The sequence below is a fragment of the Leiobunum rupestre genome, chromosome 1 (genome assembly GCF_980474605.1).
Source record: "Leiobunum rupestre chromosome 1, qqLeiRupe1.1.hap1, whole genome shotgun sequence".
Taxonomy (NCBI): Eukaryota; Metazoa; Arthropoda; class Arachnida; order Opiliones; family Sclerosomatidae; genus Leiobunum; species Leiobunum rupestre.
Window position 1 is genome coordinate 80708240 of NC_143384.1, and position 137761 is coordinate 80846000.

The 137761-nt window shown below is 36.7% G+C and overlaps 3 protein-coding genes and 85 non-coding genes across 88 annotated transcripts; 3 read left to right on the forward strand and 85 right to left on the reverse strand.

The window, feature by feature from the left end:
* Window positions 1-66434: 66434 nt before the first annotated feature.
* TRNAI-AAU (transfer RNA isoleucine (anticodon AAU)) lies at window positions 66435-66508 on the reverse strand. Its single transcript has one exon. It is a non-coding gene; the product is annotated as a tRNA-Ile (tRNA).
* Window positions 66509-66583: 75 nt separating this feature from the next.
* Window positions 66584-66657, reverse strand: TRNAN-AUU (transfer RNA asparagine (anticodon AUU)). The gene has a single exon. It is a non-coding gene; the product is annotated as a tRNA-Asn (tRNA).
* Window positions 66658-66732: 75 nt separating this feature from the next.
* On the reverse strand, window positions 66733-66806 carry TRNAI-AAU (transfer RNA isoleucine (anticodon AAU)). The gene has a single exon. It is a non-coding gene; the product is annotated as a tRNA-Ile (tRNA).
* A 372-nt stretch (window positions 66807-67178) lies between these two features.
* TRNAN-AUU (transfer RNA asparagine (anticodon AUU)) lies at window positions 67179-67253 on the reverse strand. Its single transcript has one exon. It is a non-coding gene; the product is annotated as a tRNA-Asn (tRNA).
* A 75-nt stretch (window positions 67254-67328) lies between these two features.
* Window positions 67329-67402, reverse strand: TRNAN-AUU (transfer RNA asparagine (anticodon AUU)). Its single transcript has one exon. It is a non-coding gene; the product is annotated as a tRNA-Asn (tRNA).
* A 75-nt stretch (window positions 67403-67477) lies between these two features.
* TRNAI-AAU (transfer RNA isoleucine (anticodon AAU)) lies at window positions 67478-67551 on the reverse strand. The gene has a single exon. It is a non-coding gene; the product is annotated as a tRNA-Ile (tRNA).
* Window positions 67552-67626: 75 nt separating this feature from the next.
* Window positions 67627-67700, reverse strand: TRNAN-AUU (transfer RNA asparagine (anticodon AUU)). Its single transcript has one exon. It is a non-coding gene; the product is annotated as a tRNA-Asn (tRNA).
* A 75-nt stretch (window positions 67701-67775) lies between these two features.
* Window positions 67776-67849, reverse strand: TRNAN-AUU (transfer RNA asparagine (anticodon AUU)). Its single transcript has one exon. It is a non-coding gene; the product is annotated as a tRNA-Asn (tRNA).
* A 75-nt stretch (window positions 67850-67924) lies between these two features.
* Window positions 67925-67998, reverse strand: TRNAN-AUU (transfer RNA asparagine (anticodon AUU)). The gene has a single exon. It is a non-coding gene; the product is annotated as a tRNA-Asn (tRNA).
* A 76-nt stretch (window positions 67999-68074) lies between these two features.
* On the reverse strand, window positions 68075-68148 carry TRNAI-AAU (transfer RNA isoleucine (anticodon AAU)). The gene has a single exon. It is a non-coding gene; the product is annotated as a tRNA-Ile (tRNA).
* Window positions 68149-68223: 75 nt separating this feature from the next.
* TRNAI-AAU (transfer RNA isoleucine (anticodon AAU)) lies at window positions 68224-68297 on the reverse strand. The gene has a single exon. It is a non-coding gene; the product is annotated as a tRNA-Ile (tRNA).
* A 224-nt stretch (window positions 68298-68521) lies between these two features.
* Window positions 68522-68595, reverse strand: TRNAS-AGA (transfer RNA serine (anticodon AGA)). Its single transcript has one exon. It is a non-coding gene; the product is annotated as a tRNA-Ser (tRNA).
* Window positions 68596-68819: 224 nt separating this feature from the next.
* Window positions 68820-68893, reverse strand: TRNAN-AUU (transfer RNA asparagine (anticodon AUU)). Its single transcript has one exon. It is a non-coding gene; the product is annotated as a tRNA-Asn (tRNA).
* A 76-nt stretch (window positions 68894-68969) lies between these two features.
* TRNAN-AUU (transfer RNA asparagine (anticodon AUU)) lies at window positions 68970-69043 on the reverse strand. The gene has a single exon. It is a non-coding gene; the product is annotated as a tRNA-Asn (tRNA).
* Window positions 69044-69118: 75 nt separating this feature from the next.
* On the reverse strand, window positions 69119-69192 carry TRNAI-AAU (transfer RNA isoleucine (anticodon AAU)). The gene has a single exon. It is a non-coding gene; the product is annotated as a tRNA-Ile (tRNA).
* A 75-nt stretch (window positions 69193-69267) lies between these two features.
* TRNAN-AUU (transfer RNA asparagine (anticodon AUU)) lies at window positions 69268-69341 on the reverse strand. The gene has a single exon. It is a non-coding gene; the product is annotated as a tRNA-Asn (tRNA).
* Window positions 69342-69416: 75 nt separating this feature from the next.
* On the reverse strand, window positions 69417-69490 carry TRNAI-AAU (transfer RNA isoleucine (anticodon AAU)). Its single transcript has one exon. It is a non-coding gene; the product is annotated as a tRNA-Ile (tRNA).
* Window positions 69491-69565: 75 nt separating this feature from the next.
* TRNAI-AAU (transfer RNA isoleucine (anticodon AAU)) lies at window positions 69566-69639 on the reverse strand. Its single transcript has one exon. It is a non-coding gene; the product is annotated as a tRNA-Ile (tRNA).
* Window positions 69640-69714: 75 nt separating this feature from the next.
* On the reverse strand, window positions 69715-69788 carry TRNAI-AAU (transfer RNA isoleucine (anticodon AAU)). Its single transcript has one exon. It is a non-coding gene; the product is annotated as a tRNA-Ile (tRNA).
* Window positions 69789-69864: 76 nt separating this feature from the next.
* On the reverse strand, window positions 69865-69938 carry TRNAI-AAU (transfer RNA isoleucine (anticodon AAU)). The gene has a single exon. It is a non-coding gene; the product is annotated as a tRNA-Ile (tRNA).
* A 224-nt stretch (window positions 69939-70162) lies between these two features.
* TRNAI-AAU (transfer RNA isoleucine (anticodon AAU)) lies at window positions 70163-70236 on the reverse strand. The gene has a single exon. It is a non-coding gene; the product is annotated as a tRNA-Ile (tRNA).
* Window positions 70237-70312: 76 nt separating this feature from the next.
* On the reverse strand, window positions 70313-70386 carry TRNAI-AAU (transfer RNA isoleucine (anticodon AAU)). Its single transcript has one exon. It is a non-coding gene; the product is annotated as a tRNA-Ile (tRNA).
* Window positions 70387-70461: 75 nt separating this feature from the next.
* On the reverse strand, window positions 70462-70535 carry TRNAI-AAU (transfer RNA isoleucine (anticodon AAU)). The gene has a single exon. It is a non-coding gene; the product is annotated as a tRNA-Ile (tRNA).
* Window positions 70536-70909: 374 nt separating this feature from the next.
* Window positions 70910-70984, reverse strand: TRNAN-AUU (transfer RNA asparagine (anticodon AUU)). The gene has a single exon. It is a non-coding gene; the product is annotated as a tRNA-Asn (tRNA).
* A 75-nt stretch (window positions 70985-71059) lies between these two features.
* TRNAN-AUU (transfer RNA asparagine (anticodon AUU)) lies at window positions 71060-71133 on the reverse strand. Its single transcript has one exon. It is a non-coding gene; the product is annotated as a tRNA-Asn (tRNA).
* A 75-nt stretch (window positions 71134-71208) lies between these two features.
* Window positions 71209-71282, reverse strand: TRNAI-AAU (transfer RNA isoleucine (anticodon AAU)). Its single transcript has one exon. It is a non-coding gene; the product is annotated as a tRNA-Ile (tRNA).
* A 75-nt stretch (window positions 71283-71357) lies between these two features.
* Window positions 71358-71431, reverse strand: TRNAN-AUU (transfer RNA asparagine (anticodon AUU)). Its single transcript has one exon. It is a non-coding gene; the product is annotated as a tRNA-Asn (tRNA).
* Window positions 71432-71506: 75 nt separating this feature from the next.
* Window positions 71507-71580, reverse strand: TRNAN-AUU (transfer RNA asparagine (anticodon AUU)). The gene has a single exon. It is a non-coding gene; the product is annotated as a tRNA-Asn (tRNA).
* A 75-nt stretch (window positions 71581-71655) lies between these two features.
* Window positions 71656-71729, reverse strand: TRNAN-AUU (transfer RNA asparagine (anticodon AUU)). The gene has a single exon. It is a non-coding gene; the product is annotated as a tRNA-Asn (tRNA).
* Window positions 71730-71805: 76 nt separating this feature from the next.
* TRNAI-AAU (transfer RNA isoleucine (anticodon AAU)) lies at window positions 71806-71879 on the reverse strand. The gene has a single exon. It is a non-coding gene; the product is annotated as a tRNA-Ile (tRNA).
* A 75-nt stretch (window positions 71880-71954) lies between these two features.
* Window positions 71955-72028, reverse strand: TRNAI-AAU (transfer RNA isoleucine (anticodon AAU)). Its single transcript has one exon. It is a non-coding gene; the product is annotated as a tRNA-Ile (tRNA).
* A 224-nt stretch (window positions 72029-72252) lies between these two features.
* On the reverse strand, window positions 72253-72326 carry TRNAS-AGA (transfer RNA serine (anticodon AGA)). Its single transcript has one exon. It is a non-coding gene; the product is annotated as a tRNA-Ser (tRNA).
* A 224-nt stretch (window positions 72327-72550) lies between these two features.
* On the reverse strand, window positions 72551-72624 carry TRNAN-AUU (transfer RNA asparagine (anticodon AUU)). The gene has a single exon. It is a non-coding gene; the product is annotated as a tRNA-Asn (tRNA).
* Window positions 72625-72700: 76 nt separating this feature from the next.
* Window positions 72701-72774, reverse strand: TRNAN-AUU (transfer RNA asparagine (anticodon AUU)). Its single transcript has one exon. It is a non-coding gene; the product is annotated as a tRNA-Asn (tRNA).
* A 75-nt stretch (window positions 72775-72849) lies between these two features.
* TRNAI-AAU (transfer RNA isoleucine (anticodon AAU)) lies at window positions 72850-72923 on the reverse strand. The gene has a single exon. It is a non-coding gene; the product is annotated as a tRNA-Ile (tRNA).
* Window positions 72924-72998: 75 nt separating this feature from the next.
* Window positions 72999-73072, reverse strand: TRNAN-AUU (transfer RNA asparagine (anticodon AUU)). Its single transcript has one exon. It is a non-coding gene; the product is annotated as a tRNA-Asn (tRNA).
* A 75-nt stretch (window positions 73073-73147) lies between these two features.
* Window positions 73148-73221, reverse strand: TRNAI-AAU (transfer RNA isoleucine (anticodon AAU)). The gene has a single exon. It is a non-coding gene; the product is annotated as a tRNA-Ile (tRNA).
* Window positions 73222-73296: 75 nt separating this feature from the next.
* TRNAI-AAU (transfer RNA isoleucine (anticodon AAU)) lies at window positions 73297-73370 on the reverse strand. Its single transcript has one exon. It is a non-coding gene; the product is annotated as a tRNA-Ile (tRNA).
* Window positions 73371-73445: 75 nt separating this feature from the next.
* Window positions 73446-73519, reverse strand: TRNAI-AAU (transfer RNA isoleucine (anticodon AAU)). Its single transcript has one exon. It is a non-coding gene; the product is annotated as a tRNA-Ile (tRNA).
* A 374-nt stretch (window positions 73520-73893) lies between these two features.
* TRNAN-AUU (transfer RNA asparagine (anticodon AUU)) lies at window positions 73894-73967 on the reverse strand. Its single transcript has one exon. It is a non-coding gene; the product is annotated as a tRNA-Asn (tRNA).
* A 75-nt stretch (window positions 73968-74042) lies between these two features.
* On the reverse strand, window positions 74043-74116 carry TRNAS-AGA (transfer RNA serine (anticodon AGA)). The gene has a single exon. It is a non-coding gene; the product is annotated as a tRNA-Ser (tRNA).
* Window positions 74117-74340: 224 nt separating this feature from the next.
* Window positions 74341-74414, reverse strand: TRNAN-AUU (transfer RNA asparagine (anticodon AUU)). Its single transcript has one exon. It is a non-coding gene; the product is annotated as a tRNA-Asn (tRNA).
* Window positions 74415-74490: 76 nt separating this feature from the next.
* Window positions 74491-74564, reverse strand: TRNAN-AUU (transfer RNA asparagine (anticodon AUU)). The gene has a single exon. It is a non-coding gene; the product is annotated as a tRNA-Asn (tRNA).
* A 75-nt stretch (window positions 74565-74639) lies between these two features.
* On the reverse strand, window positions 74640-74713 carry TRNAI-AAU (transfer RNA isoleucine (anticodon AAU)). Its single transcript has one exon. It is a non-coding gene; the product is annotated as a tRNA-Ile (tRNA).
* Window positions 74714-74788: 75 nt separating this feature from the next.
* Window positions 74789-74862, reverse strand: TRNAN-AUU (transfer RNA asparagine (anticodon AUU)). Its single transcript has one exon. It is a non-coding gene; the product is annotated as a tRNA-Asn (tRNA).
* A 75-nt stretch (window positions 74863-74937) lies between these two features.
* On the reverse strand, window positions 74938-75011 carry TRNAI-AAU (transfer RNA isoleucine (anticodon AAU)). The gene has a single exon. It is a non-coding gene; the product is annotated as a tRNA-Ile (tRNA).
* A 75-nt stretch (window positions 75012-75086) lies between these two features.
* On the reverse strand, window positions 75087-75160 carry TRNAI-AAU (transfer RNA isoleucine (anticodon AAU)). Its single transcript has one exon. It is a non-coding gene; the product is annotated as a tRNA-Ile (tRNA).
* Window positions 75161-75235: 75 nt separating this feature from the next.
* Window positions 75236-75309, reverse strand: TRNAI-AAU (transfer RNA isoleucine (anticodon AAU)). Its single transcript has one exon. It is a non-coding gene; the product is annotated as a tRNA-Ile (tRNA).
* Window positions 75310-75682: 373 nt separating this feature from the next.
* On the reverse strand, window positions 75683-75756 carry TRNAI-AAU (transfer RNA isoleucine (anticodon AAU)). The gene has a single exon. It is a non-coding gene; the product is annotated as a tRNA-Ile (tRNA).
* A 75-nt stretch (window positions 75757-75831) lies between these two features.
* TRNAI-AAU (transfer RNA isoleucine (anticodon AAU)) lies at window positions 75832-75905 on the reverse strand. Its single transcript has one exon. It is a non-coding gene; the product is annotated as a tRNA-Ile (tRNA).
* A 224-nt stretch (window positions 75906-76129) lies between these two features.
* Window positions 76130-76203, reverse strand: TRNAI-AAU (transfer RNA isoleucine (anticodon AAU)). Its single transcript has one exon. It is a non-coding gene; the product is annotated as a tRNA-Ile (tRNA).
* Window positions 76204-76427: 224 nt separating this feature from the next.
* Window positions 76428-76501, reverse strand: TRNAI-AAU (transfer RNA isoleucine (anticodon AAU)). Its single transcript has one exon. It is a non-coding gene; the product is annotated as a tRNA-Ile (tRNA).
* Window positions 76502-76576: 75 nt separating this feature from the next.
* Window positions 76577-76650, reverse strand: TRNAI-AAU (transfer RNA isoleucine (anticodon AAU)). The gene has a single exon. It is a non-coding gene; the product is annotated as a tRNA-Ile (tRNA).
* Window positions 76651-76725: 75 nt separating this feature from the next.
* On the reverse strand, window positions 76726-76799 carry TRNAN-AUU (transfer RNA asparagine (anticodon AUU)). The gene has a single exon. It is a non-coding gene; the product is annotated as a tRNA-Asn (tRNA).
* Window positions 76800-76874: 75 nt separating this feature from the next.
* Window positions 76875-76948, reverse strand: TRNAI-AAU (transfer RNA isoleucine (anticodon AAU)). Its single transcript has one exon. It is a non-coding gene; the product is annotated as a tRNA-Ile (tRNA).
* Window positions 76949-77320: 372 nt separating this feature from the next.
* On the reverse strand, window positions 77321-77395 carry TRNAN-AUU (transfer RNA asparagine (anticodon AUU)). The gene has a single exon. It is a non-coding gene; the product is annotated as a tRNA-Asn (tRNA).
* Window positions 77396-77470: 75 nt separating this feature from the next.
* On the reverse strand, window positions 77471-77544 carry TRNAN-AUU (transfer RNA asparagine (anticodon AUU)). Its single transcript has one exon. It is a non-coding gene; the product is annotated as a tRNA-Asn (tRNA).
* Window positions 77545-77619: 75 nt separating this feature from the next.
* On the reverse strand, window positions 77620-77693 carry TRNAI-AAU (transfer RNA isoleucine (anticodon AAU)). The gene has a single exon. It is a non-coding gene; the product is annotated as a tRNA-Ile (tRNA).
* Window positions 77694-77767: 74 nt separating this feature from the next.
* Window positions 77768-77841, reverse strand: TRNAN-AUU (transfer RNA asparagine (anticodon AUU)). Its single transcript has one exon. It is a non-coding gene; the product is annotated as a tRNA-Asn (tRNA).
* A 75-nt stretch (window positions 77842-77916) lies between these two features.
* Window positions 77917-77990, reverse strand: TRNAI-AAU (transfer RNA isoleucine (anticodon AAU)). The gene has a single exon. It is a non-coding gene; the product is annotated as a tRNA-Ile (tRNA).
* A 75-nt stretch (window positions 77991-78065) lies between these two features.
* Window positions 78066-78139, reverse strand: TRNAI-AAU (transfer RNA isoleucine (anticodon AAU)). The gene has a single exon. It is a non-coding gene; the product is annotated as a tRNA-Ile (tRNA).
* A 75-nt stretch (window positions 78140-78214) lies between these two features.
* Window positions 78215-78288, reverse strand: TRNAI-AAU (transfer RNA isoleucine (anticodon AAU)). Its single transcript has one exon. It is a non-coding gene; the product is annotated as a tRNA-Ile (tRNA).
* Window positions 78289-78364: 76 nt separating this feature from the next.
* On the reverse strand, window positions 78365-78438 carry TRNAI-AAU (transfer RNA isoleucine (anticodon AAU)). Its single transcript has one exon. It is a non-coding gene; the product is annotated as a tRNA-Ile (tRNA).
* A 74-nt stretch (window positions 78439-78512) lies between these two features.
* Window positions 78513-78586, reverse strand: TRNAI-AAU (transfer RNA isoleucine (anticodon AAU)). Its single transcript has one exon. It is a non-coding gene; the product is annotated as a tRNA-Ile (tRNA).
* Window positions 78587-78661: 75 nt separating this feature from the next.
* On the reverse strand, window positions 78662-78735 carry TRNAI-AAU (transfer RNA isoleucine (anticodon AAU)). Its single transcript has one exon. It is a non-coding gene; the product is annotated as a tRNA-Ile (tRNA).
* A 224-nt stretch (window positions 78736-78959) lies between these two features.
* On the reverse strand, window positions 78960-79033 carry TRNAI-AAU (transfer RNA isoleucine (anticodon AAU)). The gene has a single exon. It is a non-coding gene; the product is annotated as a tRNA-Ile (tRNA).
* Window positions 79034-79255: 222 nt separating this feature from the next.
* Window positions 79256-79329, reverse strand: TRNAI-AAU (transfer RNA isoleucine (anticodon AAU)). The gene has a single exon. It is a non-coding gene; the product is annotated as a tRNA-Ile (tRNA).
* Window positions 79330-79404: 75 nt separating this feature from the next.
* TRNAI-AAU (transfer RNA isoleucine (anticodon AAU)) lies at window positions 79405-79478 on the reverse strand. The gene has a single exon. It is a non-coding gene; the product is annotated as a tRNA-Ile (tRNA).
* A 75-nt stretch (window positions 79479-79553) lies between these two features.
* Window positions 79554-79627, reverse strand: TRNAI-AAU (transfer RNA isoleucine (anticodon AAU)). The gene has a single exon. It is a non-coding gene; the product is annotated as a tRNA-Ile (tRNA).
* A 222-nt stretch (window positions 79628-79849) lies between these two features.
* Window positions 79850-79923, reverse strand: TRNAI-AAU (transfer RNA isoleucine (anticodon AAU)). The gene has a single exon. It is a non-coding gene; the product is annotated as a tRNA-Ile (tRNA).
* Window positions 79924-80147: 224 nt separating this feature from the next.
* On the reverse strand, window positions 80148-80221 carry TRNAI-AAU (transfer RNA isoleucine (anticodon AAU)). The gene has a single exon. It is a non-coding gene; the product is annotated as a tRNA-Ile (tRNA).
* Window positions 80222-80445: 224 nt separating this feature from the next.
* On the reverse strand, window positions 80446-80519 carry TRNAI-AAU (transfer RNA isoleucine (anticodon AAU)). Its single transcript has one exon. It is a non-coding gene; the product is annotated as a tRNA-Ile (tRNA).
* Window positions 80520-80593: 74 nt separating this feature from the next.
* On the reverse strand, window positions 80594-80667 carry TRNAI-AAU (transfer RNA isoleucine (anticodon AAU)). Its single transcript has one exon. It is a non-coding gene; the product is annotated as a tRNA-Ile (tRNA).
* Window positions 80668-80742: 75 nt separating this feature from the next.
* On the reverse strand, window positions 80743-80816 carry TRNAI-AAU (transfer RNA isoleucine (anticodon AAU)). The gene has a single exon. It is a non-coding gene; the product is annotated as a tRNA-Ile (tRNA).
* Window positions 80817-81039: 223 nt separating this feature from the next.
* TRNAI-AAU (transfer RNA isoleucine (anticodon AAU)) lies at window positions 81040-81113 on the reverse strand. The gene has a single exon. It is a non-coding gene; the product is annotated as a tRNA-Ile (tRNA).
* A 75-nt stretch (window positions 81114-81188) lies between these two features.
* Window positions 81189-81262, reverse strand: TRNAI-AAU (transfer RNA isoleucine (anticodon AAU)). The gene has a single exon. It is a non-coding gene; the product is annotated as a tRNA-Ile (tRNA).
* Window positions 81263-81486: 224 nt separating this feature from the next.
* TRNAI-AAU (transfer RNA isoleucine (anticodon AAU)) lies at window positions 81487-81560 on the reverse strand. The gene has a single exon. It is a non-coding gene; the product is annotated as a tRNA-Ile (tRNA).
* Window positions 81561-81635: 75 nt separating this feature from the next.
* Window positions 81636-81709, reverse strand: TRNAI-AAU (transfer RNA isoleucine (anticodon AAU)). The gene has a single exon. It is a non-coding gene; the product is annotated as a tRNA-Ile (tRNA).
* A 522-nt stretch (window positions 81710-82231) lies between these two features.
* TRNAI-AAU (transfer RNA isoleucine (anticodon AAU)) lies at window positions 82232-82305 on the reverse strand. The gene has a single exon. It is a non-coding gene; the product is annotated as a tRNA-Ile (tRNA).
* Window positions 82306-82677: 372 nt separating this feature from the next.
* Window positions 82678-82751, reverse strand: TRNAI-AAU (transfer RNA isoleucine (anticodon AAU)). Its single transcript has one exon. It is a non-coding gene; the product is annotated as a tRNA-Ile (tRNA).
* A 521-nt stretch (window positions 82752-83272) lies between these two features.
* TRNAI-AAU (transfer RNA isoleucine (anticodon AAU)) lies at window positions 83273-83346 on the reverse strand. The gene has a single exon. It is a non-coding gene; the product is annotated as a tRNA-Ile (tRNA).
* A 75-nt stretch (window positions 83347-83421) lies between these two features.
* Window positions 83422-83495, reverse strand: TRNAI-AAU (transfer RNA isoleucine (anticodon AAU)). Its single transcript has one exon. It is a non-coding gene; the product is annotated as a tRNA-Ile (tRNA).
* Window positions 83496-83570: 75 nt separating this feature from the next.
* TRNAN-AUU (transfer RNA asparagine (anticodon AUU)) lies at window positions 83571-83644 on the reverse strand. The gene has a single exon. It is a non-coding gene; the product is annotated as a tRNA-Asn (tRNA).
* Window positions 83645-83720: 76 nt separating this feature from the next.
* TRNAI-AAU (transfer RNA isoleucine (anticodon AAU)) lies at window positions 83721-83794 on the reverse strand. The gene has a single exon. It is a non-coding gene; the product is annotated as a tRNA-Ile (tRNA).
* Window positions 83795-83869: 75 nt separating this feature from the next.
* Window positions 83870-83943, reverse strand: TRNAI-AAU (transfer RNA isoleucine (anticodon AAU)). The gene has a single exon. It is a non-coding gene; the product is annotated as a tRNA-Ile (tRNA).
* Window positions 83944-113308: 29365 nt separating this feature from the next.
* On the forward strand, window positions 113309-114189 carry LOC149967138 (uncharacterized). Its single transcript, XM_090167613.1, has 3 exons — window positions 113309-113379; window positions 113716-113952; window positions 114042-114189. The coding sequence occupies exons 1-3, from the start codon at window positions 113309-113311 to the stop codon at window positions 114187-114189; spliced, it is 456 nt and encodes a 151-aa protein (XP_090023739.1).
* Window positions 114190-116625: 2436 nt separating this feature from the next.
* On the forward strand, window positions 116626-117245 carry LOC149967139 (uncharacterized). The gene is made up of 2 exons (XM_090167614.1): window positions 116626-116828; window positions 116889-117245. Exons 1-2 carry the CDS (start codon window positions 116655-116657, stop codon window positions 117243-117245), a joined length of 531 nt encoding a protein of 176 aa, XP_090023740.1. The 5' UTR covers window positions 116626-116654.
* A 3214-nt stretch (window positions 117246-120459) lies between these two features.
* LOC149967140 (uncharacterized) lies at window positions 120460-121138 on the forward strand. Its single transcript, XM_090167615.1, has 2 exons — window positions 120460-120661; window positions 120898-121138. The coding sequence occupies exons 1-2, from the start codon at window positions 120591-120593 to the stop codon at window positions 121136-121138; spliced, it is 312 nt and encodes a 103-aa protein (XP_090023741.1). The 5' UTR covers window positions 120460-120590.
* Window positions 121139-137761: the final 16623 nt, after the last annotated feature.

Consider the following 137761-nt stretch of genomic DNA (forward strand, 5'->3'; position numbering starts at 1 on the left):
TTTTAAAGGGGAAATTACCTCAAAATTACAGTACTAATATGTTTTCTCCAAACAGAATTTTGTAGTTTTTATGATAAAGTCGAAGGCTGCCGTAGGTATCAACCGCTCCCAAAAATTCAACGCGAAATCTCAGTTCCAAAGATCCAAGAAAGGAATGTGTGCCGAATTACCGAGTACCGACAACTTTGGCAGGTTTGCCGAATGTGGTTATTTTATCTCACTTGGCCCCTCTTGCTACTACGAAAGAGACAAAATTTTAAGAGCACCCTAATATTAATGTTACTGGCAAGTTACTCTGACGCAGATTATTGAAACTGGCTTATTATTGTAATTGAATGCTTGTCAGCCTCTCGATCTTTAAGAGCCTACTTATCAAAGTGAGATACAGCAGGCAGGACGAGCGGGGTACCTATTACGCGAAAAAACTTATCAAACTACTCATCACAACGACGTGATGTATTCTCTGTTCTATAGTCAAAGCGTTAGAAGTTGCGGATACTGGCGTATCTGCCACTTGGGTGGAGCTCGTAGCGCCATCTTCAGCCCGGTAACGGTAACGGAATCTCTAACCGTCACATTGACGGTTTCGCGTCAAATCTCAAAAGGCAAAAATTCAGAGGGGGAACCCAGGCGTTTGAGAGCACGCTTTGGTTAGGGTGTTCTTTCACGTTATTGTTATTGGGGAAACCTATAATCTGCAGAGTTTTGCCCAAGAAATATTGGGTGTGCCGGCCAATTTTGTACCCGTATATTGAAAAAATATGTATACATTTTTTATATTAGATCCCCAAATTCGAAGGGACTACATAGTTCTTTAAATATTATTTTAATGCGATAGCTTTTGCTGTTTGGTGTAGAGTTCCTTCAAGGACGGATATATAAAAAGTACTGGCGGCAAAATTGAAGAACCTCCGTTTGTTTCGCAATAATAGTTAAGAATAACTGTTTTTCTAAAATGTTAAAATAAATACTATAGTATAAAATGTTGCTCTGAAAATGAAAGAAGGGAGAATGCTTTAAACCACACTAAGGGGATTTTCTGCTTCTATTAATTAACAGCGCGTGACGCACGCTCAGTGGCACCTTCTAATCGACGGGCTTATAACTATCCGTAATCGGTGTGCAACCCTGTAGCTTTGACCAGGGGCGGATTAACCCTTTCGGCGCCTTTAGGCACAGACTAATTTTTCGCCTTTTTGCATTGTCTAACGGGTTGGTCAGCTAAGTAGGGGCAACCCACGTACTTCGACCGTGGGGCTTTATCACAGTTTTGGCGCCCCTAGAAAAATGGCACCCTAGGCATGTGCCTACCATAGAGTTGGGAATATTAATCTAGAGGTCCAATCAAAACGTCGGATTTCAGTATTTCGCGAAACAAGTTTTTAAAAATAAGAATACTGTCGTCTGCTCTCATCGGCGTCCCAAATGACGAGAAAACGTTATCTTTCTACCCGTGGCGCCGTCTATCTCTCAATAGTTCGTTCAAATAAGACGCGTTTTCAGCAAAAAGATTTTTTTCTTCAAAATAATGGATGGCGCCACGAATCATATGATAACGTTTGCTCGTCATTTTAGAGCAGACGGCACATTCGTATTTTTCAAAATCTTGTTTCGCGAGGAGCAGATTTGATTGGATCTCTAGATTAATATTCCCAACTCAATGGTGCCTACTAGGCCTAATGGTTAATATGCCCCTGGCTTTGACTGTACTAAAGTGATTACGTAATCGGTTACAGAATTAGCACTACCAAAGGCTGTACTCACGGTAATCAGTATACAGAATTTGAGGAGGTGGTTAGCCCCTCGGTTCTAATTAACACTCGCCGTTCTTAAACCAATTAAAGCGGGAAAGCCCCCTAAATTACATTTTTGGACTTTTTCCTTAATTTGTTTCTTTTTATTTGAAGATATTTAGTTAGATTGAGTTTAAATTCAAGACCATTTTGGAATAAATCACCAGCTTCAAATAATTATTGCACATTTTTCTCTGGATTAGAATTTATATCTGTATTTTGTTTCATCTTCTCGGAATGTTGATTTTTTACATTCTTAACGACGTCCTAGCCATCAGACCAATTAACAGTGTTGAAGTGGGGTGGAGGAGTGGTTAGCACTTTCACCTCGCAGCACGAGGAGCCGGGTTCGATCCCAGCTTGTGGCACTGGGTGAAAACTCGGAACAACTCCTTCCGCGTTAAGTTTGCAAGTTCTCTCCCCACTGGTTTAAGGGGTTTCCCCGAGCTCTTCCGTTTCCCCTTCCATGAAAACTTGTTGAGGTTAACGGTAATAGTAAGTGTAGGGAGTTGTTGGCTCGCGTGGCTTGTAGGGCTTGACATCACCCTCCTCCGCATTGTAACCCGGCCACCTGAATTAAGGCTTCAAAAGTCGGTTGTTGACTTAGGCCTAGGGTATTAGCCTAGCCTAGCTAGCGGTAATAGTAAGTGTAGGGAGCTGTTGGCTCGCGTGGCATGAAGGGCTTGCCACCACCCTCCTACGCATTGTAACCCGGCCACCTGAATTAATGGCTTCCCCAATTACGGGGAAATTTACCTAAATCCCAATTTTACAAAGACCCACTTTCAGGTATTAATATTGGGACATATTTCCCATTTATTGTTCATTTTCCCTTTTAACGTAAATAAATTAGTGGTGAGCATTGTTACTAAAAAGGCTAGCCTTTACAAAATTTACATATGGGAAATAAAATGTTTCATCTTTCATAAAAATAGAATAGATGGTACTTTTTCTGTGCGTTCGCTTAAAATTCTGCTAAAAAGTGGTCGAGGTATTTTATCTTGTTTCCTAAATAAATTCCACACTCTTACAAACTTTTAGAACCCTGGCAATCACAAATTGTTTGGTATATTTAATTCTTAAATAATAAGAGCATATAAAAATGAAACACATTGTAAATTTAGGTGGCTTGGGTATTAGACTAGTTGATTATTATGATGTTTCTGGTGAGCCTGTCACTTCCAAAAAACAACTGAAGGGGACGGCGAAGAACTCGAGGAGAGAACTTTTAAAAATTAAAAAGAAATCATATCATCCGTGTAAAGAGACCGAAAAGAATTCTCGTGATGAGATCCGTCTTCAATAAACTCGACTTTTTCCCGATAACATCTCTCCAAACTAGATTCACGCTAAACAATATAAAAAATGAATATATCTTTGGAAGGCAGAATTGAAACTCTTTAATAACACCTAATGTGGTCGTGCGGTCACTTCAAAAGGCATCTCCGTACGAGTCTAATCGGGTTTGTCAATCGCATCACGATTCGTGGCGCGGCCTCGCCAAAATTTCCCTCGGCTTATTTTCCCGAAAGGCCAACTTGCCCTCGGAAGAAGTACACGCCAGAAACACCCAAGCAGTTTAAAAGCACCAAGTGATAATTTTAGGTTATTCCCGTTGCCCCTTACAAACCAACTACATTGCATACTCTGCAGACCGTGATCCAGGATCCTGATCATCCTGATACTGGAAATTATGATTGAATTCTTCAAAAGGTCGAGTACATTTTGACGAACTTCTCGGGTAGGTAACTAGTAAAATTAAAGTAATTTAGTAAATTAGTAAAGTAAGCGGATGTTAGTTATTTTTAAAGAATGAAGTTGCCTATTTTGATAGCTTCAGTTGAAGCACAATTAATAATAATAATAAGCTCAGCTATTTAAAAGATTGTATTATTTCAACTAACAAGGTAGCGGGTTGATTTGATGTTTGAAAGGGGGTGGAGCTCACGGTTAGAGCGTCAATGGGATTGGCAGCAACAACAAAGTCATTCAATTCATTCTGACCCAAGGCACCACCATAGTCAACTATTGTTCCATCATTGCATCACTTTTCTGTTCAAGGTATCCAATTCCCGAAGTTAAAGAGTCTCACCAACGATTAAAGGTTTTAGTCATGTGATTTCCTGCAGCTACTTCGAATGCTTAAATCAGATGGTTCAAGGGTCAGCGCACCTTTCACCACGTCGAGACTAATGTATTTCTGTTTCGGTGATGTTGTAAACCGAAAATTACTGTTCCACTACCAACAATTTCCAATCCATTTCCATTCATGTTTTATGTTCCATCCATTTCCATTCATGTTTTATGTTCCATCCATTTCCATTCGGGTTTTATGTTCCATTTGTACTTATCATTCTACAATAAGATTTGTGGTCTAAAAGTCGTATCACGACTTGGCCAGACCTTTACATCTTCTCTGTACAATCTAAAAAATAAAGAATTATAATTATTATTATATATTCCCGAATACTACCGCTCCACTACCATCCATTGCCATTCGTGTTTTATGTTCCATCTATTCCCGAATACTACCGTTCCGCTACCATCCATTTACATTCGTGTTTGAAGTTCCGTCCATTCCCGAACACTAAACACATTATATTTTTTAGGTTTAATCCATTTCCAATTCAAAATTAAGGTACTCATCTGCAAACCCAGAATTATCAAGGTAATTAAATTCCACTGTCAGCGTAGACTTTTCCATGATATTTAACTTTTCCATGATATTTATTTCCTATTTACAAGTTATCTAAGACTTTTTACCTATTTTTAAATTACTTTACTTTTCCATAATCGCTTATTCCAATTTTCAAACACTTTCATTTTTCTATAACCTTTTACACCTATTTACAAATTATCTGACTTTTCCCTGATTTCCCTGTAGTGTGGCAACCATGTTTCAGATGACGAGGTAGACTCAAACTAAACTTATACATTGGCTAACCATTGGTTGGTTAAAGCTTTAGACCTATCAGAAGATGAAATTCTTGCAATTACAATTAAATCAAAGGGCTTCGTATCAAACGTTATTTCAAATGTGGATTTTTAGTGAAATTTCGGCCTTAAATTACTTGCGAAAATGTTTTATGAAATTGATTCATTATTGTCACTCAAATCTCGACTTTACAAACGAAAAACGGCGTGCATTTGAATGATTATTTTAATCAGCAACAGTCAAATGATTAAGCACCGAAATTATCAGAAGCCAATCAAAACGGCAATGGGAAAAGTAGGTTTTCGCGCAACACGTTCATATACACCAATTACATAAAGCGCTTTCCGGTCTAACTGAAATTTATGTAAAAAGAATTTGAAGGTCCTCTAAAGAGTCGTAACCCGTCAATTACGTTCCTTATCTCCATTTTTTAAAGTTGAAAATTTCGTAAAACGTATTGTGTTGAACGTCCATCTCCATATCGCTCTCAGGAAATGGACAACGGCCACGCTTCGCCGCTCATGTAAACACACGTTACGACCACATTGAAACGTACCGTAAAAAAGTCAGTTAATTTTATTACATTTCGAAAATAAAGCGCCAACTTTGGGATTAAAATCCTGGGATAAAAAAAAATGTCATTATATCATTTACTTATCCATACAATGTTTAACGTTTAAGTTTTGTTTTTTATTCCTTTTTTTACAAACTATATGAATGGACGGTTTAATTAACCGCGTATAATTTGGCCGGGTTGGACCTGGGATAAAACAGTAACTCAATGGAGCCACTAGCATACCATACAGATAAAGAGAGGTATAGAAAAGCTCATAGCGACAATCATTATAAAATAAATTAGCCGTTTTAATGTAGGGTTATACGAATTGAATCTTTTTTATACATCATTATCGTATTATACCTTAACTATATTCAAAAGATGGAATACTCGGGTGCCGCTATCGCGTCGTATTTCTGTTATTTACGCGTTCATTTCCTCCATTGAAAGTGGCGTTCCGCAAGGTATCGTTCGCTAAAAAGACGCGTAACAATCATTCGAATGTTTTAGCCAAGATTACCGGGCTATTAAATTAAACAAAGGTATACACTAGTCATTACTTCTCCACAGAACCGTGCACACACCATATTTACTTATTACGTCGTTTCTTTCTTTTCATATAAAACATTTTTTTTGAATCCATCCTAGTGTACCGTACGATTCGAAATCGGACTCATTAACTATCCGAGAGTTAAGCCTAATCTTAACCGACACTCTAACGTAGCCACGAATGGTTCGTTTTAACTTTGGAATAAAGTGTCAGATGACCTTCGAGTTTCCCTAGTCTACGTTTCCTTTCCGATTGCTTTGTGTTTCGAGGAGGGGGATTTTGTCGTGATCACGCACCCGAATCGCAATTTTGTAATAAGGGTAATAGATACCCGCCAGGAATAAAAAATATGATACACGTATTATATTTCGAGAAATTGCTTAATTGGAGTTCCACCGTTGCACCAGCTCGGAAAAATAATCTTGGATTAAATAGTTTCGAATTTTGTTTATTTACCATTGACTTGTTAGTTATTACGTCGTTAAATTCAGTAAATTACTTGCTTAACCCTACATGTGTTGAAATTAAACACGTTTATACTTCTTTCTGAACCAGTTTTTAAAACCGATGTTAAACACATATTTAATTTATCTTGGTCAAAATACAATGGTACAGAATCAATTAAAATGAAATTATTAGTATCTTTGTGCTATAGCAACTGAAAAATTAGTTTTCAACCGATTCTCAGATAGCAGAACTTCGCGTTATCTAAATCGAGAAAACAATTGTGGTTATTCACATACCTGTGGACTATAACGCAGTTAAATTACGCGAAAAAGTAGACACGTCCATAGCAAAAATGGGGCCAAAAAAGTATTTTAAATGCATTATAGGTCGTTTTTATTGTAAATTTTGTTTTAAGTGGTAAAAAACATTTTTGATTGCCATGGCAACACGCATGGGTAGTGCAACGTCTCCTTTTGGGGAATTTCATATCCCACATAGGTCTACATTACGCCGGACTTTGAACCAAATCATCATTAACCACCTCGGATACTCTCCTTGTTAATCATTTATTATCCTTATTCCAGATGGACTCTCTACACCCACTATTACCGTTAACCTCTACAAGTTTTTATGGTTTGTGTGCGGATTTCCTAATAGGTTTTACTCATTCCTAACTAAACTCATCACACAGTAAATGACTTTGCAAAGGGCTCCACTGATTGAGTTCCTTCGGGCAGTGGATGATTAATTAACACCTGGACCCTTACGCTTAATCTTAAATAGGGCCCTTCCTGACCCTGCTATAGCCACTCGGGGCCCTACCTTAGAAGATTGTTGTTCATTGAAACCTTGTTCACGGCCAATGACGTAAATTATTCACTAACCATCCGTTTTAGAGCCACGTAACCTTTAAAATTGAACACAAGTTTTCCCATTTAATTTTGAAGGAAATTTTTTTCAGCGTGCATTAAAAATATCATTACTAAGAAAATTTTCTCATCACGATTAATTTTATTTCCTTCAAATTTGATTAGACCAAGTTCTCCGCTGTCGAAAACGCACGAAACTAGAAAATTCTGTTTCCCAAGGAAAATATTAAAGGTAAATCAGTGAATATTTAGCCAATTTCGCGGGAAAGGAATTACGCTATCCCAAATATTTACCTAATTTTCGATGAAGATTATTCCAAATAAACAGAGATTTGCTTTGTGATTTCGATAAAAATTATTTATAATAAAAATAATTTTGATGAAGCTTTCAAACACCTCCGTTGAATAAGATGGCCCTGAAGGATTCTTGTTCAATTTAACGAATAATTCGATAGGAGAGAACATTATTAGATATTATTATTATTAACTCGATTACGCGCCGATTTTCACGGGTTTTCAATGATGCTTTCTCGTTTATTTATAAATGCGTGTGAAGAGGAAAAAATAAATTATGAAATTTGGAATCGATTTTTGTAGCTAATATTTTTAGCTTGTACGTATGTTTTTTTAATATTTATTTTGCCGAGTTTAATTTAAAATAAGTCGATCGGTATGTGGGTACTCTCAATCATAATTTAAATTTGGGAGAGTCATCAATAACATCGCAAAGGGTTTTAAATTAACCAATTTCGATCGATTTTTCCGCCACTGAACTGCTCTTGCGCAAATAGCTGCCAAAAGAAAATTGGGCCCGTGAGAAAAAATCGGAGCCTTTCGATTTTAATAGATATGTCTGATTTTACACGGTAATCAACTTAAAATGCCCCCATTTAAGGCGGGGAAAAAAATGGCATCTCAAATCCATCTAACATAAAGAATTATTCAATCATGCATGTACTTGCTGTCATTATTTCATTTTCCCACCGAAAAAAATGGAAGTTCTCAGCTATGAGCAATTCGACTTTCTGTACTTTTTATCGACATTGAAATTACTTTATGAACTGATTGGTTCGTGACTTTTTTAATTTTAACCTAACTAACGATGCAAATTCGTATTAACAGAAGTATTTACTTATCTTGCTAATGTCATTTGCTTGAAAAACGCACCTTCGTAGTCTTCCGTTGATTTTTCAAGAAACGTTTGGTAAGAAAAGATAGTGCTATAGAGTGCTTTCGTCTGATACGATTTTGAAAACTTGTAACGTCACAGCTGTAGTGTTAATAGTGGCCGTCATGACAGTTACCGTTTTTTATCAATAGGTAAATTTCAATGGTGACGTCGCACGGTTTCAGACGACAACACTCTATAATACTATTTCATCTGGAAAATATATAATATATCAATTGATAAAAATTTCCCTACGCTGTGTAATATTTACATTTTATATTCGGTAGATAGAGAGGTTAAGCAGAACGTTCTAGAAGTTTGAACAACAACGTCGTGAGTATCTAGACGTTGGTGAAATTAAATTATTAAAAATCAGTTGACTGCTACAGAAAACATTTACAGTTAAAATCAGGCTGAGAAATTAGGATTTTTTTTTAAACTGGACCTGTGGCCAGTAGAGCCTAGGTAGTTTAATTAAAAAACCTGGCCACTGGCCACTTACCATTTTTAAACTTCAAAATCTGGCTTTCATCATTTATGGTCAAGTTATCTATTCTTGACAATATGTGCTAGGGCATAGGATTAGTAGGTTAGTTATTATGGGTATTTCAAAATTTTGGAGTGTTAAATAGAGAACTATAAATCTGCTTAAGCAATATGTAGAAACCACTTTATTGAGCAATGTTAAATTTAAAAAATCACTACTATCACAAATGGATCACATTTTATAAGGTCAAACACACAGCATAGAAGCAAAGACCAAACAATTTTAGGGATTAATATAGTATTTTTTTATTGAACTAAAATCCAGAAGGGAAAAAACTTTGAATTAATTAAGTGGTCACCAGGGCCACTAACACCCCAAGCATTTAATTTTTAAAACGGCTAAGCTAATTTTTAAACTGGCTATTGGCCGGTGATAGTGCCTTATTTCTCACACTGGTTAAAATAGAATTTGAACACCTTTTATAAATATTTGTTAAAACCCGGGTACATGACGAAACTAATAAAGTGTTTAACCAATACTAAAACGCGCCTTATGTATGGCTGTGAGCATTGTCTAAAGAAAAACATTTGTTTTCGTGTAACCTACTTTACTTTAAATATATCTTCGTAGTCCAATTGCGCCTAAAATATACGAGGCTTAGTTTTTAGTAACATTTCCATTGAAACCAGTATTTACGATTGCTAAAACCTAAGACCATTTACAGCTAAAACGCACGTTGCTACCGTAATTATACCTCGATTTGTTGAGCAGGGAAACTGTAAAATTCAGTATTTTTATTTAAACGCAATAGATATTATTCTGCGACTCACATTAGCTCGATAGATACATGGCGTCCTCTTCAAGTTATAAAAGGTTCCGACTCCGAAGTATAAACACGAAAAGAAAACCCTGGAGGATGATCACGTGACTCTCAACATTGTCGTTCAAATTGCTAGGGAGCTCTGCTTAACCTGTATTGGAATTCATTTGATATCAAAAATAATTATATATATTCACTATTTCTATTATTTATTATTTATAATAATAATAATTATTATTATTATTTATAAATAAATTAATAAATTAATAAATTAATAAAAAAATTAAATAAATAAAAATAAATAAATGTATATAAATAAATAAATGTATATAAATAAATAAATGTATATAAATAAATGTATATAAATAAATACATGTTTATCAATAAATAAATGTATATAAATAAATAAATAAAAATAAATAATTTAAAATAAATAAATATAAAAAATAAATACATATATAAATATAACAAGAAATAAAGAAATAGATATAAATAAATAATATTAAATTAATCAAAATTATTAAATAAAATAAAAATAAATATAAATAAATAAATAAATAGATAAAAATAAATAAATAAATATATATATATAAATAAATAAATATATATATATAAATAAATAAATATATATAAATAAATAAGAAAATTAATAAAAATAATTAAATATAAAAAATAAATAAATAAAAATAAAGAAATATATAAGTATAACAAGAAATAAATAAATAGATACAAATAAATAAATTAAAATTAATAAATATAAACAAATAAATAATTTCATTTCATTTCATTTCATTTATTTAATTAATTATAGACAACTATCGCAATGTTCACCGTATTAAGTAACATAAAAATATATTTTTTAATTTTGGGAAATCGGAGTTATTATTATATAATACAATTTAATATACAGTAAATTTCGATTTTTAATTAAAAGACATTTCGAATATAAGAGCTAAACCCGGTTAGACCAGGATGTTACTAATATTCGTCATAACAACAAAGATATCAACAAATATTAAAGATTATATCGTGTTATAAAAGAAAGTAGTCGACCTTAAAATTAAAGTCTAAACAAGCGAGTGTGAAACTCTCGAAACGAATTTTTTTGATTTTCGATAACAATTATAGATGGAAGACCAAGTATGTAATCACAAGAATACATTATTCGTACTTGTTTAGAATGACTCTGTCGAGACGAATTTCGGCGATGCTCCCAATCCACCTCACGCTCCAACAGTAAGCCACTTCCCCCTAAATAAAATCAAATCAGTTCGTTGTCTCATTGGTTGGTTAAAACTGACGTCATTGAAGCGTAAGCCTGTGACGCTTTCCCTTCCCCTTCTCGGGGCAGCGGAAAAGCAGACCATGACGGCCACGGATCGTCAAATAAATCCATTCTTGGTAAGAATAAAAGCAATGTTGTTGGATTAAAGAATAATATTATACAAGTAGAAGTAAGCAGTTTTGGATTCTTAGGATGTTTTTTGTGTAACGTTTTGTGTCTTTGCTTATTTTCTCTCGCGGTGCCAATTATTATCCGTTCTGCACGAGAAAGCGTTGGCGCCTACAACCAATCAAGTTGCGGCCATTTGCAATCCATCATTTGTCCGCGGAGTGAACGTCCACGATGAATCGTTTTTCTCCTCGACGGAGTTATTAAGTTCGCGGCTCGAGAAAACTCTCGCTCATCTCGAGAGTCCATCTTTTCTTCCCGAAAAAAACCCCGTGAAAATAGAGGGAGAGAATAATATATACTTAAACTCGAAGCTCATTTAAACTGCGGATAAAAATAGATGGCACTTTTTTTACATTTCCACCACCGGCAGATGGCAATTTCTTCGTTACTACCGAAACGTTTAAAGAAAACGGAAATTTTCTCGAAAGTTCCGATTCAAACTGCGTTTAAAGTTCATTTGACTTTGGCAAATAATCACTATGTTTCTGGTTGTTTTTCGTTTTGACGATAGTAGAATGGGATAGAGGCTTATTAAATCCAGTACTGGTATCTCAGAAGAAGGGTTCTGTTGATATATTTTCTTCCTTTCCGCGGAATTGAAACCTTTGATTATTATAATAATAAAAGTAGTGACCCCCCAACTCCCAATTCTAATAAATGTTCAGGGTTAAACGCGGGGTGTTCCAGCCTCGCGATAATCTGGCGGCTTGTGTTGTAGTTAGTGGAGACACCAGGGCGCCTTCATTCGCCCCGAAGCGCTGTGCAAAATAGAAACCTTGAAACTAATTTCGCCGAGTGCCGTTCGCACGCTCCGAAAATATTTCGTATCAATTGATAAAATTCAGAGTTATAACTTCTTTTTCACGCGTGCATTATTCTATCCGTTTATTTAAAACTAATCATTTTTGCAAAAAGTTTTTCGACCTTAAATTTAAATTGCGTAACTAATTATATTGGTTTCTATGTTACTGAAAAATACGTTATATTATATTAATTTGTATTTTAATCAATATCAGTAAAACTTTTTGAATTTAACGGTAATAGTTAGTGTAGGGAGCAGTTGGCTCGGGTGGGATGAATGGCTTGCCACCACCAGTCCACCCTCCTACGCATTGTAACCTGGCCACCTGAATTAATGGCTTTAAAAATCGCATGATGACTTAGGCCTAAGGTGGTGCCTTGGTAGAGGTCGGCGGAACAAATAAATTAACCGGCAAAATTTCGATTAATCATAAAAAGTTTGGTTAACTGTTTAATTATGAACATTTTATACGAATAAACAACGATTTAACATGCAAAAATAATGGTTTTTTTCTGATATTTTTTGGATAATTGTCGATTACGAATAAAAATAAATAATTGGATAATTTCTTATTCAAACGCCGATCTCTATGCCCTATTTAATAAATATTTATTTGCAAACTAAATAAATATTGTTTTTATGTGTTCTCACAGAACATGAGTTTCATTTTCACAAAAAAGAAAAAATTGTTTTTTTTTTAATTTAAAAAACCAATGTTATTACGGAAATGCAGATGTTTATGGTAACAAAGACCACACACAATTCGGTTTTTATTCAAAGTAACTTGCCTAGACACAAGCATTTATTTCGAAAGGTGTTAGTTCCAAAGTGGCTTTGTCAGGAACAATACGACGACCAAATGTTTTATGAAAACACTTTGAAAGAATGGAATTTATCATCAGCTCGTTACACTCACTATTACGTGTTCAGTTTTTATGGAAATGCTGGGACCGAATTGGACATTTATCGCTGTCAGGCGAAAGCGCTAACCACTACGCCTCCCAAATAATTACCACTTTTACAAAATAAGTATATACTAGAATGTATACGATTTTATTCATATCGCTAATGCCTTAACGAAAAATTAAATAGTTTCAAATAATTTCAATGGGCTTAACGATAATTTTCAATTTGTTTATTGTCTTTTGTAAAAGTAATAAACTGAGCAATAGCCTGCAATTTTCGGGATTGATTCCTGCGCGAAACGAACAGGGGCGTACCTAAGGGGGAAGAGAAGCTGCAATATTTAGCCAATATTATCAGCTAGATTATTGTTTAATAATTTTCCTGGGGGAAAATGGTTCCTAAGAACCGGCAAGTCAAAATCTTTATTTTGTCCACCTAGACTTCATTTTGTCAATTAGACTTCATTTTGTCAACTAGAGTTAATTTTGTCAACTAGAGTTCATTTTGTCAACTAGACTTATTTGGTCAATTAGACTTCATTTTATCCACCTAGACTTCATTTTGTCCACCTAGGCTTCATTTTGTCAATTAGACTTCATTTTGTCAACTAGAGTTCATTTTGTCAACTAGACTTCATTTGGTCAATTAGACTTCATTTTATCCACCTAGATTTCATTTTGTCCACCTAGGCTTCATTTTGTCAACTAGACTTAATTTGGTCAATAAGACTTCATTTTGTCCACTTAGACTTCATTTTGTCAACTAGACTTTATTTCATCCACCTAGACTTCATTTGGCCAACTAAATTTCATTTGGTCAAGTAGCCTTCATTTTGTCCACTAGACTTCATTTTTCAACTAGACCTCACATTGTCGACTTGACCTCATTTGGTAAAGCTGATCAAACTTATTGATTTTTCTCAGTTCCAAAAGATTTGCAAGGTGTGAACAGGACTATCCAAGAACCCGATTTTCAATTTTGTGTGCTCCTCTCTCTCTCATCGCATTTAGCCCCGAGCAAACTCAGTGTGTATCTCAGTGAGATCCGATTGACCTTTCGCGTTCTCCGGAGTACTGCAATAGCTCTTCGGAAATTGGCCACGCATATAAAGAGGGAAAAAACGCAAAGGTGCTTACAAAAAGGAATGACACGCTAATAAGCGGCCCATGTCATTTGTCTTCATTTAGTTTTTCCCTCTCTACAATCTCTTCGCAGAATTTATATATTCTCCTACTTGTATGTATATCTCGAATCTGCCTACGTTATTTATAAAGGCCCGTGCACGAGAGATTTCTTCAATTCATTTCTGGCATTTCAGTTCGCCAATTCCGGCCCCTAGGTTCTCTCGTATCTGGACTTTCGTTGCCCAGACAACGGTGAGGTTTCAACTTTCAAAAGTAAAGAGCCACAAACAAATATGGCGTACATCGAATAGCGCAAATAGCTGTTGTGTTATAACAATTTTTGGGTTTAATTTACATTATATCTTTCTTTAAAGAAATTAAAATTTAAGAAAACGAAAGCTGAGCACGAATATTTAATTAATTTAAATGGTTTTATTATAAATTGCTGTTTTGTCTTAATGGGAAAGGTTTAGCCTAACTTTTTGAAAACCCCTTATTAGGTCCAGATCAGAGAGCCATCTGTCGTCAATCAGAAGAAACAAGAAGTTGCGTCAATAAAATGTACCCACCCTAGTGGGGAGGCGTGCGTGGGCCTTGTTATAACGTAGGCAACGGGCGAAAAATAAACAAAAGCATAAAGTCGGCTACGCTTGTCCACCTTGTTAAAATGGGATGGGGAAATAGTTCAGCTAAAGCCTATGGATGAATTCATAGGTTCTTTTGTGGGAAAGCTAATGCAAACAAGACAGCCACGTTACTTGATAACGTCGCTCATAGATTTAACCTTTAGGTTTTGTTCGAAAGATAACGTTATTCCAAGAATGCAAGCCCTTCATGCCACGCGAGTCAACAGCTCCCTACACTTACTTTTACCGTTAACCTCTACAAGTTAATTAACGGTTATATATATTATATTTCTATATATTTTTAGCTGCTAATATTTTTGACCATTTTGAACCTTAAATTTGTATTTTTCACGGTACCTACACTGATTTTTGCTATTTAAACAATTATTTAATTTAATTCACAAATTTTTACATAAATGGCGAGGAAATGAGACCCCATTTCAAATTTAATTTACACCGTCACTAATGACATCGTCAACTCTTTACTAGAATTTGCCTAAATCAAAGTTTTGAAATTTGTCTCGTTTTCATAAAGAGTAGCACTATTTAGACACGTTTCGGTCGCGAATAAAGATAAGAACCTCAAATTTTATCTATTTAAATTAGTTTAAATTTTGCATTAATATATAATTTGAAATGTTTGATAAATATATGATTTTAAACTTCCACATCAAAATTCTGAATTATATTCGGTCCATTTTCACAAATAACCGACATTTTTACAGCAGTAAATAAAATCCTAAGCAGCCCCGTTTTTACACACGAACCCTGAGGGATATCTGTGACGATGCCGATGGTGCCGTATTCCACATTATACTCTCCTAAGTCTAGAAAGGCCAGGGAAAGGAAATATCATACCCTCGGTATCCCGTTATTAATTTTAACTAAAAATTTTTTATTAACAGAGAGACACGCATGGATTTTTTTTAAATAATATTTTTACTCTGACGAAGACCAGCGGGTCGAAAGCTCAGTTGTTTATGAAAATTGTGGGCTCTTTACCCCCCAATTATTGATTAAATATTATTTTAAAAAAATTCATGCGTGTCTCTCTGTTAATAAAAAATTTTTAGTTAAACAATTTCCATGGAAATGATAAAATCTTTTAATATTTATTGTTATTAATTTTGGAGATCGGGCCCCACAAGCTGGTCAGTTGCCCATTTAAGTGATTTTTTGAGATTTTCGACTTTAAATGTACATAATTATTTTTTTAAATTAAGAACGACTTGGTTGAAAATTATATATTTAGTTAGTACTGACCATTTCTGAGCTACGTTTTCGGTTGCATTAAAAAATTTAATTTGAAGCGAATTCGCTTGACCCCACCACCCACGTACGCATTATTGTGATATTTGAATTTCGTACCAATTGATCTAACTCGTTCGCTTTTCGCAACCTTTTTTCAAAAACCCGGTAACTCGAAAAATGTAAAAATAATTTGTTCAAATTTAAATTTGATATATAAAATATATTTAATACGTAGGGGGGATTGTGTGTTCTTATATATCCGTGACATCTTTGTTAAATGAAGGGGGAAGAATACAGTAAAAGCATCTTTTTCGTTCAAGCTGAACGTTTCTGTTTTAACAATTACATCATTGAATTAGATTTTTCTTATTAAGCTGAACCTTCCTCTAGTGCTTAAAATAATTTTGGTAATTCTAATATTAATAGTTAACGAGATATAAGGTCCTAACTAAAGGGTAGTTTGGGCGCTGGCCAAACTTGTTTAGCACCGTTGGTCCGCATTTAAACGTAATAATTTAATTACTTATAAATTTAAAATTGCCAAAAGTATTTTAATCACTAAACAAGAGGCTGTTCTACACATAAATATTAATTTTATAAGTTAAAATACAAAATTAAAAGAGTTCAGCTTGAAATAGCGCGAAAGTAGACAATGGCCACTGTAGTCCCTCAAATTTTAATATTTGGTAAAATTATAGTTTTATTTCAACCGTTATTTTATGGCATTTTGTGGGTACGAGTTCTGTAGACATTTGCACCGAAATAGGAGCAAAATCTAACCTCGCAATTTTATTGTAATTGAATCTTTAAACACATGCCAAAGTTTCCGTAAACAACCTTCCGGGGAAAAAACGAAATCTAGACTCCAAATATGCCCATCTAGCAAACCCCGCGTTCGCGTTACTTTGAAATTCCGGTCACAAACTCATAATATTTGAAGATGGAATTGACGCCCATCATTTCTTAGGAATAGTTGTAGTTCGGAATGCGAGATTGATTTTTATAATGCGTCAGTCCCTCTCGGAATTACAAGTTCTTTTCCGAATCGGCACCACGAATGGATTTATTTGAACTAAGAGAGAATGTCAAGAAGATTCGTAGCTAACATGTTTCAATTTTTCGCCGGGATAAACTTCACCGTCCTGTGCTTAATTAGCGCCTTGAGCCGTCTGTTTTAAGGAACCAATCAGATACCAGGCTGATTTGATATCATTTGGGGGAAGGTAGCTTACTGTTAGAGCGTGAGGTGTATTGGCAGCAACGCTCAAAATGCTCTCAACAGAGTCATTCTACCCAAGTACAAATAATTCTTAATTTAATTCATTCATCTCCAATTCGTATTTTACAAAAATAGTGCCGTGGTGGTGAAAAGTTCGTGATTGAACTTTTAATGAAAAAATGAACCAATTACAATCATTTAATAAAAGGCCAGGGAAGCAGCGACTGAGAAAAAGATACTTGAGAGAACATGTATATCTATTTCCCTCCACGTCTGTTAGCAAGGTCATGGGCGTTGACGGGAAAACCTAAATTTGTAACGTAAAAATCGAGTACCGTGACTAGGGGGCGTTAAATAACTGACTGCTCTTTTCGTAAGCCTACTCTCGTATTAAACGATTTACGGAGATTTTGATTTATGTTAAGTAGCGGTAGTATTATTGTGTTAGTATAAAGCGCTTTAATTTTTAAAACGTAATTTACAAAATTTCGAATCAAATTAACAAAAAACTGGTTATAAATCTGACTTTTTCAACCGATTTTTATCTGATCTACGTTCTGAGCTACTTTGTACAGATCAATTAACTATTACTGTTTTTTTATGAATTGGTTATTAAAATATCCATATCCGTATGGTGGATATGGAAAAACTGATCTATTGCTACAGAATTTGAGAAATTACTTTTCATTATATTTTTAGTTACTCTTAACTATTATTATTTTCATGTGAATTGGTAATTAAAATATTCATGTACAACGAGGAAGTGACTAACTAAATGGCGGTCTTTGATTGTCTTTAAAAATCTGAAGATTTTAACCCATATCTCTTACTACCGAATCCTTTACTTCGCTTCAAGATGTAAATTGTATTATTCACACAGCGCAGGGATATTCACCTATTGTTAAAGCATATTCTACCGATTAAATTAGAAAATCCGAGGGGCTAACCACTTCCCGTAATCGGTGTACACCCTAACTGTAATGATTACGTAATCTTCTGTAATCTTTGTACTTATTCGTAATCCCGTACTCATTTGTAATATTCGTACTCATCTGTAATCACGTGTAATCATTTGTAATAGCGCGTAATCATCTGTAATCAAGTGTATTCATTGGAATTATCACGTACTCAATTACTCATCTGTGATCATTTTAAAGTTTTGGGTTGCCTGTGTACTCATCGTAATCATTCTATACTCATCGTTATCATTCTGTACTCATCGTAATCATTCTGTACTCACCGTAATCATTCTGTACTCATCGTTATCATTCTGTACTCATCGTTATCATTCTGTACTCATCGTAATTATTCTGTACTCATCGTTACCATTCTATACTCATCGTAATCATTCTGTGTTCATCGTAATCATTCTGTACTCATCGTAATCATTCTGTACTCATCGTTATCATTCTGTACTCATCGTAATCATTCTATACTCATCGTAATCATTCTATACTCATCGTAATTATTCTGTACTCATCGTTATCATTCTATACTCATCGTAATCATTCGGTACTCATCTTTATCATTCTGTACTCACCGTAATCATTCTGTACTCACCGAAATCATTCTGGACTCATCGTAATCATTCTGTACTCATCGTAATCATTCTGTACTCATCGTAATCATTCTGTACTCATCGTAATCATTCTGTACTCATCGTAATCATTCTGTACTCATCGTTATCATTCTGGACTCTTCGTAATCATTCTGTACTCATCTTAATCATTCTGTACTCACCGTAATCATTCGGTACTCATCGTAATCATGTGTACTCATCTGTACTCATTAATGATTACGTAATCGGTGTACAGGCAATTTATTACTGGTTAGCCCCTCGAGAAAATCCATATATGTTGGTCTTTGCTTCACACTGTTTTTCAACGTTCAATTTGAAAAACAAACCGGAGCCTGCGTCGGTACATGTTTCAAGCGAATAACATGAACAAGATACGTAGACTTTACTTATATCATAGCCTTTATGCTCTAATTCTAGTTCGTACAATATTTCATGTATTCATGAATTCAACATGTCCGTTATGAAAAGTTTATTGCTCAAGTATGTGAAAATGTCACAGCTTCTGAAATTGTATAATTTGACAAAAAGACTTCACCAGTGAAGGCAGGACTGCTAATACCCTTCTCAGGCGATGTCTTTGAACAGGCAAAAGTTGATTGTCGTTTACTATAACTTTTATAGCCAGGAATCTCGATAAGAATCTTGGATGTGATTTGATTAGATTTGGAAACAGTGTTGGTGAAAATTTATACCAATATTGCTGTAAACCGAAACAAATTACATTAGAATTTCTGGAAAGTGCAATTTTTGGCCATAATTCCCAAGATCAAACTGCACTTTATGGCACCACAAATGAAATTATTTATATATAATAATAATAATCAGCTAGGCTAATACCCAAGGCACCACCGTAGGCCTAAGTCAAAGACTCTCACCAAAAGACGCACACCCAAATGTCGTGCTCCCCTAAAATAACAAATTAAATTTACATGAGCCTCCTGGAAACCGGTGTAGCCCGGAGATTTCTGTAAATTTAACAGCTGTTTCTCTGAATTGATAATACAAATACAGGAGTGTATACATAACTAGAAATTGATTAGTCAACTTATCATGAAAGTACTACAATTTAAAAATAATTACCATGTTAATATAATAATTTTATTGGTAGAAACCATATGTGTTTCTTGTAAAATGCAAGAAACCGAATTTGTAAAACCGACAATACTTTCCGTAGTTTCGAGCGTGTTAAAATTACAGGAACCTCTTGGAACCAGGTGAAACCAGGATGGTTCATGTAAGTTTTACAGCCGTTGCTGTGGATTCATAATACAATTAAAAGTGTTTTTATTCCTAGAAATATTTTGTAAATTTATCATGAAAATTCTTGAATTTTAAAATAATTCCTCACGTTAATATTTCAACTAAATTGCTAATGATAGTCCAGTTAAAATAGCATATAAAGAAAATGTTTTTGATATAAAGACCTTTTGTTAGAGTAACTTATGAAAATATTATTTGCTACGTATCTTGTTTATAGTTGGGTAGTCATTCCAGGACTTAATACTAAAAAACCCAAGTTATAAAGGGAATTTATAATAACCTTGGAGTAAATTTTATCTAAGGTTATTATGTCAAATTAGCAATTTGAACTGATTTTTTATTTAACTGCCCTTCTGTAAAAATCACTAATACAAAAGGTATTCACAGTTCTTAAATGTCACTCTTAAAAAGGTTTTATTACTAATTGCAAGGTTCAATCAGCTTATTATATTTCATAAATACTCCCGTAATACTTCAAAGGTCGCCGCAAAAATTAACGGGTCCAAATATTTAATTTTATCGTTTTACATTAAATACCACATTGTAATTTTTAATGATTTTAAAATAAGTAATAAAAACCATTTATTGCTTGGTTAATTAATTTAAAAAATAATTTATTTTCCTTAAAGCATAAAGAATGTTTTTCTTAAATGGAATTGCCCAGTCCTAGATTTTGAAACTTATTAGGGCAAACTTTGTCCGTACGTTTAGCGTTCATCTTTGCAGCGCATCTGTGAACAAATAAAAATTCTTAATTGACGGAAAATATGACATAATTAGTGGTAATTGTCGAACTGAAAATGATTTGTCGTAGTTTATTTTTCTGTTATTGTTGAACAAGCCTAAATAGTTTCGTTTTTAGATATACTCTTTACATCTTATAATAGTAAATGTATTGCATATTTTCTGGAAGTTTGATTTTTTTAATTTAAAAGTTGGTTAGTTACTTTTTTACTAAACAGGTCTAATTTAGGAAAACAAGAAAACGAAGGGATGAAATCGGGTTTTGACTTTCGCATTTATTAAAGGCAGCCTTAACCTTGAAAAAATTCAAGCCTATCATAAGGTCCCCATAAGCAAAAGTCTAGGCCAAATATTTTACGATCACATACCCGTCATTTACAGGTAGGTTTTCAAAATCTGCACCTCCTAGTGGCTACGTTCTCAACTATGCATTTCTGAAATCAATTTCGGGAAATGCATGATGAATGCGCACACGCCGTGCGTCAACGTTTTTAAACTTAGAGCCACGTTTGAAAAATCTCTACCGCGAGCCCATAGCACCGTAGCCGTAGCCAAGGCTTATTCAGAATTTTATCGCTTTAAAACTCAAAATTAAGACTTACCTTTGCAATATGATTCATCAGAACCTAACACTGCCTATTAGAAATAATAGCGTTTTCCACGGAGCTGCTCGGAGATCGCCCCGAAATCGCTTTTTACGTCACTGCTCCGGATAAGATTTCCACGGAGCGCTGCCGAGCAGATTTCCCAGTGAAACACGCAAATTAATTTTTCGCCCCTGGTTTTTGGCGCGAAACATGAAGACGCGTTTTTCAGGTAAAATGGCGAGCAATGTCATTTTTGATAAAGTTTTTGTTAATGAAGACGGTTTATTTAATTATTCGAAACAATGGGATGTTTCTCGCTCACTTTGTAGTTGAGGGGAGGGCTAAGACGTGGAAGAATAAGTCACTCTAGTCCTCAGCTGTGCGAGGGTGGGTCCCGGGCAGCCCATGGTGTCGCCTTTTGTTGGGCCACGATGAGGGCGTTTGTTTGCTATATGTGGGGCAGTCACGATGGTTGTCTCACTGGCCGAACGTTGTTTCGCAAAGCGCACTTCCGTCCCGGCCTGTTTATTCTCGTAGGCCGCTGTATAGTGCTTAGGCGGAGCAGCGGGGTACAAATACATAGTGATATGTAGTTGATGGTAAGTATATAACACAACACATGCCTAGGCTGAACTCTTCCTTCCTCAATTGAATCATAGACTAATGATTGAAACCACATTGCAACTTGCCAAATTGAAATAATCGATATATCATTATTATAAAGGAAAAATATGTATTTCTTATCAATATATTTTTATAGGAGATAAATCCTTGGTAGAACTCGATGAAAAACTCCTACTTGAAAGCGGCTTCATTTCAGACGGTTCAAATATGTCTAGTTTATCTAACTCAAATGAAAATTCCATTTATTTAAATGATGGAGAATCTGCAAACAAAAGTATTGAATTAACCCAATATGAGTGGGGTACAGGAGATACAAAACTATTACTAGATAAGTATGCCGAGTATTTACCCAAAATAGGACCAATGAAGATGTTCAAAAATAAGAAAGTCATATGGTGGAAAATAATCGTAAATCAGGTTCAACTCGTAAAGATGTTGAGTTTGTAGATGAAGTAGCGAAGATTGCGGCAAATGACGATAGTGTCGTACCTGAGATCATGAGAGGTGTTGGAAAAGTTTCATTTGCACCTAAACGTCCTATCTTAAAAGTTCATGAATTGAAAGAAGCTGCGAGAGAAAGGCGCCACCAAGAAAAGATGGATCTATTGAAACAGTTATTTTCCAAGTAAAATTTCAAATATTGAAAATAAGTTTCATTACAGTATTAAATTTTGTGATAAAAATAAATGTTTAATATGCTTTTAAATTTTGACAAATGGTATTTTGTTAATTATCCTCGTAAATTCTGACAGATGGTATTCCGTTTAATATCTCCCAATCTTTTTAACGCAGCTACTCTTGCCCCAGCTTCGTTATTCACTTCTATTTCATCTTCTTCCTCTGGGCCAACTGGAGTATAATCCCACTCATCACCATTATCTATGCATATAAATTATGCAAAACACAACATGCAAAAATAGACCTGGTAGTTTTGTCTACAGTATGAAAGTCTGTTCTAGTTAACTGTCGAAATCTTTGTTTCAAAATCCCGAAAGTATTTTCAATCAATACACGTGTTCCGCCAAATTTTAAGTTAAATGCTTTTTGGGCATTAGTCATATTGCCATAATCTCTGTACGGTGTTATAAGCCATTCACGAATGGGATAAGCAGCATCTCCCAATAAATGATATTCGTTTCCACATATTCCCGAAATTTCTTGGCTAATGAAAAGACGTAAAATATCACTTTTAGCGTTCCCAATGATTCGGAGCCTTTCAACAACAATTAATATTGCGAAACATTGAAAAGGTTTGCACACATCTTGGAAAATGGCCGTCTGGAAAATATTCACCTTGTCGATAGCATTCTTATAACCATTTCGAATCACTTTAGGGTTAGATTGTTAGCTTTTAAAATCTGGAAAATGAAAACCGGTGATACACATATAACGCATTTATTTGTAGGAAACATTTTATTGGGAAATACCCAAAACTGTTTAATTAACTATATAATAAGCGCATGATGTTTTCTTTGGCGATGTATCGTTTGTCATCATTTATATTCGAACTGTCGATGGGCTTTCCTTTCCCTCTACAGGCCACGTGTTTTAATTTAATAGAGAACGGTCTATATCCCCGGGTCCTGGCAGTATATGGCCCATGAGGTACTGATTGGGGCCCCTAGGTCAAGGAGGGGGAGAAAGTCAATAACATTTTGAAAACGTTAGTGGAGCCCGTGGTCTAAAACATTTGCCCCGGGCCCAAAAAAAATAGCACGGCTCTGGCGGTAGTTTAAAGAGGTTCATGGGGCTCCTTATAGGAGTACACTGATATTTATAGAGGTACACCGTACACGACGTTAAAGGGGTCAGCTAGGTTACTGATATGAGTACGAGTTCTAAAGCATTCTAAAAGGTTTCTTAGAGGAGTCTATAGGAGTACTTCGAAATTTTAGAGTAAAGGCGTTATACAATCTAATAAACCGGTTCTAAACGATCAAATGTGTTTCTTATAGTGGTACACGGTTATTTTTGGAGGTACAAAATCTTTAATATATCAGTGATTAAATTTAAACCAGAAAAAAATCATATTTATTCAATCCTGCCATTTTGATCTTTCAAATCGTTGCAGTGGCGCACGCGGGTGGGGGCAGAAGGGCCGGGCCCCCTCCAAGAACAAAAAGAAAACTCGGTTTTTTTCTAATTATTACAACTAAAGCAGTCGAAAGAGTTTTGATCTTCACGGGCCCCCTCCAGAAAACAAACCTGGGTGCGCCACTGGATCGTTGTTAGGAAACTGCGCGATATTGTGTAGCAATTTTGGTGCAATCCTTTACCTCGGTGTACGATAAGTATCGTCGTTTTATACATGAGAAAATATATGGAGATACAAAATCTTAAATATATCAGTGATTAAATTTATGGCTTTATGAATTATACGATCAATGCAACTATGTGGGACCCGGTCGAAGGTCGGGCTCCCCAGCTAGTTCCTAATATTTACAAATCGCAAATTATAATATCGTCGTCTTCTTCAATCAAATATTTCCAAGGGTTACTTCAGATCATACCAAACATTGCATAGCAAACGAGACCAGATCTTTTGCAATCGCAGTTTTTAGGGCAAGTCGTTCTACAGTTACACGAAATGAGTGTGAATATGTGTGTACGTGTTTTACAGGCAAACGCTCATTGGTAAAGGGGTAATTTAAAAGTAATTTAAACTCACAAAAATTGATATTAATCGTTAGAGATAAATTTGAAACCATATCATTTGTTTCCATTCTGTAACCGTAAAGAAGTAACTCGCAACTCTTTCCTTACTCTCTATGAACTACTGAAATCAGAAAACGGTTACTTGCTCCAGAATGGTTAGTTAGCAAAGTATTATTCATGTAACGACTAATAGATTTTAAATTTTAATATCTACATATATAAACCGGTGTGTTTTAATTTCGAAATGTCTTGCTAGAGAGATGGTCAACGACATTTATTATTATTTGGACAAAGAAAGATGGATGTTTCTTGGTACGAGCTGCAGCAACTGATAAATATTTCATTGAATATTTTAAGAATATAAAAATAGTTTTGGGCATTTCCTAATTAAATGCGTTATATTATTATTATTAAATGTGTTATATTATTTATATATACATATACATTTGTATCACCGGTTTTCATTTTCCAGATTTTAAAAGCTAATAATCTAACCCTAAAGTGATTCGAAATAGTTATAAGAATGCTATCGACAAGGTGAATATTTTCCAGACGGCCATTTTCCAAGATGGCGAACGAAGTAACCGTCAGATACCTTTAAGATTTTGTAATAGTGTTCTCAGCGTCACAATAAAAAAATTAACCAAATTTGAAAACAATCGGACTATATCATTTAATTTTGAATGCGAAATTCGGCATTGCAGTTCGCCATTTTCTAAGATGGCGGACGAAATAACGGTCGCAGATACATAAGATTGTAACCATGTTCCAAAGGCCGTAATAAAACTATATATCAATTTTCAAACATATTGAAACATATAGTGGAAAGTTACGTGGAAAACCCTTTTGGCTGCCATTTTCCAAGATGGCGGCCAAAATAACGGTTGTACACCAAAAAACAATTACAATACTATTCAGAAAGCCTTAAATGTATAATGTACCAATTTTTAACATTTTTTGACACTTTCATTTAATTTATGACGTCAGGCGTGCTTGGCGGCCATTTTCCAAGATGGCGTCGGAAGCTCACGTTCTAGAGGTGGGGACTTTTAGTATATTTTTTTTGGGGTCCAAAACTACCTATGTACCAATTTTCATCTTTATGGGAAAATGTTCTGGGTCAAGCCCTTTTTTGGCCTATCTGTCCTGGGCTAATGTGTTTCGAAGAAAATGTTGTGTTTGAGCTAAAGGACCGCGTTGTTGTTCGAGGCAGAGACCGCGGAAAGTGTCACAAATGCTATTCAAAAATCTTTAAAAACTTTATTCCCTCTGAGAAGTCTTATCTGTCACCACTAGTCCTTCAAATATTTGCGTAAGGCGTCGAGCGCGTCGTAGCAACCTTGCTTCAAGTGAATGGATGTTTTGCATAATTTTGATTAACAATGAAACAATGGAAAGTGTCATACTTATAGATATTATGTGGTAAAAACGCGCTTGCCGGAAATTGGGGGGGGGGGGGGGGTTAAATGGTGGCAACCTTTATATACTTTCATTGTTGCCATTCTCGTCGAGTCTCTATTCCTAAAACGTTCCTTTAAAATATTAATTGTTGTTGAAAGGCTCGGAATCATTGGAGGAAACGCCAAAAGTTATATTTTACCTCTTTTAGTTTTTCCTAAATCAAAACAATAACTGCAACCGGCTATAGCTCAACAACCGTTGGTCGTAGAGCAATAACAGTGACACTTTCAAAATACGAATCGACCACCCTGAGTTCAACAAGTTGGCAAGCTTGCCTAAATATGCCTCTCCTCGGAAGAATTTGCCATTGGGTGTATTAACTACTAGACACGGTACTCAATGATATTTCTCCATCAAAAGCGTCCTCAAAAAAAATGTTTTCCCGGTGCTATCCCAACCAGTAGATTATTTTTATTTTTATTATAAATATTACAAATGTTATTGCATTAAACAAATTTCCAATATCAATAGAACAAAAACCCAACTTTGGACCCAAAACGTTATTAAATTACCAAAGCAATAAAATGGGAAATAGAAAATACAAAATTTAAAATTATTTGAACGCTCACGAAACGTAAAATATACGTGCAAGAAACTATTTTATAGAGAAAAACCAACTCATTGTATTTTAGGTCTTAAACAATCAAATTTATATGGAAAAACAAAACTATAAGTTAAAGCACTAATAAAAAAACTGCGTGGGCTCATGACGACAACCCAACGAAGCCGATAAAAATCCATGCAAATAAAAATTGTGGACATGAATTATCCCGCACATTATCAACAAACAAGAAAACTAACCAATAGAAAAATATATAATAATAACCCAACTAAGTAACAAGTTAATTAAAATACTTAGGAATCGTTTACCGGAACCCTCAGCACTCGGTCCGTCCCAAATGTCGAAGATTCTTCACGTACAATCACAATTCGCAAAAGAGAGTTATAATACACCAATGACAAAAAGAGGGCGCTTTGGAAAACCTTTTCCCAGATTCTAAGAAACTGCGTACGCAGCGATTACACTTTGCTCCGAAAATGCGCTCGCAGCCCAGACAGACCCACAGACACACACACACACACACCGACAAACACGGTGATTGTAATGTCCCCTCGGAGAAGTAAAAACGAGGTATTGTTTGTATAAGACACAAAAATGTACTATGAACTAGCAACTACAAAAAGTTCAAGTAAATTCCACATTAATGGTTACTGTTCATACGGCTATTTCAGTGGTGCACTCAATTGCCGTTTAAAATGCATCAACTCAATTGTCGTATCTAGCAATTTTCCCAACCCACGGTAAATATTTTCTACCAACTGCTGTTGACTAGACCATTTTGCCATGTTAACTCTAAAATGTGTAATAACAAAGTTGACATATTGAAGTTGAATGCAAATTGTACTCTTTTAGCGCGTCTAGTTATCTTACATCCATTTCAAAAGCACAATGATTTAAATGACGAATTTAGAACGTATGACGTAACTTAAATATTGAGAGATTTATTAAGTACTGATGGATCATCGAAACAACACTTCTTCATATTTTGGTTGCTCTATCAAAACCTTCGCAAAATGGAATCAGTGACTTAGATATGGCTATAGTTGATAGGATGTCCTAGGTGTAGTCTATGAGTGTAAGGAACACATGCTCCGATTAGCGAAATGCAGATCATTTTCTAAATATGAGCAGTTCACAGAAGTTCATGTTTTATTCGATAATTAACTCCCTGAAACACGTTATGAGTCTAAGATTCAGCAATAAGCCACAAGATAGAAGGTAGGATCTAGAAAAGTGCCAAGAAGGGTTCGAAAAGCAAGGGTAAGTAAAAAATATCGTGGTCGTGCACAGAGAAGAAGCTTTGTTGACTCAAGGTGATTCTTCGGATTTAGCCATTTCCATAAAAACGTTTCAAGAAGAGTTCCATAAAACCCGCAACCATGGGAGCAGCAATGAAGTGGTAAATTGGTAGCTTTCCACATATTCCTGGTAATTTTCAATTACCTCTTCGCACCTGAGACACTACTTCTGGATCATCAAATGTATATAAAATTCATTTTACAAATTTTATGATATATCAGTGTTCTATACACATTCGTTTGATAATTCATATCATATGTAACATAATAACTCATAGGTATGCCTTTGTATAACATTTTCATAGTAAAAATTTCAACAAGTCTTTGTTTCAGACGGCACTTGCAATAAGGTGATCCAAAAATGCCAAAAAAATTATAATCCTTGAGCTATTGAAAAAGGTCACCATGGAAACAAAATCCCGTCTTGTTTACGTATTTTGAACCTCTCTAAGTTTGCAAGTTCTCTCCTCACAGACAAAAGGGGTTTAAATTGAGTTCTTCGGTTTCCCCTTTCCATAAAAACTTGTTGAGGTTAACGGTAATAGTGAGTGTAGGAAGTCGCTCGATGACTTGGGCCTACGGTGGTGCCTAGCTGATTATTATTATTTTCTATTATTAGTAAGTAACCCGATATGAAGGTGACTTTCGGGTGGGAAGTGATCTAAAGATCTCAGCGCTTTTACTTACCGTTCACCCAAGATAATCTGCATTTATAAATTATTATCCTTTTGACATTTATAATTGTTTCCAATAGCAAGTGCTTATAACGTTCCTGAAAAATGAAGAACATTTTTCAGCCGTTCCTGTTATCAGCCGGCGATTGTGGTCCTCAAGACTGGTAGCCCGAAAGAAGCGATTTGTAAGAGCGATAATGGCACTTTGTGACATAATATCTCCGCCTTTTATTAATGCCATCAGCTGCTACAAAATTAAATATTCAGCCCTTGTAAAAATGTCGTTACGGTATCTACTTGAGGTTTCTGTATTATGTGTATCCCATGCTGAAACCGGTTACTAACTCTCTCTCGCTGTGGAAAAAGGCCAAAACCTACTAAACACGCGCTTCTTGTATTTTACATTTTCAATTAATCACTTCGTTATTTTTAACGAAATTCTCCGTCTACTGTTTTATATCTATTTTATTAATTAGTCGAACGTTTTTTCGGCCTTAATTACAATTATTAAGAACTCATTTTTCCCCGGTTCCAGGGTAAATTTTAAAAATCGGCATTTTTCATCACATTGAAGCCGTATAATTAGAAGTCATTAACACGTGCATCGGCGGAAATTCGCTAAACGTCGTCTGTTGCGACGCCAAAATTATATTTAATTATTACCTCATTTCAGGCCACCCGTGATAATACACCTAATACACGATTTATTTCACCTTAAAATTCAAATATTACACCCGTTTCCTAAAATAAAATTACAAAAAAAACCTAAATCTATCAAAGTAGGGTGGACGATTTCCCTCTCGCAGACTTTATACGGCATTCAGAAAAGCCAATTCCAAAATCTACGATTTTTACCCGTAGACATTATATAGAATTCAGAAAAGCCAATGCCAAAATCTACGATTTCTACCCGTAGACGTTATATGGAATTCAGAAAAGCCAATTCCAAAATCTACGATTTTTACCCGTAGACATTTTATGGAATTCAGAAAAGCCAATTCCAAAATCTACGATTTTTACCCGTAGACATTTTATGGAATTCAGAAAATCAAATTCCAAAATCTAAGATTTTTACCCGTAGACATTATATGGAATTCAGAAAAGCCAATTCCAAAATCTACGATTTTTACCCGTAGACGTTATATGGAATTCAGAAAAGCCAATTCCAAAATCTACGATTTTTACCCGTAGACGTTATGTGGAATTCAGAAAAGCCAATTCCAAAATCTACGATTTTTACCCGTAGACATTTTATGGAATTCAGAAAATCAAATTCCAAAATCTACGATTTTTACCCGTAGACATTATATGGCATTCAGAAAAGCCAATTCCAAAATCTACGATTTTTACCCGTAGACGTTATATGGAATTCAGAAAAGTCAATTCCAAATTCTACGATTTTTACCCGTAGACATTTTATGGAATTCAGAAAAGCCAATTCCAAAATCTACGATTTTTACCCGTAGACGTTATATGGAATTCAGAAAAGCCAATTCCAAATTCTACGATTTTTACCCGTAGACATTTTATGGAATTCAGAAAAGCCAATTCCAAAATCTACGATTTTTACCCGTAGACATTTTATGGAATTCAGAAAAGCCAATTCTAAAATCTACGATTTCTACCCGTAGACATTATATGGAATTCAGAAAAGCCAATTCCAAAGTTTAACCTAAACATACTTGCTTCTGAAGTTAATAATAAAGCCACATTAGAGCTAAAAACTAAGGTTAAATCTGATTGAATGTCTGTTTCAAGCATAGAAATCTTATAACATAGAATGATTCCGTATAAATACAAAATGGGCCAATTACATTTTCGGAGGTTTCGTCATTATCAGCCAATCACGATTCAAAGAGTGATTACGGCAACGACTCGTTGCCATCTAGTTTGAGTTACTGAAAATAATAATTCGATTTTAGATTACGTCACCTTAAGAACCAGCATTTGATTGGCCCACGTCAATCGAGTTTAATGAAGTTTTTAAACAAGAATTTTCTCTTATATGCAAACGTTTTGGATAACTATTGCGTTGTTTGTTGTTATGGCTCCTCGATTCTTCATTTCCACATGTAGAAAACGATTTGCGGTGGACGATAATGTGTCGTTGTACAGGTAAAAGTTTGGGTTTTCTTAAGCCTCGGGGCAATTTGAAATGTTAACAAACGGCGGGCTATTCCAATTGGTGATTTGGTAAAAGTTACTTCAGGAAATTCAGTGAGCCTTGTGGAACAACAACTCAGGACTATAATTACTGCAATATCCGGTTTTTTAAAAACACTTTATTTAGCATTGTAAATATTGGTGTTCGTTGAGAACTATCTCTTATGTTGTTTAACAGTGGAATGTTGAATTTATGCAGAGTGCGAGACATTTATCTTGGCTAAGCTTCTGGGATATAATTACTCTTTCATAAGGTTTTTGTTTATCTAAGTTTCTACAAACATAATAAAAAATATAATATTACTTACTTCAATGTGAAATAACCTTTAATACTAAGGACCTTCAGTCACTGCTTCTCCCAAAACTGCCATTGACCATAGGCCAAAACTATTCGCTCGCTTTGGAACGAAAAGAGTACACCTTTTACCTCAAATTACCAACTTTTTCCATACAATAACAGCCAAATTGTATTTTGAAGTTGCTCGCTATTTCCTAAAAAATTACTCCAAAACTAGCGAATAGTTTTCGTGTATTGCCTGCTATTTTAAAAGTTGGGCCTATGTCAGGCCTGGGCTTAATTATTTTCAAAGCGAACCTAAAAATAAAACTTATTTATCTTCCTCACAATGGCATTTAAATATTCCTTATAATAAGTAAATATTAAAACAAAAAATCTTACCACTATTATTAAATAAAAATCCAAAAACGTTGAAGTGGTTCATGTGAAAAAATTCCAGCAAAAACCTATGGGAATTCTGCGAGCTTGGATCGGATGGATCCTGTAAGAATTGTCTGAGCTTTTACTATTTTTAACCGCCATGTTATGGCGCTAATAATAAATAATAATAATAATAATCAGCTAGGCTAATACCGAAGGCACCACCTTAGGCCTAAGTCGTCAAGCGACTTTTGAAGCCATTAATTCAGGTGGCCGGGTTACAATGCGTAGGAGGGTGGTGGCAAGCCCTGCTTGCCGTAATCCATGAATGGCCACTGATTGGCTGAAGCTTAAGCAAAGACTATATAATCATTAGTCGTTGCTACAAAATGTCCTGGCATCAGGTTCTCCCGTAGACCGGTGCATTCTAGATAGGAGTATAAGATTTCTATGGTTTCAAGTATCTTTAAGTGAAATATTACATGTTTTGTAAATATTATTATTTACGAAGAACACGATTGTATTTGTATAACGTGATAAAAATATCAAATGAACAAGGCGAGAAACATGGGAAATTGGAAGCCTAGCTAGTCCCCTAGGGGAGGGTTTCCGTGTAACCTGACCTATACTAAAATTTAACCCCTTCTTGACCCCTCTCAGGTATTTTACATAGTTTGAACCTCTCCCTTAAAGGATTTCTGGCTACGCCACTGAGTTCAGCCCAAAAATACCTAGGGTTTAAAGTCAGAGTTAAGCCACGGTCGAACTCACGCATTCGCAAGTGTAGGGTTGCAGCTATGCAAAAATCCAAAATTAACTCTCACAGACTTTATATGAAAATGTCGACCCAACCTGCAGAATAAGAATTTATATGAAGTCGAATCTGCGCAATTTCTTCTTTTCGGTTTAAATCCGTCTGCATTCCAGAAGACGTGTGACGAAATAGCAGAGGTGCGTGAAACCGGAAATTGTTCATTCTATAAATTTAAATTCTGGGTGGTTTACCCACGTTTTAACATGAACTATAATTTAGCAGTTTAAAAACCCTTTACGGTTATACGTATAAAAACTTAATGATGCCAATGAACTGGTAATGTTTTATTCTATGTTTGTTTAAAAATCTCTGATATTTTATGGCTGTTAACATGCCACCGATTTCACTGAATTTCGCCTTTTCATGGAACGTGTCTTTACAAATCGGCGCTTCAATTAAATAATTTACTTTCCCTTCTGACATGGCAAAAAGGGGATCGATGAATGAGATATTTCCGGTTGGTCGGTTACCTGATTCGTCTAGCTAGCCAATCCACATTTAAGTTAACCGAGTCATCTTAATTCGACATTCACTTATCTAGGCCTAACACAATGTTTTCTAGTCGACGCAAAAATTATCTGTTAGGCCCAATGAGGTAGAACAAATAGAGATCCAAACAAATCTGGGATTCGCGGCACACGTTTTATTTGAGTAGAAGAATTAGGCTTAAGTTTCAACTTTATCCAATCGTGTTGGCGCCATCTGTTTCTATAAGCAGACACTTTTGCACAATATGTTAAGGTTTAGTTTTCCAATAACACGATCTATGGCGCCAACATGATTTGATTAAGTTCATTTACTAGGCCTAACTCTCCTATTCAACAAATACTGTCCCGCGAAACGGTAGGTCCTGGAAGGCGGATTTGGATCTCTATTATTCTACCTCATTGGTTAACCCTAACACAATGTTTTCTAGTCAACGCAAAAATTATCCGTTAGGCCTAACACTTAAGTGCCCTTTTATAAACCAGCCCAATACAGGGACCATATAAAGAGTAACTTGTACGTCCAGCCTCTATCTTTGATGGGTTTTTATTGAAGCGTCTATGCAATAGACCAACAGCGAATTTCAACAAAACGTTTCAGGAAGCCGCGAGGTACCTCAATTGGAATGACTATACACATAAAAAAATGCAGAAGGCCTCGCTACAAAAATGATAAACCATTTTCGAAACAATTTGGATGGAAATGGGGCTATTTTCAATAAATGAAGACGCGTTTTTTTCCGGCCATCATTTCGGTATTAGAAAGTAATTTTCAAGGACGTGGTGGCGCTTAGAACTCGACGAGGGAAACTAGTGATGCTCACTTACAGATCGAGTCAATGCATCGCTGACAGGTGTTTAATGTCAGTACTTTAAACACAATAATTGCGACGGGGCCCGGGGTAATTTCGGGGAGGGAAGATGAGAAGTATACTTAACAGACGGAAAATATTTCTTTCTCGAACGGAACATTCTCGAGCGAGGCAAATGACGAATGCCCGCGGAATATTAAGAGAAAATCTTTGGCCAACTATTTCATCTTCAACTTTTCCCCGCTCGCTGTAATATCTTTATACGCGAAAGCATTAGCGGTTTCATACGAACACGGGCTCTAATAAGGGGGTTCGTAATGACGATCGAATTTATTTTAGCGTACACCCGCTTATTTCGTAATATATTATAGGCAATTTTTTCATAACTTCTTCAAGATTTGAGCTCTATATTTAAAAGGCTGCTCGTGGGGGACGGGCTTCGTGGTCGCTTCTTCGTTGAGGGAGGGAAATCGAAGATTTAGGGGCCCAAAATATCAGTTTCGACTAAATACAAAACGGTTTTTGAAATGAGATGTCAGGTGGATTTTCGAACTTTCGTAACGTACGAAACGGGGTGCGATTAATTCCTATAATACTTTTATTGAAGCGAAGCTTCCTTATTGCCAACTGGCAAAATGTTGGTCATAAAGATATTATGGTTAGGTATTATAATCAACAAATTAAATAGGGATTTTAAAGAAATTAGATTGAGGAAATTGCCATATTTTGCGCCTCTAAATTTAATATGAATACGTTATCTGTTTTCATATCAGATGACAAACACATTGGCCATATGTTCTTAATCCGAGAAGACCTTTATCTGATTTGTTTTATTGGAACTGGTTATTCACTATAAAGGCAGGTAAAAAAATAGTTATGAAATTTTGAACAGGAAGCAATTTATGCTCTTTGTTTTGCAGTACAGTTTTTGATGTTATTCCAAATTAACAAACTGTTAACTATTCTCTCCCCCCCCCCAAGCGACGGGTAATTGACATCAGCAAATTCAGCACCACCGTGCGTTCGAAATTTATCCCGATTTCTTTCAACGATGAGTTTCCGGACTTCGGTAGGCAACAGTATTAATAATATTAATATTTTAGTGAAACTGGTTACGTTTTATTATTGGAATTAATAAATTGGTAATTAGAAATCGATTGTGCTGACAGTATAAATGTGTAATCAATTCCCCCAACAATATTAAATGAATTATCCATTCATCTGACAATATAAAATGAATAATCCATTCCCCTGACAATATGAAATGAGTAATCTATTCCCCTGACAATATGAAATGAGTAATCTATTACCCTGACAATATGAAATGAATAATCTATTCCCCTGACAATATGAAATGAGTAACCCATCCCCTGGCAATATGAAATGAGTAATATATTACCCTGACAATATGAAATGAGTAATCCATTCCCCTGACAATATGAAATGAGTAACCCATTCCCTTGGCAATATGAAATGAGTAATCTATTCCCCTACAATATGAAATGAGTAATCTATTCCCCTGACAATATGAAATGAGTAATCTATTACCTTGACAATATAAAATGAATAATCCATTCCCCTGGCAATAGGAAATGAGTAAGCCATTTCCATGACAATATGAAATGAGTAAGCCATTCACCTGGCAATATGAATTTACTAATTCATTAAACGACAATATGAAATTAGGGGGCTCAAAAGTATGTTGACACGTAACTAATCATTAAAACTGATGAAAATATGGCCTACAAGGTTCTAAAACTACCAAGTCTCCCGAATGATTAAAAAAACACCGCAGCCGCTTAATAGTTTTAAAATTGCCTAAAATAAAAAATAAAAAACCTTTAATAATAATATATTCGCAAAAATGAAAACAGGCAAAAAATACCCAGAGTTAAAAAACCTTCCAAAATATTCCAAGACCAATTTGGTTATTTTTCAAACGAGGTATAAAAATAATAAAATTTGTTAATTTAAGGCCGTTAATAAATAAAATTTTAATATATTACTTGAAATTATGTTACATAATAATTTAATGCTATACATATTTTATCTAACCAATAAAACATAAATAAATATACATTTAAATCAACTCCAAAAACACTTATACGATTTTAATTGTGTATCGACTGAAATTTAAGGTAACCTTGGACTTTTGAATAAAAAATATTTCATTTTACATAATCGTCTAACGTTTTTCTGCGAAATTAATAAGAAATTACACAAAAAAATAGCATAATCGTGGCATAATCTTGTTATTTTTACGGTTTTGCGAGTGCAAGGTCGAAACGATAAAAAAATAATAAGAACTTTTCCAAAAGTAAATGACGCATTAGGACACATTTTACGCTCTTCTAATCGGCGTGCAACATAACGGGGCTCACGCTAATGTGCTATAGGGACGGTGCGGTCTGCGCGCGCGGGACGGGGAAATCGTTAATGAGTACCTTTCGCGCCATTAAATCATTACGCCATATACGCAAAGGTGATCCGCGCTGTACTCACGCCTATTAGAAACGGAAAAGAGCTGATTATCCACAGACGAAAATTGTTTTACAAACGAAATCGTACGTGTCTGCGTAGAAAGGAAATTTAGAATCCCGATATAGCTAATATACAGGGCGTTTAGTCATCACTTATTATCGAACCGCTTTATAAATATTCCTATCTAATATTTTCTAAATTATTTTTCTATGGAAAATATCTAAATTTTTCTTGATTATTTTTCGTTAAATATTCCTATGGAAAATACCTCAATTTTTCTAGATTATTTTTCTGGAAATCCTCCTGTAGAAATTATCTAGATTTTTCTATGTTTGATTTTGTAATTTTTCCTACACCAAATATCTTGATGTTACTAGATTTGATTATTTTTCTAATAACTCGATATTTCAAATCTTTTCTATAAATACTCATATATTATCTAGATATTTTTAGATTATTTCCTATAGAAAATATCTCAAATCTATATTATTTTACTGTAAATATTCCTATAGAAAATATCTCAAATCTATATTATTTTACTGTAAATATTCCTATAGAAAATATCTCAAATCTATATTATTTTACTGTAAATATTCCTATAGAAAATATCTCAATTTTTCTAGATTATTTTACTTTAATATTCCTATAGAAAATATTTAAATTTTTCTAGATTATTTTACTGCAAATATTTCTAAAGAAAATATCTCAATTTTTCTAGATTATTATTATATTAGTATTCCTATATAAAATATCTCGATATTTCTAGGTTTGTTTCTATAAATATTCATATAGAAAATATCTCAATATTTTTAGTTTTTTTCTATAAATTTTCCAGATTATTTTTTATAAACATTCTTATAGAAAATATCTAGATAGTAAAAATTTCTAAAATTTCTCCTGAATTCTAGACAAAAGATTTTAGAACTACCTAAAATTAACCAAAGTTTACCAAAATTAAGATTTATGTCACTTTGAAAAAATTTACTTGTCATAACCAATTTGGCCGCTACCCACAATGACTTAAAGACTGAAATTTTTTAAGAAGTTCTCAATTGTATAAGTACCCAAATAAAGCAGAACTGATCTTCCGACTAAAATAAGCACTGCATTTTTCTAAACATTGTAGAATATATATTTTCGAAGACATTAAGTTCAGTTTTTCCTTATTTAACAAACCACTGAAATATATTATTAATATTCGTTTTTCGGAGTTTTAATTAAATTTAAATAACAAATCCAAAAGCTTTTTCCTGAAGATCACCAAATGAACTGAAGTAGTGGCACCTAGGAGGTACAAACACAAGGAGGACGCAGCTAGCCTTTAAACACGCTAACGCAGTGTTGTGTACAAATTTCATTGGACGAGCCTTTACGATGAACGTTTTACGGAAAGGGGGGAGACATTTTCCCCTTCAGACGGCAGCAGGCGCTAAAGCGTCTAGCCAATGAAAATTGTACACAAGAAAATCCACGACTTTTGACGGGTTGCGTTCTCCTTGTGTGGGGTGCTGTGTTTGTTGCTCCTAGCTGGCACTACCCTGTATATCTACGTTTTTTTCATCATTCCATTTTTTAATTCCGACTAAGTCGTCATTAGTAGAAATAGAAAATATAATTTACTTAAAATTCACGCTAAGTTACAAACGAGAGAGAATCTAACATAGCGAAAGGAGGGGAACACGTTGCGCCTTGGGAATTAAATCAGTTTCGCTCCGATGAATTACGGGGCGTTTAAGACCATTTTCAGAAAAAGGACCGTTGGAATCTCGCCCCCCCCCCACAATAAGAACCCTATTTTACCCCCTTTTTTAGCTTCATTATTTAATTAGCGCTGCTCGACTGTTTTAGCATTTGGAAGGGACCAGGATCATTTGCATTTTAGAAAAGTAATTGGCAATGATGTCGCCAGGAGGCCATCACGATCGGAATTCCATTTGTCGTTTTTTCGCGATATTATTTCGACGTTGCTAATTATATAATTATATTTTATTGAATTTTGTGTTAATTTTCTGGGTAAAGTTCAACGCACTCGTTTTAATTGATTTAATGAGTCGTCGTTCAATAATACGAACTATTGGCCAAAGTATATATTAAATATCATACTAATCGTCAAGGCTTTACACTGCACCTAACAATGTGAAATTCATAAATTACATTGCTTATTTGACTTATTTATTAGTGTTGTTAATTTTCCGGAATTATAAAATGCGGAAAATTTTCCAGAAAAGTTTACGGAAAATTTTTCGAATTGCGGAAAATTTTCCGCAAATCGGAAAAATAAAAATTTGAAACATAAATTACCTTTTAAGGGTTTTTAATGTTTTTATCTTTTTATCGATATAAAATGTCTAATATCAGTAAACATACTACAAAACATTAATAGCGTTACATTGTTAATCAGTTTAAACTAGTCTAGAGGTTTAGTTTTACTTTCAGATTCGAAAAAATGAGGCGAAAATACTGCTTTATTTCAATTTGCAAACAATATATTAGACTAATCATGGAATGAAAACTTTTTTTATTTTTTTCGGAAAAATACGGAAAATTTTCCGACTTACAACACTATTATTTATAAACCATAATAGTGGCGATGAAACAGTTTTCGAAAATCACTACAACAACATATTTCGTCTCACTCAAAAGCTTTTTCAAAACGTATTTTGAAAAATTACGTAAATTCTGAGATGTTACATATATCAATTAAGTAGTATTAGAAGACTTATCTAAAAAAAGTATACAACAAACTTCTAAAATTACGTAATTCTCAGTTTTCACACTGTCAATGTGTTCCAACGTGATAGTATCAATTGTTCGTATTTGATGGATCGATTCCTATTGGAAATGATCGAAAATAATTTGATCGAATATAAAAATAATTTCGAGCTCGATGTCGAATATTTTATGAGCAATTGTTTTGTTGGTCTGAAATCAATATTTTCATAAACTGTTAGAATTTTTCAGCAAATAAAACCCTAACTAATAATATATTTGCAAAAATGAAAAACCCCAAGACCAATTTGGTTATTTTTCAAACGAGGTATAAAAATAATAAAGTTTGTTTATTTAAGGCCGTTAATAAATAAAATTTTAATATATTACTTATCAAAATTTCATTCTTAAAATTATAAGTTTATCAACTAATAATTTACCGCTATAAATATTTTATCTAACAAATAAAGCATAAATAAATATACATTTAAATCAACTCCAAAATCACTTTTACGATTTTAATTGTGTATCGACTGAAATTTAAGGTCTAAGTAACCTTGGACTTTTGAAAAAAAAATTCATTTTACATAATCGTCTAACCTTTTTCTGCGAAATTATTAAGAAATTACACAAAAAAATAGCATAATCGTGGAATAATCTTGTTATTTTTACGGTTTTGCGAGGTCGAAACTAAAACTAATTTTACTAAAGGGTCTTCAGAGAACAGTTTAATGTTGCAGAGCTATATACAACATTTTCATCTTTTCTTCTACTTGTATTATTGCGCAATTCTATTCGGTCGTCGTAAAACTGGTTTTACTAAAAAAAAAATTAATTATCGATGGTGTGGGGTTCGTAACCAGAATTAAAAACTTTATGTCTAATTAATGTTACTGTTAAGTTCAGTGGCGCACCCTGGATTTTTTCAGGGGGGGGGGATGAGACCCAAAACCTTTTTAGGTAGAGTTTGTAATGATAAGCAGAAATCCTTTTATGAAGGCTTCGGTCATGCTAATTTTCTTCTTCTTCCTGGGGGGCCGGGCCCCTGCCCCCCTAGGTGCGCCACTGGTTAAAGCCCTTATAAGTCAGGCTAATATTTAATAATTTACCAAATTAAAATGTCTCAAGGGCTCTGACTAAAAGTACTAAATTAATTTTATTAGCATTATCAAAAGTGACATAATTATCAAAAGTGTGTCAATGTAATCGTTTATTAAATAAATGTGCAAGTTGATTGGCATTGCATTGGGGAGGGAATGAAGTTAGAAAGTATAAATAGTATCGCCTGGTGAGAGCTTTGAGAACTAAGGAAGCTAGCAGGCTTACTGAGTGTTTTTGCCACTCTATGGAAACGCTACTGCCATCTATCTACGTTTGAATACAAAACACGAAAGAACAAACCAGAAAAAGGGTACGTCGTCCATCCTAACCTAGCCTTCTATGTGGTCTATCCGGATAGCGGCATTCATTAAATCTTTAGCATTGGAAAGTATAGGAACTTGCACACTTTTGGTATTATTCAGTGGTATCGAGCGACTTTTAATGCCATTAATTCAGGTGGTTGGGCTATACTGTTATGCCACGAGAGTCAACACTATGAAAGTTAACCTCCACAAGTTATTATGGAACGTGGATACCCCTTTAACGAGTAAGGAAAGAGTTTTCACCCCGTGCCACAAGCTGCGAAGGAACCCGGCTCCTCTTGCTGCGAGGCCAGAGTGCTAACCATTTCGCCACCCCACATTTTGGGGTGTACTGTCGCTCGTATACACCAATTAAGGTTCCAGAGATAAATAATAATAATAATATGATTCCGCTACGGAGAGTCTTAGTAAGCCAAGCTAGGAGCAAAAAACACAGCACCCCACACAAGGAGATCGCAACCCGTCAAAAGTCGTGCATTTTCTTGCGTACATTTTTCATTGGTTAACGCTTTAGTGCCTTCTGCCGTCGGAAGGGAAAAATTCGGAAATTGTTCTGTAAAATGTCCAGCGTAAAGGCTCGTCCAATGATATTCGTACACAACACCGTGATAGCGTGTTTAAAGGCTAGCTGCGTACTTCTTGTGTTTGTTGCTCTTAGATGTTAGATAGTAAGTTAGTTAATAAAGTGAAGGACTTAAAGACATTTGCCACTTATAGTGATGCGGAAAAATGACTTTGCCTCCAGTCGCAACAACGAAACAATTTGGCCGATGGCGCTAAACATTTCAAACACTCCCAGCTGAAAAATAATTATCCAAAGCTGTGGTGAAAAACGGTTTTATCATGATAGTTCTTGCAATGCAAAATATTTCTAATAATTGAAAGTAAATGTACAATTTAAAAACAAAATTGTTAAACATTCCAATATGTTATTACCGTTAAGGACAACTAAGAAAACGGTTACCCAATAAAATTTCAAATTAAATTAACTACGACCGCTACTGGTGGTAATTTTTGAGAAAATGGTTGTTTAAATCGGCAGCATGCCATTAATCGAAAGGTTCTTTCACGGTTCAGTCGGCGGAAGAACGAATTGACTCGCAACAGGTAAAAATGACGCTCGACTGACGCCAATGACGACAATCGAAATAAAGAAAGCGGTGTCGCGGTGGGCGCGTTGATAACAATCGGGAAAGTCGTTTCTCCTTTCAGAAGTTGCGCTTCAAGGCGAGAAACGTTTTGTTGAACATTTCGGAAATTGCCGAGTACAGTGCCGTAATCATAAACCGACGGTTGTTTCGCACGCGAGCCAGATGCAAACATGTCCGACTAATTCAATTCAAGTTCATTTTCTCTCTTCCTTCCCTGGTACGCGGCGACGAACTTAAAAAAAAAAACATTTTTTAGTTATATTATTTCACGGCCAACGAGTTTGAAGAATAATGGAAATATAAATTATTTGCTTACATTTTTATTTTCGTGTCGTTGACTGAGATTAGAAACGTGGTAGATCCGCTTAAAATGTTTTGGAATGTATGTTTACACGTTATTTAACCATAAGACGATTTAATTTCGCGATATTAAGATAATACGAATGAAATAACTGGTTTTTAGAAAATATTTTTTTGTAAAAATATTTGTTCGAGTACTTAAGTTTTGAATTCCGCGAAACATTTAGTTTGTTTTTACGATTTTAAGTTCTTAAAAAAGTTTGTGTTATAAATTTTTATATCCCTAAATTGATAAAACCTTTCAAAATTTCTAGGTTAAAATGGTTCAAATCTTCAAGATTGATTTTATCAAAATACTCCAAAGCCTCAAGACTGATTTTATTAAAATGCTTCAAAATACTCCCAAATTGTGAGGCTGATTTTATCAAAATACTCCAAAACCGTGAGGCTCATTTTATCAAAATACCCCAAAATTGTCAGGCTGATTTTTATCAAAATACTCCAAAACTGTGAGACAGATTTTAGGAACATTCTTCAAAATTTCGAGGTCAACATGCTACAAAACTACGAAGTTGATTTCGTCAATATGCTTCAAAACTTTGAAGTTAATTTCGTCAACATGCTTCAAATCATCCAAGTTGATTTGTCAATTTGGTTCATAATTTCGAAGTTGATTACGTCAACCTGCTTCAGAACTTTGACGTTGATTTCTTCATCGTGCTTAAAAATTACGAAGTTGATTTCGTCAAAAACATCAAAACTACGAAATCGAGCTCGTCAAAATACCTTAAACTCATCGAAATTGATTTCGTCAAAATGCTTTAAAACTTCGAAGATAATTTCGCCAAAATGATTCAACTCATCGAAGTTGAGTTCGCTAAAATACGTCAAAAATTCGAAGATGATTTCGTCGAAATGCTTCAGAACTTCGAAGTTGATTTCATCAAAATGCATCAATAGATCGAAGATGATTTCGTCAAAATGCTTCAGAACTTCGAAGCTGGTTTCATAAAAATGCATTAAAACTTCGATGTTGATTTCACCAAATCATATCAAAACTACGAAGTTGATTTCATCAAAATGCATCAAAATTTCGAAGATGATTTCGTCAAAATGCTTCAGAACTTCGAAGCTGGTTTCATCAAAATGCATTAAAACTTCGATGTTGACTTCACCAAAAAATATCAAAACTACGAAGTTGATTTCATCAAAATGCATCAAAAAATTGTATGTTGATTTCGTCAACATACTTCAAAACTTCGAAGTGGATTTACGAGGTTTTCGTGCTCAGTGAACAATTTGTCGTTTCCGTCATCGAGGGTAGGCTTGGATAACGATCGGGCGTTTTTCATCCAGCGAAGTCGTAATGACATCTGTGGTTATTGGCTTGGACAACCCCCGCCCCTCATCCTGAATGCGTGTTTATTCCATAATATAAATAATTTGCATATTCTTTTATTTATTTTGTAAATTTTAAATGGGCGGTTGTTCTGAAAGTAAAATAATTACGGGAGTCTAGCTGCAAAGCGTAAATTTTTAAGTCCTTACATTTTGTAACAAAACACTTTCACCATTTCAATTAATGTTTATACACTCATGCTCAACTGAGTTTGTTTAAATAGATAATTTTTTTTAATATTTAATTTTTTTATAATTATAAGTTGATAAAAGTAAAAGAAAATTATAAGTTTATAAATGAAAAACCAAATTATAAGTTTATAAATGAAAAATAAATTATAAGTTTATAAATGAAAAATAAATTATAAGTTTATAAATGAAAAATAAAATTATAAGTTTATAAATGAAAAATAAATTATAAGTTTATAAATGAAAAAAAATTATAAGTTTATAAATGAAAAACAAAATTATAAGTTTATAAATGAAAAATAAAATTATAAGTTTATAAATGAAAAATAAAATTATAAGTTCATAAATGAAAAATAAATTATAAGTTTATAAATGAAAAATAAAATTATAAGTTTATAAATGAAAAACCAAATTATAAGTTTATAAATGAAAAATAAAATTATAAGTTTATAAATGAAAAACCAAATTATAAGTTTATAAATGAAAAATAAAATTATAAGTTTATAAATGAAAAACCAAATTATAAGTTTATAAATGAAAAATAAAATTATAAGTTTATAAATTAAAAACCAAATTATAAGTTTATAAATGAAAAATAAAATTATAAGTTTATAAATGAAAAAAAATTATAAGTTTATAAATGAAAAATAAAATTATAAGTTTATAAATGAAAAACCAAATTATAAGTTTATAAATGAAAAACAAAATTATAAGTTTATAAATGAAAAACCAAATTATAAGTTTATAAATGAAAAACAAAATTATAAGTTTATAAATGAAAGATAAAATTACAAGTTTAATGAAAAATAGATCAAGTTAATGATGGCTTGTAAAATTATCTTCAAACGATCGATATAAGAATAATAACCATGACACGAATGTACGTCTACTATTTGTAAATTAACTTCAATTAAATTAATACAACTTGTTAAGATAATTGGTGTTTTTTTTCCACCACACTTATCTACTACACGAAAATTTCGTGTCACCTCAGTAATTATATCAACGGAATTTTCAAGGTATCAATTTTCCTACAAGTGAAATTAAAGTTCCATTAACGTATCTAAGCAAATATAATTAAACTTTAAAAATGTTCTTTTTATTCATGTCCCACCCATAATGCCCTGATTATTGTACTGGGAATTTTTCGTTGAAAAGGAGGGTAGATAAATCGATTTCATCACCCTACACTTGTAATTAGTACTTAGATTGGCCTTTATAGTGTACCTAGCGCCACGTCACGACCAATGCGAGAAGCTCTCTTAAATGGCCACAGAATCGTTTTAAAAATTCGAACTGTATTTCAGGGGTTGGTCCTTTTTTCGAATTTCAATCGTCCGAACAGTGGAACAAATGTTCGAATTTCATTCGTCCGAACGGTGGAACAAATGTTCGAATTTCATTCGTCCGAACGGTGGAACAAATGTTCGAATTTCATTCGTCCGAACGGTGGAACAAATGTTCGAATTTCATTCGTCCGAACGGTGGAACAAATGTTAAAATTTCATTCGTCCGAACGGTGGAACAAATGTTAAAATTTCTCTTCGTCCGAACGGTGGAACAAATGTTCAAATTTCATGCGTCCGAACGGTGGAACAAATGTTCAAATTTCATTCGTCCGAACGGTGGAACAAATGTTAAAATTTCTCTTCGTCCGAACGGTGGAACAAATGTTCAAATTTCATTCGTCCGAACGGTGGAACAAATGTTCAAATTTCATTCGTCCGAACGGTGGAACAAATGTTCAAATTTCTCTTCGTCCGAACGGTGGAACAAATGTTCAAATTTCATTCGTCCGAACGGTGGAACAAATGTTCAAATTTCATTCGTCCGAACGGTGGAACAAATGTTAAAATTTCTCTTCGTCCGAACGGTGGAACAAATGTTCGAATTTCATTCGTCCGAACGGTGGAACAAATGTTAAAATTTCATTCATCCGAACGGTGGAACAAATGTTAAAATTTCTCTTCGTCCGAACGGTGGAACAAATGTAAAAATTTCATTCGTCCGAACGGTGGAACAAATGTTCAAATTTCATTCGTCCGAACGCTGGAACAAATGTTAGAATTTCAATCGTCCGAACAGTGGAACAAATGTTCGAATTTCAATCGTCCGAACGGTGGAACAAATGTTCGAATTTCATTCGTCCGAATCGGTAGCTTGGTTTGTGCTTGTTGCAGCCTACTTCCAGGGGCTAGTAGGCCACACTTTGAATCTCTCTGGCGCTCTTTTCACTCATAGTAGGAAAATGGGAAAAAACAGTCATACTTCTCAACTCAGCCCCTACAACTCCTAAAAATTTTGCATTACCTTTTGAAACATCCTGTATTTAAGCGCCAATTGGAACCGGGTGACGGTGTCAGTGTCAGAAAACGGGGTTCGGTAATAAAATTAGCTAGCATTTAAACAATATGAAGTAACGTTAATATGTTTCTTAAGCGATTTGGGTAAATTTGTTCGAAATTCATTCGTCCGAACGGGGGTACAAATGTCCGAATGATCATTTGTCCGAATGCCGGAAAACAGTATCGTATGTCCGAAAACGTATTTTATTTGCCCGAAAAATTTATCACAACTTTTGTTGGTGATTTAGTCGTTCAATTTATGTTAACTTTACTGGCGAATTTCATTTGTTCGAATAATCGTTTGTCCGTTTTTTAAAATTGGTTGTTTTTTATAAATATTGTTAATATAAGAAAATAGTAACATTAACGTGAACCTAACCTAACCTAACCTAAAATATCCACAACATTCAACGCAACTCCCACTTACTATATCGGCCAATAAAAAATCCGGACCAAAAAAAAAGCAATAAGAAATATTAATTTAGCGACAGAATTAGGACAAGTGATACTACGAATGAAACAAACAAGTTGTCCAATTCGAACAATTGAAACATTTGTTATTTCGGCGGTTCGGACGAATGAAATTCGAACATTTGTTCCACCGTTCGGACGATTGAAATTCGAACAAATGTACCTACCCCACTTAACAACCAACAATAGAAATCATTTAGAAAAGGGTACGTGTTTTACGCGTAAGCTATCGAAAACATGTATCGGAATAATTAAATATATATTTTAATATTCTCGTTTATAGGTGACGTCTCTTTTAAATGGGAATCGTGAATAGCAGCTTGAGGCAGCGCTTTTTATTACCAAAAATGTTTTAATCGTATTCCGGCTGGATAGAGATTCCTGCGAGGGAAATTTTATGTTAAATACACACAACTCGTTATACAAACAAGAAAATCGGTATGAGCTCAAGCGGCACTGAGAAAATGGGAAACAAAAATTCGTCCCGCGTTCTTAATTAATAAGAATTCCGTACAATTATGGGCACGCTCCTCTCATTTCAGAGCGGACTAGAACGTTTGTAGTGAGACTGAGCGGAAAATTTTAAAATAATAAAGATAGAAGTCAGATAAGAGCAGAGCTGCCTCTATTATAATCGTTTAAGTTTGGAGGGTGTGGCTACGTCATCACGTGTTTTGATGAGCGAACACGAATGCCCGAGTCGCGTGAAGGAAAGAGAAGAGCTCCCTGAAATTAGTCCCGAATTTTTCAAATGATTTTGTGCGAGATGATCAAGATTCTTCTAGAATACAATTATTAGGTTAGTTAAATGAGCCTAAAAAAGGAGTGTATTTTTCGGTTTTGAAGGTGAGCGGCTTCAGAAATGAGCGCTTTACTTAACAATAGATTGAGCAAGAGCTAAGCTGTCTTTTTCACTTTTAAACTATGTAGAAATTGAGACGAGCGAATGATAATTATCGTAATAACCGTGTTTTGTGTTCTATAAAATTTTCGCTTTTACGTTTATTTTTCTGAATTTTTTTTATACGGTTAGTTTTACAAAAAAAATCTAAATAAATAGGTAATATTATAAAATACGTTTTCAGTAAAGAACTGTCACTAGTTTGCTATGTTCGATAAGCTGTTTGATGAGGCGAGCGCAATATTTAATTTTTAATGATCTGAGCGCTTTAGCTGTAATCAATTAGAATTTCAGCGAAAAAGACAGCATTCACTTTCTTTATAAAATTGAGCGCGAAAGAGATTAGCTATCAGTAAACACGTTTGAGCCGCTCTTGAGCAGATCGCAAAAAGTTAACAAGAGTGGAGAACGTATTTTATAAAAATGCCCATCACCGTTCTCGTATAAGGGAAAAATCCCGAAAACAAAGCGTCTAAGTAATAAACTATAAACGAGTTTAGCAACTCTCAATTTTATAATTACACTCGGTGGTCCACGATACCTTTATTTTCTTTCCCTGTTAAGAGTCAAATCGGTCAGTAGGCCATTATTAAGTCGACGCTGATTACAGCGAGAGATAAGAGACGGGGTAGCTTTGGACCCGCGAGAACAGTACGACGAAATTAATTTCTACGGCTATAACCCTCGTAATTGTTTTCATCGCCGCGCCGGTTTTGGTGGAAAAGGCGAACCGTTTATTTCATTACCGAGCCACGAACTTTATAATCGTTCTTCATTTTTCTTTATTATCAATCTTAGTCCGTAATTATCTCTCCACTTTCTTAAAAACAGGCGGATAAGTAGCTATGTCCACACGGTATTAAGGCGTCTCGTCGTTTGTCCCGCCGCACCGCGTCGGCAAAAAGTTTCTCCAAAAAGGAACGTCGAGATATCAAGTCCAATTAAGCCAGCGTGTTTGGAGAATCAACTTCTAGACGAAAAATGTTCTCCGCGCTAATAGCGTATACCCGATAAGAAAGCCAAAGAAAAACATACATTTTACAAATTGAACGGCTTTCCAGAATAAAAAATATCAGCGTAGCGCCGTTTATAGCCGGCCAAAAAAGATCGTGATGGTAAAGTTTTCCTTGGCGAAATTTTCACGTCTCGCTATTAGGCCTAATGGTAGGGTAGGAGCGCTAAGATTAAATTGGCGGCTTAGCCCCTACTTTGAAAAACACACGTGCTTCCATCATAGGGGTTCCCAAATCCAGATTGAAACCGACCAGCAGGGGGGAGCCAAAACTTGCTTCATGGTAACTTCGTGCACTAGAACAGAATTCTTGCGTTTCCATTGTAACAAGAAGGTTCTAGACAGTGGTGAAACCAGGGAGGGCACAGGGGGCATGTTTTTTCACACCGAAAATTGTATATGCAATTTTTTTAAGAAGCCTTCTTACAAAACCTGAAATACTACTGATTCGAGATTTGTACAAGAAAATGTTATAAAAATGATGATATAATTGGTGAAATTCTCAGCTTCAACAGGAAACAAAATTATAAAATAATATTCTATTTGTTGTGAAATTGACCAGATCAGGCCTGGACTGGCCATAGGGCAGATCGGGCAAATGCCCGATGGGCTGGTGTGGTCAAAGGGCCGTGAGGCCATCTAGCCAGCATGACAATGTAGTGTTTTTGTGGGAAGTAGGGGCCGACGTTTCTAAAATGCCCGGGCCGGTTTTAGGTCCCAGTCCGGACCTGGACCAGATGGTGTCGCCCCCTATATAATGTGAAATTCTAAACGCGTTTAGTTTTATAAATAAGAAGTTATCTGCTCATCAGATAAAAATCTAGGAGTTTATAAACATTTCGCGTTGGTATTCTAAGAGCTTATTGGCGGCAAATGAAGATAATCTTTAATTATTATTTGATAAATTTAATATCTGAACGCCATGTTATCTAGTATCATAATCATACAATGAAATTAAATAGTATGAATACGGCTATTAATTAATTAATAATTAATTTAAGCCCCATTCCTGTTGTTTTTAGACATAAGATTTTTTCAAGATCCAAAACTATAGAGTCGAACCCACAGCTTGAACCAGTGTCACGGGCAAGACAAAAATATTCGGACGAACAAAATGTGCTATAATTAAAAGAACTTGAATAAAATGACACTTTTTTTCTGGTCAATGTCGTCATCCTAAACAGCGCAATTGCCGTTTTCAGCAACGCGATAAGCTCATTAACTGCTAAGCAGATGCTTTGTGATTTATCGTCTGCTTAGCAGACTTAATTCCGGCAGTTTACCAGCTTCTCGCGTTGGCCGCTATGTGGCTCTATATAAAGTGAAAAGGTTAATTGCAAACTGAGGTACAAATTTTGATAAAACACATACCCCATATACTCTTAAAAGTCAATTGGATGTATTAAATTTGTAATGATCCCATTTTTCGTGATTTTCGAGGATTAACTACATATCTGGTAATGGATCAATCTGATTCAGCCAATAATAGCTACAGCCGAAATAACCTCTTTTGGTTTCGCTGACCTGGAAAATATGAAATTGACTTTAGTTACATTGAGTCATTACTGTTTTTATTCTTTCCATCGGGATTTCGGCGTTGATGAGCGGATCAAGAGAGGAAGGCTCCCAATTACGAGAACCAGTTCGTGCTTTGTTTTGAGATCTCCCAGCGCACTCGGAATGCGTACCCCTGGCGGGGTGCTAATGTCGGATTCGTGGCACGGTTCTCTTTTTTTCTCGGCGTTAATTTCCATTAAAAACGGATTTATTTTATGTAATTCGCCCAGCCGTCATCGAAGTTCTGTTCCCTATTCGACTCGTTTCGCACGCACCCGTGTCTATTTGTTTAGCGTGGTAAAAACGGATAATATGTTTATTCAATTACGAGTCTACATTCGCATTCACCGCGCGCCATGGCCCGATCACGAACAATCTATAATGAGCCTATGCGTTCAACCAAGAATCGACTGACGTTAGCTGAGAATATGAAGGCAGTGCTATGAAATCACGCCTCTTAGCTTTCACCCAGCTAAAGGGGGAAGACACGCCTCTCTCTCCCTATAGACGGATAATATGTTCGTCAAATAAAAACCACGCCTATTACCTTTTCCCCAAGTAAAGGGGGAAGACACGCCTCTCTCTCTCTCTCCATATAGGTGGAGAATATGTTCATCAAAGAAAAACCACGCCTCTTATCTTTTCCCCAACTAAAGGGGAAGACACGCCTTTCTCTCTCCCTATAGGCGGATAATATGTTCCTAAAATAAAAAGCACGCCTCTTTTATTTTCCCCAACTAAAGGGGGAAGACACGCCTCTCTCTCCCTATAGGCGGATAATATGTTCATCAAAGAAAAACCACGCCTCTTATCTTTTCCCCAACTAAAGGGAAAGACACGCCTTTCTCTCTCCCTATAGGCGGATAATATGTTCCTAAAATAAAAAGCACGCCTCTTTTCTTTTCCCCAACTAAAGGGGGAAGACACGCCTCTCTCTCCCTATAGGCGGAGAATATGTTCATCAAAGAAAAACCCCGCCTCTTATCTTTTCCCCAACTAAAGGGAAAGACACGCCTTTCTCTCTCCCTTTAGGCGGATAATATGTTCCTAAAATAAAAAGCACGCCTCTTATCTTTTCCCCAACTAAAGGGGGAAGACACGCCTCTCTCTCTCCCTATAGGCGGAGAATATGTTCATCAAATAAAAACCACGCCTCATATATTTTCCCCAAATGAAATATACGTCTAACTTTCCGAATAGCAAATCCTTTACAGGATAAATACTGGAAAAAGACAAAATGGTCAAGTTTCCTTAAAGGCTTGTTAAGATTTACATACTACACGAAAAGCCTTGAGTGAAAACGGGACAAAAGTAATTCACGCCTACTCATTATAACAATTTGGTCGTTGCAAAATGTCTATATTTTGGTACATCATAAGTTTAAATCGATTTAAAACCATTTAGCAAAACATGATGGTGTATATTGTAAACAGGGAATTATGAGTTGTGAAGCGCAATAACCAAATCTATTGTTTGGCCTCACAAATATTATTTTTTTCACTTATGTTCCTAGTTGCTGGACGCCTTGACCTTTCGATTCCTTTTGTTTGACAAATTGGGAGGGGGTAAAGTTAATTAAATGTAAATTACTTAGTCTAATGTTTTCATCATTTTGTACTTTCATTTTGTATTGTGTCGATTTTTCCTCTTCCTTATGCCAGTTTCAAACAATGTAGTCACTTGGTGAAATAATTATATTCTTTTATTGTTTCTCGTCTATCCTTTATTTAATAGTTTTATACTTTCTCATTTGCAAATGGAATTTCGATTCTGTGGACCTTGGAGATTTTCTAGTGTAGTTGCAAAGATAACATGGAACTCCGTATCTTAGTTTTGTAATGAGGCGATTGCCCACTTCCGTCATGGACCTCCGAAATATCAACCACCATCGGTTGCTGTAGTGCTCGATCTATTTGTGGTTTCCATGCAGGAAGTGAGTAAATGCTATTAACTACGGGTGAGGTAGTTATTTAGAATCTATGGTAGGAGGTCTATATGGTCGTTGGTGGTTGGAAACGTATGCATTTGTTTCTGCTCAGTTTTGACATTTTTTACCGGGACTGTTTCTTTAAGGGCTATAGACTCGTATCAATTTTCAGGGTGGGGCTGCATAACTTCCCTTAAAAATATTGATGGGCTGTAACCCGAATTTTGCATCTCTTAAAGTCAAAATGATCCAATTTGAGCTATTTTGCAGAGCTGAGAGCTTAGACCCTAAACCCATTTTTTATATTGGTAGTTATTTAAACCATAAGTCTATAATATTTTTCCATAAGTTTGTCACATTGGGGAATATTATACTGAGAGCTAGTAACGAAGTGACGTCCTCACAAGAAGAAAATCTCCCCCTAGCGAGGCGCTGTCAAAGGCTATGTGTGACGGAAAACGGCGAAGAAACTCTTAATGCAGTCTGTCTAGTGAATAGCTCTCAGTAAAACTTTTGCACGTGAAGAATATGAAGTGTCACACTTCTTTAAAAATATTATACACTTATGTTAAAACCAATAGTCAAAAATATACACCTTACAGAATAATTGTAGTGTTTTTGTATGGCCATTGTAGTCTTAAAGTAGCACCCATTTACAGTTCTTTCATTTACGGTTCTTATTTGCAGCATACTTTCATAACCTTAATACAGTAGTATTGCAGACCCATTACAGTTACTTCGAAGTCACATTGTAGCTCTATTACATTTATTTTGTAGTCGCATTGTAGACCCATTACAGTTACTTCGAAGTCGCATTAAATTTTATTACAGTTATTTTGCGGCACCACTATAGTTACTTTGCCGCTTGAAGTCTAATTGCAGCCCCATTAAAGTTATTTTGTAGTCGCATTGAAGCCCCATAACAGATATTTTGTAGTCATATTACCATCCCATTACATTTATTTTGTAGCCACATTTAAAAAATTGTTTAAATATAAATAGTTAATTTTATAATCTGAAAAGCATGTTGTGGTTTGGTTTAAAACGTATATTTTTTGCAAGCACACAGGACCAAACTTACAATTTATTTCAAATGAAACAAATCGTCTCAGATCTAGTAGAGTTTATAGTTTTAAACTGAACTCCACCAGATCAAGCAAATAGTTTCGTTTAGATTAAAGAGTGTACACCTTTTTTCCAGAGCAGGTGAATAGTTTCATTAGAGTAAAAATCGTACACCTTTTCTTTCAGAACAAGCTAATAGCGTTCACCTTTTGTTTCAGAACAAGCTAATAGCGTACACCTTTGGTTCCGGAACAAGCTAATAGCGTACACCTTTTGTTCCGGAACAAGCTAAAAGTATGCACCTACGATCACATCTGGTGTTTCGCATCGTGTTCTTTGAAATATAATTATGTCATAGCAACGGTTTTAAGGCGGAGCGTAGCCATGACGTATGTACAGAATCGTAAACGATTATCACAACGTCTACTAAACTTCAACGCCAACCAAAAACCATGGTTAGTTTAAAATTCAAAAGGAAAATAATTTGGGAAAACGACTCTAGTGAAGTGGCAACAGGGGCTCATTTCGGGGACAGTAAACAAGAATAAATTTTTCATCGCGTTTTACAAAAACCCCTAAATTACAAAGCGAAAAAAATAACCAGAGAAAACTGTAATTCTAATCTATTAATCACGAAGAAAATTAAACTCCCCATCCGTAATTAATACGTAAAAAAGCGAAGAACCTTAATGAAATTAAAGTTTTTCAAAGAGCCCCGAGACGGTTAGAAGATAGGTCCTTAGAACAAGGTAGGAGATGAAAACTCGTCAATTATAATTACGAAACTTTTGCAGTTGGCGGTGATGGCTTCAGCCCTCAATGCTGTATATATATATATAAAATATTTCTGGCTCACCATTGCCCTCGGGCGCTGGAGAGCCTCCGAAAATCACTCCTAATGGCCGTAGAAAGAGCCGCGCTAGAATTATAATGGTCGTGGCGCTAATACCCCTGCAAGAAGATAAAAAACCCAAAGAGGGGGAGGAAGCGGGGAGGACATTTTGCACGTGACACGTGATTTGATGTCACGATTTATGTAAGTATATATGCAAATAGCTAATTGGCCTCCAAAAATCAACAAACGCCTCTGCTATCTCGCGCCAACATCTCTTCCATCGTTGATACGACCGAGAATAGCCGACGAACCACACTTAAATCTCAATATAAAAAATGTACCCCCAAAAATAATTCTAGGTCCGGATTTGGCCCTACACCGAGTACCGGAATGTGTGGGGTTATTTCTGCGCCGTCAGAGACGAAAAGGATGAAGACGAAGCAGGGAGGGAGGCGAGATTGTTTCAGGTGAAGATTTCGAGAATTTTCACCATCATTATTTATATAATGATTCGCGCTGTAATGGTGTTCTGGTAATCTTTCATTTTTATTCCGTGTTTTTTTGGCTCTCTCTCTCTCTCTGCGTGTGCTAAACGAGGGGTGGCGAAGATTTCTGCCTCCTCCGAGATCTCTAAATTATTTTAGTGTCAAAAGAGCATATAGGCGGCATGAAAATGGCATTAGTCAAAAGATAACGAAATCCTTAAAGAGAATTTTATTCATTTGTCAACGCGTTTGCCATTCATTACTATGAGCGCACACTTTTATCTCATCCACACGGGTGGCCGAAGATTACTTTGTTCTCGAGACACGCATCGTTACTTAAGATCTCTCGTTATTTATTTGGAAAACGGCCACAGTGGAGGATTTATAAAGATGCAAAATAATGCGGTATTTGTTATAAAAGCTGCGTGGAAACAATATTTTGTCATTTATCACTGGACCCGCGGGAATGGTCGGGGATACATTGAATGGAGAATGGAAATTTCGGGCATGGATGGAAATGGTAATAGCGTTTTTTTACGAAGTAATGTGGCCTTCTTGTTTTAATGTTTCTCTTACGTCACAGTCTCTGACTTCTACAAGTCTACGAGCGTGCGCTACAGTCGTCAGAGGAATATAGCTTTTTTGGCGCACATGCATATTGCTAGTGCGAAGAATATACCAATAGAGATGCTGGGTCTTGTGACGTAAGAGCAACATTTTAACAAGTTGGGCAAGACCACTTTTTATTTTTATAATAGCAACTATTGTACTATTTTCTTGATTTTCAGAAATTGAATAATGGATTGGTTTTTTTTTTCTAAATTTACACCAGACTTTTTAGGGGACGGTTCACCATTTTAATTATTAGCCGTATACGCCACCAATTTCATTATTTTTTCATGGCCAAGCCTTTTCCAAATTAAGTTAGCTTTTGGGTCAATTTGAAGTCACTTGCAATTTTGAATTTGAAAACTCGTATACAGAATAGTATTGAATCATAGGCTTGGCAATGGCCGCCATTTTGTTCGATTTTATTTCTATGAGGAAGAGCATGGGTGACGTCATGTTACGTGAGACTGAAATCACACATTATTATTATTAGTAATTGACGTTCGTCGAGAGAATTATCTACTACTACTACTACTAATAATAATAATATTTTTTTGGCGCACGTGCAAATTGAATATACTAATAAAGCTGCTGGATCTTGTGACGTAAGAGCAACATTTTAACAAATTGGGCAAGACCACTTTTTATTTTATAAAAAAAACTATTTTGAGTTCGAAAATGGTCGAGAATAAATTTTCCCGTTGGTCGCGATACTTTGAATCAGAAATGGTATAGATGTGGGCATTTCGGGAATGGTACGTCAGTGGAAATTTCGGGAATGGATGGAAAAATGCATTTTTATTTCGGAAATGGTCGGGAATGGTTTTGTTCCTTTATTCGTGATACTTTGAATCGCAATGATAATTTCGGGGAAGGTACGGGAATGAGCGGGAAAGACAAATGAAATGGGAATTGATGGGAGACTAATATTTGAACGGAAATCTGATGGGAATGGATATTATCTCAACGGGAATAGGCGGGATTGTTAACGTTTTTTCTTAATAGGCAGTCCTGTAATTTCTAATAAATGTGCAGGGATGGTAAAATTAAGTCTACTAATTCCAAATGTTTTAAAACTAAATTCTCTATCTTGTGTGTTTTTTTAGAAATAATTTCCAACTGTAATATTTCAATAATAGTTAAATAAATAAGTGAATATTCTAAAAATCAATTTAAGGGAATTATGAAATTTGGTAATAGCGTCGTTTGAACATATCCGAAGAGCAAAATTACATCTTGTCAAGTAAACACGGTGCTTTTACCTACTATGCCATTTTACTAAAGAATCATTTTAATTATGTTAACATTATTGGCATTATATAATTATACCTGAGGGACATTGATGCTATAATTATAATAGTTTCCAATTATTGTAAAAATATTTGTTTAGCACTAATAGACTATATATATTATAATATCAAACTATTATTTGGTGCAATATATCTACTGCAAATATTACTACTAAAAAACTGTCCTGTTGTTGCACAGAAAAACAAATTGTTATCAAGAACATAAAATGTTTCAAATGAAAAATGGTAGAACCTTACCAGAAAGAGTAAATATGAACGTTATCAATAATACTGGAGTTGTTAATTTTCCTGAAAAAGTTTCCTTAAATCGGAAAAATAAAAAATTGAAACATATATTTTTTTTCATGGTTTTTATTTTAGTCTAGTCTAGAGGTTTAGTTTTACTTTTGGATTCGACAAAATGAGGTGAAAATGCCGCCAAATTTGAATTTGTGAACAATATTAGGCTAATTATGGAATGAAACAACGCAACAAACGAAATTTTTTGTAGTACTATATGATTGGCGGAATTAGAACTTTGACTCCGTTTGGATGACCTATAGAAATATTCAAATCATAAAAAGGCTTAAACTTCCGGGTTACAGAGTTGCTAGTCGTTTTACTGATTTATATTTGGCGATGAAAGGATGTAGTAAGAAAAAACACACGCATAAGGCTACAAGTGTCATACTTGGAAGTATTATGTTACTTATGATAATAAAAATACCAAAAAAAATACAAATTCCCGTACGCGGAAGAAATATATATATCAGGGCCCCCACTCAAATCTTCAATTTTTTTATAGGAAAAATAGGACTATATTTCTAAAAATATAGGACTTTATAGGACTATTTTTACAAAATTATAGGATTTTAATGGACAATATATGCTATTTAATTTGCTTTATGCATTTAAAAACAAAATCTATATTTCGAGAAATAAATCTTCGATTTTCACTTAAAAAATAGAAACTATTTAACCATTTTATCACAAAAATATACTAGTAGCTAACCATGTTAACAATAACAAAAGTATAGACTAGAATGACTCGGTATAGGAATTTGTACTATAGCTAAATCTAGCAATTTAACTGAGTGGCGGGATTTGAAATGGGCAAAATATCAAAATTATAGGATTTTATAGGACTTTTGGGGGCTTTTGCTAAAAATATAGGGTGTTATAGGACATTTTTGAAATATATAGGATTTTATAGGAATATATATATATATATATATATATATATATATATATATATATATATATATATATATATATATATATATATATATATATATATATATATATATATATATATATATAAGACCCCCTTACTAAATGTTTCATTTTACGATAGTATGGAACCTTGGACGAATAATTACTGGACTCGAAACAAAAGCAAAATCGCCGTCAGCGCTCCTACCGAGAGAATCGTGAAATATTTATATCCAAACACGCTCGTAAAAATGTCAGATGCATTGAGTCGTCTGCTCTGCTATTTTTAATAGAAGTGGGGCTTTTGGAATTTTCATAGACTTTAGATTATTCAGTAATAATTTTATTGGAATCAAAATGAAAAGGTAATGATTATTTTAAATAGGAATTTCTGTTTAATGTTTTTGCATAAATAGTTTGTGTAAAGGATTAAATAGAATAAAAATTAAAAAATGCCTAGTAAAAATGGAAAAATGGTGTAAGCTTTGACGACAGTGACGTCGTCTGCTAATATTGGGTACGTGTTAAGTATTTGGATAGAAATCTTTCCAATACTCGACACTACGGCGCTAAAGTAAAGTTAATTGAAATGAACGTCGAAGTATCTTTTTGATAATAACATTCCGAATTTTATTGAAATAGCAGAAGCTGACTAAAAATTATTACGCCCCGATTAAAATATAGGAAATATTTCACGGGTTAAATCATTCATATTTTAATTAAATTTTTAAATATTTAGATATTTTAATTTCTGCTAAAATTGGGTTACTAACGAATAATAAAGTTTTTTTGGCTACTTGCGAATAAAATTAAAAGAGCAATTTTAAAATTTTATATTTGTTCTTTATTTATTCTCTTTTGAATGGAATTTTCAATAGGCGAAACTATAAAGTTATTTGGTCCTGCTCAGCCTGTTAGAATGGGAAAGAAAAACCACTCCACTTCTTAAAGAAGCTCGTGCATTTTCGCACTTACTCCCTCAAAGAAAAAATGTGCACGTGATGAAACTAATATAATCACCGTATTTTCAAAAGACCGGGGGTACTTTCAGCAGCGCTCATCGGACTCACCGATTAGTAATCGGTGACATCGGTTTCCTACTGTACCCTTTTTCGCGTTTCCGGTTTTGACGTCACGATAGTCATCGGTTACTCACCGAAGTCATCGGCTGGAAGAGTCGGTTTTTCCGATGACTGACGTCATTACTGACGTAAAACTACTATAAAAGCTACGCCATTTTAAAAAACACCGATGACTGAATAAAAGCGTTCAGCAACTTACGACGTCAAGTCACGTCATTATGACGAAAAAGCTCATCGGTGGAAAATATCAAATCCATCGGGGTTTTTTTCCGTTGACTGCTGCTGAACGTAGCCCTATTCACGAGTTAATGACGTCAATTAAACACGTGAGTCTCATTATTTTCATTCTCCACGGACTTTATGGTTTATTCAATTAAATTCAAATCAAATAATCAAAATCAAATACAAATATGAAATATTGTTAATATTTAAGGAAAATTGAGCTTTAAGGTCAATCAAATCTCATTGGTATCTCATTGGTCTTCCTAATCGATTGAACCGCACCGTTGTGACGCTCATCCAGCGTTGCCAGTTCGTGAAACGCAAATTATCGTACCAGATCCCAAAAATTATCGATTTCAGTAATAAATTATCGCACACCTGACAACTGGCGATAAATTTTAATTTTTTGAGGAATAATTTTTTTTAATAACACTTAAAGTTCCACCGATTGAAAACTTATGTTTAAAAGTCGCTGTTTTAACCGGTTTTCAGTCAATTTAAAAAAACAATATCGTATATTATCGTACGCGTAAGCTGCATTATCGAAAAATGCGTACCATATAGTACGCCATGGGAAATATCGTATTTATCAAACATTTGCTCGAAATTATCGACGTGTACGATAACTATCGTACGTCTGGCAATGCTGCGCACATCCTTCCCCCCTCGCTGTAACGATTCGGTTGTCCGACACGGAGAGGAGGCTGCGTCCTACGTCACAAGATGTCGAATTGTCGCTCCCCCTATTTTTCTCATAGCACCCGACGGAGCCACGTGGGCATAATCTTCACCCCCTCTCTCGTCGGCTTATGACGTCAAGAGTGCATTTCATACCACCTCAAAAACCAGAAACCCATCCCACCGCATGAAACCATCTTAAAGTACTGCGGACTGCTGTTAGCATTTATACAAACTTTGAACAGTCCTAGTAAATACTTACCGCAAATTATTAATTTCATACCTACCTGCAATTTGGTGGGAAAACTAATGTTGTCGATTATCGGTTAATTTCAAACAAAATCAACTGACAGCATTGCTCACTTTTGTGGCCAACCGATATTTTTTCCTGGCAGTACTGTTTCTCCACAACGAAAATCGCCGACTGCCATATTTTCAGAGAGAAGTGCTGCCAGACACATTTTTCGAAAATCTTTTTCCACGTTGATGTATGAAAATATGGCCGACGATCACGTAATCCGAGATTTCCTGCGAAAAACGCCGCAAATTTGCTAGACTTGTGCGGCGTACATATCGACTAAGACTATTGAGCGGCGGCTCTTTCGGCCGTTATTTTGAATTATCAACTAAAGAAAGAAACGTTTTGACTCGCAGTTCGCAAAGGTGCGTTAAAACGCTGTTAATAATAGTACTGGCGGTAAATAAACACGTTTAAGAAGGTGAAAACTGTAAATTAATAAATCGCAAAGCAAACGCGTTTGCTACCAGAACGTTGATAACCGTCGATATGTTTAATCGCTTAATAGACAGGTTAATTCTCCCAGTCTACATTCAGCTACAAGTTTACCGTTCACGTTTTCGAGAGGTACCCTAAACTAGCTATCAGTGGTGGATCCAGGATTGTCCCCTAACAATTCTCCAAAACGCCATACCAGTAAATACAATTTTGGGTTCCCCTCCAAAATTAGAGGTAGGCTGCAGCCCACCTAGCTTACCCCCGAGATCCGTCACTACTGCCTATTTATTATTTACGTACTAGGGTAGAGTATTTTAAAACAGGTTTTTCATATTACGGGTTTGCATCGGTACCATTTTAGTTTGGTACCTGGGTGCCCCATCTCTAACCTGGGTCTACGTCAATTGTTCGAAATTTTGAAGGGTGACTGCAAAATGTTGGATGCGACACTTCGGTGAACCGTTAATTATATAATGCGTTTTACAGTGGAGCGATATTTCGGTAAACGCAACCCCCCTAACCCATAGATCACTCCGAATTCCGACCAATTGCGTAGACTCCTCCAACCCATAGATCAAGCCGAATTCCAATCAATTGTCCTAGACTCCTCCAACCCATGGATCACACCGAATTCCGATCAATTGTCCTAGACTCCTCCAACCCATATATCACACCGAATTCCGACCAATAGTCCTAGACTCCTCCAACCCATATATCACACCGAATTCCGACCAATTGTCATAGACTCATCCAACCCATATATCACACCGAATTCCGATCAATTGTCCTAGACTCCTCCAACCCATGGATCACACCGAATTCCGATCAATTGTCCTAGACTTCTCCAACCCATATATCACACCGAATTCCGACCAATAGTCCTAGACTCCTCCAACCCATGGATCACACCGAATTCCGACCAATTGTCCTAGACTCCTCCGATCAATTGTCCTAGACTCCTCCAACCCATGGATCACACCGAATTCCGACCAATTGTCCTAGACTCTCCCAACCCATGGAACACACCGAATTCCGATCAATTGTCCTAGACTCCTCCAACCCATGGATCACACCGAATTCCGACCAATTGTCCTAGACTCCTCCGATCAATTGTCCTAGACTCCTCGAATCAATTGTTCTAGACTCCTACAACCCATGGATCACACCGAATTCCGACCAATTGTCCTAAACTCTTCCAACCCATAGATCACACCGAATTCCGACCAATTGTCCTAGACCCCTCCTACCCATAGATCACACCGAATTCCGACCAATTGTTGTAAACTCATCCAACCCATATATCACACCGAATTCCGATCAATTGTCCTAGACTCCTCCAACCCATGGATCACACCGAATTCCGATCAATTGTCCTAGACTTCTCCAACCCATATATCACACCGAATTCCGACCAATAGTCCTAGACTCCTCCAACCCATGGATCACACCGAATTCCGACCAATTGTCCTAGACTCCTCCAACCCATGGATCACACCGAATTCCGACCAATTGTCCTAGACTCTCCCAACCCATGGATCACACCGAATTTCGACCAATTGTCCTAGACCCCTCCTACCCATGGATCACACCGAATTCCGACCAATAGTCCTAGACTCATCCAACCCATGGATCACACCGAATTCCGACCAATTGTCCTAGACTCCTCCGATCAATTGTCCTAGACTCCTAGGCTCAATTGTCCTAGACTCCTCGAATCAATTGTCCTAGACTCCTACAACCCATGGATCACACCGAATTCCGACCAATAGTCCTAGACTCATCCAACCCATGGATCACACCGAATTCCGACCAATAGTCCTAGACTCATCCAACCCATGGATCACACCGAATTCCGACCAATTGCCCTAGACTCCTCCGATCAATTGTCCTAGACTCCTAGGATCAATTGTCCTAGACTCCTCGAATAAATTGTCCTAGACTCCTACAACCCATGGATCACACCGAATTCCGACCAATTGTCCTAGACTCTTCCAATCCATCGATCACACCGAATTCCGATCAATTGTCCTAGACTTCTCCAACCCATATATCACACCGAATTCCGACCAATAGTCCTAGACTCCTCCAACCCATATATCACACCGAATTCCGATCAATTGCCCTAGACTCCCCCAACCCATGGATCACACCGAATTCCGACCAATTGTCCTAGTACCCTCCAATCCATAGATCACACCGAATTACGACCAATTGTCCTAGACTCTTCCAACCCATGGATCACACTGAAGTTCAACCAATTGTCCTAGACCATCCAATCCATAGATCACATCGAAGTCCGACCAATTTCCCTAGACCCCCTACCTATAGATCACACCGAATTCTTTACAGCGATGAGGTAGAGGATTTTCGCAAGGAAATTAATTGTGATAAAACTTAAATAATCGTGTTTATATTTTTAGCGAGTTAATAAATTGTCGTGACTTTCGCGGGGAAGCGAAAGCCCGCATGCGAAATCCAAGTTCTTTCGCCCAACGCACAGAGAAGCGAATCAACTTTGATATAATTTGAAATGAGCGCGGCTGATCTTGATTAAAGCATATACTTTCTGAGAGTGGAAGTCGTGACGGAGGTTTCTCCGTGTGTTTCATTTCCCCGCGAATCCTCGAATCAGGGAAACTGGCGGGCATTAGAGTCCCTAATAAAGGGCTCTATAGCCATCTCCGCTTACCATCACGTTTCGTTCGCCGCAACGAAATAAAAGAGATTCGAAACGCAGATCGCGTTTTATTTAAACGAGTAATTGTTTTCCAGCAGCGCCGGCAAAAGTTCACCAACACGATGTCTCCGCTATCGTTTATTCAGTAAGAGGGTTTTCCCTCGAGTTCTTCGGTTTTCCCGTTCCATAAAAACTTGTAAGAGTAGGGAGCTGTTGGCTCGCGTGGCATGAAGGGCTTTCCACCACCCTCCTACGCATTGTAACCCGGCAGCGGCGGCGATCGTAAAATATTTCTGTGGGGCACGAGCCATTATTTTTTCATCCAAAAAATCATATACTTAAAACTTAAGCATGAAAATGTACAGCTCTAGATTTTTATTACTATATATATTTTTTTAAAACCGTTCTTTCTTATATCTCATCCGCCAATGAATACATTGATAACAAAAGTTAAGTCGATATCTTTGGAAAAATATCTGTACATGGCTAGAGTATTAAGTCCTTTTTGACCACATACTTTACGAAGGTATTTTGGTAAAATAGGGTACACGACGCGGCGATATTCTGTTTGGACGAATCTATCGAAATCAATTTTACGGTTATATCATCTTAATGCTACTCGCATTTGTAATCTCAAAACAACTTTTGTAAAAAGACAAAATTCGAACTCAAATAAAGGCAGTGAGATTATAAATTTTTTCCCTGATTGCTATTTTTCCTCAATGTTATTTCTGTAGGGGCTCTGCCCTCGTTTGTTTTTCCCTGGGGGGCTCGAGCCCCAGAGCCCTCACGGGATCGCCGTGACGCCGTCACTGTAACCCGGCCACCTGTTTAAAGGCATTAAAAATAGTACAATAGTTGATTTTATTAAATAAAAAGTGGTCTTGCCCAACTTGCCCAATGTCGCTCTTACGTCATAAGACCCAGCAGCTTTATTAGTATATTCTTCGCACGAGCGATTTAAACGCGTGCTAGAAAATCCGAAATTCCTCTGGCGACTGTAGCGCTTGTTCGTAGACTTGTAGAAGTCAGAGACTGTGACGTCAGAGCCAGATTTATAGAAAAAATAACTATTATTAAATCATTTGAAAAATAACGAATACAATCTTAGAATATTATAAGTAATCAGACATTGCAATGTCTTTAATGCATATCTTAAAAATCAAAGATTATTTTAGAAATAATCAAAGGGTTTGGAATCTAAAAAAATCTTTAAAAATCGGGCCTATATTTTGTAATCAATAAAAAAATCTGGAAAATCATGGTTTAAAATTGTTTGTTAAGTCTTTAATAAATTTTACAATATTTTCGAAATCATAAAATCACTGGGAATCAAAAGAAATATTTGGCAATCAGAAATCTGCTTAGAAGGGCATATTATGATGACCAAAACGTGGTTAAGGAAAATAGAATAAAACATTTAACTATTCCGATAATAGATGGTGTGAAAGTCGTTGCGCGTGAGCAGGAAATATTACGGAAGTAGTGTGTTGTAAACGTCATATCCTTTGAAACAAGCTGTCAGGGTTTCAAATCGCTTACGGAATTGGTAATGGTCCGATATTAAAATTTGTTGAAAACCCATCGGAGAAAAGTAGTTTACGATATAAACCGGTAGATGACGCTCAAATCAATTAAACTGGAATACAAATTATCGTTTTAAATTGCTGGATTTGCATTGAAAATTCAATTTAATTCGGTACGTAATAACCACCACTGATAAAAAAAATCTCAAAAAATTCATCTTTACGATATTTAACACAAAAAGCAAAAATTCAGACCGAGAATTAAGAAACATTCAATAGAAATTGATTGTTGAACCCGATCGTCCTAACGCTCCAGGCGGTGTATTTCAGAAACGAATAACAAATGGAAGTTGGAACTAAAATTATTATTAACTTAACCTTTGACGTTCAATCATTCGTTGAAAAACTCATTTCTCGCTTCGAATTCTTCACTTCATTTCTGTACACCATTAACGTTCAAGGAATGAAAATTGAATTAATTCGATTCGTCTGAAATACGTAGTTAGTCGGTAAAAGAATTTTGCCTTCTTTAAAAAAATAAGTTTATAACAGACACGTTTCGAGCGGCACCAAAATAGAAAGGCATTTCAATCGACGCTCCGCGTAAAATATGGCGGGATATTTTCCCACGCCAAGGCTTAGCGGAGAGTTATCGCTTCTTCGCGCATTCATTAATAACGGCGCGCTCGGAGCCGAGAAAATTGCGAGTGCAATCCTTTAAACACTCAAAAGTTTTTGCTAACACATTTTCGCTAAGTGGAGGCTTATGTGTGTTTTTAATGATGATGGCGTGGTGGCGAACGCATCTCGAGGAGCCCCAAAGCCTGTAATTTTATTTCGTCGTTCATGAAAATCATGTTTGACTTTGCTCGTGAAACCAGTAATTTTATTTTCGGCGCGCAAGGGAAATTATCTTCCCGCATTTTTTCAGTTCTGCTTCGAGATTATTAAATATCAGCCTCTTAAAGTGGCTGGCGAAATTCCGTAATAGGCCTAGCCCCGATTACCGAGCGTCAGTTTTAAGATCGCTAAGTACTTCGCGTCAAAGTCCCAAGGTTAAGAGCCGATAGAAAAATAAGATCCTATCCTAGAATTAGCGAGCGTGTCTAAAGGTAGGGCTTTCTAATTTCGTATGCCTTTTAGAGAGGAGTCAAAAAAATATATAAATCGAAACTTGTATAATAACGTGGTGGGTTGCGAAGTGGACGGACCATTTTCGGCACGCTGGACTTTTACAAAAAGTGTGGTAATTAGGAGGCATTTTCATCTCCCCAACCTGGTTAGCAGCGCCCTCCGTGTGTCGGTAATCGGCTCCTTAAAAAGGCAGGTGTGTTATCGAGTGTCTCATCAAAGATCATCACCCGTCAACTGCCATTTCGTTAACCATACAGATTATACACCCTCTGAGTAAAACGGTCGTGAACGGCCTCAGGAATGAATGTTATTCCCAAGTTTTCTTTTGTATTCCGCACGAACGATAATTCTAGGCTTGGCGAGGACTTGTCCGACTGCTCGCGGCGTTCCTTGTTCGACAAAATATAATACTTTAGGTCCGCTCTTACGCTAGTAACTTTTTCTACCCCTTCAAAGAGTTTCATTTGTATTGCCCTCTTCAATCTGTTTATGTCGAATAAATGTTATTACGTATTCGATCGCTTTCTTTATCCAGGATATCTCCCGACCAGTAAAACGACTTGAACTGGATCTATGAAGATTTCAACTATGAAATAAACGGGAAAATAAATTCCAACGGCTTTTCGGCATCGGAATTTTTTTTTTTAAATTAGGGGTAGCAATGCAGCCAGCGGCAGCGTTAAGCGACTTCAACAGTCACTGAGGTCATTTTAACGTCAGTAATGATTCATTCAATTAATAGTTTGCCTTTTAATTGAAAGAGTTCAAAGTTAGAGCTAAATGTACAGTTGAACGTGCCTTTTTCTTAAGCTTTTCTTTTCGAAATTTAACGGTCAGCGTACTTAGATGGCACCACTTTCTCAATGAGGTATCATGTTCTACGTCTACGGTCTACCATAGTTATTTTTTCTCGGCGACAGTCAAAAAATGGCTTCTGAGCATGCTCAATATCATCAAATCCGGTGTTCCTTCCCTTGCAAGCATCCAATTTTGAAGTACCAAAACTTTTAACATTTCATACCCATTCATTTTATCGTCTATAATAAACTATATTGTGATTTTTGCATTCGACCACAAAAATGAAATAATTTAAAATAAAAAAAAATATTCATTGCCTAAAACAGAATGAAAACCAATCGCGAATAAAAGATTTCATCTTAAATTTTGAGTGGAAACGGCCCTAAAAAATAAATTTTTCATTTAAACAAAAACTTTCGTGTTCTTAGGAAGACGCTCTAGCCAACTGAGCTAATGGGCCTTTCCAAATTTAGTCTCGATGAAAACTTTCCCGCCTTTTTAAAAATAGTCGTTTCAAAAACTAATTCTTCTACACTTTGGCCCATGGGGGGATCGAGCCCACGACCTTCGCGTTATTAGCACGACGCACTAACCAACTGAGCTAATGGGCCTTTCCAACTGTATTTGATGAAAACCTACTAACCTTTTTTAAAAATATTCGTTTCAAAAACAAGTTCTTTAACACTTTGGCCCATGGGGGGATCTAACCCACGATCTTCGCGTTATTAGCACGACGCTATAACCAACTAAGCTAATGGGCCTTTCAAATTGCATTTGATGAAAACCTACTCGCCTTTTTAAAAATATTCGTTTCAAAGACAAGTTCTTTATCACTTTGGCCCATGGGGGGATCGAACCCACGACCTTCGCGTTATTAGCACGACGCCCTATCCAACTGAGCTAATGGGCCGATGCTTTCAGTTTCGATGAAAACCTACCCGCCTTTTTAAAAATATTCGTTTCAAAAATAAGTTCTTTAACACTTTGGCCCATGGGGGGATTGAACCCACGACCTTCGCGATAATACCACGACGCTCTAACCAACTGAGCTAATGGGCCTTGCCAATTGTATTTGATGAAAACCTACCCGCCTTTTTAAAAATATTCGTTTGAAAAACAAGTTCTTTAACACTTTGGCCCATGGGGGGATCGAACCCACGACCTTCGCGTTATTAGCACGACGCTCTAACCAACTGAGCTAATGGGCCTTACCAACTGTATTTGATGAAAACCTACCCGCCTTTTTAAAAATATTCGTTTCAAAAACAAGTTCTTTATCACTTTGGCCAATGGCGGATCGAACCCACGACCTTCGCGTTATTAGCACGACGCTCTAACCAACTGAGCTAATGGGCCTTTCCAACTGTATTTGATGAAAACCTACCCACCCTTTTAAAAATATTCGTTTCAAAAACAAGTTCTTTAACACTTTGGCCAATGGGGGGATCGAACCCACGACATTCGCGTTATTAGCACGACGCTCTAACCAACTGAGCTAATGGGCCTTTCCAATTGTATTTGATGAAAACCTACCAGCCTTTTTAAAAATATTCGTTTCAAAAATAAGTTCTTTAACACTTTGGCCCATGGGGGGGATCGAACCCACGACCTTCGCGATAATACCACGACGCTCTAACCAACTAAGCTAATGGGCCTTTCCAACTGTATTTGATGAAAACCTACCCGCCTTTTTAAAAATATTCGTTTCAAAAACAAGTTCTTTAACATTTTGGCCCATGGGGGGATCGAACCCACGACCTTCGCGATAATACCACGACGCTCTAACCAACTGAGCTAATGGGCCTTGCCAATTGTATTTGATGAAAACCTACCCGCCTTTTTAAAAATATTAGTTTCAAAAAAATGTTCTTTAACACTTTGGCCCATGGGGGGACCGAACCCACGACCTTCGCGTTATTAGCACGACGCTCTAACCAACTGAGCTAATGGGCCTTTCCAATTGTATTTGATGAAAACCTACCCGCCTTTATAAAAATATTCGTTTCAAAAACAAGTTCTTTAACACTTTGACCCATGGGGGGATCGAACCCACGACCTTCGCGATAATACCACGACGCTCTAACCAACTGAGCTAATTGGCCTTGCCAATTGTATTTGATGAAAACCTACCCGCCTTTATAAAAATATTCGTTTCAAAAACAAGTTCTTTAACACTTTGACCCATGGGGGGATCGAACCCACGACCTTCGCGATAATACCACGACGCTCTAACCAACTGAGCTAATTGGCCTTGCCAATTGTATTTGATGAAAACCTACCCGCCTTTTTAAAAATATTCTTTTCAGAAACAAGTTCTTTAACACTTTGGCCCATGGGGGGATCGAACCCACGACCTTCGCGATAATACCACGACGCTCTAACCAACTGAGCTAATGGGCCTTACCAATTGTATTTGATGAAAACCTACCCGCCTTTTTTAAAAATATTCGTTTCAAAAACAAGTTCTTTAACACTTTGGCCCATGGGGGGATCGAACCCATGACCTTCGCGTTATTAGCACGACGCTCTAACCAACTGAGCTAATGGGCCTTTCCAATTGTATTTGATGAAAACCTACCCGCCTTTTTAAAAATATTCGTTTCAAAAACAAGTTCTTTAACACTTTGGCCCATGGGGGGATCGAACCCACGACCTTCGCGTTATTCGCACGACGCTCTAACCAACTGAGCTAATGGGCCTTTCCAGTTGTATTTGATGAAAACCTACCCGCCTTTTTAAAAATATTCGTTTTAAAAACAAGTTCTTTAACACTTTGGCCCATGGGGGGATCGAACCGACGAACTTCACGATAATACAACGACGCTCTAACCAACTGAGCTAATGGGCCTTACCAATTGTATTTGATGAAAACCTACACGCCTTTTTAAAAATATTCGTTTCAAAAACAAGTTCTTTAACACTTTGGCCCATGGGGGGATCGAACCCACGACCTTCGCGTTTCTAGCACGACGCTCTAACCAACTGAGCTAATGGGCCTTTCCAACTGTATTTGATGAAAACCTACCCACCTTTTTAAAAATATTCGTTTCAAAAACAAGTTCTTTAACACTTTGGCCAATGGGGGGATCGAACCCACGAACTTCGCGTTTCTAGCACGACGCTCTAACCAACTGAGCTAATGGGCCTTTCCAACTTGATTTGATGAAAACCTACCCGCCTTTTTAAAAATATTCGTTTCAAAAACAAGTTCTTTAACACTTTGACCCATGGGGGGATCGAACCCACGACCTTCGCGATAATACCACGACGCTCTAACCAACTGAGCTAATGGGCCTTTCCAACTGTATTTGATGAAAACCTACCCGCCTTTTTAAAAAAAATTCGTTTCAAAAATAAGTTCTTTAACACTTTGGCCCATGGGGGGATTGAACCCACGACCTTCGCGATAATACCACGACGCTCTAACCAACTGAGCTAATGGGCCTTGCCAATTGTATTTGATGAAAACCTACTCGCCTTTTTAAAAATATTCGTTTCAAAAACAAGTTCTTTAACACTTTGGCCCATGGGGGGATCGAACCCACGACCTTCGCGTTATTAGCACGACGCTCTAACCAACTGAGCTAATGGGCCTTTCCAACTGTATTTGATGAAAACCTACCCGCCTTTTTAAAAATATTCGTTTCAAAAACAAGTTCTTTAACACTTTGGCCCATGGGGGGATCGAACCCACGACTTTCGCGATAATACCACGACGCTCTAACCAACTGAGCTAATGGGCCTTGCCAATTGTATTTGATGAAAACCTACCCGCCTTTTTAAAAATATTCGTTTCAAAAACAAGTTCTTTAACACTTTGGCCCATGGGGGGATCGAACCCACGACCTTCGCGTTATTAGCACAACGCTCTAACCAACTGAGCTAATGGGCCTTGCCAATTGTATTTGATGAAAACCTACCCGCCTTTTTAAAAATATTCGTTTCAAAAACAAGTTCTTTAACACTTTGGCCCATGGGGGGATCGAACCCACGACCTTCGCGTTATTAGCACAACGCTCTAACCAACTGAGCTAATGGGCCTTACCAATTGTATTTGATGAAAACCTACCCGCCTTTTTAAAAATATTCGTTTCAAAAACAAGTTCTTTAACACTTTGGCCAATGGGGGGATCGAACCCACGACCTTCGCGTTATTAGCACGACGCTCTAACCAACTGAGCTAATGGGCCTTTCCAACTGTATTTGATGAAAACCTACTAACCCTTTTCAAAAATATTCGTTTCAAAAACAAGTTCTTTAACACTTTGGCCCATGGGGAGATCGAACCCACGACCTTCGCGTTATTAGCACGACGCTCTAACCAACTGAGCTAATGGGCCTTGCCAATTGTATTTGATGAAAACCTACCCGCCTTTTTAAAAATATTCGTTTCAAAAACAAGTTCTTTAACACTTTGGCCCATGGGGGGATCGAACCCACGACCTTCGCGTTATTAGCAAAACGCTCTAACCAACTGAGCTAATGGGCCTTACCAATTGTATTTGATGAAAACCTACCCGCCTTTTTAAAAATATTCGTTTCAAAAACAAGTTCTTTAACACTTTGGCCAATGGGGGGATCGAACCCACGACCTTCGCGTTATTAGCACGACGCTCTAACCAACTGAGCTAATGGGCCTTTCCAACTGTATTTGATGAAAACCTACTAACCCTTTTCAAAAATATTCGTTTCAAAAACAAGTTCTTTAACACTTTGGCCCATGGGGGGATCGAACCCACGACCTTCGCGTTATTAGCACAACGCTCTAACCAACTGAGCTAATGGGCCTTGCCAATTGTATTTGATGAAAACCTACCCGCCTTTTTAAAAATATTCGTTTCAAAAACAAGTTCTTTAACACTTTGGCCAATGGGGGGATCGAACCCACGACCTTCGCGTTATTAGCACGACGCTCTAACCAACTGAGCTAATGGGCCTTTCCAACTGTATTTGATGAAAACCTACTAACCCTTTTCAAAAATATTCGTTTCAAAAACAAGTTCTTTAACACTTTGGCCCATGGGGAGATCGAACCCACGACCTTCGCGTTATTAGCACGACGCTCTAGCCAACTGAGCTAATGGACCTTACCATTAGTATTTGATGAAAACCTACCCGCCTTTTTAAAAATATTCGTTTCAAAAACAAGTTCTTTAACACTTTGGCCAATGGGGGGATCGAACCCACGACATTCGCGTTATTAGCACGACGCTCTAACCAACTGAGCTAATGGGCCTTTCCAATTGTATTTGATGAAAACCTACCAGCCTTTTTAAAAATATTCGTTTCAAAAATAAGTTCTTTAACACTTTGGCCCATGGGGGGGATCGAACCCACGACCTTCGCGATAATACCACGACGCTCTAACCAACTAAGCTAATGGGCCTTTCCAACTGTATTTGATGAAAACCTACCCGCCTTTTTAAAAATATTCGTTTCAAAAACAAGTTCTTTAACATTTTGGCCCATGGGGGGATCGAACCCATGACCTTCGCGATAATACCACGACGCTCTAACCAACTGAGCTAATGGGCCTTGCCAATTGTATTTGATGAAAACCTACCCGCCTTTTTAAAAATATTAGTTTCAAAAAAATGTTCTTTAACACTTTGGCCCATGGGGGGACCGAACCCACGACCTTCGCGTTATTAGCACGACGCTCTAACCAACTGAGCTAATGGGCCTTTCCAATTGTATTTGATGAAAACCTACCCGCCTTTATAAAAATATTCGTTTCAAAAACAAGTTCTTTAACACTTTGACCCATGGGGGGATCGAACCCACGACCTTCGCGATAATACCACGACGCTCTAACCAACTGAGCTAATTGGCCTTGCCAATTGTATTTGATGAAAACCTACCCGCCTTTATAAAAATATTCGTTTCAAAAACAAGTTCTTTAACACTTTGACCCATGGGGGGATCGAACCCACGACCTTCGCGATAATACCACGACGCTCTAACCAACTGAGCTAATTGGCCTTGCCAATTGTATTTGATGAAAACCTACCCGCCTTTTTAAAAATATTCTTTTCAGAAACAAGTTCTTTAACACTTTGGCCCATGGGGGGATCGAACCCACGACCTTCGCGATAATACCACGACGCTCTAACCAACTGAGCTAATGGGCCTTACCAATTGTATTTGATGAAAACCTACCCGCCTTTTTTAAAAATATTCGTTTCAAAAACAAGTTCTTTAACACTTTGGCCCATGGGGGGATCGAACCCATGACCTTCGCGTTATTAGCACGACGCTCTAACCAACTGAGCTAATGGGCCTTTCCAATTGTATTTGATGAAAACCTACCCGCCTTTTTAAAAATATTCGTTTCAAAAACAAGTTCTTTAACACTTTGGCCCATGGGGGGATCGAACCCACGACCTTCGCGTTATTCGCACGACGCTCTAACCAACTGAGCTAATGGGCCTTTCCAGTTGTATTTGATGAAAACCTACCCGCCTTTTTAAAAATATTCGTTTTAAAAACAAGTTCTTTAACACTTTGGCCCATGGGGGGATCGAACCGACGAACTTCACGATAATACAACGACGCTCTAACCAACTGAGCTAATGGGCCTTACCAATTGTATTTGATGAAAACCTACACGCCTTTTTAAAAATATTCGTTTCAAAAACAAGTTCTTTAACACTTTGGCCCATGGGGGGATCGAACCCACGACCTTCGCGTTTCTAGCACGACGCTCTAACCAACTGAGCTAATGGGCCTTTCCAACTGTATTTGATGAAAACCTACCCACCTTTTTAAAAATATTCGTTTCAAAAACAAGTTCTTTAACACTTTGGCCAATGGGGGGATCGAACCCACGAACTTCGCGTTTCTAGCACGACGCTCTAACCAACTGAGCTAATGGGCCTTTCCAACTTGATTTGATGAAAACCTACCCGCCTTTTTAAAAATATTCGTTTCAAAAACAAGTTCTTTAACACTTTGACCCATGGGGGGATCGAACCCACGACCTTCGCGATAATACCACGACGCTCTAACCAACTGAGCTAATGGGCCTTTCCAACTGTATTTGATGAAAACCTACCCGCCTTTTTAAAAAAAATTCGTTTCAAAAATAAGTTCTTTAACACTTTGGCCCATGGGGGGATTGAACCCACGACCTTCGCGATAATACCACGACGCTCTAACCAACTGAGCTAATGGGCCTTGCCAATTGTATTTGATGAAAACCTACTCGCCTTTTTAAAAATATTCGTTTCAAAAACAAGTTCTTTAACACTTTGGCCCATGGGGGGATCGAACCCACGACCTTCGCGTTATTAGCACGACGCTCTAACCAACTGAGCTAATGGGCCTTTCCAACTGTATTTGATGAAAACCTACCCGCCTTTTTAAAAATATTCGTTTCAAAAACAAGTTCTTTAACACTTTGGCCCATGGGGGGATCGAACCCACGACTTTCGCGATAATACCACGACGCTCTAACCAACTGAGCTAATGGGCCTTGCCAATTGTATTTGATGAAAACCTACCCGCCTTTTTAAAAATATTCGTTTCAAAAACAAGTTCTTTAACACTTTGGCCCATGGGGGGATCGAACCCACGACCTTCGCGTTATTAGCACAACGCTCTAACCAACTGAGCTAATGGGCCTTGCCAATTGTATTTGATGAAAACCTACCCGCCTTTTTAAAAATATTCGTTTCAAAAACAAGTTCTTTAACACTTTGGCCCATGGGGGGATCGAACCCACGACCTTCGCGTTATTAGCACAACGCTCTAACCAACTGAGCTAATGGGCCTTACCAATTGTATTTGATGAAAACCTACCCGCCTTTTTAAAAATATTCGTTTCAAAAACAAGTTCTTTAACACTTTGGCCAATGGGGGGATCGAACCCACGACCTTCGCGTTATTAGCACGACGCTCTAACCAACTGAGCTAATGGGCCTTTCCAACTGTATTTGATGAAAACCTACTAACCCTTTTCAAAAATATTCGTTTCAAAAACAAGTTCTTTAACACTTTGGCCCATGGGGAGATCGAACCCACGACCTTCGCGTTATTAGCACGACGCTCTAGCCAACTGAGCTAATGGACCTTACCATTAGTATTTGATGAAAACCTACCCGCCTTTTTAAAAATATTCGTTTCAAAAACAAGTTCTTTAACACTTTGGCCAATGGGGGGATCGAACCCACGAACTTCGCGTTTCTAGCACGACGCTCTAACCAACTGAGCTAATGGGCCTTTCCAACTTGATTTGATGAAAACCTACCCGCCTTTTTAAAAATATTCGTTTCAAAAACAAGTTCTTTAACACTTTGACCCATGGGGGGATCGAACCCACGACCTTCGCGATAATACAACGACGCTCTAACCAACTGAGCTAATGGGCCTTACCAATTGTATTTGATGAAAACCTACACGCCTTTTTAAAAATATTCGTTTCAAAAACAAGTTCTTTAACACTTTGGCCCATGGGGGGATCGAACCCACGACCTTCGCGTTTCTAGCACGACGCTCTAACCAACTGAGCTAATGGGCCTTTCCAACTGTATTTGATGAAAACCTACCCACCTTTTTAAAAATATTCGTTTCAAAAACAAGTTCTTTAACACTTTGGCCAATGGGGGGATCGAACCCACGAACTTCGCGTTTCTAGCACGACGCTCTAACCAACTGAGCTAATGGGCCTTTCCAACTCGATTTGATGAAAACCTACCCGCCTTTTTAAAAATATTCGTTTCAAAAACAAGTTCTTTAACACTTTGACCCATGGGGGGATCGAACCCACGACCTTCGCGATAATACCACGACGCTCTAACCAACTGAGCTAATGGGCCTTTCCAACTGTATTTGATGAAAACCTACCCGCCTTTTTAAAAAAAATTCGTTTCAAAAATAAGTTCTTTAACACTTTGGCCCATGGGGGGATTGAACCCACGACCTTCGCGATAATACCACGACGCTCTAACCAACTGAGCTAATGGGCCTTGCCAATTGTATTTGATGAAAACCTACTCGCCTTTTTAAAAATATTCGTTTCAAAAACAAGTTCTTTAACACTTTGGCCCATGGGGGGATCGAACCCACGACCTTCGCGTTATTAGCACGACGCTCTAACCAACTGAGCTAATGGGCCTTTCCAACTGTATTTGATGAAAACCTACCCGCCTTTTTAAAAATATTCGTTTCAAAAACAAGTTCTTTAACACTTTGGCCCATGGGGGGATCGAACCCACGACTTTCGCGATAATACCACGACGCTCTAACCAACTGAGCTAATGGGCCTTGCCAATTGTATTTGATGAAAACCTACCCGCCTTTTTAAAAATATTCGTTTCAAAAACAAGTTCTTTAACACTTTGGCCCATGGGGGGATCGAACCCACGACCTTCGCGTTATTAGCACAACGCTCTAACCAACTGAGCTAATGGGCCTTGCCAATTGTATTTGATGAAAACCTACCCGCCTTTTTAAAAATATTCGTTTCAAAAACAAGTTCTTTAACACTTTGGCCCATGGGGGGATCGAACCCACGACCTTCGCGTTATTAGCACAACGCTCTAACCAACTGAGCTAATGGGCCTTACCAATTGTATTTGATGAAAACCTACCCGCCTTTTTAAAAATATTCGTTTCAAAAACAAGTTCTTTAACACTTTGGCCAATGGGGGGATCGAACCCACGACCTTCGCGTTATTAGCACGACGCTCTAACCAACTGAGCTAATGGGCCTTTCCAACTGTATTTGATGAAAACCTACCCGCCTTTTTAAAAATATTCGTTTCAAAAACAAGTTCTTTAACACTTTGGCCCATGGGCATATCGAACCGACGACCTTCGCGTTATTAGCACGACGCTCTAACCAACTGAGCTAATGGTCCTTTCCAGTTGTATTTGATGAAAACCTACCCGCCTTTTTAAAAATATTCGTTTCAAAAACAAGTTCTTTAACACTTTGGCCCATGGGCATATCGAACCGACGACCTTCGCGTTATTAGCACAACGCTCTAACCAACTGAGCTAATGGGCCTTACCAATTGTATTTGATGAAAACCTACCCGCCTTTTTAAAAATATTCGTTTCAAAAACAAGTTCTTTAACACTTTGGCCAATGGGGGGATCGAACCCACGACCTTCGCGTTATTAGCACGACGCTCTAACCAACTGAGCTAATGGGCCTTTCCAACTGAATTTGATGAAAAAATACCCGCCTTTTTAAAAATATTCGTCTCAAAAACAAGTTCTTTAACACTTTGGCCCATGTGGGGATCGAACCCACGACCTTCGCGTTATTAGCACGACGCTCTAACCAACTGAGCTAATGGGCCTTTCCAATTGCATTTGATGAAAACCTACTAACCTTTTTAAAAATATTCGTTTCAAAAACAAGTTCTTTAACACTTTGGCCCATGGGGGGATCGAACCCACGACCTTCGCGTTATTCGCACGACGCTCTAACCAACTGAGCTAATGGTCCTTTCCAATAGTGTTTGATGAAAACCTACCCGCCTTTTTAAAAATATTCGTTTCAAAAACAAGTTCTTTAACACTTTGGCCCATGGGGGGATCGAACCCACGACCTTCGCGTTATTAGCACGACGCTCTAACCAACTGAGCTAATGGGCCTTTCCAACTGTATTTGATGAAAACCTACCCGCCTTTTTAAAAATATTCGTTTCAAAAACAAGTTCTTTAACACTTTGGCCCATGGGCATATCGAACCGACGACCTTCGCGTTATTAGCACGACGCTCTAACCAACTGAGCTAATGGGCCTTTCCAGTTGTATTTGATGAAAACCTACCCGCCTTTTTAAAAATATTCGTTTCAAAAACAAGTTCTTTAACACTTTGGCCCATGGGGGGATCGAACCCACGACCTTCGAGTTATTAGCACGACGCTCTAACCAACTGAGCTAATGGGCCTTACCAATTATATTTGATGAAAACCTACCCGCCTTTTTAAAAATATTCGTTTCAAAAACAAGTTCTTTAACACTTTGGCCAATGGGGGGATCGAACCCACGACCTTCGCGTTATTAGCACGACGCTCTAACCAACTGAGCTAATGGGCCTTTCCAACTGTATTTGATGAAAACCTACCCGCCTTTTTAAAAATATTCGTTTCAAAAATAAGTTCTTTAACACTTTGGCCCATGGGGGGATTGAACCCACGACCTTCGCGATAATACCACGACGCTCTAACCAACTGAGCTAATGGGCCTTGCCAATTGTATTTGATGAAAACCTACCCGCCTTTTTAAAAATATTCGTTTGAAAAACAAGTTCTTTAACACTTTGGCCCATGGGGGGATCGAACCCACGACCTTCGCGTTATTAGCACGACGCTCTAACCAACTGAGCTAATGGGCCTTACCAACTGTATTTGATGAAAACCTACCCGCCTTTTTAAAAATATTCGTTTCAAAAACAAGTTCTTTATCACTTTGGCCAATGGCGGATCGAACCCACGACCTTCGCGTTATTAGCACGACGCTCTAACCAACTGAGCTAATGGGCCTTTCCAACTGTATTTGATGAAAACCTACCCACCCTTTTAAAAATATTCGTTTCAAAAACAAGTTCTTTAACACTTTGGCCAATGGGGGGATCGAACCCACGACATTCGCGTTATTAGCACGACGCTCTAACCAACTGAGCTAATGGGCCTTTCCAATTGTATTTGATGAAAACCTACCAGCCTTTTTAAAAATATTCGTTTCAAAAATAAGTTCTTTAACACTTTGGCCCATGGGGGGGATCGAACCCACGACCTTCGCGATAATACCACGACGCTCTAACCAACTAAGCTAATGGGCCTTTCCAACTGTATTTGATGAAAACCTACCCGCCTTTTTAAAAATATTCGTTTCAAAAACAAGTTCTTTAACATTTTGGCCCATGGGGGGATCGAACCCACGACCTTCGCGATAATACCACGACGCTCTAACCAACTGAGCTAATGGGCCTTGCCAATTGTATTTGATGAAAACCTACTCGCCTTTTTAAAAATATTCGTTTCAAAAACAAGTTCTTTAACACTTTGGCCCATGGGGGGATCGAACCCACGACCTTCGCGTTATTAGCACGACGCTCTAACCAACTGAGCTAATGGGCCTTTCCAACTGTATTTGATGAAAACCTACCCGCCTTTTTAAAAATATTCGTTTCAAAAACAAGTTCTTTAACATTTGGCCCATGGGGGGATCGAACCCACGACTTTCGCGATAATACCACGACGCTCTAACCAACTGAGCTAATGGGCCTTGCCAATTGTATTTGATGAAAACCTACCCGCCTTTTTAAAAATATTCGTTTCAAAAACAAGTTCTTTAACACTTTGGCCCATCGGGGGATCGAACCCACGACCTTCGCGTTATTAGCACAACGCTCTAACCAACTGAGCTAATGGGCCTTGCCAATTGTATTTGATGAAAACCTACCCGCCTTTTTAAAAATATTCGTTTCAAAAACAAGTTCTTTAACACTTTGGCCCATGGGGGGATCGAACCCACGACCTTCGCGTTATTAGCACAACGCTCTAACCAACTGAGCTAATGGGCCTTACCAATTGTATTTGATGAAAACCTACCCGCCTTTTTAAAAATATTCGTTTCAAAAACAAGTTCTTTAACACTTTGGCCAATGGGGGGATCGAACCCACGACCTTCGCGTTATTAGCACGACGCTCTAACCAACTGAGCTAATGGGCCTTTCCAACTGTATTTGATGAAAACCTACTAACCCTTTTCAAAAATATTCGTTTCAAAAACAAGTTCTTTAACACTTTGGCCCATGGGGAGATCGAACCCACGACCTTCGCGTTATTAGCACGACGCTCTAACCAACTGAGCTAATGGGCCTTTCCAACTGTATTTGATGAAAACCTAATAACCTTTAAAAAATATTCGTTTAAAAAACTAGTTCTTTAACACTTTGGCCCATGGGGGGATCGAACCCACGACCTTCGCGTTATTAGCACGACGCTCTAACCAACTAAGCTAATGGGCCTTTCCAATTGTATTTGATGAAGACCTACCCGCCTTTTTAAAAATATTCGTTTAAAAAACTAGTTCTTTAACCCTTTGGCCCATGGGGGGATCGAACCCACGACCTTCGCGTTATTAGCACGACGCTCTAACCAACTGAGCTAATGGGCCTTGCCAATTGTATTTGATGAAAACCTACCCGCCTTTTTAAAAATATTCGTTTCAAAAACAAGTTCTTTAACACTTTGGCCAATGGGGGGATCGAACCCACGACCCTCGCGTTATTAGCACGACGCTCTAACAAACTGAGCTAATGGGCCTTTCCAACTGTATTTGATGAAAACCTACCCGCCTTTTTAAAAATATTCGTTTAAAAAACTAGTTCTTTAACACTTTGGCCCATGGGGGGATCGAACCCACGACCTTCGCGTTATTAGCACGACGCTCTAACCAACTGAGCTAATGGGCCTTTCCAACTGGATTTGATGAAAACCTACTAACCTTTAAAAAATATTCGTTTCAAAAACAAGTTCTTTAACACTTTGGCCCATGGGGGGATCGAACCCACGACCTTCGCGTTATTAGAACGACGCTCTAACCAACTGAGCTAATGGGCCTTTCCAACTGTATTTGATGAAAACCTAATAACGTTTAAAAAATATTCGTTTAAAAAACTAGTTCTTTAACACTTTGGCCCATGGGGGGATCGAACCCACGACCTTCGCGTTATTAGCACGACGCTCTAACCAACTAAGCTAATGGGCCTTTCCAATTGTATTTGATGAAAACCTACCCGCCTTTTTAAAAATATTCGTTTAAAAAACTAGTTCTTTAACACTTTGGCCCATGGGGGGATCGAACCCACGACCTTCGCGTTATTAGCACGACGCTCTAACCAACTGAGCTAATGGGCCTTTCCAACTGTATTTGATGAAAACCTACCCGCCTTTTTAAAAATATTCGTTTAAAAAACTAGTTCTTTAACACTTTGGCCCATGGGGGGATCGAACCCACGACCTTCGCGTTATTAGCACGACGCTCTAACCAACTGAGCTAATGGGCCTTTCCAACTGGATTTGATGAAAACCTACTAACCTTTAAAAAATATTCGTTTCAAAAACAAGTTCTTTAACACTTTGGCCCATGGGGGGATCAACCCACGACCTTCGCGTTATTAGCACGACGCTCTAACCAACTGAGCTAATGGGCCTTGCCAACAGCATTTGATGAAAACCTATCCGCCTTTTTAAAAATATTCGTTTCAAAAACAAGTTCTTTATTTCTTTGGCCCATGTGGGGATCGAACCCACGACCTTCGCGTTATTAGCACGACGCTCTAACCAACTGAGCTAATGGGCATTTCCGATAATAGTTGATGAAAACCTACCCGCCTTTTTAAAAATATTCGTTTCAAAAACAAGCTCTTTAACACTTTGGCCAATGGGGGGATCGAACCCACCACCTTCACGTTATTAGCACGACGCTCTATCCAACTGAGCTAATGGGCCTTTCCAACCGTATTTGATGAAAAACTACCCGCCTTTTTAAAAATATTCGTCTCAAAAACAAGTTCTTTAACACTTTGGCCCATGGGGGGATCGAACCCACGACCTTCGCGTTATTAGCACGACGCTCTAACCAACTGAGCTAATGGGCCTTGCCAATTGTATTTGATGCAAACCTACCCGCCTTCTTAAAAATATTCGTTCCAAAACAAGTTCTTTAACACTTTGGCCCATGGGGGGGACCGAACCCACGACCTTCACGTTATTAGCACGACGCTCTATCCAACTGAGCTAATGGGCCTTTCCAACTGTATTTGATGAAAAACTACCCGCCTTTTTAAAAATATTCGTCTCAAAAACAAGTTCTTTAACACTTTGGCCCATGGGGGGATCGAACCCACGACCTTCGCGTTATTAGCACGACGCTCTAACCAACTGAGCTAATGGGCCTTGCCAATTGTATTTGATGCAAACCTACCCGCCTTTTTAAAAATATTCGTTCCAAAACAAGTTCTTTATCACTTTGGCCCATGGGGGGATCGAACCCACGACCTTCGCGTTATTAGCACAACGCTCTAACCAACTGAGCTAATGGGCCTTTCCCAAAGTGTTTGATGAAAACCTACTCGCCTTTTTACAAATATTCGTTTCAAAAACAAGTTCTTTAACACTTTGGCCCATGGGGGGATCGAACCCACGACCTTCGCGTTATTAGCACGACGCTCTAACCAACTGAGCTAATGGGCCTTGCCAATTGTATTTGATGAAAACCTACTAACCTTTTCAAAAATATTCGTTTCAAAAATAAGTTCTTTAACACTTTGGCCCATGGGGGGATCAACCCACGACCTTCGCGTTATTAGTACGACGCTCTAACCAACTGAGCTAATGGGCCTTTCCCAAAGTATTTGATGAAAACCTACTAACCTTTTCAAAAATATTCGTTTCAAAAACAAGTACTTTAACACTTTGGCCCATGGGGGGATTGAACCCACGACCTTCGCGTTATTAGCACGACGCTCTAACCAACTGAGCTAATGGGCCTTGCCAACAACATTTGATGAAAACCTACCCGCCTTTTTAAAAATAGTAGTTTCAAAAACAAGTCTTTTCACACTTTGGCCCATGGGGGGATCGAACCCACGACCTTCGCGTTATTAGCACGACGCTCTAACCAACTGAGCTAATGGGCCTTTCCAACTGAATTTGATGAAAACCTACTAACCTTTTCAAAAATATTCGTTTCAAAAACAAGTTCTTTAACATTTTGGCCCATGGGGGGATCGAACAAACGACCTTCGCGTTATTAGCACGACGCTCTAACCAACTGAGCTAATGGGCCTTTCCCAAAGTATTTGATGAAAACCTACTAACCTTTTCAAAAATATTCGTTTCAAAAACAAGTACTTTAACACTTTGGCCCATGGGGGGATTGAACCCACGACCTTCGCGTTATTAGCACGACGCTCTAACCAACTGAGCTAATGGGCCTTGCCAACAACATTTGATGAAAACCTACCCGCCTTTTTAAAAATAGTAGTTTCAAAAACAAGTTTTTTAACACTTTGGCCCATGGGGGGATCGAACCCACGACCTTCGCGTTATTAGCACGCCGCTCTAACCAACTGAGCTAATGGGCCTTTCCAACTGAATCTGATGAAAACCTACTAACCTTTTCAAAAATATTCGTTTCAAAAACAAGTTCTTTAACATTTTGGCCCATGGGGGGATCGAACCCACGACCTTCGCGTTATTAGCACGACGCTCTAACCAACTGAGCTAAGGGCCCTTTCCAATTGTATTTGATGAAAACCTACCCGCCTTTTTAAAAATATTCGTTTCAAAAACAAGTTCTTTAACACTTTGGCCAATGGGGGGATCGAACCCACGACCCTCGCGTTATTAGCACGACGCTCTAAGCAACTGAGCTAATGGGCCTTTCCAACTGAATCTGATGAAAACCTACTAACCTTTTCAAAAATATTCGTTTCAAAAACAAGTTCTTTAACATTTTGGCCCATGGGGGGATCGAACCCACGACCTTCGCGTTATTAGCACGACGCTCTAACCAACTGAGCTAAGGGCCCTTACCAATTATATTTGATGAAAACCTACCCGCCTTTTTAAAAATATTCGTTTCAAAAACCAGTTCTTTAACATTTTGGCCCATGGGGGGAACGAACCCACGACCTTCGCGTTATTAGCACGACGCTCTAACCAACTGAGCTAATGGGCCTTGCCAACAGCATTTGATGAAAACCTACCCGCCTTTTTAAAAATGGTAGTTTCAAAAACAAGTTCTTTAACACTTTGGCCCATGGGGGATCGTACGCACGACCTTCGCGTTATTAGCACGACGCTCTAACCAACTGAGCTAATGGTCCTTTCCAACTGAATTTGATGAAAACCTACTAACCTTTTCAAAAATATTCGTTTCAAAAACAAGTTCTTTAACACTTTGGCCCATGGGGAGATCGAACCCACGACCTTCGCGTTATTAGCACGACGCTCTAGCCAACTGAGCTAATGGACCTTACCAATTATGTTTGATGAAAACCTACCCGCCTTTTTAAAAATATTCGTTTGAAAAACAAGTTCTTTAACACTTTGGCCCATGGGGGGATCGAACCCACGACCTTCGCGTTATTAGCACGACGCTCTAACCAACTGAGCTAATGGGCCTTACCAACTGTATTTGATGAAAACCTACCCGCCTTTTTAAAAATATTCGTTTCAAAAACAAGTTCTTTATCACTTTGGCCAATGGCGGATCGAACCCACGACCTTCGCGTTATTAGCACGACGCTCTAACCAACTGAGCTAATGGGCCTTTCCAACTGTATTTGATGAAAACCTACCCGCCTTTTTAAAAATATTCGTTTCAAAAACAAGTTCTTTAACACTTTGGCCCATGGGGTGATCGAACCCACGACCTTCGCGTTATTAGCACGACGCTCTAACCAACTGAGCTAATGGGCCTTTCCAACTGTATTTGATGAAAACCTACCCGCCTTTTTAAAAATATTCGTTTCAAAAACAAGTTCTTTAACACTTTGGCCCAAAGGGGGATCGAACCCACGACCTTCGCGTTATTAGCACAACGCCCTATCCAACTGAGCTAATGGGCCGATGCATTCAGTTTCGATGAAAACCTACCCGCCTTTTTAAAAATATTAGTTTCAAAAACAAGTTCTTTAACACTTTGGCCCATGGGGGGATCGAACCCACGACCTTCGCGTTATTAGCACGACGCTCTAACCAACTGAGCTAATGGGCATTTCCCAAAGTATTTGATGAAAACCTACTCGCCTTTTTAAAAATATTCGTTTCAAAAACAAGTACTTTAACACTTTGGCCCATGGGGGGATCGAACCCACGACCTTCGCGTTATTAGCACGACGCTCTAACCAACTGAGCTAATGGGCCTTGCCAACAACATTTGATGAAAACCTACCCGCCTTTTTAAAAATATTCGTTTAAAAAACAAATTCTTTAACACTTTGGCCCATGGGGGTTTCGAACCCACGACCTTCGCATTAATAGCACGACGCTTTAGCCAACTGAGCTAATGGGCCTTTCCAACTGTATTTGACGAAAACATACCAGCCTTTTTAAAAATATTCGTTTAAAAAAACCAGTTCTTTAACACTTTGGCCCATGGGGGGATCGAACCCACGACCTTCGCGTTATTAGCACGACGCTCTAGCCAACTGAGCTAATGGACCTTACCAATTATATTTGATGAAAACCTACCCGCCTTTTTAAAAATATTCGTTTCAAAAACAAGTTCTTTAACATTTTGGCCCATGGGGGGATCGAACCCACGACCTCCGCGTTATTAGCACGACGCTCTAACCAACTGAGCTAATGGGCCTTTCCAACTACTTTCGATGAAACCTTTAACTCCTTTTTAAAAATAGTCGTTTGAAAAACAATTCACTCGTCTCTTTGGCCTATGGGGGGATCGAACCCACGACCTTCGCGTTATTAGCACGATGCTCTTTTTTTTTATCAACCATCAAAAAACTATACATATTCTTCATATACCACAATGCCATATATCAAAAGTCAATAGAGAAAGAAATACTTTTAGAATTGTCAATTCTTAACACATATCATATAAAAAGTTAGGGTAATAATTTAAGAAAAACATTTAAAACCTTTGCAAGATCAATTTTAGAGGGATGTTTCAAGTATACCAGGGTGAGAAGTCTAATTTCGCGCCGTATATTGGCCAAAAATAATTGAGAGCGCCACACACTAGGTTTTTTTAGTTCCTGCTCAATGACTAATTTACATCGATACTTCCAAAGTTCATGCTTAACTACACTAATTAATATCAACAAGTTGGCAAGCCAAAATTTACCTATCCTCGGAAGAATTGTCCCTAGTGGTATTAATCTCTCGAGATAACTCTTAAAGATATATCTCCGCAATTCAAAGTTATTTACTAAAAACGTAATCCCGGTTCAATCCCGCCCAATATAACATTATTATAACTAAAATAATTGAGACGAAACAACTGAGAATAAATTATTCAGAATATTATAAATTACGTAGTTACAACAGTGAGATAGACGTACTAAATCAAATGCACAATTGAATTTAACCCTATTTACAGCACACGTTTATCAACTAAATATAATACGAAACAAATTTTAATAAAAGAAACATCTACAGAGGGTATTTCTTGTTTTCTCGCTTACGAAATACTTGTCGCATCCTTAACGCTGAATTTACTTCAACACTTGCCCTTTATGAAGGTAGTTGAAGACTCGTAGACTTCCTGTTGACGTTGTCACACATACCCAGGGCCGTAACCAGGGGGGGTGCCACACGGGCCGTGCCCTACCTGGAATTTGAAGTGCCCTACCTAGAATTTTGAGATGAAATCGAAATCTGAGGAAAGTGCCCTACCCAGATATTTTGGAGATCATTAAAGTTTTTCAGTTGTACGCATTTTTATTTTTATTTTTTTCTTTTATTTATTATTATAATTATTAATATAAACAAATAAAATTATAAAAAAAAATATAAACTAAAATTTTCCATAGTCTATATATCTCTCTTCGTCATTACACCTGATATACAAAGATATTTCTATCGTGTGAGTTAAACGGTGTGTACCTACCCCACTCGAAAAGTTAAGATTATGAACTTGCAGTAAATCTAATACAAACGGGGCGCCCGTCACTCGTTACAGGCATAGCTGCACACCAAGACTTGGTCTCGCGCTCAGTGTCACCAAACGTTTTGTTTGGCCTTAGTCTCGTCTCGGTCTCATAAGAATTTCCCCAAAAACACGAGAGCTCGTCTCTGGCTCATAAGTTTGTTTTCCGAAATACGAGAGCTTGTCTCGGGCCCATAGATATTTACCTAACTACAAGAGCTCGTCTCGGGCTCATAGTTTTTTTCCTAACTACGAGAACTCGTCTCGGGCTCATAGTTTTTTTTCCTAACTACGAGAGCTCGTCTCGAACTCATGAATTTTTTTAAACACGAGAGCTCGTCTCGGTTTCATATTATTTTCTCCCAAACACAAGAGCTCGTCTCGAACTCATTCCTCTCCATAAACATTAGTGCTTTGTATCGGGCTCATACTTATTTCTGTTACTAACAAGGGCTCGTATCAGTCAAGTTAATAAGAATTTGCATAACTCGCGGTTCTCATTCCAGTCTCTTAATATCTCTTTTAATTCTTATGATTTATTTATCAATATGAAAAATAGGAAGTCAAACGAAACCGCCGGGCGACCAGGCTTGGTACTCTCTTCACTACAACAATCTTCGAAAATACCAGAAGGTATACTACTTTGGACCAATCAGAAAACGACTGGGCTAAGTCACGTTATCCGAAATAGCCAATAGGCGCTTAAATAAATCATCCTCCTAGGAAATCGCCAAGAAGATATATTTCCGAGAGCCAGGACCCGCAAGGTTTTTGTTTATATAGTGCTTGTGGAAATAATGGAAAGTTTTCACCTGTAAACAGAACGTCGTGTTTTTGCCAAGCCTTATTAAGTCGAAAAAGCTAACGGGTTAAAATATAACGCCATGGGGAACGCTTGTGGCTTGTAAAGGTAAAAAGTGTCATTTTTTTTTAAAAAGCACTATATAAACAGTGACTTGCAGGTCCTGGCTCTCAGAAATATTCCAAAATATTCCTTCTAGGTGATTTCCTGGGATGATGATTTATTGAAGCGTCTTTTACGTAAACTCAGAATTAACCCTGTAGGCCAGAGCTCTCTTCACACGGCCAACTGTGCTCACGCGCTGTTCGAGCTTTAGCTATAAAATGTCACGCCAAACTATAGCGCAAACAGCACGTAATCAAAGTTGGTCGTATCGGAGAGAACAAAAGTGGTACGGTTACGGCACGTGTTGCTATGCGCCGCAGCACTCCCTAGTGGCCAAGGGAAACATAATCGTGGAAAAACGGCCACATAAGCGTCTCTTAAAAATTAGAAGGTCTCATATCGGGCTCGTTACAAAAATATGGTATCAGTTGGACTTTATAATATTACTCTGCTCAGGCTCACAGCAATTTACTATATTTGAATGGTCTCATCTCGAGATCACAAAAATACGCTATATTAAAATGGTCTCATCTCGGTCTCACATTAAATGAACAAAACGTTTTGGTCTCTTCTCGGGCTCGAATCATTTTCTTAATAAAGCTTGGGCTCAGTCTCAAATCGAGCTCGGGCTCTTAGTGTGAGACGAGCCCGTTCAGCTTTGGTTACAGTCTCTGATTGACTGCCCATCGCACATTGGATGACAGTTAAAACATTATAATTTTCATCAATAGGCCTTTCCATCAATTTTTTCTACGTGCTTTCACTGTTTTTGCTACGTCACCCACCACCAATTTCGCTCAAACTAAACAAAAAGTTGGCTGTACTTTTTGCATTTTCCGTTAAAAATTTCCCCAAACATTTTACGCGGAGCTCGGGTTAGGCTTAGTGACTTCGGAATTCAAACTGATTTTAATTTATTTTCTATACTAATTGAATGAATTATTATCGCAATACTTATATCAACTCTGTGAAAGTATTGTTAATATATTTATTAGCTAATATTTTATGATAAACAACAATTAATCTTAACCCGATACACTACTGTGGCTGTCAATGAAATGTTAAGCCTTAGTTCACAAGACTATAAACATAATTGTTAAACATCATCGAAACCATGTAAAATTTTTCGTTATTTTAAATATTTAAATCCCCTCCTATTATGACTAGTGAAGTAAACGAAATATTTTATACTTTAAACATTTGATATAACAAATTTATTAAAATTACTGTGATTAATTTTAATCCGCCCTGTTTTGTAAATACTTACACTCGGCAGCAGACGACATACCGAGCTCAAGAATCGAGCGAGGGTAAAAACAAGGAGTAATATATATAACGTTGATCTAAAATATCCTTGCAAAAACGGTTTTCCTTCCCCGTAACGAACATTAGGAAAGGTCTATTTAAAAATATACATTGCGGAGCGCCTCGCTCGCTCATAGTACGCCACTGAAAACAGTGCCCTACTAGTGCCCTACTCAAATTTTAAGGCTGGTTACGGCGCTGCACATACCGCGTGAAAAATACTAATGCCGTCCAATTTCCAATAACATATATGACTAGCGCACCCAGGAACTCAATGTCTGCATTAGGAACCAAGATACTGATCCTGAAATGCAATATGATACCATGTTGATTGATAGTCGACCTCTTTTCCATCCTGCTCGCCTCTTCGATCCAAGCACATGAGAGGAACATATCCGAGGATATCGTCCTAGCACAAGAACCGGTCCAAGATACCTTCTGAGCTCACACAACCAACATTTCTGGCTGTTACCTCGATCAACGACGTCCAAGCTCATTTCCTCCATCTTAGGCGCACAGTGATTCTTCACTCGGTTTTTTCAAAATAACTCATAGAACAATATTATTACGCAGTCAAGCAGTAAATAATTGAAATACTTAGAAACCAAGCAATAGAAAATAGAATATCAAGAAACGCAACACCTTACCATTCACAAATACGAATTTTTGACGTTATTATATTGAAACCAGATGTATACACTATAAAGATTCCTCTAAAACTGGATAAACGTCAACAGCTTAGAGGTTAAATATCCTCCTGCTAAAAACATGACCCGGGGCTGGATTTCTGGGCTTAACCGTATTTAAATTAAATTATTTTAATTTACAAATACAATTTTTAAAGCAAGTGTACAAGTCAATCCAAATACGAAAATTTTATTTCTTATAAACTATCAATACTTTCGATAAAATTAAACTACAAAAATAACCAATAGAAAAGTATAAAAGAATATTCAACCAAGAAACAAGTTAATCCAAATACTTTTAAATCAGGAATAAATAAACCCAATTACCGAAAGTTGAAAAAATTATGTGAAAAAAACGAAAAACACCTTACCGTTAGCAATACAAGGCTTACAACGTACAATAAATGACCCTAGACGGAATAGTTAGGGCTCTTTATAAATAATAGCAGACAAACCCAATTGATGAACTGCATTAAACATCTTAATCCGTCAAGAAAACGTTTAAAACAAATTACGCAGTAGTGACGACCAACAAACTTGCCCGATGTATACAACTCGAAATTTTCTTCATAAATGAACCATTAAGCTAAAAAGTCACAAAAGATAAAAATATACGACTTAAAAAAACAAGAAAGAACCAAATCGAACAAATTGAAATTAAAAACAACCCGTATTCTGCATGACCCCGCAAGTAAGAAGGGAAACGCCTACTTGCTTCAGCCCTACCATTCGACGAGAGCTCACCGATTTCCCTCTTCTTTCCCCTCTTGCTTGGCCAATTGAAGGGCTGCTTTAGTGTGACGTATTACTTGTTTTGAATTCCCAACTTCCGGTTAAAATTTTCCGACATTTTTAATATCATTTGTAAAGTGAATTTTGCCGAAACTGCAATGTATGAGTTATTGCTGCTGTCGTGAGAATTGAAGCGATAGGCTTAGCGGAAGAAGTAGAAATTTTTAACGAAGGTAGCATGGAATTGAGAATGTTTAGCTAAGCGCATCATTGGAGAAGCAGGTATTTAATATGTACGTTACAATCATTGAACATAAGGTTTTAATTGGCGTTATTTTTTTACAGCTAAGGCTCTTTTCAACGTGTTTTGTCTAGTAACGACGAAACTGGGCTACGTTCAGTAACGCTCATCAACTTATGCGGCTTTCCGGTACAAAATTATACAATTGGAGAGCCAATGGTACAATACTCTTTGTAAATTATGATTACCTTAGTAATTTGGAAATACAAAAATTTTTATTTGCAGATGCATACTACCGAATGAACTCTGCGCACATCAATAATACACATTCGCATGTATATTTGGGTGATATCTTTGCACGTTGGCTTAGTGTCCTAACCCACAAGGGCTGGGCCTTAAAAATACGTCAATGCGAATGATATGTACTGTAATGTTTTTTTTTTTACTGTTAGTGCTGATGTGTCGATGGAATATAATTTTATCCTGCTGTCTCTTGCATAATTTTTCGAACTTTGAAAACCCAAGTCCTGTTACAATTGGCAAGAATATTTTTCAACCAATAGCACTAAACTCCTTAGCATTACACTTAAAGGTAATATTTATTTTATCACAATTGCTTTTTACTTAAAAAATTTTACTTATCCAGAAGCTTCATTAATCTTCCGAACGTCTCACTCTCTCTGGATGCAGTCAGATTGAAAAGGCTGAATGTAACAATTAACAATTATCTCCTCGCATCATTACCACTCTTTATATATTTCAGATTTTTCACAGAAAGCCCCTATTCAGATGTAAATACTACAAGGTACTCCTGCGTACGACACTTATGCAATAATATGTACAAGTGTTTTCTTTTAAGTGGTTCATTTTTAAGTATGTCTGCCACCAGTATGTTATTTCTTGCATCAGTTTTTAGGTTGTTCCATTATTTTAAAATCAGATGAGGAAATTTTGGGGGCTAGAAAAGCAGATTAACCACGAGTGCAACTGTTTCCCAACGATTATTCTGCTTATAGTTATGAGCACTGATTTTTTGGCGCTGAAGCTCTTCACATTTGGGTTCCTTAAGATGGGGAATAGAGGCTTCCTCTTCCTCCGCAGTGTATGAAGGGTCTTCATCACCCATTTTTAAACAATTGCTTAGTGCTTACCAAATTATTTCACAAAACCGAATTGAGTCAAATATTTATTTCACAAATTTCTACACATATTCCAAACAATACTAAAAAACTTTATTTATTTTGGTGATTGGGAAAAAAGCCTGTAGGAATGGCGAATAGGTGAGCAGTTATTTCCATAAGTGGATTTAAGAGCCATCCCTATTTGAATACAAATAATCACAGCAACATAAACGGTGTAATGATCAACACCGCCTACATTTCGCTGTTGGAACAGAGCTCCAGCCGCTTAGTAGCTACTGATAATACAATCGCTAGTTCGCTACTCCTACAGGTTCCTATTTCGACATGGCTTATAGGTGCATAATTTTTTATGGCCTACAGGTTCATAATTCTTGCTAGAATTTAATTCCATAAAGTAAACGAACTAAAGAATCTTCGTCACTTGTTGGTAACTTCACGAAGCTCTTCTTTCGTTTTCCCCGCGCAACTAAGTGCTCAAAGTTGGCTGTACTTTTATGTAAATTTTATTCAATAAATTGTACACTAATAAAAATATTGTAAAAAATAATTATATATTGTTTTAATTTCAAACAAGATTCAGATTACTATGGAAGGCTATTTTTAATTATTGTTATTATCCTAAAAGATATTGTTCTAAAGTTAATGAAAGTAGATGGCATTGTTTTAGGGCTATTACGTTTTGGGTTGTAAGAAGATGGAATTACAAAAGTTTTGAATAAAAAATGAAAAATAGATGGCATGGCAAATTATCTTCCCTAAAATAACATTAGATGGCACTGTCCGCTTAATTTTGGTGTAGGGGGCGCTTTAACGTTATTTCCGGAACATGGGTCATCAAGAGTCACGTCACACTAGTGACGTCGCTGCAGCCCTTCAATTGGCCAAGCAAGAGGGGAAGAAGAGGGAAATCAGTGAGCTCTCGTCGAATGGTAGCGCCGAAGTAAGTAGGCGGTTCCCTTCTTACTTGCGGGGTCATGCAGAATAGGGCCGGTTATCTCGTTCGATAAATAAATTAATTTAAAAAACACTCAAACGAAAGTATCGTTAAACCCTACTTTTGCTCAACCCAGTGAAGTACGTGATAATTAATAAAATACATTAACGAAAACTGGAGTTTATATTAATTCATATTTTTTATTAATTTATATTAAATACGACAATATGATTAAACAACTAGTGGTATTAATTTCTCGGGATGACCCTTAAAGATATATCTCCGCAATTCAGAATTATCTACTAACGTAATCCTGCCCGGTATAAAATTTTAATCATAATTAAAATAAATGAGACGAAACAACAGATTTTAATGTATTCAAAATGTTATAAATTAGGCGGTTCTGTGGTAGAACATTCGCCTGTCGTGCAGAAGGGCTCGTGTGCGAAACCTGGGTGGCGCTTTCGTTTTTAATCAACAGAGAATACGCTACATTAGAGTTACTTCGATGCAATAATTTAAATGGAACACGAAATTTCGTTCTATTTAATAAAAACCGAAATTTAATACTCTGTTAATTTGTAATAAACGCTTCCGATAAGGCTGAAGGTCTAATTTTTGATAAAGCGAAATAAGTGTCGGTGGTTCTGTGGTAGAACGTCCGCCTCGGAGAGGTAAAAAGCATGCCAAAAGTCGCTATACGGTCCCAATTTCTGATCAACGCGGTGATAAATAATAAGTTCGAAATGTTCGCTACCGAATTGAAAGCCTGGTTGTTGAAAATAGACAGACAACATTGTGAATACTTGGTTCCAGGTGTTTCGCGTTATCGAGCAAAACAGGAACAAATGAGCAACCGTTTCGGGGGCATTGTCACATAATGGACAACGATCCGTTGTCTTAAGACCAGCTTTGAAAATTCGACTTTTCACCGCGAGAGCTTGATGAATAATTTTGAAATTGGTAGAGGATAAAGTGGCTCCAAGGGTAGTGTTGGCCAAAGTTTTAAACTTCACTCGAGGGAGGGGACCCCCAAAGAAAGACCGCCACCGTTCTTCGCCGGGAGATTCAGGGAATGTCCCCGCAAAACGATCGAAGTAAATAGATTTTAAATTTGGCGGCGTATTTAAAATTTCACTAGCGTTACGGCGGATTTCGAGGTAAGGAATTGACCGATCCGACGACGAGATCGCTGGGGGCGCTGAAACACGAAAGAGAACAGCCCAGTCAGCTGGCAGTGCAGACCGGATCAAGGTGTACAATTCGAGAAGTCGATCGAGAGGTAATTCACTATAAGGGAGTTCGATCTGGCACTGTTCAATCAAGGCAGGAGGTCGTATAAAACCGGGGATGACTTCGTAATGGATGTCGCGCAGTGTTTTGAAGCCAGCCTGAGCCATAATACGGGATTCTTTGTGATAGCGCTGTGGTAAAGAAATTCGAGGATTTAGAAACAGTGGTTCGGAAAGGGGATCTGACCGAGCCTATAGTCGTAAGATGCGAGTGCCAACTTGTGAGGAGTTCGACGTAGCGAGGCGGCATACGCCCAAGCAGAGCCCGATTAAATGGCGGACGGAAAGTTTCTTCTTGTCTTGTCAACCCACTGCCGTATTCCAACAGTAAGTTGTTGTGAATGGATTCGTCATGAACGGGTAACTCACGCAGGATGAGTGTTTGGCACTCTTGGATACGCATAAAGTGAAGGTTCTGGACGACATCCACTAAGCCAAAACCGCCGACTACCTTTGGTCTGATCAGCGTTGAATAAGCGAGAGCGTGATAGCCAGAACCCCAAATAAAATCCAGAAAAGCAGCTTTTATTTGGGCAGCAAGCTTATTCGACAAAGGCAATACACGAGTGAGGTGCCAAAGCTTGGAAGCGGCCAGACAATTGATTATTATTATTTTCCCGAAGAGTGATAGAGGGCGCCGTTTCCACGCGCGCAATACAGCCATAATACGTAGAATAGCCGGTTCCCAGTTGAGAGAGTCCGAGAGAGCGTGGTTCGAAGTTAGTACTACCACTAAGACCTTTAATGGCTCCTTGGATACCAGAATTTCTTCAATCCGTTTGTCCAGTCGGTTTGTCCAAGAACCGAGCCATTGCCCGCTACTTTTGTCCAGATTTATAACCGCCCCAGAAGCGCTGCCGTAGTCATGATAAATCGATACCACGACGCGTACCGAAGTTTCAGTCGCTAAAGACAAAGTGTTGTCGTCTACATGTTGAAAGAGTACCGGGGAGTCACTGTTGCAAATACGCAGACGCGGGATACTCGAAGACTGCGACAACGCGAGGCAAAGTGGCTCGGTCGAAAAAGTGTATAATAAAGGGCTTAAAGGACAGCCCTGACGGACAGATCTTCCAAGACGAAAAAAGTTCGTCAAAAAACCATTGACCTTGATCGTTGTACGACCACCCACCAGGATTAGTTGAATCCAGCGGAGAAAATGGGAACCGAACCCGAAAGCTTGCAGTACCCGGAATAGAAATGACCAGTTCACGAAATCGTAGGCTTTCCGTAAGTCCATTTTCAAGAAAAGACCCGGCTGTCTGTGGAGTGCCAGATACCTTTAAACTGTAAGGCAGCGAAGATACACCTTGAGGCAACGTGACTCGAACGTTACGCTCCCCGTAATACAAGCCATCGGACTTTACCCACACAAAAGCGCCTTTAAGTTCACACCCGTAAGCTTCTAGTTTAACGCGAATAGCGTCGTCCGTGACAAACTCCGGCACTTCGAGAAACTTCAAAATAACAGATCGCGCCGATACACTTTCGACCGCCACTAACTTAATACATTCTTCCGCGTCCGCGTCAGTACAAAAACAAACAAAAAACCCACGTACACCAGGGACCCGGACAACCGATGAAATGGCATCAGTTCCGAAAACCATTTTAACCGATACTGCAATACTCTCCTTAGTAATACCCGGAGTCAATGACTCGACAACCACAAAGACGCTGCGCTTTAGCGCCTCCATAGTGGCGGCCTCCCGAAATCGGGGACAACCGTTAGAAACAAAATAAAACCCAAACACGAGAATGAACAAGTTGGCAAGCCAAAATATACCTCTCCTCGGAAGAATTGTCCCTAGTGGTATTAATTTCTCGAGATAACCCTTAAAGATATATCTCCGCAATTTAGAGTTATTTGTTAAAAATATTAACCCATTTCTATCCCGCCCGGTATAAACTTTTAAGTATAATTAAAATAATTGAGACGAAACGACCAATTTTAATTTATTCAGAATATCATAAGTTAAGTAGTTACAACAGTAAGTTAGACGTACTATAACAATGCACAATTGAATTAAACCCTTTTACAGAACAAGTTTATCAGTTAAATATAATACGAAGCAAATTTTAATGAAAGAAATATCTACAGAGGCTTTTTGGAATTACTCGCTTACGAAATACTTGCCGCATCTTTAACGCTCATTTTATTTCAACACTCGCCCTTGATGAAGATACCGTAGATATCTGGTAGTGGACGACTCGTTCACTTCCTGTTGACGTTGTGACGCATACCACATGAAAAAGACCAATGCCGTCCAATTTCCAATATCATATAATGACTCGCACACCCAAGAAATCATTGACTGCGTTAGAAATAGTAGATATCCAAATATCCACACCAAATGTATTTACAAGAAGCAAAAACCTTACCATCAACAAAGCACAGAGAGCCACTTGACTAACCGCCACCTCTTAAAGCAATTAACGTTAAATTATCTCCTTTGAATTAACAGAACTATATATAGGTCGTTAAGAAAGTGGACCACCCACAGGGTCTACCCTTTAACCCTCTAATCTCGGCTGACTGCGCTAAAACAAGATTTAACCTTTAAAAAATACCAGATTAGGCCTTCATAAATTCATTAATAAAAAAAGACTTTATTACCTATTATGCTTACGATGCCTGTCTTAATTTCAGTGAATCTAAGCAGCTATCGGTGGTTCTGTGGTAGAGCGCTCGACTGCCAAGCCGAATGGTCTGGGTTCGAAACCTGGGAGGCGCATTTGTTTTTAATCAATAGAGAAACGCTAAATTAGAATTTCTTCGATGCAATAATTTCAATTTCAATTCTATTTCAATTAAACCAAAATTTCGTACTCTATTAAATACGCTTCCGATAAAGCTGAAGGTCTAATTTTCAGTAAGGCGTAACAAGTGTCGGTGGTTCTGTGGTAGAACGTCCGCCTGTCAATCAGGAGGTCTTGGGTTCAAATCCCGCCCGATGCGATCGCAAATTGATACTAAGACGAATACCGTGTACAACTGGTGGAAACCCTGCCATTGGACGTTGAGAGGTAGCATTACACTCAGCACTCGGTCCGTCCCAAAGTCATTAAGAAGAAGTTGGAGAGAAAACGCCCATATAAACACAACAGACTCAACATGCACAACCATCAGAACACAAACACAACAACTTCAACACTCACAACCTACGCATAAACATTACAAAAACGTAATACACCAAACCGTCACGACGGTGAGCGAAAAAACACCATCCAAACCAAACCGCAAATGCATCCGTTAACGCTCACCGTCACCCGGTGGTTTTGCCAACCCTTTGAGAAACTGCGTACGCAGTGATTACACTTTGCACCGAAAATGCGAACGCGTTCGCAGTCCTGACAGACCCACAGACCCACCCACAGACCCACCCACAGACTCACCCACAGACAGACACGGTCGTTGTATAACCCCTCCTAGGGGACTTTGTCCCCTCGGAGAGGTAAAAAGGGAAAAAGAAAACACGGTAGAAAACCGCAAAAGTGTTACGTACCGCCGCAAGAAAACACCGAGAACGAGAGCGTAAAAAAGACAACCGTTCCCGACGAAAAAGCAAACGAGACTCTTTCCAATTAATTTCGATGAAAATTTCCCCACCTTTTTAAAAAAAGCGCTTTCAAAAACAATTCCATCATCTCTTTGGCCCATGGGGGGATCGAACCCATGACCTTCGCGTTATTAGCACTATGCTCTAACCAACTGAGCTAATGGGCCTTTCAAATTAACTTCGATGAAAACTTTCCCGCCTTTTTAAAAATAGTCGTTTTAAAAACCAAACCATTCCTTCGTCTCTTTGGCACATGGGGAGATCGAACCCACGACCTTCGCGTTATTAGTACGACCCTCTAACCAACTGAGCTAATAGGCTTTTCCAACTGATTTCGATGAAAACTTTCACGCCTTTTTAAAAAAGCCGTTTTGAAAACAATTTCTTCTTCTCTGTGGCTCAGGGGGGCTCGAACCCACGACCTTCGCGTTATTAGCTTTAACCATCTGAGCTAATGGGCCGTTGCTATCATGCTCGATGAAAACTTTCCCGCCTAGATTATAGGCGCTACCTCGCAGAAGCTAGCACCGTTACAACACCTAGCAAGCTGATAAATAAGCATTTTTTTTTAAACTGGAGCCCAAGTAGTTTATTTAAAAAACTGTTTACTGGCCACTTACCATTTTTATCGCTTGTGCAGTCAAAGGCAGCAAGCTGCCGTTTCCGGATAGACCCGAGTCACCCGACCCGAACAAGCCTACTGAGAGAGAGACTGTTTATATTTCTTTTTGCTAACTGCTAAATTTGCTTCTTCTATACTGTGTGTATAGTGTAGAGTAGACACACTCACGACACCCAGTCACCCACCGATACACACATTTGACACAAGGCCAAGCACACCGCGTAGAAGCAAAGACCAAACTATATTAGGGATTAATATATTATTTTTTTGAGGAACTAAAATCTTGAATGGAAAAAACTTTGAATTAATTAAGTGGTCACCAGGTCCACTAACACAACAACTATTAAATTTTCAAACTGGCCCAGCTAATTTTTAAACTGGCGATTGGCCAGTGATAGTGCCTTATTTCTCACACTGCCACCTAGACTCGTTTCGGTCGCGAAATATATTATCGTTGCAATAACAAAGACTAAATAAAATATAGAAAATAATATCCTGTAATCTAAACAAGTTTTTCTGATATATTCGGGGTCTATGTAACTCAAGGACGCAGCAGCCTAGCCCTGCCTATTGCTGGCGCCCAGGGCCGGATTAAGGCGGTCAGCGCCCGGGGGCACTCTTCACTTGGCGCCCACTTAAATAATATTTTATATTATTAATTTTCTTAAAAAAGGTCCTCAAAATTTTAAGATACGCCCATTTGGCTGTCACCCAGGTGCAGGTTCCCCACCCCATGTGAAGAACCTACCGTTTTTTCGGTTAGCTCAGCTACATATTACATACTTAGACTCTGGATGGAAACACAATTTAATGGTTTTCACGTTATAATCAAATTCAACACAGAGATTAAGAAGCCTGTGTATGATGAGCTATACAAAGAGTTTGTTTGATGATTTGTTTTACAAAAAGTGTATGCTGTGTTATACAAAAACTTACACATTTTTTAAATTGAGTTTGATAAGTTACGTTTTTAAATATTTACTTTTCTAGTTCTGTTTTCTGAAAATTTGGTTATGGTTTCTTCTCAATTTATCTGGTTAAGTAAATTAGTTTCTATTGCAAATAGAGATAAAGAACTGAGTCTTTCTTGTGAAATGGTGCTTCGCAAATAGTTTTTCACTCTTTTAAGAGCTGAAAAAGATCTCTCCCCAGAACAATTAGAAGATGGCAAACAAAGATATTATCGTAATACTATTTCGATATTAGGAAACATACAATCTAATTTTTTTCAAATAGCGTTTTTAATAATTCTTGAGCATTTACGTTTTCACGATTTATTTCTATTGTAGAAAGTAATCCTTTAAAATGAAGACGTTCAAAAGTAATATCAGGTTCAATGTCTTCGGGGTAATAATCTGTTAATACTTTCGAACCGGATTTAATTTCTTCATTGTCAAGTTTGGGAAGGTCAAAAATAACGCCGAAACGCTTTTGAATTGAATCATAACATTCCCCTCGTTTAAGAAGCTCATTTTTTAATGTATCAGTAATAACAAAAAATGTTTCAATTCGCATTTTATCTTTTCCACTGATTTCAGTATCTTTTGACGATCCTTCATCGAAAGCTTTTTTACGAGTTTTTATCCTGCTAGTCTCCCACCTATAAGTAGTTTTTTCACTAAGAGCTTCAGCATCTTTTTGTAATTGATCAAACTCGACCCTTATAGAACTTACAAACATTTCTAAAGATTTGTAAACCTTCGCAACAGTAGATAGTTCTGCGTTTTCGGATTGCAAAATTTTACTACTCGCGTTAAACCTTTTTAGAACTGGAGTCCAGAAAACCAGCATAAAAGCAATTTCCAAGGTATAGATAATTTATCTCTAACGGTTTTAGCTTCATGGCGAATTGCTGGTTTTTGTAAATTGTCGTTCGATATTTCATCTAAAGCGTTTTTAATTTCCTTGTAACCATTAAAAAGAGCTTCACAAGCATCATCTCGAGCCGACCATCGGGTTTCCGAAAGAGATTTTACAGTTTTGGAATCAGAATTGGTTCTCAAATGATTTGTAAGTATTTCCCATCGTTGTGTAGATGCGGGAAAAAAACCGAAGATTGCTTGAGGAAATATAAAAAAATCCGTTGACACAGTTGTGCAATCAGCTGCACAATTTCCGATTAAGTTAAGGGAATGTGCGGCACACGGTACGTAATCAGCGTACTTAGCTTCTTGACGAATACGTCCTTGCAATCCTTTGTACAACCCTGACATATTGGACGCATTGTCGTAAGATTGACCCCTACAGTTTTTTACGTCTATTCCTTGCTCTTCAAATTCTAATAGTAGCGCTTGTAACATATCAAGGCCTTTATGACCGACTGAAGGCATGAATTTCAAAAAACGCTCTACAGGAGTACCGTCTCGGAGAACATATCGAAAAATGAGAGTTAATTAATCGATTTTTGCAATGTCGGGGGTAGAGTCTACACTGATTGCAAAGTATTTCGCAGTTTTTATTTCGTGTAGTATCACATGACGAACACGAGCACTCATGATTTCTATAAACTCGTCACATATAGTTGAAGAAATATATGAGGTGTGTCCTTTTCCCTTATTTGCATGATTAGTCAAGTGTTTAGCTAAAAAGGGGTCAAACTCTGCAACTAATTCCAAAGTTCCAAGATAATTACCATTGTGCTTTGAACCAATTATTTCGTTTTCTCCCCTAAAAGCAAGGCCTCTTGAAGCCAAAAACTTTATTGTTGCAACCACTCTTCGCAGAACATTCCTCCAATATTGTATTTCAGTTTCGAGTTGTAACTTTAAATAGCTATCAATTTTTGGATGTCTAACATTAGAGCGTAGCACAAGTTTACTCTGAGAAGTTGTGTGATTGTTATTTTTTTCATGCAACAAAATCCTTTCGTTTACTTTTTTCCAATTTTTAAAACCATCTGAAGCCAAAGAGGAGTCGGATGTTACTGTTTGCTTATCCGAAAAGAGTAAGCATGCCGCACAATACAATGCGTTTTGAGACTTTGAATACAGCAACCAATCTCTGACTTTTCTTTCGCCATTTACCAATTTTCGAGTGAAAATATCCCTAGATAATTGTCTATGTTTTTTACCGATTAGGCGCTTCGTCTCTAAAAAGTTTATATCGTTTACATTTTGTATAACGGGGTGAGCCGCAAATAGATTTCTAGTATTGTCATCAATTTTCCAAAGTGCTGGGTCATTTCCTAAATGTTTAGTTAAATGAACTGCCGCCCCACTCTCTTTGGTCTCATTTTCAATCTCATTGTAATCCCGATCCTCATACGATAAATCAATAGATACGTTAGTTTCGTTAGACTGAGTCTAGGTGATTAAATTTGATTGATCCTCTGAATCTTCGGACGCTTCCGCGGCTTCCTTGTTCTGCGAATGTTTGGAAATGAAATAGGACGTAATTTTCGGTACTTTTTCTAAAACTTCTTGTTCTCTTTTCGATTTCTCAGCTTCTCGTTTTCTATTTTGGGCTCCACTTAGTTTTGTTTTGGGTGTTTTTTTCATTCATTATGATAATAATTTTTAATTCCACTTTTTCATTTAAAATAACTATCTATAAACAGTGAATTCCAATTCTTTGTTAGTCTCACAGTCTCACTCGTGACTCGCCTCCGTCGCCTAAATAATTTATAAATGTGAAATTATTATATTAAAAATGCTAACACGCCACGGCGTGACGGCCCACGGTAGGAAGATTCGCAGATGAGATATAGTCAGAGTAGCGACACATCTGGTGCGGAGACAGTGTGGCATATCGAAACACAACTGCCATAAAATCTACCGCCGACAGTCGCAGTACCGTGGCTGTCGTTCATTTCAAAGTTGTTGTTCTTTTGTTTTTTTTTTTTCAAATAAAGATTACATAAAACTTACCTACTACTCTTTTAATTCTGAAAGACTGAAAGACAAAACAAACTCGCAATTTCGCAAAGTTAAATGGTTATAGAAAAAGATATCTACATTCATTCCTGTCAACTATTCGTATAAATTTAACTGACGACTTTCTTATTTTCCGTGAGTGATCTCTATGGTGAAAATAACGTTTTGGATGGAGCAACACTCGCGACGAAATTAAAATAAAATGTGGACTAACGAAACTTTGTAAGCAACTAGAGTTGAAAGAACGAATATTTTTGACACATTTCGCATTAGATGATTAGAATAGTGTAATTCAAAAACTAATAACTATATCGTGGAAGAATACTGTGAAAATTGTGGTTTATAACATTTAGACTACGGACGTGATGTGTGGCGCAACCGTAATTTGCTTCCTTAACCGTACGGGCCGTTATGGAGCGCAAGCATGGTTTTCGGTCTCCAATAATTTAATTTCTTGGGCGCCCCCATAATCCCCATTTGGATGGCGCCCGGGGCAAGTGCCCCCTGCCCCCCCCCCCCTTAATCTGGCCCTGCTGGCGCCGCGAGTCCGGCGAATTTGCTTAAAAGATTTATGCTAAGTTTGGGCGGTGTCAAGCAGACTTGGAAATAGCGGGAGTTCTGGGGTCATTTGCTCTTAAAAAACCAGGGGCCCTTAAACTAAATCATTTGAACTGGGGTTGCGGGCCACCTGGGCCCTCAAATTAAATAAAAAAAAGATCGGAAAAATCTGAAAAATATTTTTTACGCCGTTCCTGAAACGCTGTTTTCCTACCCTAGTCGAGAGCGAAATCTAGCTTTTAAGGTAAGGTTTTAAAGTCAATAAATGTTTACGTAAGTAACGTAACCAATTCTTAATCTTGTATTTTCTCTCCCTATTTTAAAATGTTTGCCCCCATTTCACCTCCCCTGGGCCACTGGCCCTCAATAAAAATAAACTTAAAGGGGGTCGGGAGCCCGAAGGACCCCGTTAAAATATCACTATTTCCAAGTTTGGTGTCAAGTATAGTTAGAGAACGTAATAAAAATGGCACACTTATACACATAGATGAGATACAATTAACGAAAGAAATGATTCGTAATTATTTATTTTATTTATCATTAATCAGGCCTTATAAACGTTATTTAAAAATATTTCACATCACAAAGAAATGTCGAAAAATTAAGGCACAGGCTTCGCTGACTTTTGTAAGTTTAAATTTAACAAAAATTTTGATCTTGTTTAGGTTTGCAAACGTACGTGTGAGACGGTTGGAAAGTGGTGACGATTTCAATGTGCAAATACAGATGCCCGTCCGGTAAAAGGTCTGGCGTGTCTCTAAGCACGGACGTTAAAATGAATTTGAATTTAGTTCCAGTAGTGCGAGTTCTGTCAATGATGAAATTTCCACTGTAGACAGAATCCACCGAAGTGACTGGTTTTCCATCTAAGCCCAGAATCGTAACGACGTACGACGCCAATCCGATGTCCACGTTGTCCGGAAAGCTAGATATTTGCGGATATATCAGGACGTATTCATCACTGAAAAGTTTGTAGTTATTGACAAAGCCAGGATTTAACATCATGAGCCATTCGGCGCTGGAGTTCGAGTTGTAGGGTCCTACCGGTACACTGTATAAGTATTGCTGGTAGGAATACGGCAAATGAAGAAAATTCTCAATTTTCCACGTAAATTGGAACTTGAGGAGAGGATTTTCAGTAACAACGTGAATATCACGATTGTCGTGAATCTGCCCGTCACATTTTACGTTGCCGATACCATTCGATATCGCTACTGAAACTATAATGGCAAACGCGATACTTGCTACGTTTTTCATTGTAGCGCTTGCAATTTAAAACAATAGAGTAATTGACGAGAGAAAGTTCTTCGCTACTCTTTCGTTTAACAAACAAGAATATTAGATAATTAAAAAATGCAAATGGCGTCTCCTTGAGATCCTAGACGCCCAAACAAGAACGATGAATTCACCTTAGAAAGTGGTGTAAAACTATCTATCGTCTTTACATTAAGATATGATTACAGTAAATCGTCTGTTGAATGAAAGAAATTTAAAAAGGATACTTGGAGATAAGATACTACTGGAATGTGATATACAGGGTGTGTTAAATTTCTCTGATAAGTCATTTTTCTCAAAAAGTGTAAAACCAAGAATTACGAAATTTTCAGGCTGAAAACTTGGAATTGCTAGAAACGTCAGGGAGTTTTAAAAATTAGTATAAAATTCGGGGAATTTTATCTTGGTTGCAAATAGTTTGACAAATTGCCAAATTTGAAATAAAATAAGTCGGGAAAAATCCACGGAAATATTTAGGCAAAAAACCTAGAAAATGGCTAGGAAAAACCGGGAAAAGTCAGAGAATTTGAACCTGAAAAAAAACCAGTGGTATCCCCATTGAATGCTTTCAATAGGGAAGTGTTTAATTTCAAAAAAATTTAGTGAACCGTCATCGCTGCTACGAACATATCCATTACGTTGTTACATCTACAAACACCGTGGCCACCGACACCAGACGTAGACGCGATAAAAAATCGTAATCCACCTCTTCTCTCAACTAACCTCATCGAAAGGAAGTTTCAAGCTTCAACACTTTTTTACGTCAACGATATATATCAAAAGTGCGGGTTCTTTGGTTTTTTTATCAAGTCAAGATAAGAAGATAGGAACTTATAAAGGCTAGCGACAACTACGAGACCATCACAGCGCAGGCAGTTTTCGTGCGCATCGCATTGTTCCTGAATTAATATTCTTTTGTGTTGTTATAGATAAAGTACTCTGCTGTTTTTATTATTTATTATTTATAATATGCGATCTCTGCCTGCGCGATTAATAATGTTATGACACGAGGAACTAGATCTCAGTCACAATCATCGAATAGCCCCATTATGGATGACGTAATCGCGAGACTGAAATCTTTTGAAACGAACTTTAACACTAAATTTGAGGACCTAAACAAGAAATTAGATGATATTAGTACTCTTTCGAAGGTAAACGGAGACAAAATTGCAAATATTGAATCATGGCAATTACAAATGAAAACAACCATTGACGGTATTGAAAGCAGCCTTCAGGATATTCCCGATATAAAATTCAAACTTGATACGCTTGATTCTAAAATTGTTTCCCTTCGAACTGACTCTAATGCTAAAATAGACCGTAATCGTATGCTAATTGATAATGTGGAAGTGCAATTGAGGCGTAATAATTTAGTGATCAAAGGTATTACTGATATAGATCATGAAGACAGACACACTTTGGTAACAAAAGTTACCGACTTATTTCGCAATAACCTATCACTAAACATTGTGATACTACGTCACCAAGTTTTCCGAAGGGGTCCTTATCAGGCAAATAAAATAAGAGTTATCATTTATAAAGCTGATACATATGATATTAAAATGGATATACTTAAAAATAATATGAAGCTTAGAGGCTTAAACGTGTACATAGAACAAGATTATACCCAAATTCAATCCTTGGGCCGATACCATTTACGAGCCTTCGCGAAAACGAAATTACCCCTTAAATTTAAATGGATTACTACAAACTCAATTCAAATTGATGGTATTCTATACAAATATGACTTTCAACAAGCGAAAATAGTACAAACTTAACTATGGTTTTTTTTACACCTTTTTGTTTATTGTTATTTGTTTTTGGTAATGTTAAATATAATATCGCATAATATCAGAAGTGCGAATGCTAACTTCTGGAATTTAGTCGCTAACTGCTTAACAAATCTAGATAAAGAAATTCATATATTTTCATTAGTTGAAACGTGGTTCACTAATGGTAGTTATGACCATTTAGACGGATATAACTTTTACGGACATGGTCGCGTCAATCGGAAAGGAGGTGGCTCTGGTTTTTATGTGAAAAATAATTTAAATGTTGAACTAATTGAAAAAGCAATAATTAAAACTTTAAATGTTGAACTAATTGAAAAAGCAATAATTAAAACTGACACAGTTGAAATTTATTCCATTAGAATTCAGGATTTATTCCTTTGCGTTGTATATAGACCACCTGACACTTCGATTACAGATTTCCTGGAAATATTTGAGAACACTCTTGATGGTTTGGGTAATGTCGACTGTAGAAAAATAATTTTTGGCGATATTAATATAGACCTATCCAAAGATAATAGTCATACTAAAAATTTCTGTAACCTATTAAAAACCTATAATGTGACGCAATATGTCCGGTCCCCAACTAGAATTTCCGGTTCCTTGGTGGATATATGCGCCACTAACATTGCTAATATGGGCAGTGTTGAAGTAATAAATGACTGGGACTTAACTGAGCATTATGTAATTAGTACTACGATTCCATTGTCAACCTTACCTAATACTAAGACTCAAATTAGGAATTACGCTATAAATAAAATTAAAAAATTTAATAATTTGTTAAAAAATTTAAATTGGTGTGATTTGTATAAACAAGATGACATTAATAGGGCTTTTGAATTTTTCTTTGCGGAATTCATGGAAATGTATAATATTTGCTTTCCAATGACTAATGTGTTTGCTAAAAAATCGCACTGCTGGTTTAATAAAGAAATTAAAACGTCGATTAAATTAAAAAATAAATTATATAAAAAGAGCCCAACTAGTGAAAATGAATTAAAATATAAAAATCATAGGAATCAATTAAACAATCTGATAAGGAATACTAGAAACAGTTATTATAAAAACAATTAGTTGATTTGAATAACGTTAAAGATATGTGGAAAACAATTAATAAGTTACTCGGAAAAGAAAAAAACAAAGAAATCTGTTCCTATTTCTCCGGATATCCTAAATAACTTTTTTAGTGCAACCATGCACGTGGGTATAAGTAATCGGGCGAACGCTTGCAAATATGTCAAAAGATGTTCAAACTCTATGCTCTTATTAGAATTTAATAAATTTGAACTGATTTCTATTGTTAAAGGTTTTAATGTTGATTCGGCCCCGGGCTTTGACCATGTCTCACCTAGAGTTATTATACAAGCGATAGATAATATAGTGGATCCTTTGTTATATTTAATTAACTTATCTCTGAAAAATGGGCAGTATCCTAGCATTCTAAAAAACTCTATTATTACACCTATACATAAAAAAGGAGATTTATATAACCCTTCCAATTATAGGCCAATCTCCCTGTTATCTATTTTTGCGAAAATATTTGATAAGTGCTTCTATATCAGACTCTTGGATTTTGTTAAAAAATATAAACTGTTGTCAGAAAAACAATTTGGATTTCGTGAAAAATGTGGTGTGGACTTTGCGTTAGGGTCAGTGTACAAAAAAATAATTGAGGCTCTAGACTCTGGAAAATTGGTATTATCTGTTTTTATTGACCTCAAAAAGGCTTTTGACTATATTAATAACGATTTGCTACTGTATAAACTAAATTTAATGGGCGTACGTGGTATTGCTCTGGATTGGATTAGAAGCTATTTAAGTAACAGGACCTCTCAAACTAAAGCTAATCAAAATCTATCGGTCAAAAGAAATGTGTCATGTGGGGTACCACAAGGGTCGATTCTATCGCCTTTATTGTTTAACTTGTTTTTGAATGACATTACTTTTTTAGATAAAGATAATAATCTCACGTTGTACGCTGATGACATTTTATTTTTCGATTCAAATTTAGATCTAAGTACACTTTTTGATAATACTAATGAAAAAATTACCCTTATAAATGATTGGTTTAAAATTAATTTACTGGAAATTAACAAAGAAAAAACAAATTACATGATTATTAGTTTACGTAATAAACCTATTGACATTAATATTCATAGTATAAAAATAGATGATGTTGACTTAGAGAGAGTCTCTCAGGTTAAATATTTGGGCTTATGGATCGACGAGCACTTGACTTGGACGAAACATACTGATTACGTAGCTAAAAAAATGTCATTTGGTATATATTTATTGAGGAAAAATAGTGAGATTTTTCATTGTAATATAATGCGTATGCTATACTTTAATCTTATTTACACGCATTATCATACTGTATTTTTATTTGGGGCAATACGTCTGCCTACAATATGAACAGATTGTTGACTTTACAAAAAAAAGCTATACGAATAGTGGATAATGCTACATATTTGACCCATACAACACCTATTTTCGCTAAACTGAATGTATTGAGAGTGGAAGATATCTATGTATTATCTATGTTAAAATTTATTTACAGATCCTTAGTTAACCCAATTTTTAATTTATTTATGTACAAAGCTCCCTTATCATATGGTCTAAGAAACCATAGATCGCTAAAAATCAACCCATCTCGTACAAATCTAAAATTAAACTCAATTTTCCATAGAGGTATTAATCTGTTTAACTCTCTTAATTTATCGGATCTACCAAATAATCCACAGAGATTTAAAAGAATTGTAAGAGAATCTTTATTGTTTAAACACGTGAATCTAAAATCCAACCTGTAACTTGTTTTCCTTGTCTGTAACATAATTGAGTATTTTCTTATTTTTTGTAATTTGTAAGTACTTTTTTCGTTTTTTGTTTCCTCTCGCATTGTCAGCGCTGAGGCTTAAAAGTCAAAAATGACTTAGCGTTATTTATCCTTCTGTACAAACCTTCAGAATTTAATAAACAATTTTTATTATTATTATTATTATTATTTGACAATTCAAATTTATTTTAGAACGTGAGTCTCCGAAAACTTCATTAATTTTCAAATTAATTACATTAACAACAACTTGACACTATATTGTAGTTCATTTTAGCTCCTAAGCCTTGGTTGTTCAAACCGGTTTGTTTACAGGTTTACAGGTTTATTAGTTGCCGTAGTTACACACCCTTTTATAACAGGGTGGTTCGGACACAGGGCCGGAGCTCAGCCTACAATTTTAGCGTTTTAAAGTTAGGAAAAGTTACGATAATTATAACAACATTTAAACTATTAAGCCCTCATACAATAAACACTCTACAAACGCAAATCTAAAAATAATAATAATAATAATAATAATCAGCTAGGCTAATACCCAAGGCACCACCTTAGGCCCAAGTCATCTAGCGACTTATAATGCCTTTAAACCGGTGGCCGGGTTACAATGCGTAGGAGGGTGGTGGCAAGCCGTTGGTTTATCAGACGTAGAGCTATTTGTGCGATGGCATTATCGGCATTTGAGATTCGATGACGTCAAGAATGACATCAAATATGACGTCAAATATTACGTAGGGTACGGATGACGCAATATCTGTGAAACAAACCGTTAGTGAAGAAATAGAGCTAGTAGCATACTTATGAGTAATTATGTTACAAATGCTTATACTTTCTTCATTTATAATTATCCCCGATTTATCGAAAAATCTTTTCCTAAGGACTGAAAACCTTAATTTGTGCCGTGATACAATAAAATAAAATCAAGGTTTCAAAATGAACTAAAAAGGGGCCCTCAGGAAACCCCCAGGGCCGTAGCTAAGTCTCGAGAAATCTTGTGAAATTATTTTTTTGGGGTTTTTTCAATCCTTTGGAATTGTTTTTTTAATTTTTGCGGGAGCCGTCTTTTTTTGTGGGGGCCCCTAGGCACGAGCCTAGGATGCCTACCCTTAAATCCGGGCCTGCTCACTACGCGAAAAGACTAAACGTTAACCATTACTAGAAACACGAATTTTTTCTTGAGTGAAAAATGCCGCCCCTAGAAAGTTCCGCCCGGGGCGGACCGCCCCTCCCGTCCCCTCCCCCAGGTACGCCACTGTGTCCTGCTAATCTTCATTTGTCAACATGATTCGCTGTAGGCTCCGTCACATTTTCCCATGGTTCATCATCTACCCAGATTCGGTCGTCCTCCCCGTATTCTCCAGCTTCAAGTGGTTCCAATTCATTAAAATCCTCAGGCACTCCTTTAAGTACACAAATGTTGTGCAACACAACGCAGGCTGATATAATTGTGGTTGCTTTTTCTGGGGAATAATGGAACACTCGATCTTTTAATAAGCATCTGAATCTTTGTTTCAGAACGCCATTGCAACGCTCAATTACGCTTCGAGCAGATTGTTGACACCTCGAAAACCTTTCTTGAGGTGAATGTCTAGCAAGCTTAGTAATTGGCGTAATGAGCCATGGCAGTAACGGGTAGCCACTGTCTCCTAATAACAACGCAGAAAAGAAAATTACTTCCACATAATGCGTAAAATATTTAATATTTACCTAATATCGAAGACCCTTGTAGAGTTCTATCAACGTATTTCTCCTCTAAGTAAGACGATGTTATTGATGATTTGTAAATTTGTATCAAGAGCTGAGCCGGGAAATTTCGCGTTGGCTTGCAAAATGACTAGATCATAGTCACAAATCCATTTTAAATAAAAATTATAATGAGGGTTTAGATATTCACCTACTTATACTAATTACAAACCAGTTGCACATTAATAGAATGGTAACCTTTACGGTTAACCAAAAGGTATTCCCTATTTTGCCCATTAACTTTGACAGGTGGAACAATGGCCAAGTGCGTACAATCTATCGCACCAATTACTCCAGGGAAATTGGTCTTTTCCATAAACCTACAATTTATTCTTTTATATTAGATACTGTGCAGTAATGATAATAGTAAAGTGGTGTGGCTGAGTGGTTAGAGTTTTTGCATTGCAGCAACAAGAGCCTGCAGATTTAATGTCAGCTTGTGGAACGGCGCGAATACTCGTACAACTATAGCTGACTTCAGTCTGTTGTGGTGTCTTGGATATCAGCTTAGCTGATTATATTACTTATTAAGATAATTGCCTCATTTGTATTGCCATTCATTCAACCTCTGTTGTAGGAAATTTTATGGTTTTGGCAGCAAAAACATCAACAATTGCCTTGGTAACGATAGATAAAACTGACTGACATCTAAAAACAAATCTTGTCCCACGCAAGTTTGATAAGACCCTACGGCCTAGAACCGCAGAGCAATTAAAAGCTAAAAAATTGTAAATAATTACAACCAAATATTATATAGAATAACTGTAAATAGATAGAGAAAAGAAGCAAACTTTGCAATCAATAGACAAATTTGTAGATCTCTGCCCAGACAAAGGCCTACGTAGCCCGTCGCATAACTGTAAAACAATGGGTTTTTGGAGACGATATAAACGCCTAAAAATAAAGTCAGACGGCTCAAAGGCTTTCGATCTGTCTCTGAAAACCCTCTGCCTCCGTAAATCCCTTCTTCTCTGCCTGTCTATATCTAAAGCGAGATTCATTAATTCTATGCGAACCAAATTAATAGCTGCCACTTTTCCGACGACTAAAAGTTGCTATACGCTCATTCTGCTCTGCGATTGGAGGAAATGGATATCGAACACGATTTCGCCAGCTACTACCCTATCGAAATGGATATCGAATCCATCATCCGAAACCAAATTTTTAGAAATCTTTTTTACAGAATTAGACTTTGTCCATTTTCGAAAACTTTGTTCGAAATCGAAATGGTTTTCGATCCAAATCTACGTTTCGAAGCTTAAAGAATTGGGCCCCTGGTCAGCTTTTTCACTCCTATCGATTTTCAAGGCTATTAAAAGAAGGTGGGAAATTTTAATTTTGAATTTAAATTAATGACCTTACTGCAGAGCGGGGTGCCATCTATTAACGGCAAAGAAGGCTAAAATATACTTTTTGGACTGAATTCAAGTTTCCAGTCAAGAATAAGAGTGAAATTGGTGACGAGTGACGAAAAGGGAGAGTGCGAAAGGGTGAAGATTTTCATTTAGTTCTACTCGCACTCTTGAGTGAGAGTGAAACTCTAAATATCACTAGCGATTTTGCACATATCTTATGTTAATCAATTAATCAACACTTCGAAAAATAACGCAATAAATGTATTTTCCAAAATTATATAACGTGCGCAGGTATACCTGTGGGCAGATGTATTTTCCTGTTAACTGGAATACATTCTTGGGTAAGTTGCGTCAGTTTTTAAATTTTAAGAGGCTTAAACATTTTTTATGAGTCCTTGTTTTACAGGGAATATAGTATTAATTAACCGTAAATAGAGGTGGGAATGACTACGCTAGGAAAGGAATGGGTTTCGCGAAACATCTTTTCGTGTCAAAACGGTCCGCTATAAAGCCTATATATTGCACAACCAACCCCAGTTATCATCTCATTAGCACGGCTAAACATTTGTTAATTATAGATCATTTTCGAAAGCGAACCTTTTTGCGCTCATTCTTCTCAAGACTTGAAGCTCGGTAATAATTCATCTTGCTTGCTTTATCTTTCAGAAAACTAAAAAAATGTTTTTAATTTCAGCTTCCTAGAGTAATTAAAATTAATATAAAATAGTCACTTAAACAACCACGGCAAAACTGGAATTGTGCTACGTTGTCATCACGTTGAAACCTTTCTACTAACCAGAACTTACGACCTAAAACCTCCTCGTACTCTAAAATTTTATCTTTTGAACATTGATTCTCGTAATAGAGAGGGTCCGTTATCGTTTGTGTACCAATGCCTTAATTTTTAAAAATAGATAAAGTAATTAATAAAGTAATTGTTAGATTATATTAGCTTTTACATAAATATATATCTTACTTCTACACGGGTAAGTTCATTTCTTTCTAGAGGTTTGCTAATGGAATTATCCTCGTAATCATGAAAGGCCAGGGAAGTTTTCAGAGAATCGGAATGAAATCAGTTCTTTAGCTCTTTTAAGCTTTAAAGATATAAAAAAGCCAATTAATTTCAAAACTCAAAAAACGTTTTTGGACATACCTTTCTTATTTCTCTCATTGTACGCGTTTCTTCTCGAGAAAAATGATGAATTCGTAACGTTTGTTGATTGAGTTTCTTCCGGTTTCTTCTTCGCTCAAGAGGTTAAAAGCAGAATTCAATGAGGTGTGTTCAGAAACCTTATCCATATCCGTCTGTGCCTAAACTAAAGAACTCTTTGACTACGGAAACCGGATCCTTTTCATTTTATTTTTACTTGGTTTCATAAAAAGAGTCGATACCATGGCTACGTTCAGCAGCAGTCAACGAAAAAAAAACCCGATGGATTTGATATTTTCCACCGATGAGCTTTTTCGTCATAATGAGGTCGTAAGTTGCTGAACGCTTTTATTCAGTCATCGGTGTTTTTTAAAATGCCGTAGCTTATATAGTAGTTTTACGTCAGAAATGACGTCAGTCATCGGAAAAACCGACTCTTCCAGCCGATGACTTCGGTGAGTAACCGATGACTATCGTGACGTCAAAACCGGAAACGCGACAAAGCGTACAGTAGGAAACCGAGGTCACCGATTACTAATCGGTGAGTCCGATGAGCTCTGCTGAACGTACCCCCAATCTACGTCACCTTTTTTACCAGCCAGGGTAGCCAATAAAAAAGTGTCTGCTACACACTCTGTTTGTAAATGACGCTTTCCAATTTTTCCTATTAATTATCTTTTGCCACAATATAATCATTGCAGTAGGGATCTGATGGAATTTTATTTGATCTCTTTTGGCCTCTGCTCTTCCGGACCGAGTCTTACAGCCAGCCAGACAACAAGAATACACTCTGTACTATTATTTTACGCTTAAATGGTACTTACGTTTAGTTTTATATCAATAAAATTAAATATATGTTTTATATAACACTTTAAAAATATTAAATATATTCTACTAAACTTACAGTAATTAGAAGAAAAACTCTTGCTTATCCATATAATCCAAGAGATCGCGCAGTAATGTCGGCTACAGACAAACCAACGCGCATGCGCACCCTTCTCCCTCTCCCCTTAATGCGAAAAGGCTCATTGTGTTCCATTTTTCTTGCTGCTAATTTATTTACTGTCATAAATATTAGGGATCATTTCATAATTAAAAGCTAGAGTCATAAGTATAAACACAGCGAATGCTTTAACAAAAAGCCAATTTTTATTTTAAGAACGTAATGGTAACATTTTTTATGATGGTGTGGGCATTGTACAGTTTTACAAGATATTGATTTAAATTAGTAGACCTATATCTACACACATAAAAAAAGACATCTCGCCTCTTCTTGTAGCACTAGTTTACACAATTTCTGGACAACATTCTTAAATTTTATTTAAACCTTTTTAAAAGTGGGGACAAGCGCCGAAAGGACGTGAAGAGGGCTTCTAACCGCAATAAAATGATTCAAAAGGAATATAATTAATATTTCGAAAAATAATCGGGAATCTGCAAAAGGAGATGGATATTTCTCTTTGGAATTAATATTAAATAATATTAATATTAATTAACTTGCACTCTCCCTTTTTTTATATAATTCTTAATTTTTTTTAATTGATTCTGTATCTATTCATTTCGAATAATTTTTTTTCTCTTGTTTGTTTTGTCCCGGTAAGCACCACGAATAGGCTTTCCATCTGTGGTTGCCAGCAATGTTTGTGTTTTTGCAAAATAAATATTATTATTATTTTTATTATTTTTATTATTATTATTATTATTATTATTATTATTATTATTATTATATAATGTTCCATAAAACTTCCGCCTTGTCATTCTCTTGCCTTGCTTTTAACCCCCCCTCCCTATTTGGCAATGGTGACGGACCATGACTCCCCAATAGATAAGCATTGCCCGCGATCGCCGATGATTTCCCTCTTATCACGATTAGTCATGAGTCACTTTCGTTATCGTCATATTTGGAGCACACTGATTGGCCATCGCGATGTACCGTTCGATGTTGTATAAACAAACCTTTATCACGTGGTAGTTCTGAGCCCGTCTCGTATAAAAGGACCAACACACCTAGTCCCTGTCCCTTTCCTGCCACTGCCTTTCATCAGAGTTCATACACCAGTGCTTCCAGTCATTTCGCCATGGACAGCCCACCTTTCGGACACGAAGATCAACAGCAAGCCTTTACGGAGCCATGGGAAATGAGAGAAAAGTAAGTTTGATTCTTGACTTAGGCCTATGGTGTAGCCTTGGGTATTAGCCTAGCTGATTATTATTATAATTATTATTATTATTAAATGGGAGACATTTGGGGTACAAATATCATTGGTTAAGAAAAACGGGAGCCATAACTATTACTTTACAATAATACTGAGCCTAGTTTTAATTTGAGACAAATTGTCCCGCTAGTGGGAATTTTTACGAAAGAGGAAATGTTTTAAGCGCCTTACAAGGCTTAACTGATAGTCTGGATACTAACCCTATATTTAAATATGCTAACAGTAGATGAAAAGGATATAATTTTAACCGTGATTTATTTTACTTGCAGCTTTCATTTCTCCCTGGTTGAGGGCGAATACGGCTGCACGAAATGCTCCTTCAAGAGTGTTTCTGGCCGGGATTCACTCCTGGTGCACATCCGCAACATGCACACCGTCAAGTTCAGGGAACCTCGCCGTTGTTGTTGCCACGTGTTTGTCACCAAGCACAACTTGTACAAACACGTCAACGAGTTCCACTCCGACGGGGTTTTCTTCTGTTGGTTCTGCGCCGCACGTTTTTCGTCGTAAGTTAATTAATCGGATTTTACGATTTTTTATTAATTTTTTACAGAATGATATTAACATTTCCTTTTTTGTTTCGTTTACCACGCAGGGATAAGGATCTGGAGGGCCACTTGTGCGCAGTCCACACGTTGGAGTACCGGGAATTCCTTCAGTTCGCCAATCAGAGCAGAAGGATTTTCCGGGAAACAACCGAAGAGATCCTGAGCCTCCAACAAGAAATGCAAGAAGAAGACTGAAAGATATTTTTAAATCTGTATTAATTGTAAACTTTTAAACCTGTATTAATTGTAAATTCCTGTATTAATTGTAAATTTTTAAACCTGTATTAATTGTAAATTCCTGTATTAATTGTAAATTCCTGTATTAATTGTAAATTTTTAAACCTGTATTAATTGTAAATTTTTAAACCTGTATTAATTGTAAATTTTTAAACCTGTTTTAATTGTAAATTTTTAAACCTGTATTAATTGTAAATTTTTAAACCAACTGTAGTAATTGTAAAATTTTAACTGTGTATTAATTGTATAAAATGTGTTAACTGAATAAATTTGTGTTATTTATTTTATCCCCGAGTTTCCTTTTAAACATTGAAACCAAATTTCAGAGCCATGTAAATTCTGATCATTTGTATAGATAATAATTTACGTGCTAGCTATAAATAAATCTTTACACCAAGGCAGGTAAACAACTTTACATTATTTATTTGTTCCATATTGAGAATGAATTTAATCAAAGCAGTACGTTAAACAGCCTTTCCAAGTGATGGCCACTACGTGACTTTATGTATACTGAAAAGGCTAATTCGATCCTTGCATGTACAAATAAGATTTTGTAATTGGTTCTTTTAAAAGAGCACCGTTCGTAGCGCCACGATGTTCAACGAGGGGCAGCTCACTCCAATGATTATTAGGACACCACTGGTATGATTAAATCATGATTAGATTAGATTAAAATTAAATCTGTAACTTTGGCTGTACAAAGATTAAAAATGATTAAATAATGACTAACTTTTTAATCATGATTATTAGGACACCTTGTAACAAAGTGATCTGCCCCTCGGTGTTCAATATTGGAAAGATTTGCATCGACGTAAGGTTTAATATCTTTAGCTCGTCATCTTACAATTTAAAGCTTTGTATCGGTCTGAATTCCACATTAACCCTAAAGAGATTCAGATTAATATCTAAATTACCTTTTTATATTGTGTTGGTGCAGTTACTGAATGATCTACAGATACCACAGAAATTCGCTTGTGTCGTGGATAAAGTTAATATGCCACTCACAGTAAAGACAATCCACCACAAATTGGTATTTACCGTAAAAGTAGACTTTTGTAAGTTATAGAACTGCGTAATAAACGATAGCATAAATTGCAATGTATAGTGTAATGGTGGGTAAAATTTCTTTTTAGAAACATTTGAACGCCATCAAACGGTAGAACCCTTTAAAAATAGTCACGTGATAGTAAAATTGCTTAAACCGTTGAACAGCGACTTCCAGCTTCATTAAATAAATCTATAAAATTTTAACTTTTAAAGTATGTCATACTTACAAATTGGTGGTAAGTTATGTTTATACCTTTTTAATAGAAAAAAGATTAATTTGTTAAACGTAACTAAACGACCAGCCGGACATAACTATTATTATTGTGATTGTGATATTAAGTCTGACTAGAAAATTGTAAAAATGAAAGGCTAAGACCAAGAATTTATTCAGGTTCCTAAGAATATTGGACGATAGGATTCTGAGCCCCATCCTCGCAGCTTTTGTAGCTTAAGTTCGTCTGCTTTCATTTTTCGGGTCATTCACGTGCGCCATCTAGTATGATCTATTGCTACCGTATTATTCCGTTTAAAAATGGAGTCATCTAAGAAACGCGGTACAGTTAAAAAAACGTGAAATCTAAAGAAACAATCGTAACAAATGTTAATTATTTAGAAGGTATAAAATAAATGAAACAGAGGTTTTAGATCAGGTAATTTATTTTTTAAATGAAGAAAAGTTCCTCAATCAAAAACAGCACGCAGAGTTGCTAAAATTATGGCGTGATACGCCTAGGCATAGTGTAGGTGAGAATGAAACTGAATATTCATATTTGGTGTCCATTGTCACTTCATTTTAGAAAGAATGTATATCAAAGTATAAAGAGTGCTATAACGAAAAAAGAGATTCGGAAATTAATCATTTAAATCTGAGAGCTTCGTGGCGTGAGATAGTTATGAATGACATTGAAGGTTGTGTAATGTTGCACGAGTTGGAGGATGATTTTAGTATCGAAGAAGAGCTTGAAAGGAGGTCGTTGTTAAATGAAATGTGGCTGCAGACTGTAGAAATGACTGTTGAACCAAGTTCATCGTCAGTAAGTATATCTATTTTATATTTTTATACATAAGATGTATAACCATTTTCATTTTCGCTTTTTTAAATTTTAGAACAAGCTGGATATTTTTACAGTATTAATCTTGACCATTTCCAAAGGAGTTTTTTCAACATTGTTATCTAAACTCTCAAACACTGTGGATATTGAAAAAAGGAATTTTGAAACAAGGTCTAGTTCAACAATTTAGTGGATTCTCGCTTAGTGCAATTAGCTGGAGCTTCGATTAAAAGGATGCATGGCGTTTCAAAAAATAAAATACGACGAACCAAAGGCTTTCATCTCATTGAAGCAAGGAACCACTTAATTATAATCAGATGCCTTATGATGACTCCAGCTGAAAAGAAGAATCTACCCCGTAGTCTACAACTTAAAGATAAAGGCTACTTGTTTTTTCTTAAGAATATTTTTGATCCCTTTCTTCTTATGGTCGATCTTAAGATTAAGGAGCATTTTGAAAAAGAAAAATTAAAAATATTGGGACCAAAAATAGCAGCAGTGAGTTAAAAATAAAATAATTTTTAAAGAATATGTTTTAAGGTTATTAAAATCTTTTAGGTTTCATGTCCAGTGATCAAACAAAACAAAGCTATGGAAAAGGAATTTCTAAAAATTGCAGAATCTGTGACTCATAGGAATCCATACTGCCGCTTTTTCTACAAGGAATTAATATCAAAGATGGTGAACGCAAGATTCAAGGATTTTATGTTTGCATCTTATGCTGAAAAAATTCCAAAAGGAGGATTTCTTTTAAGAGATAAACTTGGATTGATGTCTAAATTAAAGCGCAAGGGCCCTTCAAAACCCAAAACTGCTGTTAGAGTTCCTCAGAATGCCAAACCAAAATATAATCCCAAGAAACGAGTTACTACTAGTCCCAAAAAAATTGTAAAACCAAAGAAATTGAATTTTTGAACTGTGATACTAAGTACCTTAAATTTATTCAGTATTCAAGCTTAAGTGATAACTTTTGTAATGTATTAAAAATAATGTTTAATTTTCGGAATGACCATAATGATTCTTTTTTACTCATTGGAGTTTAGAATCAGCCACAGCTATGTGACATCCACGATAGTCTCCATGTGTGAACTTCTGGCCTTGAATATCCACTTTCATTATGGCATTTCTTGCTGCGTAACTATAGTTTGTTCCAGATAATTTTCCTGATGTTGAATTTCTGAACTGACTAAAAAGGCTTTCAATAGCGCTTCCGTTAATTCTGCCAGGAATAACATAATAACCTGGGTGATCTCTTAAAAATTCTAATACACAATATTTAAAAAAAACCCATAATTCGGAGAAGGTCCCACGTTTGCCACGAAAGAAAATCTTTTTGATGAGGTGAAGAAGTATTGATGTCAGGAAAAGAATCCAATATGTTGTTCAACCACGTTTCAAAAAAACTGAAGCCACTTTCAATAGACAGTAAAACTGGGTGATCACTTTTGTCTAATTGAACTCTCTGAAGAATGCCTTCTTCAAATAGTTTGGAACAGGCCAGAAGATATTCCCTTGATAGCATCAGTTCTTCTCGATGGGGAACAATTTCTCCAGTTACATTATGAGCTATTTCGTATAATGCAACTAACATCTCTTCCTGTTGCATTATTTTAGACGGCTGCACGTTTAAGCGAGTCCAACTATCTCTATCAATGTAACTTTTATACAGGTTACGTACTCTTTTTGCTTCATTGTTGTTAGACCTTTTAATGTCTTCGTCGTACACTTGCTTCACTGCATTCCACCCAAATTCCACACCACAGAATTGAAAGCTTTTTGTGCCAAGTGGTCGATATGAAAAAAGGGCTGATACCATACTTTTCATCTCATGTGAAGGGCAAATTATCCAAGCTAATTGATGGAACGCCCAACAAGGGTGTTTAAATGAAGCTTTTATGGAGTGGTCCCGTGTACCGTCTTTCCTTTGGTTAAAGCCAAATGATCCTTTCATTTTTAAGGTAAACTTTATCAGAGTCAAGTTGGAGCTGGCTCCATCGCAAACTAATGCCCTGGTTTTAAAGCCATAGCCGTGGAAAACATCTAAAACATCTAAGACAATTGCGAAGAGAGTAGTATACTTCACTGCACCTTTTGATGTGATATATGGACCAATTACATCAAATTTGTAGGATATATCTCGCCAGAGAAATTGTAGTATATAGTCAGTTGGACTTGGAGTGTCATTATCAACCAACTTATAAATGTCTACCAGAGATCTACATTCCTCTGAACGCAAAGCCAATCCCGTTAATTCGTTACTTTTAGAATTCCAAAGAACTTTGATTAAGCAGTGAACCTCGTCGAAAATTAATATTCCGTCACCCAGTGGTTTCAGAAGTCCTTTCTGGATTTGCTCTTTTTGAATTTTCTCATAGCGAGATCTTTGCTCTTCGAAATAATCATAATTAATACCAGGTTTTTGGAGCCTCGCCCTTGTGAAGTCTTTTAGAGTATCCTCGCTTGGAAGTTGCAGAATCCTAAAGCTTTTTAATGCCCTGTAAGCTGAGGGGCATCGTACATATACTGCTAAAGCTATTCGGTACGTTATCATTGACCAAACATTACTGCATTTCCCTGTTTCTAAAAAAAAATAAGTGTATTATCTCTTAATAATAACAACCATATTTTCCCATCTTTACTCACCATTCTTTTGTTGGTCTTTAAAAAACTGGGATTTCTGCTCCATTTGAATCTTCCCTCGATCATCAGTCCAAGTTTTACGTAGTAGCTGCGCAGTACTGGCATTATTGGACTCCTCAATAACCTGATTATGTTCCTTTGAAAAATCTTTGTCGATTAAAGTTTTACAAGGAGCACGGAAGCAAGGGATTAGCGAACGTACTGCTCTTCCTCACTTTTCAAGATGTTTTTCCGAGAAACTTACGACTATGGAGCCTTGTTATATATCTCGACAGATGTATTTGACTTATTTTATTTCGCTTAAGCTTCCGGACTGAAACGAACGCCTAAGCCCATTGACCTTGATTTAATTTAACTATTTAAATATTACTTCCCGATCGCGTCGAATTGCTGGGTTACTAAAATTCATATCTTACAAGAAAGACACCGTATTACGAGTAGGAACAAACTAATGTTTATTTAAAGGTCCAACTTGACCATTAGGTCAAGAGAAAAGTTTTTGAAGTTCTGCCCTTGCTCGGTCTCTGGGATACAGATGCCATGTCCAATATCCGCTGCACGTGTGGGAAAGGATATGACCACTACGAGTGGAAATTTGAGGGTGTACTTGGGGTTTGCTGGGATACATCGAGAGAGCGTGCAAGATTTTAAAATACAATACAATGAAATATAAATACAATGATATATTGGAAATATTCATATAAACAAGGGTTTTTACAAATGTTGGGTAGATTTATACTACTTTTAAGGCTCACAATTATTAAGAATGATTACTATTTTAGTATTTCACGATTAAGTTTAATTTTCATTTTTACGTGTATTTAATTGCCATATTAATTAATTAATTAATGCGACTTTATAATATTTTTATCAAGCCAAAATAATGGGCAGGATACAGGTTTGAAATAAGTTGACCTCTATCTGTACACAAAAACCATTATGTCGCGACTTCTACTGGTCGTAGTTTAGATAATTTGCCACAATGTGTTTATATTCTAATAGAAAAGTTTTACAAATTCTTAAAAGCCCCATAATGGACAAAGGTCACTCAAGAAAGGGCGTGAAGAGGATAACTAAACACCGGTACAAATTAAGAAATATACCTTACAAAAAATGGTGAAACAATGGAATTAAGCGTATTTTGGAGAAAAAAAACAGCAATCTACGATGGTACAAGTCTACAACGAATAAAAAAATAATTGGAGATTGAAACTTATCTCTTGTCCACTTCCGGTATTAATGGTGGGCGTCAAAACAAATTCCATAAAACTGACTTTCCCGTTCTTTTCCATTATATTGACCCCTTTCTTAAATTTTAGGCCCAATATCTGGTTTTGGTGATTGAATATGACTCACCCATAGATAAGCATTGCCCGCGATCGCCGATGATTTCCCTCTTATCACGATTAGTCATGAGTCACTTTCGTTATCGTCATATTTGGAGCACACTGATTGGCCATCGCGATGCACCGCACTATGTTGAATAAACAAACCCTAATCACGTGGTAGTTCTGAGTCCGTCTCGTATAAAAGGACCAGCACACCCAGTCCCTGTCCTGCCACTGCCTTTCATCAGAGTTCACACACCAGCGCTTCCAGTCTACTTCCAGTTATTTCACCATGGACAGCCCACCTTTCGGACACGAAGATCAACAGCAAGCCTTTACGGAGCCATGGGAAATGAGAGAAAAGTAAGTTCGATTCGTTAATTAAAAAAGGGATAAAAGTGGGCGCCATTTATCAAATTATTATTCGTTAAACCAAAAGGCATACTAAATCCTAAGCTTTTTTTTTTAACTTGGAATAGGGTTCTGAGTTAGTTGAAAAATATTGTTTGTCAAAATTGCGCAAACCGCCAAGTTCGCACCTCGGAAGGAAGTTTTTAGGTTAATAATATGATTTTAACCGTGACTTTTTTTACTTGCAGCTTTCATTTCTCCCTGGTTGAGGGCGAATACTGCTGCACGAAATGCTCCTTCAAGAGTACTTCGGGCCGGGATTCGCTCCTGGTGCACATCCGCAACATGCACACCGTCAAATTCAGGGAGCCCCGCCGTTGTTGTTGCCACGTGTTTGTCACCAAGCACAATTGGTACAAACACGTCAACGAGTTCCACTCCGACGGGGTTTTTTTCTGTTGGTTCTGCGCCGCACGATTTTCGTCGTAAGTTAATTAATCGGATTTTACGATTTTTTATTAATTTTTTACAGAATGATATTAACATTTCCTTTTTGTTTCGTTTACCACGCAGGGATAAGGATCTGGAGGGCCACTTGTGCGCAGTCCACACGTTGGAGTACCTGGAATTCCTTCAGTTCGCCAATCAGAGCAGAAGGATTTTCCGGGAAACAACCGAAGAAATTCTGAGCCTGCAACAAGAAATGCAAGACGAAGACTGAAAGAGATTTTTAAACCGTAAATGTAATTTTTGCTATTCTTATTAATTGTAAAATTTTAACTGTGTATTAATTGTAAAATTTTAACTGTGTATTAATTGTAAAATTTTAACTGTGTATTAATTGTAAAATTTTAACTGTGTATTAATTGTAAAATTTTAACTGTGTATTAATTGTAAAATTTTAACTGTGTATTAATTGTAAAATTTTAACTGTGTATTAATTGTAAAATTTTAACTGTGTATTAATTGTAAAATTTTAACTGTGTATTAATTGTAAAATTTTAACTGTGTATTAATTGTATAAAATGTATTAACTGAATAAATTAGTGTTTTTTATTTTATCCCCGATTTATCTTTTATACATTGAAACAAAATTACAGGGCCATGTTAATTCTGATCATTTAATTGTATAGATGATAATTTACGTGCTATAAATAAATTTTTACACCAACGCAGGTAGACAACTTTACATTATTTATTTTTTCCATATTGAGAATGAATTTAATCAGAACACTACGTTAAATAAACCTTTACAAATGACATCGAACCACGCAAAGTTAATAAACCGCTAGTTTTTTGTAGGCTAAGATGATAATCGAGCAAATCCAACGGTTTGAGCCTCTCGTGTTGGCCACTGCGTAGCTTTATATATACTGAAAAGGCATGTACAAATAAGATGCTGAACCCGAAGCTACATTTTGAAATTGGTTTTTTGAAAAGAGCACCGTTCGTAGCGCCACGGTGTTCAATATTGGAAATATTTACATCGACGTAAGGTTTAATATCTTGAGCTCGTCATCTAACACTCAATTTTCCTGGAAAACTATCGCACATTAATTTTTGGCGCTAAAGTTGACTTCATACATACACGTGTTGAATTTAGATAATTTTTTAAAGCACTACAGGAGTTTTATTTCAGGGATATAAACAAAATGCCTATTATTATTATTAACTGAACTTAATATATTTAAAAATGTATAAAAAATGCCGTAACAGCTAGGAGTAATAAACTCACACTCAGGACTACGCAGCACGATCGGCAGAAAATGTATATCAACCATTTCTAAGTAAAAGTTATATAAATTAATAACAAAACTAAAATCGTTCGTAGGTTTTTCAAAAAAAATCTAAAAATTATTGTACATTATCGTACGTTGGGGCGGAATGATCGAAATAATGGTACGATATCGTAAACATGGATATAAAAAAATGTATATAAAGGTCTAGATAAATTTCGGGGCGTCTAAGCCTAACATAAAATACGGAATTGACACCTAGCAAACACCGAGGAAGGCACGTGACCAAGAGGGCGAGCTCTCTTAGCATTTTAGTACTAAGTGCTTGACCTTTCCGCAGGCCGTAGTCTTTAGACACCATCTGTTGGTGACTTTTAACAGATAGATAGCGCCTTATAAGGATAGCCTGCAGAAATTACGCGTTTCTTCTAGCTGTCACCTCCGTATTCACTCCCTTTGAAATATTTTATCTAAACCGTTATATACGTTTCCTATATCTATGATCGTAATCCATGAAAATTATAGTACGCCCTGCATCGCATTGTGCAATAATTATCGCACGTCGGGCAACGCTGTACAGTGGGCAAAATTTATTTTGGAAAACATTTGAGCGCCATCAAACGGTAGAACCCTTTAAAAATAGTCACATGGTTATAAACAAAAAATCTAAGATCGCAGGCGAGTTTACGAAAAGGTTTAAAGGAGAACAAGACCAAGTGATAAAACTAAAGGCAAAAATGCAATTATTGTTAAGGAAGATTTTACACTACCCCTAAAAGTAAAAGGTATACATGAAGTCCATACAGGCTGTGATATTTATTTAGTTTAAGCCAAAACCAAACTCAACAAAATACATTAAGTGATATCGTTCTTTCTTAAACATCTACGATTGTACTTTTAAAATGCATTTGGTGATACATTGTGTTCCTAAACTAAGTAAAGTGTTATTATGCATAAATAATAAAAATTTTAATGAATTTTAGTAAAACTAGTATTTAATTTTCAACTACTCTATTTCCAGTTTGAGAGGCTTTTACAATTCCCTCCAAATCTTTGAAACGATCAACATTTTGTGCAAAATGTAAGACATTGGGGTTTGTGTTGCCTCCACACGAACCTCGTTGCTTACCAAATTCTTGTTCTAAAGAATCATGATTCCATCTGTTGGTTAGAACAAATTTAGCTTTTTTTTCTGAGGAGAAACCGTTCAATAGCCGGAACCGATTTAGCTTATGAGTAACGGTGTTATTTGGGCATAAAGAATACATACACCGTTTGGTTTTTGGCATATTTATGCCATTATACAATATATATATATATATATATATATATATATATATATATATATATATATATATATATATATATATATATATATATATATATATATATCACATAGAGACTGATTTGAAGATTTTGTTAAACTAAATTTAACTAATTTACTTATGTATAATTAAAAATGGTAAGGGTGAGGCGCAAAACAACGTATTACGGGTGCCATTTTGAAATTTGGACTTTCCGAAAATGTAACTCACTTGATGAAATACCGCTGTTAAGTTTATTTAATATAAAAATGAAATTTACGTGTAGCGCCCCGTTGCGGCTCTTTTTTAACGATAATTTTATCGCGCCTAGTTTGTGACATCATTGACTACGGTTTTTTCAGAATTTTTCCCACTGCATCTGGTAGATAAGATAGTTCCCACTATCCTACCAAGATCATTCTTGTAATATCCTTGGTAGATATGGCGATGCCAATTTTATAGCTCGCGCTCTAAAGAATAAGCGTGAGCGCGTGTTTTTATAACCATGTAAGCACTGGCGTACGAAATTCAGTAGTAGAATGTCATGTTTCTATAGGAGATTTTTCGGATTCGGCCACGGAATCAATAGCATCTACATTTTGCATCCAAGTCTAATCTCCGTGTTGGGGATAGCGGCCAATGGGAAATAACGTGTAGTCAATGACGTCAATCGCCGCTCTTAAATTCAAATTGTTTGGCCGTTCTACTAATTACTTCTAATTAATTACGAAACGGAAAGCAAGTAAGCAACCAAATTTTTTAAAACACTTCACTACGATTAAACAAATGTTTAATTTTTATAAATTTATTGTATGAACGAAAAAACGTTATTCCAATTGACGGAAATTTCATAATTTTATTTCGTTGATTTCCACGACTATCACTACTAAGTATTGACATCCAATTATTTTTCCAAATGTTAAAAACATCCTTGAAGCTTTTAAAACGCTTTAAGAAACAACCCAATTTTTGTGATTTGAAACTAAGGATTACGTCTTTCCAGCCGGCTCTCAATTGCGACGATGCTGCTGGCGTTTCTATAACACAGCTTTTACCGTCGCAGGCTTGAGGAAGGTTCATAGCTGCTCAAATTCCCGCCAAATCATTGGATGCAAACACAATATCACTGCAGGAAATTTCCAGCTGTATTACTTTGCTTGAAAATGCCAAACCATCCGATTTAAAGGCATTAAACGTCGCCGGCTGACTAGGGCCTATGGTGGTGCCTCGGGAATTTGAAAATTTTTATCTTTAGTAAATGGCGATCAGTAAATGAAAATTTGCCGATGTAACAAAATTTCTCTGGTGGATTTAGTACTGAAACATTAAAATTATATAAATTTAAAAACCTTCACAACAAGAACTAAGAAGCAATAATAACCGGATTTATTGGAAAAACTACACGATTTCTCTTAAAGGGCACCTGTTAAACTAAAACTGTAATGTTACTCTTCGTTACGAGGGGGGACACATGTCGAAAAAGTACTTTGTTTTGGAAATTTGTTGGATTTCTAGCGGGGCTTGGGGAGCTAATTGGTTTATTCTGGATTTTACTGAAACCATTCAGTTTACTAGCATTAGTATTGCCTGCTCGCATATCATTATCCACTTAGTCAGGGTTCTGACCTGTGGTTTTTACTGCACTAGAGTTATTTCACAACTGACCACAGATTTATCATCAACAAAGAGTCAAGACTACTCAAGTTTCATACACCCGTTATCGTTGTACGGATTTGAAGGGAGGGGTTATAAATGGCACGAATGTTTTAGAAACGGCGACTGCTTTGAAAGACAGTAGTTGAATTTTTGTCGGTGATGGGTTTTTTTAGTTTCACAAGGGGCACGGAAGCAGCGGATTAAGGAACGCACTGCTCTTCCGCAATTTTCAAGATGTTTTTCCAAGGAACTGAAGACTATGGAGCCTTATTATTACATCTGGGGAGAGCTATTTGACTTATTTTATTTCGCTTAAGCTTCCGGACTGAAACAAAAGCCTAAGCCCATTGACCTTGATTTAATGTAACTATTTAAATATTAATTCCCGATCGCGTCGAATTGCTGGGTTACCAAACTTCCTATCTTACAAGAATGACACTGTATTACGAGTAGGAATAAAATTATGTTTATTGAAAGTTACAATTCAACCATTAGGTCAAGAGAAAGGTTTTGCATTTCTATCCGTGCTCGGTCTTTGGGGTATCAATGGCACGTGTGGGAAAGGATATGAACACTACGAGTGGACACTTTGGTGGCGTACTTGGGGTTTGCTGGGTTTTATCCAGAGAGCGTGCATGATTTTAAAATACAATACAATGAAATATAAAAACCATGATACATTGGAAATATTCATATAAACAAGGGTTTTTACAAATATTGGGAATATGTATACTATTCTTTTACAGGGTTCGTAGTTTCGTACACTACCTGGAAAAGTCAGGAAATTTGAAAATGTTACCTAAAGGTCAGGGAAAAGCAGAGCCGTCCCTTGGATAGGGCGAGCGGGGCAGTGGCCCAGGGCGCCAAAATCTTAGGGGCGCAAAATCGAAGATTTTCATTTAAATTAGATATTGAAAATTAAAAAAAATTTTACCCAAGGTTCTGGAGGTGCAATTTATTTTATTTCTTTTGCCCAGGGCGTCATTTGGTCTAGGTACTGCTCTGGGGAAAAGTCAGGGAATTTCAAAATGTTTCGAAAACGTCAAAGAAATGCAAGGGGATTTGAAAATGGTCCCAAAAAGTAAGGGAACTTTAATATGACCCCAAAAAAATCAGGCTATTAAATTATTGGAAGAAAATATTATTCAAGATTTTTATATCAAACCATTCATTTATTCTACAAAAATGGTCAGGGAAAATTGGGCAATTTGATCAGGGAAACCCTAGGAAATGTCAGGGAATGTAATTCCGGAAATTTTGTACAAACCCCGTTTTAAGGCTCACAATTATTAAGAATGATTACTATTTTAGTATTTAATTGATGTTCAGGATTAAGTTTAATTTTCATTTTTACGTTTATTGAATTGCCATATTAATTAATTAATGAGACTTAACAATATTTTTATCAAGAATGAATAATGGGGAGGACATGGTATACCTCTATCTGTACAAAACCATTATGTAGTGACTTCTAGTGGTCGTAGTTTAAATAATTTGCCACAATAATAGAAACGTTTTAACAGCCCCATAATGGACAAAGGTCACTCACGAAAGGGCGTGAAGAGGGATACTAAACACAGGTATGAATTAAGAAATAAACCTTACAAGAAAAATGATGAAACAATAATGGAATTAAGCTTTTTTGGACGGAAAACAGCTATGTACGAAGCTACACGTTTCCAACGAATAAACAAAAGGAAAAATTGGAGATGGAAATTTCTTTCTTGGAGACTTCCGTTATTGATGGTGCGCGTCAAAACAAATTCCATAAAACTGACTTTCCCGTTATTTTCCATTATATTGACCCCCTTTCTTAAATTTTAGGCCCAATATCTGGTTTTGGAGAAGGACCATGACTCACCAATAGATAAGCATTGCCCGCGATCGCCGATGATTTCCCTCTTATCACGATTAGTCTTGAGTCACTTCCGTTATCGTCATATTTCGAGCACACTGATTGGCCATCGCGATGCACCGTACGATGTTGAATAAACAAACCTTAATCACTTGGTAGTTCTGAGTCCGTCTCGTATAAAAGGACCAGCGCACCTGATCCCTGTCCCTTTCCTGCCTTTCATCGGGGTTCACACACCAGCGCTTCCAGTCTACTTCCAGTTATTTCGCCATGGACAGCCCACCTTTCGGACACGAAGATCAAGAGCAAGCCTTTTCGGAGCCATGGGAAATGAGAGAGAAGTAAGTTCGATTCGTTACTTAGAAAAGGGGTCAATAATCCTTAGATTATTTTAACTTGGAATAGGGTTCTGCGTTAGTTGAAAAATATTGTTTGTCAAAATTCCGCCAACCGCCAAGTTCGCACCTCGGAGGGAAGTTTTTAGGTTAATAATATGATTTTAACCGTGATTTATTTTACTTGCAGCTTTCATTTTTCCCTGGTTGAGGGCGAATACTGCTGCACGAAATGCTCCTTCAAGAGTGTTTCTGGCCGGGATTCGCTCCTGGTGCACATCCGCAACATGCACACCGTCAAGTTCAGGGAACCTCGCCGTTGTTGTTGCCACGTGTTTGTCACCAAGCACAACTTGTACAAACACGTCAACGAGTTCCACTCCGACGGGGTTTTCTTCTGTTGGTTCTGCGCCGCACGTTTTTCGTCGTAAGTTAATTAATCGGATTTTACGATTTTTTATGAATTTTTTACAGAATGATATTAACATTTCCTTTTTTGTTTCGTTTACCACGCAGGGATAAAGATCTGGAGGGCCACTTGTGCGCAGTCCACACGTTGGAGTACCGGGATTTCCTTCAGTTCACCAATCAGAGCAGAAGGATTTTCCGGGAAACAACCGAAGAGATCCTGAGCCTGTAAGAAGAAGACTGAAAGATAATTTTTTAACCTGTATTAATTGTAATTTTTTTTTAACCTGTATTAATTGTAATTTTTTTTTAACCTGTATTAATTGTAATTTTTTTTTAACCTGTATTAATTGTAATTTTTTTTAACCTGTATTAATTGTAAATTTTTTGCAACCTGTATTAATTGTAAATTTTTTGCAACCTGTATTAATTGTAAATTTTTTGCAACCTGTATTAATTGTAAATTTTTTGCAACCTGTATTAATTGTAAATTTTTTGCAACCTGTATTAATTGTAAATTTTTTGCAACCTGTATTAATTGTAAATTTTTTGCAACCTGTATTAATTGTAAATTTTTTTAACCGTATTAATTGTAAATTTTTTTAACCGTATTAATTGTAAATTTTTTTAACCGTATTAATTGTAAATTTTTTTAACCGTATTAATTGTAAATTTTTTTAACCGTATTAATTGTAAATTTTTTTAACCGTATTAATTGTAAATTTTTTTAACCGTATTAATTGTAAATTTTTTTAACCGTATTAATTGTAAATTTTTTTAACCGTATTAATTGTAAATTTTTTTAACCGTATTAATTGTAAATTTTTTTAACCGTATTAATTGTAAATTTTTTTAACCGTATTAAATTACCATGATTTTTATCTTTAAATTTTGTCGTACGCATTAATTTTGTTTCTATGACCTATACAATAATTTCCGATTTAGATTTTTTTTGTGGATTTGTCATACAAAGTCTATGGGAGCAAAATTCTTGGATTTTGGATTTGTTGATTTTTTTCCAAATTTTGCACAGGATTTGGCCAAATGATCGACCCCTCGAGTTTTATTCGGTTGTTAAATCAACAAAATTGTCAAGCTCATTGCGCAACCTCAAAATTTTGCTCAACTCATCACAAATTTATCACGAATAATTTATCATACATTGGAAGAAAATAGAGGGTAAAACTTCAACATTCAAGAAAATAAATATGGTCTTATCAAATCCTTATCTAGGTAATTTAAATATATTGATTCTAGAAGTAAATAAAACCATCTTTCATAATTTATTCAATACTGAGAATGGATTTAATCAGCATACTGCGTTAATTTCCTCAAATAAACTAGCGGACCCGAATCTAGATTACACCATTATTAATTTAATAGCAAAGCGACATTCGTAGCGCTACCGTGGCCGATATTGGAAATATTACCACCCACATATTGAACACGTGGCTAATACTAACGAACGACGTTAGGCTTAATGTCTTTAGGTCGCGCGTGCTTATGCTTTGTGCTTGGGTGGAAAGCTTTCGCGATTTTCTTGGTATAAGACGGCTGCTGAGCGATGCTATTTAAAAAAACAGACTTTCGATACGGTTAGTGTCCAGTAGTTTATTTGTCCAAGTTAAAATAGCATTTCAAAGAAATAACTGCGTAAAAATACATTTTAAAATAATTTGTGCGGGCCTAATTTAGAACTATTGTTTCTAAGACGTATACGATATAAATGGCACTATAATTAGCTAGGGTACTGGGCAAAACTAAATCATTCTACATTATTGTTTTTGCAAAACTATCATACCAAAGCTTTATCCTACTCAGTAAGAAACTTTCTATAGGTTATAATCATTATTTTAAGGGTTTAGAAAAGATTTGGGGGTTACTCTAATTTTGAATTTAAAGGGCCCCACCGGCGTTTGAAATTCGTCAGTTTCCCGCGCGAATCGCGGACATAGGGAAAGCTACGACACGTAGGGGCGGATTAACACTTACGGCGCCCCTAGGCACATAAAATTTTATCGCTCCAAATCCAAACTAGCTGTTGATTTCAGGTTTTGTTTTAAATTAAAAACCATTTAAAAAAATATAACTTACTAACTTGTAAGTATCTACTAGTTTGTATTCCCTTCACCTTGGATCGGACCATTATTGTATTTTTTAGCGTTTGGATAATTGTGCAACAAGATTACTGTCCGTCCTATGTGATGATATTTCAGCGATATTTTTAATAAATTCGCCGAAGAATGATTAAATGTGACCTGTTTTACAGTTTCTTCGTTTTACTACATTAGTCTGTCTAATTTTGAACAAAACGTTTGAGAAAATGGAAAAACGATATCAGAATATTGGCGCCCCTAGAAAAGAGGCGCCCTAGGCACGTGCCTAATGTACCTAATGATCAATACGCCCCTGACGACACGTCATCTGCTACCTGATTTTTCTGGGTGAATTTTTCAAACACCGGTGGGGCCCTTTAAGGTTGCTATGGACCCTCTAGTTGGGGAATAGTACCGCCACTGTAACTAAGGCAAACAATGGGGAAGGAAATTCCAGTTGAACCTTAAGTGAGAGACAGGTTCTTACTTAAATTACCTTTTGACGCTAGAATGTTGTATTGATGCTGAAATTAAAAATAATCCACGGGTAAGGCCAAACTACATACATTACAGAACTGCGTAATTAATAATGAAAGAGCTGAGTGGACATGACCATTACGATCGGGAGATAATTTACGACTACATTATAATGAATAAACATTCTTAATCTAACCTCGGTCAAAGTTTCTAAAATGAAATAAAAAATATATATTGACCTTTTTCGAATTGAAATCGTAAAAAAATAATTAGGTGCACATTCTCTAATGAAATGTATTTATGTTTTAATAAACATCACTACGTTTTAACTAATGTATAATTGAAAACCATTTTTGTTAATTCATAATACCATAAGTCTATAATATAGTTCCAAAAGTGTGTAACTTTGGGAAATATTTTACTGAGAGCTAGTAACGAATTGACGTTATCACAAGAATAAAATCTCCCCCTGGCGAGTGGCTGTCAAAGGTCACGTGTGACGCGGGAGCAATAGGACGCAAAACTGTGATGAAGCCCGTAATGTAGTCTGTCTTGTGAATAGCTCTCACAAGTCAGTAAAATTTTTGCGTGTGAAAAATAGGAAGTGTCGCACTTAAGTATAAATATTATACACTTATGATAATACGAAAAAAAAAACGTTATTCCACTTTACGATTTTTTTAAATTTTGGTGATTTCCTAAAATAGACTAAATACTGTTTCCCAACAATTTTGTCCACGTGAAAATAATACTTAATCTAATTAGTAGGATCCAATCCAAAGTGAGTTTTAGATTATTAATAGAGAGGTTAAGCCAGCACCAGAAAACGTGTAGAGGTAACTTGTAGAAGATGCATGCTGTACACACAAAGGTACGTCTACAATCCTACAAGTTCCCCCTACACGTTTTCGGGCGGTGGCTTAACCTGTCTAATAATTATTTGTCCCTCAGCCTAGTGGACGAAGAGCACGATACGATAAGTAACATAATAAATATTAGTATTCCACTTCCTGTTCTCATAACGCTAAGTTCTTTAATGATAGTCGGTTTCGCCAATGACCATATAAATCATTATGTTTCTAAGGACGACAAAACAATCTACTATTGAATTAGTTAGTTATTTAGAACGAAACCGGTCTATCGTTGGAATTTCAGGCTATTTTAGTTAGTTTTATAGAGTTTTTACTCGAAGACTTATTGGTACGAGTTATTTGTCAGTTTTTTTAATTTCTTCAAATTTGTTGAGGGTTTAGCTGTTTTGTCCCTTTTCATTATGGACTATTCTACCTGTTCTCGTATTTTATCACTCTTTGCAAAGCAGTCCATTGGTGGTTCTTATTAACTTAGCGCTTTTGTTGGATTGTTTCATTGTTGAGTGAAGCAGAGTACACGACGACGCAATACATTGTTTGGACCAAAGTACAACCTAGCTCCGTTTTAAGCTTACTATTTGTAATCTATAATTGTAACGATAATACAATAACAGGGACGAACTACCATACTAAATTATCTGCAACCGCATTTGGTCGTCTTGTAAATAGTGGCCTACGACCTCAAGAAATAATCCTGCATCGCCCCTGGTTGTACGCATACGTCGAAGATAAGCCCCAACATTAAACGGCTGTTTTGTCATTGTTTCACGTCACAAATCACAATGCACCACCCGCGGTAATCACGTAACTAACATGGTGGCGTCTTAACAAAAACAGGTGACACAAGCAATCTATACTAATACTTTTCGCGAATCCGTTCAAAAATATCTGTGGTTCAGAGCTCCAGCGCTTATTTCTTATTTAATCTAAATGAAACCCTTTACGCCATCTAGATGCTATGGACTGAAACATTTATCTCTTAATAATTTTTTCCCGTAAGAAACGGAATTTCAGGCTTCCAACGATGAACGCGTGTTTTCAACGTAGAAAAGGCGAGGGGGGAGATGAAGGGTGGGGGCGTATTCTATCTGAGACTAATCAGTTTCTTCTCGCTTACCAGAAAAAGAGCGCCACGATGGTCGTCTCTCCAGGACGGGGCGATGTTTTGGCGGCAGGGATGGGCACTTTTGTTAAAGCACCGCTCAGGTCCCACTCGCTCGTGTGATATCCGCTTACGCTCGCGAAATTTTGGCTAGTTCGTCTCTTTTAGCTCCTTTTTGAGCGATACAAGTTTGGTCTCTCTCTTTTAACTCTTTTTTGCGTTGCAAAATTTTCGCTCTTTATTTGAACGGTGAAATTTTCGCTCCTCACTTTTCGATCTTTATAGAGCAGCGAAATTTTTTCTCCTCTCTTTTCGCTCTTTATTGAGTGGTTAAGTTTTCACACTCCCCTTTTCACTCTTTCTTTTGAGCGGTAAAAATTTCACTACTTTCTTTTTGAGCATCGAGACTTTTGCTCCTCCTTTTTCACATTTTTTTGAGCATCGAAACTTTTGCTCCTCCTTTTTCACATTTTTTTGAGCGTCAAAACTTTCACTCCTCCCTTTTCACTCTTTACTGAGCTCCTCTCTTTTTTGAGAGATAAAATTTTCGCTCCTCTCTTTTGAAATGATATTTTACCGCTCGGTTTCGCTCAAAATGACAAAACAACTCGGAATGAGAGGAGCGCGCCCATCACTATTTGGCGGAGGTGCACGCGCGGTAGGTCCCCTTCATGGGAGTTCCGCAGGGCCACATTTCTCTTTTTTCTTCTTCATTCTCCCTCCGCGTTAGATTGAATTTTAGACAGCAATTCATTAAAGTTTTCCGTGTTTTAAACGCCTTGATCAAGAACGATTACGTTTCATATTTTGGGAATTATTCCCATTAAGCGAAAGGCCGTGGACCGAAGGCTCGCGTGATTCCAGCCCCCTCCCTCCCCTCTTTGGGTTTTTACCCTTCGATTTTTCTTCCCTTTTTTCTTCTTGGCTGAAAAAATAATAAATCGTGCCCTTTTACACTCGTGAAAGGAGCTTAAATTCTAAATAAGACCTTATCGAGGACAAGCAGCTCCGCGCTTTCAGTAACGAATAACTTTTTTTTTAATCCCTTTTTATATCAAATCAAAATATCGAAAAAAGCCGTTCGGTTATTCGCCTTTGTAACGGGCCATCGTCGTAATAATTATTTTATTGCCGGTAATGTACTTGGATAAATAGTTCGTTTAAAAATTACACATCTGTTTTAGTTATGACTTATGAGCTAGAAAATTTGGTATCATTTGTTCGAATTTCATTGTCAGAATAGAAGAATCGTATTTAAATGTTGGAATTTCATTGGGCTAATCTAAGAATCGTGTTGTAATGCATTAGCATAATTTAAGAATCTAGTTTTGAAGTTCCAATTGTATTAGCAAACATATACGAACATATACGATTGCATTACCAGAGTCTAAAAATCTCGTTGTAAGTGTTCAAAATGCATTGCCAGTCTAAAAAGGAAAAATAAAGCTAAACCCTAAACAAATTTGAAGAAATTTAATAACTTACTAATAGCTCGTACCGATAGGTCTTCGAGCGAACAAAAAGACGTGAAACTCGGACCAAATAGATCTTCGAGTGAAAAACTAAATTAAACTAAATTATATAGGACGCGACCGGCCTACCGTTGGAATTTCTGTATATTTAATTTAATTTAGTTTTTCACTCGAAGATCTATTTGGTCCGAGTTTCGCGTCTTTTTGTTCGCTCGAAGACCTATCGGTACGAGCTATTTGTAAGTTTTTAAATTTCTTCAAATTTGTTTAGGATTTAGCTTTATTATCCCTTTTCATAATGGACTAATCTACTTATTCGCTATTTTTATCATCCTTTACAATGCAGTCCATAGGTGGTTCCTTTTAACTTAAGAGTCTAAAAATCGTGTTGTAAGGGTTCAAAATGCATTGCCAGAGTCTAAAAATCTTGTTGTAAGTGTTCAAAATGCATTGCCAGAGCCTAAAAATCTTGTTGTAAGGGTTCAAAATGCATTGCCAGAGCCTAAAAATCTTGTTGTAAGGGTTCAAAATGCATTGCCAGAGCCTAAAAATCTTGTTGTAAGGGTTCAAAATGCATTGCCAGAGCCTAAAAATCTTGTTGTAAGGGTTCAAAATGCATTGCCAGAGCCTAAAAATCTTGTTGTAAGGGTTCAAAATGCATTGCCAGAATCTAGGAATCGTGTTACAAATATTCGAATTTGCATTGTCGAAATCTAAGAATCATGTTATTAACGTTCGAATTGCATTGCCAAAATCTAAGAATCATGTTATTAACGTTCGAATTGCATTGCCAAAATCTAAGGAATGTTTGAATTTTATTTTGTTTGAATTCTTTACTTTAAATAAATGGTAAAAATTATCGTACATTCATTATGAAACAAATTAGCTCATATGTTCAACAAATCTGTTTTGAAAGTCGAACCAATGACAAGAATACGTCAACGAATTCTGTAGATTAACATCAGAAGATTCGTTTTTAAGTTCGATTCAATGCAATTCGAGTATTTCCAAAACGATGCGCAGGCGACAAAAAAAAGTTATTATAAAAGATACGAATTAGGCGGACCAATTATGTCATTGAGAATAAAATAAAAACGCGAAACTCGGACCAAATAGATTTTCGAGACGAAAATGGTCTACCGTTGGAAATTCTGGCTATTTTCATTAGATTTGGACTTTTCTACCTTTCTTGTAAATAGCATATGACTTGTTCGCCTACCTCAAAAATAATCGGTCGCCAGCATTGTCTATGAATGAAATAGAGAGCTATAAAACGTTAGTATGTGCATTTTATAAGAATTTTACACTGTGGGGTGGCGGAGTGGTTAGCACTTTCGCCTCGCAGAAAGAGGAGCCGCGTTCGATCGCAGCTGGTGGCAGTGGGTGAAAACTCGGAAAAACTCCTTCTGCATTGAGTTTACAAGTTCTCTCCCGACTGGTATAAGGGGTTTTCCCCGGAGCTCTTCGTTTTCCCCTTCCATAAAAACCTGTTGAGGTTAACGGTAATAGTTAGTGTATGGAGTTGTTGGCTCGATCGCGTGGCATGCAGGGTTTGCCACCACCCTTTTACGCATTGTAACCCGGCCACCTTGAATTAAAGGCTGAATTAATTCAAAGTTGTTTCCCTTCAAGATTTTAGTTCATTAAAAAAATACTATATTAATGCATAAGATGGTATTTGCTTCTATGCTGTGTGCTTGGCCTTGTGTCAATAATAATTGCGTGTATGGGTGGGTGACTGGGTGTCGTGAGTCTACACTATACACACAGTATAGAAGAAGCGAATTTAGCAGTTAGCAAAAAGAAATATGAACAGTCTCTCTCTCAGTAGTCTTGTTCGGGTCGGGTCTATCGGGAAACGGCAGCTTGCTGCATTTGACTGTATAAATATAATATGGTTAAAGTTGGTTGCACGAAAAATCGATAGTAATAAAAACGAATGAATGCGGGCTTGTTTTGAAGCCCAGGACGTTCTTTTTCCAAAAATGTCATTGTCGAAACAAATTTCCAAGCCTAAATGTATTAATTTTGAGTCCGAAACTGACCTTTTTCGCTCCTCAAAATCCTGAAATTTTCGGCGATTTTCTCTCCTCCGTAGCACGAGCAATTTGGGGCAAAAAAATAGAAGGAACTGAAGTGGAGGGATTCTGTTTACTTGTAGAAGTTTTCAAACCAGAGGTTTTTAATCATAATTGACGGCTTTTAAAATTCATTTTGCGCGTGAAAATACCTCTACATGTTTTGGTAAAAAAAGCACGCAAAGAAGGCTGTGTGCCCAAGACATGTACCTGTAGTGTCGCGCGCTAAAACGTCATTTCAAAATCCGTCAACATTAGGCTTATTATCGAAATAAATTTTTTTTTTTTACGCGCGCGCTAAGCGGCGCGGAGCCTTCGGTTTCATATCGTTTTCTACTACGTTGGCTTGTGTATGCCTATTTCAATTACTACTGCGTAGGACTTTTTCCTGTGTTAAATCAACCTGCTTTTAATCCCAGAGGTAAAGAAATGTATTACAGAGAATTAGCTAATGATACGCTTCGCATTTTCTGACGTCATGGGTGCCGAGAAAGTCTGGAAATTCGCCGAAAAACTCGATTTCCACGGTTTCCAGCATTTCGACTTCTTTTTATAATAATTCAAAGACCACTTAACCGATTTTGATGAAATTTTCTGCACTTGCTTTAAAATGTTTGCTCTTTCTAATGAATCATTAATTAGCCATAGCTAATATTTCGTGCAACCAACACTACAAAAGAAAGAGGACTTAAGTTAGTTAATACACCTCGTTACAATGTGATCCATTTGTGATAGTAGTGATTTTTTAATATAACATTGATCAATAAAGATGTTTCTACATTAAGCAGATTTATAGTTCTTTATTTAACACTCCAAAATTTTGAAATACCCATAATAACTAACCTACTAAGCCTATGCCTTAGCACATATTGTCAAGAATAGATAATTTGACCATAAATTATGAAAGCCTGATTTTGAAGGTTAAAAATGGTAAGTGGCTACCTAGGCTCTACTGACCACAGGTCCAGTTTAATAAAAATCCTTATTTATCAGCTTGTGACTTAGGACTAAGGTGGCATTGGCGCACCCAAGGGGATTGAAGCACACTCCAGTGAGTCCAGTAACGGTTTAGCTCCACCCTCTCGTGCAGGGCTAAAATTCAACAATGATGCCAGCGTACCGTCTCAACACAGTCACTCTCCCTAAATCTTACCTATTGTCTGAATGGACAGATCAAGTCCGTTCTACGATGCCTATCTATAAACCGTAACATTAATTTCAATGAATATAAACATAAAGAAACAATGCCATCACTGACACCTGACCGCTCCGTAATCCGAGGTTTTTCTTAAGAAGAATGAATACAATATATATTTTAGGTTCAACTTTGAACCACCCATTATTAACTTATATATCATACAGAGGTGCAGACCGCGAAAAACTAACAACGTATGGGAGTAATGATAGCTTTCGGACGCACACGTTCCCTCCATAAATATTGCGCTATCTAAATACGAAAAACAGGCGTCGTGTTTCTAAAACTATACGCTCTTCGAAGAGTATTTATTCTCTTGAATAGGATTTCGCCGAGTAATTCCAACGAAGCAAACGTGATGATAGCTTTAATCACATTTAACAAGTTAGGAGGCTGCTTTCCAGAATACATTTTCCCCCGGATAAAGAAATAATAACAACTTTTGCTAGAGCTTATGACGACCGAAGAAACCTTACTTCGCTGGTAAAGAATTTTTCCTCGCCGAGCCGAGGCCTATTTGAAATTA

Coding starts and splice junctions, on each gene's coding strand:
- LOC149967138 (XM_090167613.1), top strand. CDS start 113,309: ATGGACAGCCCACCTTTCGGACACGAAGATCAACAGCAAGCCTTTACG. Junction 113,380..113,715: donor CCATGGGAAATGAGAGAAAA/GTAAGTTTGATT, acceptor TTTTACTTGCAG/CTTTCATTTCTCCCTGGTTG. Junction 113,953..114,041: donor TGCGCCGCACGTTTTTCGTC/GTAAGTTAATTA, acceptor TTTACCACGCAG/GGATAAGGATCTGGAGGGCC.
- LOC149967140 (XM_090167615.1), top strand. CDS start 120,591: ATGGACAGCCCACCTTTCGGACACGAAGATCAACAGCAAGCCTTTACG. Junction 120,662..120,897: donor CCATGGGAAATGAGAGAAAA/GTAAGTTCGATT, acceptor TTTTACTTGCAG/CTTTCATTTCTCCCTGGTTG.
- LOC149967139 (XM_090167614.1), top strand. CDS start 116,655: ATGATGACTCCAGCTGAAAAGAAGAATCTACCCCGTAGTCTACAACTT. Junction 116,829..116,888: donor TGGGACCAAAAATAGCAGCA/GTGAGTTAAAAA, acceptor AAAATCTTTTAG/GTTTCATGTCCAGTGATCAA.